This window comes from Tympanuchus pallidicinctus, unplaced genomic scaffold, assembly GCF_026119805.1.
Source record: "Tympanuchus pallidicinctus isolate F22 unplaced genomic scaffold, pur_lepc_1.0 scaffold46, whole genome shotgun sequence".
Lineage (NCBI taxonomy): Eukaryota > Metazoa > Chordata > Aves > Galliformes > Phasianidae > Tympanuchus > Tympanuchus pallidicinctus.
In genome coordinates, this window is record NW_026294765.1 from 1199961 (window position 1) to 1335004 (window position 135044).

Here is a 135044-nt window from a genome sequence, read left to right on the forward strand (position 1 = left end):
GCAGAACATAGGCAAGGACAACCCATCTCCAAGCGCCTGAATCGCGTCCTTTTGGTCTTGCTTTAAAAAGAGCCTGTTCCACATAGGCTGATGCTCAAGAAGGTAGGATAACGTGTTCAGAGGGCACGGGGCAAACGAGGAGAGAGGGTGGGATCCCACAAAGTCAGGGTTTTTAGGATTAACAATCCAGTCAGCCCTATTATTTGGGATTGCATGCAGACGTAAGACCAAACTCCAGGAGTCAGGATGCCCGTGCAAATCTTTGGATCGTATCCTGCCCAAGAGGTGCAGTTATCCCCTGTCACATGAAGTGCTGCTGTCACACACAGCACAAACTTATCAGACCCACGATATGTAGCACAGCTCCCTGCTGTAAACAGAATGGAGCGTCCTGGGTTGGATGCAGCGAGCTGAAAGCTGAGGTTTGCCCTCAGATTATCAGAGATGAGCCATGTTGGCCTTGAACTGCTGAGGGCAAAGCATTGCCCTTTTGTTTAACCCCACGACCGGCTGCTGCGTGTGAGAGCAGCACAGAGCAGCGTTTGCTAAATGCTGATCTGCAGTCATAACATCTTGAACTCCAGCACGACCTGCCAAATGGCATTGGAGATGATTGCCAGGGTTACGGGCTGGCTTTGTAATTGAGTATTGATGCTGCAGATACGGTGCCAGCAGCTGCTCGTGAGTTTTATTTACCAAGCAAGGCAAGCCGTTGTTTAATTCATTCAATTAATCTCTTAATGTTTAGTGCATTCTTCGTACCATGCAGAGTCACAAAGGGAAATGCTTAGAGATCGTGCAGAACTGGAATAGTAGGGCAGTGAGTGACCTCGTATGTGGTTTGTCTCTAGCGGCAGAGCTCAGGAACTGCTCGGCTGAGGAGCTGTATTTATTTGCATGGACAAAGTACAGCTCTTCTGATGAATAGGCCCCGAGTTTGGGCTTTCTGAAGGAAATTAGGAAGTTATTACTCAGGTTTGCTTGTAATTTGAGTACAGTTTTACGTCCCGGATCAGCCTGTGAAGCAGATTTGACTGGGATGCAGCGATCTGAAGGGCTGTAAAACTTGAAAGCTTGGTTTACAGTCGTTTATTTTTTGTGCTTTTATCTGACATGCAATTAATCCGTAGTTTTGCATCAAGTGCTGCTCCACAACTTCTGAGAAGTCGTTACCTGGAAGCTGCATCCTTCATTAATGTCACGCATGGCAGATGTCTGCTCATAGCTTCCCCCAGTGCCTTCTTTATGCGCTGCTGCAGCAGGAGAGAAAGTTTTGGTGGCGATGCTGGCAGGTAACAGAAGAGGTGTGCTCAGATCTTACACTGCACAGAATGCATCCCTGCGTGCTTGGGGTCACACAGTGTGTGTTCCCAGGGCCTTCTTCCACGCCGCGCTGACATTGAGCCTCCTCACCTCCATCCCCATCCATCTGTTGTTCCCTCCGTCAGCGACTTTGTGAGATGATTGATCTCAGTCTTAGGTCATTTTTCCAAGTTGCAGATCTTGTCAATCTGTCTGGCTCCACCTACATGCAGTGATTCAGCTCCTGATGTGCTGAAATATTCCCCTAAGCCTTCCCACACACCACCGAGGGCTTTTTTTATAGTTCTTCTCCAGGCTGCACCCCCTCTCCTGCGCTGTGCTCAAAGCATGGATTCTTTGCATGACGTTTGCATGATTTCTTTTGCTTGGAGGACGGTGCAGAAAGTCAAGTTGGAGCTCCTGAAGACTTAGAAGAGCCACTGCGAAACACACTCCCCACCTAAATGCTGCATCCTGTGTATCACATTTGCCTAATGTGCTGTGATTAAAGGAACTGGAGACAAGTGTGGGTTTGGTTTTTTTTCTCCCCTCCCTGTATGTTCAGGTATCCTCTCTTTAGGGCTTGGTCTTTGTAACAGAATAAATATTCTAGCTAGGGCGTTGCAAGTTCTACATTTGCACACTTGACCTGAAATAGAAGAGGCTGTCTCAGAATCATGGAGGGAGTTTACACTTGCATAGCTACGGTGGTAATAATAACTTTGCTGTAGTTATATTGATCTATTTCCACATCCAGAAAATGGCTTAATGTGCTGCTACACCTCTGCTTTGCTTCAGTTCAGCGTTCTGAACTCCCTGTGTGCATGCAGGGGATGGCTTTGGGTGACAGCTGTGTTCTGAGGATGCTCAGCTGAGGACGGTGCCAGCACGGTGCTGGGCCCTCTTTGCACAGTGACTGCAGCCGACAAAGGGCTGTGCTGGAGGCACAGCTGAGAGCTTTGTGACCCACAGCATCTCTGAGGGCAGCTCCTCAACTTGGGGCTGCTTGGCAAATGGCCACAGAGCAGCAGCAGCAGAGGGAATGGGGAATGAGCCCTGATAGGAAATGGGGGAACCAGAAGCAAGCATTGTGTGGGTGGGCTTGGAAGCAGCAGCGCCAGCCTCCTCCTTTTGCTTGTGTTCAGGGAAGTTGGATCTTAGGATCACAGCATCGTTAGGGCTGGAAAAGACCTCCAAGGTGACCAAACCCAGCCTGTCCCACAGTGCCCACTGACTGCCCCCAAGTGCTGCTCCTCCACTGTTGCTCTTCACTGTGGCGGTGGAGTTTTTGGTAGGCAAGTGGAGTTAAGCTAAAGAATTTGTCTAATTTATGTAATCCGTGTTCTCTGTTAATGAAGCCAAGTCTTTTAAGGACTTGCTAATTACACAGGTTAAAAAAGAAGGTAACTTAGGGTCACGAGTGAAATTAAGAAGCAAAGGAAAGAAGAAAGCATGAGCTACTTCTGCTGAAAATGGAACAGAGCACAGGCATCACATCTAGAAACCAGTTTAGCCAAAAAAAAAAAGAAACACCAAACCGCTTTAAATAAGAGCTGGCACTTTCCTAGGTGTTGTGGGACGTGACGCAGTGATTTCCAGAAAGGGCTGAGAGCACAGCGTGGGCAAAAGTGACAGAGTCTGGAGCTGCTGTTGCAGTTGCTGGGGTGACTTGGGGAGCCCGTGCACAGCATTTCGTATGGAGCTTCGCCATGGCGTCGGTTCAGGCTGCACAGAACCACAAAGGATGGAAAAGACCTCTGAGAACTCCAACCTGTGTCGCTGAGTGCTGCATCTCCACCGTTCTTGACCACCTCCAGGAGTTTTTTGGTGGGGGTTTTGTCAATCTGGAAATAGGAGAAGCTTGGAATGGAGAGGTTGCACCGCTCCGTCGCAAGTAATGGAAAAGCCACTATTTTTAGTGGTTTGCTGGGGGTGATTCAGCTTACTAAGTGAAATATTTTGGGAAGTGTGAGGAGGAGACGTCTCGCAGTCAGGTCTGCTTTTGCCACATCTGCCCTTAGCGGGGAACTGCAGCAGGTGTGAGCTGCTCCCATCCAACCCAGAGCCCTGCAGCACTCAGCAGCTCACGGCATGGGATGGGAAGGTGCAGTGAGCACAGGGCAGGTGGGGATGAGCACAAACTGATGGTGAAATGGTGATAAGAGGCAGTGCAGCATGCAGAACCAGCAGCTCAGAGCTCAGCACCGGGATGTAACCGAGAGGAGAAGAGCAAGCGAGGCATTGCATGAAGCATTGCAGCAGCTGCCAACTAAACAGAACGGAAAGGAGGAGGCAGCTCCTGCTGGCTGTTATGTGGTCGGGTAGATGATGGAGAAGTTTAAGGGGATCATCTCAAGGATGGGCTGAAAGTCCCTCCCCGTGGATCAGACCTTGGGAGCACAAGGGCAGAGCTGGTGCTGCTTGCTTGGCCGCTGACCCGCAGGAGTTAATGTTTACTGGGATGTGTGCAGGGCAAACAGGGAGGGGGGTTCTGAGGTGGGGGTTTCTGAGCCTGGCACTGAGGGTTCTTGGAGTTGAAAACAATCCCAATGGCTGAACTGGTTCCATAGGCAGGGATGGGGGTGAGAGAACGGTGTGAAAGTGGCAAAAATAAAGGTTGAGAATTGGGCCTGTGGACTTTGAGCAGGATGGGGGTGGGTATCTGAGGCAGTGGGTGAGCTAATAACAGATCTTGATAGCGTTTGGGTGAGTGAGTGTGCAGTCACTGCCAGGAAGAGCTGGGAATGCCCTGCAGGGCCTGGCCCAGGTGGGGCAGATGAATGAGAGGTGAATGGAGGGAGCTGATGCACAGCTGGGGAAGGCCTGCAGCACAGAGGGGAGAATGGGTGAATCCCCATCGTGGGTCTGGGGGCTGCAAACTGCTGGGGCTGCAGGGAGAGGAGACAGCGGTGGGGTTGGAAGGGTTCTTAATGGTCGTAGAAGCATGGAATCACAGCATGGCTGGGCTGTGTTGGAAATATCCAAATCGTTTTCCAGGACGGGATCTCTGATAAAGCAGATTTTATTTGCAATTGCAATGTTGGGCCTCCTGCAAGCAGGAGAGCCCCCAGAAAACGGAGTTACATCTTTTATTCCCTATTTCTCCACACTGATCTCTTTCTCCCTTGGTTCCTCATTGGCTGAGTACTTTAGGTTCACAATCTTGACGCTTCACTAAGCATGGAAACACTGGACAAACATAAGTTTTTGTTGCCTAAGCGTAAATCAGTAGTTAATTAATTAACTTATTCCACACTCGATCGTTATTTTGCGGATATCTGATTCTCCTTTCCACAAAGATAAGAGGGGAGCCATCTTGGTGCCTGCCTGTCACAGAATCACAGAACGGCCAGGGTTAGAAGGGACCTCAAGGATCACGAATCTCCAACCCCCTGCCACATGCAGGGCCACCAACCTCCACGTTTCATACCAGACCTATTGCCCTTTTTAATATCAAATGCAGAAACAACATTCCATTCCCACAGCTGGAATGGAGCTCCCAGCCCTGTATCAGCGCCATGGGCTGCCTCACAGTCTTGGGATGGGGCACCCACCACCTTTTGGGTGAAAGATGCCTCCCTCTCCCCCCCAGGACCTGATCTACTTCTTCCCCATTAGTAACAAGACGAGGAGGAATGGATTTAAACCACGTGGTGTTGATTTCTCTTTCTTTAGGTCAGAACTGGGTTGGGGAGGGGGGTGGAAGCCTCAGCACTGCGGGGGTCTGAGGAGCCCGGAGATGCTGTACAGCATCTCTGAGCTACTTGAACCCTCCCGGGGTTGATAGTATGGTTGTAAATAATGAGTGCTTGGGATAGGGGAGCACCTCCCCTATGAAGACAGGCTGAGGGAACTGGGCTTGTTCAGCACGGAGAAAAGAAGGCTGTGGGGTGACCTCATTGCCTTTCAGTACCGAAAGGGAGGGGAATCAACTCTTGAAAAGGGTTGATAACAGCAGGACAAGGGGAAATGGTTTGAAGTTGAGGGAGGGGAGATTGAGGTTGGATGTCAGGGGGAAGTTCTTTGCTATGAGAGTGGTGAGGTGCTGGAACAGCTGCCCAGAGAGGCTGTGATGCCCCGTCCATCCCTGGAGGTGTTCAAGGCCAGGTTGGATGGGGCCCTGGGCAGCCTGATGTGGTATGAAATGTGGAGGTTGGTGGCCCTGCGTGTGGCAGGGGCTGGAGCTTCATGACCCTTGAGGTCCCTTCCAACCCTGGCCGTTCTGTGGTTCTGACTATGATAAAAAACACACAAAGGAAACGGAGACGCCGACTCCATCCTACAGCTCCCCCCTCCCCCACCCGCTCTCTCGCTTCCCGCCAGGATGGGAGGGTGGAAAAGTGGGCGTGGTCACGGAAGTAGATAGGCGGGGCTTAACGCCGTAACCACGCCTCACTTCCTGTTAGCTACCGCGCATGCGCGCCGCCGGGCGCGGCCCATTGTCGGGGCGGGCTGACGTCGAAAGGGGAGGGGGGAGGGGGGGGCGGGGCTGAACGGCGCGGGGCCGGGCGGGGTGGGGGGGGGAGGCGGCGTGCGGCGGGCACCGGGCACCGCCACCGCCCCGCAAAGCACCGCACAGCACCGCCATGCCCGGCTCCATCTATCAACCCGACGGAGGCGAGGCTGGTCGAGCCCCCCCTCGTTGTTTAGCTTTATTAAATCCTCCTCCAACCCCACCGTCGATCGTAAGCACCGGGCAGGAACCGGAGACCGAAACGGAGAGGAGGGAGGGGCCGTCTCAAACGCAAGAAGAAGCTTTGAGATTCGCCTTGGATCAATTATCGTTATTGGGTTTGGAGGAAACGACCGAACCGGGGGGGGGAGGAGGAGGAGGAGGAGGAGGAGGAGGAGGAGGAGGAGGGGGTGGGGAAGCGGAACCGGAGCCCCCCGGGAACAACCCGACTCTTCCCGGTACCTCTTCTTCACCACCACCACCACCATCATCATCATCATCATCATCATCATCATCCGTTTTCGGCAACTTCGCACCGAACCACCACCACCACCACCACCACCACCACCACCTCCCCCCTCTTTTAACCGACCAGATGAACATCCTCGGGAATAGGAAAAAAAGCGTCAATATGACCGAATGCGTTCCCGTTCCCAGCTCCGAACACGTCGCTGAAATCGTGGGCCGTCAAGGTAAATGTGTTTTCTTTGTGTGTTTTTAGCCCTATCCCAACCATACTATCAGCCCCGGGGGGGGGTCCGAAGAGCCCGGAGACGCCGTACGGCGTCTCCGGGCTCTTCGGACCCCCCCCCGGGGCTGAGGCTTCCACCTCCCCCATCCCTTATCATCATTTGGGTCAATTTCATTCTTTGTCTCATTCCCCTCCCCCCCCCCTGCTTCTAAATCCAAACCTCCCCACCACCCAAAAGTTCAGCCCATCTCTAGACTTGCTCCAAGTCCTTTACCTCACCCCCATCCCCCCCCCCCCCCTTTATCCCATTTCACCCTTTATTCCTTCCACCCCCCCCCCCCCCTTTTTATCACCCGTTGCAAAAGTGCACAACTCCCCCTAAAACACGCCCCCCTCCCCACACGCTTCACCCCATAACACATTGCTTTGTCCCAACCAACCCCCCCCTCCCCACCCCATTAGCCCACACGCTCAGTTACACCTTAACAACACTAAATATCCCCAATGAATTAAAACCAGAAAGGGGCTGCCCCCCCCGAACCCCCCCCCCCCCCCCACACACACCCACCCCATGTCTCCCCATCTCAGCCATCCCATTCCTCCTCCATCCCCATCCATCTCTCTGCGCTTGGGGGGATTTTGGGGGGGGGGGACTTATTTTTTTTTCCAGCAGAGAAGAGGGGAGCTGGGCAGCCTCATTGTTCTCTTTGTTAGCCCGAGCCATGCTGCGATTAGCGTGGTGACATCATGCTCTACGCTTCCCATTGGCCTGCGTTGCTTCCCCACCAACCACGCTCCCGGTCGGCACCGGGACACCCAACTTTTTGGCACCCCTTAATTTCACATCACTGACCCTCTTTAGATATGGCACCGCCGAGCCCAGGATGGTGAGAGCTCGATAAGAACAGCTGCACATCATGTTGTGCCCCGTGCCGGGGGCAGCATCTTGCTGTGTTCAGCGTGGGGACGTGGTTCCGTGCTTCCATGGGGGTCCGTGGACCCCCTCGGTGCGTTGGGGCTCACGTGGAGGATGCTTGTGCTGTATCAAGAAGGGTCACAGTGCCTGCTTGCCCTTCTGCGTCGTCCCAAGCTCACCGATGGGGTTCCAGGGTCACTGATGGGATCCCAGGCTCACCAGTGTGGTGCTGGACTCACTGGGCTTGCCAATGGGGTCCCAGGGCCACCGATGGGGTTCCAGGGCCACTGGTGGGGTCTTGGGCTCACCAGTCGGTTCCCAGGGCCACTGATGGGGTCCCGGGCTCATCGATGGTATCCTGGGCTCATTAATGGGGTTCCAGGCTCACCAACGGGGTCCTGGGCTCAACCAATGGGGTCGTAGGGTCACCCATGGGGTCCTGGTCTGTCCGATGGCTGTAGCCCCCCCTGCTGCGCTCTCTCTGAGATGTGCTCCATGTGCACCATCTGTGCACCCACTCTTGGCCCCCCCCCCCAGCACTGTTGGCTCTGTGCTTTGCTCCCCCCCCCTCATGGTGGGGTGGTTTGGGTTCAGCGCTCGGCACCGCGGGTTCTGCCCAGCAACGGTGGTGCTGTGTGTGCTGGTTTGGGGATGGTTTGGTGCTGCGAGACGGGACCGAGGGGTTTGTTTGGCTCTTTGTAACTGGCAGAAAAGGGCGGTGGTGTGCAGGTGATGGGAGCTGTGTTGGGGATGGAGAGCTTTGGGCACGAGGTGGGCATGGAGAAAGGATCTCTGCGCCACGATGAGTGCGAGGGGGTGTCACCGTGCTCTCTTCCACTTTAAATGAGGGATGTGCGAGGCTCTGGGGCCTCAAAACCCAGCGCAGCCCTTCCTCCATCGACCTCCTCTTCCTCACTGTCCCCCGCTGCTGCAGGGATTGAGGTCCCTCGCATCCCCAGCTTGGTGTTGACCACGTGTGCTGTGGGGATGCTGGGCTGGGGCGGCGCTTTGGGGCGGTGGCTTTGGGGTGATAGCAGGCTGAGGGCTGCGTGTCCCCATCCCGTGCAGACCTGTGAGCCTTCCTGCGAGCTGTGCGTGCTGCTGGGCGGCACTTTGGGTGCCGTGGGACCCGTGTTGTCCCTGCAGCCTGCATTGCCCTGAGTTTGAGTGCAGAGCTGCAGGTCCTGCAGTGATCTGGCAGCACCGTCCTACCTGCGCTGCGCCGTCCCACATGGGCTGATGCACAGCAGAGGGTGTTGGCTGCAGTTTCTCCTGTTTCTCTCTTCTCTTTTATCTCTCTCCTCCAGAGCTAAGTTAAGCAGCTCAGGAAGTAAACCTTTGTTGCACGGAGTGCATCGGTGCCATCTCAGTGCTTGTGTTGACATGAGCCAAAGTCCCAGGCCCTTCTCCATGCCCACCCCACAACGCGGCCGGGCAGGATTACGTGGCTGTGCCTCCTCGTGCAAGCCTGGTCATGACTCCGTCCGTGGGAGGGATTGTCTGCTCCAAATGCTGTGGGCACCGATCGTTTGGCTCTTTGCAACCAGCAGAAATAGGGCAGCGGTGTCCAGGTGATGGGGGCTGTGCTGGGGATGGAGAGATTTGGGCACGGGGTGGGCATCGGGGTCCCTGTATGGGGGTGAGGGCAGAGGGAGCATCCTGAGCATTGAGCTGAGCCGCGTCCCCGAGGGTGACCCTGCTCTGAGTGGAGCTCCCAGGGCCACGTGCAGGCAGTGCATGGGTGGGCTGTGGCACAGCCAGCCTGGGGTCAGTGCCACGGCGTCCTGCTCCACATCATCAACACGTGGAGCTGCGTGCAGGGCAGCAGAGGGCAAAAAGGGCGCAGAGTTGGATTTGGGAGGATTTGGAGGGGAGCATCCAAGGGGTGATGCGGTGCCATCGCCAGGTCATCGTTTGGTGGCGATGCTGTCTGTGCTGGAGACCCCCAGGGTGAGGACAGAGGAGCCCCCTGGGTGGTGTGGATGTGTTGGGGGGGGTCTTTGTGGGCTGCAGCTCCCCCTGTTTTGTTGGAGTTTTTTTTTTGGATCTGCGGCAACACTTTTAAAGCCACCTTATTTATAGCCTCGCAGAGAAGTCTGGCACCTTGTTTTCCTCATCCCTCATCATTACTGCTGCACCTTGGGTCGCCCCAGCAAACAAAAAGCGCAGCGGGATGCGGGTGATGCTGGGGGACCCATTCCATCCCGGGTCCCCATCGCTGGGGTTGTGCCATGTGGACTCGAGAAGGATGTGGCCATCTGGGCTGGAGGCGTGTTGGGACTGATTGAAAATAGCTCCTGCTGGTACAGAGCATTCCCCCCGCTGCGGGCTGTCGGTGAAGCCATGTGTTGTGCAGTTCGGGTGCACCCCAGGTGGGATGTGGAAGCTTTGGGCACTTCCCAGAGCTGCCTGGGGATGGGACACGGTGGTGTCTGGCTCCGTGATGCTGATGGACCCCTTCCAGTGTGGGGTATTGATTGATTCTGTGGGGTTGTATGGGTTTACCATGGGGCCAGCAGTGGTGTATTTAATTGTGTCACCAAATTGCAGTCCAACGGGGTGGCCGGGATGTTTAGGGATCAGCCATCCCACAGCCAGCAGGCACCAGCCCCATTTCTCTGCTTTGGGTGGAGTTTGGGACTGGAGACGGATGCGTCTGCTGTGTCCCCAAAGGTGATGGCACCGAAGCTCTCAGCCCCAAACATGCTGTGAACCCATCAAGGTTCCCCATCCCTGCAGCGCATCCTCAGAGCCTCGATCCCCAAATCACACCTGGTGCTTTTAGCAGCTGAGCACTCGGGGCTTTTCCTCCCCTTTTGTTTCCTGGCCTCTCCCCCAGTCATTGAGATGCGTGTGGCCGTGTGAGTGCAAACCCCACATGCGGTGTTGCTGCTGCCTTCCCCCCAGTTTGGAGCAGGGCAGCCCTACAGCAGACGCTGGGAGGGCAGCGTGGGGCTGCAGCAGCGCTGACACTTAAAAATAATAAATGGGTCTTTGGTGGCTGCTGGTTCTGCCCAGCCCCAGCCACTGGGCCGCTGCTTTCCCCGCCCCTGCGCTGCCCCCAGCCATAAATACACCTTCCAGTTGCTGTCCTAAATTAGGAAAAGCGCCGACAAACCCTTCTCCACCCACATTCTTCCTTGGCGAGCTCTGCAGCCGCACACGGCTTCACCAGGAGCAGTGCTGGGAGCCGGGAGGCTCTGGGGTTGCAGGAAGGGCTGAACCCGGGTGGGAACGGATCCGTAGGGCTGCATCCCCAGCTGCTCTCTCTGTCCTGGAGCTGCACACGGGGTTTTGGAGCTGTGTGTGGCTCTGCTGCCTCTGTCCCCCCGTTAGGTTCCCTGGGGATGTCCCTGCGTGGGATGGGGCTGCTGGGGGTCCTGCTGTAGCCCCCCCAGGGCTCCTTTTTCTCTGCTGCTGGGAATGAAGAGGAGGAGGAGCTCTCCTTACGCTCGCGGCTGCTGTTCTGTGTGCACCGCAGAGCTCTCCTGGTGCCATGCAGCTGTTTGGTGCTATGAATGGGGATCTGCAGCAGCAGCACAGGGATGGGCTTCACACTCTTGCCTCTGCTCTCCCTGTCCTATGGGATCCCAACTATGCTCTGGGTGTGCTGTGCACCGGAGAGTGTGATCACTGGGGCTGGGCAAGGCAGCAAACCCCACCTCAGCTGGCACCCACCTGCCTTGGTGTCCCCCCCCCTAAGAGGAGTTTGGGATGGGTGAGGATGGGCTGCCGGTGCCACCCAGTTCACCCATCCCTCTGTGCCCATTCCTGCTGTGCTTGGGCCGTTTCCTGGCTTAGCAGCTGGTGTTGTGAGTTGTGAAGCAAGAGCCTTCTCCAGGGGTGTCTGGGCTGCAGCTGCAGAACCGGGCACCTGTTGGGTCCTATTGGGTCCTGTTGGGACCTGCTGGATACCTGTGGTACCTGCTGAGTCCTGCTAGTTGTGGGTCCTGCCGGCTCTGCATCTCTCCCTCCTGGGTGTTGTGTTCCCACGAGGTCTTGGCTTTGATACATCATCTTTTTTCCCCTTTTCTTTCACTCCCCAGGTTGCAAAATCAAAGCCCTGCGCGCCAAGACAAACACATACATCAAGACGCCGGTGAGGGGCGAGGAACCCATCTTCATCGTCACCGGGAGGAAGGAGGATGTGGAAATGGCCAAGAGGGAGATCCTCTCAGCTGCTGAGCACTTCTCCATGATCCGAGCGACACGCAACAAAGTGAATGGGCTGACGGGTGCCCTGCAGGGTCCCCCCAACCTGCCGGGCCAGACCACCATCCAGGTGAGAGTCCCATACCGCGTGGTGGGGCTGGTGGTGGGCCCCAAGGGAGCCACCATCAAGCGCATCCAGCAGCAGACACACACCTACATCGTGACACCCAGCCGTGACAAGGAGCCCGTCTTTGAGGTGACGGGAATGCCCGAGAACGTGGACCGGGCCCGCGAGGAGATCGAGGCCCACATCACCATGCGGACGGGTTCCTTCGTCGACGTCAACGCCGAAAACGACTTCCACACCAACGGCACCGACGTCTGCTTGGACCTGCAGGGTGGTTCTGCCGGTCTGTGGGCCAAAGCTCCGCACCCGGCCCGCCGGCCCGCGGCCGCGCTGCGCAACGACAGCCTCAGCTCCCTGGGCAGCGCCTCCACCGAGTCCTTCTACAGCGGGCGGGTGGCAGATAACAGCCCCACCAGCCCCTACAGCACCGGCGGTGGATTCACCTTCAGCGATGCGCCGGCCCCGCTGGGCTCGGAGGAATGTGACTTCGGCTTCGACTTCTTGGCCTTGGACCTGACGACGCCGAGTGCCGCCGCCGCCATCTGGTCGCCTTTCGAGCGTGCTGCCAACCCCCTGCAAGCCTTCGGCGGCTCGCAGAGACGCAACAGCGGCACGGCCACACCGCGCCATTCACCCACTTTGCCCGAGAGCACCGGAGGGGCCTTGGAGCACCCCTTGGCGCGCCGCATCCAGAGCAACCCCGTCAGCACCTTGTCCTGGCTGCCCACCCAGGGCTCGCTCTCCTCCTTCTCCACCAGCACGGGTTACTCCTCCTCCTCATCGCTGCCCGGCAGCGTCTCGGCCGCCTCGGGTTCACCCACCGACTCCAGCAGCTCCGACGGGCATCGCAAGAGCTCTCGTGAGTGCATGGTGTGCTTTGAGAGCGAGGTGATCGCCGCCCTGGTGCCCTGTGGCCACAACCTCTTCTGCATGGAGTGTGCCATGCGCATCTGTGGCAAGGCCGAGCCCGAGTGCCCCGCGTGTCACACACCGGCCACCCAAGCCATCCACATCTTCTCCTAGCCGGGGCCAGCTTGACGCGGCGAGCAGCCCCACTCCCCTCCCCTCCAACACAACTTTTTAAGGACTTGAAGCGGTTGGGGTCAACGCAGCCGTTGAGGTCAACGCAACCATTGGCATCAAGGCAACCGTTGGGGTCAACGCAGCCATCGGGGTCAACGCAATCGTTGGCATCAAGGCAACCGTTGGGGTCAACGCAGCCATCGGGGTCAATGCAACCATTGGCATCAAGGCGACCGTTGGGGTCAACGCAACCGTTGGCATCAACGCGACCGTCGGCGTCAACCCTTTTTATTTAAAGGATCGGACTGGGGGTGCAGGGGTGGGGATGGAGATGCTATTTTTCTCCCGCTGGATGGAAGCCGGAGGGCAGGATCGCGGGGAGGGAGGGGGCAGAGCAAAGGGGTCGGGAGGGCTGGGGAGGAAGGGGCAGACGAAGACGACGAGGAAGAGACGCAGAACCGCAGAGAGGAGCAGAACCCAATGTTTACAGAATAGCTTTAACTCTTAGCCCGGCTGTGGCGGCTGGGGAGAGGAAGCCCAGCTGTTCTTCAACAGTCCTTTCCAAATAACAGTATTCAGTTTGCAAAGTTAAATAAACAGAAAGAAAAGGTCCGGTTGCACTTTTTATTTTAGGACACGCAAGGGTTGTCTTTTATTTTTTTAAAAGCATTCTATTATTATTATAATTTTTTCGTTGTCGTTCTTTTTGTATGTAGTTATTTTTTTGGATGATTCTTGACGGTTCTATAAATATATATATATATATATTTTTTTTTTGTAACACAGGTCTTATCTTCTATTTTGCCAATGTGAAAACTGCCCAAAAAAAAGCATTACGAGGGGTTGGAGGGGTGAACGTCGCAAAGAGAAAAGCAGACAGATTTCTATATCTCCTTTTTGTTTCGTGGTTGGTTTTTTTTTTTGTTGGTTTTTTTTTTTTTTCCCCTTTCGTTGTTGTCGTTCTAGTTTTATTTTTTTATTTTTTACCTCTTTATGTATATGTAGGGAATTTATAGGAAAATATGTACTTTATTGAATAAATTTTAAAAACTAAAATATATTTTATTTTAAAAAAGAAAATAACGGACCTTTAACCTTACATGGCTAAAGTACTGATTATATATTTGCTGAGCTGACTTGACGGTTATGAAAATTGTATCAAGAGTTTTATTTTTTGACTTCAAAGCCTTCTTAATAAAGACTTTTTACTATATACGAACCCGTGTGCTGCCTCTGCTGCGTGGCCGCCTCCAGTCTCTTGGGTTTTGGGAGTGACTGGGGGAGAAATGGGTTGGTGTCCATGGGGTTGCTTGTGGCAGCCCTTGGGCAATGGGAGATCGGGTGCTTTTGAGGCAGGAGGCGTTGGTTTGTGCTCCCAAAGTGGAGAATGATCGCCGTTCTCTGCCTCTCCCCTCATGGGGATCTCATGGGTCATTGAGAGACGATGGTGCCCCTGGGCTGTGGGACCCAGTGAATGGGCCGTGGGGAAGAATGGGCCGTTGGGAGCCAGAAATGATGGCACCTGTGGGCAATGAGGACCCATAAGTGGTGCCCAGGGGGACTCTAGGTCCCAGAGGGTGGCACCCGAGGGTGGTGGCACCCATAGGCAGTGGTACCCACAGACTGTGGAGGCCCATGTCAATGAGCTGACAGCCACGGCTGGCAGAAAAGCGTGGGGTCCAGGAGCTGGGGATCAGTGGAGGACCAAGGACCATAGACATGGGAGGACTGACATGACCCAGGATGGGCATTTTGTGTCACTCTGAGCCTCAGGCAGGGAAAGGCAGATTGCTGTGCTTGATGGTGGCACTCCTGATCAGTTTTCGAGTAGAAAATAACAAGGCTTTTCGCTGTTTTTGTTCAATATTCTCCGTTGATTTTTTTTCAGTATCCCTTCATCTCTCAATTGCAGCTATGTGTTCCACCTTGGAGGAATTAATCTTTCCTCCCTTCCAACCAACTTTATTCATATTTATACACAATTCCTTTTACCTCTGTGTAGAAAACACACAACAGTGCACTCCCTAATCCACGACACCCCCATTTACACATGCAGATATATTCCCTCCTTCTGCCTTCACGAACAGCAGAGGCAGAACAACATTTCTACTCAGAGCGCTGTGTTTTCTTACCTAAAAAAAGAAGAAAAAAAAAAAAGTGTTTTGTTATTTTGTTAATGGCTTGAGTTATTAAGGACAGCCCTGCTGCCCTCAGGCCTCAGATATTCACTGCCTTCCACTCAGGATCACGGCGCCACTTCCGCGTTTACGCGCGCATGCGCGTTACCCTGCAGAGAACCGAAGACCATAGATATTGGATGACTGGTTGCGCAGAGCGGTTGAATGCTCTCGCTGCTCTGTGGAGGACCGAAGACCATAGATAGTGGATGACTGGTTGCGCAGAGCGGTTAGAGAAAAGCAAAAGCCCTTTCGCTGTTTGGTGCGCATGCGCAGTGCGAACAGGAGGACCCATTACCATAGACATGAGAGGACTGGCAGAGTAGAGGGGTTAGAGCAGAGAAACGCCATTTCTGCGTTTCCGTGCGCATGCGCAGTACGACCAGGAGGAGGAACATCTACGCGTTTCGGCTCCCGAGGCTGCGGTTCGCCTGAGCAGCACTGAAGGTCTCCTTCCTACTCTGAACCTTGGGTCTGAGGATGAGAGCCTGGGCGGGCAGGCTCTCCGGTCAGCCTCCATGCACAGCACGGGGGGGAAATTCACTTCCTGCTGCCCCAGGAGCATCCACAGCCATGCAGGGGCTGGCAGTGCGGGCAGCGCTCTGCCCTGAGCCGTGCTGGACCCCTGCGCTGCTCACACAGGTCCTGGTAGGTCACTGGAGCACAAAGGATGGGGGAAATGTGATCCAGGCTGGGCTCTGGCACCTCCGCTGCCACTCACAGGGCTACGACTCCTCGGTCTCTCCAAGAACTCCCAATGCACTTTTCCTGCTCGCTTTCAAATTAGGTTTTTAATTAAATAAATAACGGCGAGGGGCCTTCAAGGCAGTATCACTTCACAGTGTAGGGCATGAAGGTGGGAAGGGGGAAGAGTCCAGCACTGGGAGCATCTCCAAGTGAATGTGCTTTGTAAGAAAGAAAAAAAAAAAGAAAACCCCAACAAAACCAAACCTCCTCCCCCTGTGCCTCCCCTCCCCATCCCGGCCCTTTCCACCCCTCTCCCTTTTAAAGTGATGTGGAAAAATGCGCCGCGCTCTCCTGTTGACACGTTGAAAGACCCCATGCGAATCTGTAAACAACACTGAATAATATAAATAAGAGACACTTCTGCCTCCTCCAGCCTCCCCTCTGCTCTCATCGGGGCTTGAAACAAACCAAAGAAAAAAAAAAAAACAGTTTCAGGAAAAACTAAAAACCTTCTTGGCTGATGGAGAGGAGAAGTCAAGGCCCGGCCCTCCCTGGGAGGGCTGCAGCTGCTCTCTCCCTGCCCCCTCCTCTCCTTCCAGCCAAGGAGTTTTCTCTCTCCCCCAGAAAGGGGGAATCACAGCCTGGGAAGTTCCACTATGGAGCTGGCATTTGGATTTGCTTTCCATTTCCAGCAGCTGGGTGCAGCCAAAGACCTCTGTTTTACCATATGTGGTTTGCAGAGCGATGCCCGGTCACAAGAGCATTGTGTCAGGATCTTGGCACAGCTCAGCGTGGGCTGGGACTGAAACAACCCCCTGCTGGCATAGGGGAACAGGTCTGGGGCTCAGAAGGTGAGAGACGAGGTCTGATCCTAAGCCATCCCTTGAAGCTGTCTGGCGCTCTGTGCTCCCTCCGCAGGAGCGCAGCCTCACCGTGCCAGGTAAAACGAGGATCCAGGCTAATAGTTTTAGTCACCTTCCAAACCCACTGGCAGCAGAAGCAACTGCAGGATCACAGCCTTGAAGGCTTCTACCAAAATAAGCAAAAAAATCTTAACCCAAACCCTTTCTCAAACACAGAAAATGTCTGGAGGAAGGGAACATCTGCACCAGAGCCCTGCCTAGCAAGTCAGCAGAGAGAAGATTCCCTTCTCTCCTGCACGGGAGAAGGGAATGAGAACCATTAGTGGATTTAAGCCAGGGACAAACTCTAGAGCTGGCACACGTCTGTGACACCAATTGGCCACCACAGCTCCCTGCACAGCAGCCGGCCACCTCCTACCCACCCCATCACCTCCTGAGTGCTAATGGCAGTACAGACATCCCCTTCTCTCCTGTATGAGAGGTTGGTGTGATGTTTCAGGACAGAGGTGGGTGGAAAGGGAAGAAAGGAATGCCATGTGCTCTTCTGCTGGGTCCCGGTGCTGGCATTGGTGCCCTACACTCACTGGGTGCCCCAGGAGCTGAGGTGCACACTGTGTGCTCAAAGTGGCAGTGAGAGGATGGCTGGTGCTGCTGTGGGCAATTTTCTCTGATTCCAGCAGTACAGGGGCTGAAAGCTGTCTCCCCTCAGGCTGCATCCATCCCACATTTGGCATCACTGCCCCAGGGAGACGCAGGCCAGTGGTGGGGTCAGAGCAGCTGAGAGCTGCCCTGTGCTGGCACCTTCAGCTTCTCCATATTCACCTTCACACTTCTAGCTCCAGCCACTGTCCAAAGCGAGATTCAACTCAGAGATAACCGTTCCCTTCTTCTGCAAAGGAAGGTGGGAAAGGCTTCAGCATGCACCATGCTATCGCAGCGTCCATTTCCAAGCCCTGAAGCTTTGGCCAGAGGACTGGAAGAGTTTGCACCACCTCACCTGCAGCTGGGGGCAGCGTGGGCAGAGGGAAATGCACACTGCAGGAGCTTTGAGAGCAGCACTGTGTGCACCAACCACGACCCACAGCTCAGAGCGCAGGGAAGGGGAGGGGGGAGAGTGGCTTCTACTGCAATGCACTACATGTGGGTGAACAGCCAGGACTCCTCACCTTCCTTTGGCATCACCATGCTCACCTGTGCTGGTGAACAGCCCTCCAGCCCAAGCAGACCGTGCTCCATGCCGATTTCCTAAGCTCTCAGACCCTCTGTCCAAGCCCTGAAGTGCCCGTAACACATCCCTGTTTTCAAAACATCTCTTCACTCACTGTCCCATTGGGCCAAAGGGCACTTCCCCTGTACTGAGGGCAGGGATTTTCCCAACAGCCTGGCATTACCTGGGGTAACACATGGTCAACGAAATGGGGGGGGTCGTGAGCCTCCCCCCTCACTCAAGCCAGCCACCAGCTTTGCATGAGTGTGTCAGAACACGCTGGAGAAGAAATGTGTTTGGTTTCACTGTAGCCTTGGATCAAGGAGGATGGAAAGACGGATTCTGACCAAGAGCTCCAAACTGTCCCTACAGAACAGTGGAAGTTCCAGGATTTGACTCAGTCAGGTCCAAGTCCTTGCTGGGTCCGTGACAGGTTTGTGACTGAAGATTCTCACTGCGACAAAGGCTCTGACCGAGCCACAGGTGCTGAGCAGGCCTGATGAGCAGTCAGGAAACTATTTACATCTCCGATGCCAATGAGGCCAAAATCTGTGACCGATAAGGACACTTGAGCAGGGGCCACCGCTGCCTCTGGGTCTCTGCCCAAATCCACAGGGCCAGCAATTAAAGGCAAACCCTCATTAATGTCTGCAGGGAGAGTGAAGTCCATGGTTATCGTCTCACCAGAGCTTTGTAATGTCTCCTGCTTCTCTGCCAGTCCTGGTCCTGCTGGTGGCAAAGCAAAGAGCCCTGTGTCCGAGGGGGTGACAGCATGCCGTGTGCAGGAAGCAGAGATGGTGCCTGAGGAGGTTTCTTCTGCAGGGTCGAAGGAACAATTTGTCTCTGAAGGAGTACTGCACTCGTAGCCCTGTCCCGATTCACTCATGCTGCCCAGGCTGCAGGCTGTGCTCTCCACGCTCAGGGGCTCTGCGTGCAGCAAAGGAGGGAAATGTAAGGGAGACGGACAGAGAGGGAGGGAGGAAGGGGAGGAAAGCAGTGAAATAAAAGCATTTCACTTTGGAGTCCATAACGTATGAAAACCAGAATCCAGTTCAAATCCCACCTGTCCAGAACAGTTCTTTATCATAGCAAGCACAAATCCTGCCAGCATCTACTAAAGAAAGGCAGGCAGCTGGTAAGGGGGCATTGGTGTTTCTATAGAAATTAAAAGGAAATCTCAGGCTCTCCAATATAAACCCCATCCTAAACTCCAGCCCCTCCAGCACCCGGCAGGTGCCAACACGAAGCCCTTCTCGGTGGTAGGACAGAGAGAGGGAGTGAACCCAATTCAGTCTGAGTCTTCTCACAGCTCTGAGAGCAGTTCACAGGTACAGACTGACTTCTGGTGCTTCAAATCAGCCTCTGGAGAACACACCTGTGCACATTAACTAAATCAGGAGCATTGGAAACAACTCAATACTGCAGGTGCCCAAAGTCAGTGCATTCTCTTGCTTTGGGAATGCCACGGGCCATTCTTCTGCATGTGAAGCAGGACCAACTGTAAGTCAGCTCCAGAAAAGTCAGTGCTCAGCACTGCAGAGAAAGCCAAGTCTCCTTTTACAGGCACCATACTCTGTGAGCACACTGACACGACCCAGGGAAAAGAGCAACTGCTGGATAATGGCAAGAGGAGAAAGGCGAAAGGGGGGTCCAGCTGCTGAGTGATGGAGAGGAGGATAACTCCTCTCCCGTGGTAAACAGAAGGGAAGGCAGTTACCTGTGCTCTCAATTGCTAGCTGGTCTTGGCCAAAGTGAGAATCCAGGCAGCTGGTGGCAGAGGGGATGGGAGGGGAGCTCCGAGAGCGGCTGGCGTTTTCCACCTCACCCCCATCCAAATCATTGTCAGTGTAATCCCTGCAGGGAAAGGCAGACAGCACTGTGACCACCCACAAACCAGAGAGATGTAGGCAAGGAAGGATCCAAACCCACCAACAAACAAAGCAACAGGGCTGCAGGGGGCTCACAAAAAGGAACGTCCATCGCTTCTCGGTCTGCAGAACCCAGTTTAGGTTCTGGCACGGAGGCAATCGCAGTTAAGTCTTAAATATTTTGATCTGACCTTTCAAAGCATTTCAGCTTCAACCTTTTAGAAGAGCATTTGCTGTAATTAACGTAGATTGCAATTTGCCTCAAAGGGGAGCGTCTGGGAAATTAATTAATTCACCTCCAAAACATCAGAAACTGAGTGCATGGAAAAATCCTATCCCTGAAATTTCATCCATCTTGAGATTAGCCCTGAGCCCCCAATCCCAACCTCTGTCATGAATGCATTTATATGAAAAAGAAAGCAGTATTTTCTGGCCTAAGTCAGTTCAGATCCAAGCACATATTTGCTTAACCATCCCTTCCCACACCAACGGTGGCTTAACTTCTGACAACTACGTGCTCCCACCCCAAAAAACCTTCCAGAGCTGACAGCACAGCCTTTACAGTGGAGGTGCTTTGCAGCAGGGATCTTCACAATATTACTAATTTTAGTGTGAGAATATTCCACGCACGTGGCTCCAGGGTGGAGGACGTACTTCTTCCTTCCTAAACGAGTCTGCTGAGTGAAGTAGTCGTAGCGTTCTGACTTCTTCCACATGTAATAATATTCCACACATTCTCCCACTGACCGAGTACGGACCTGAGGAGGAACAGCACAGTCAGCACCCAGCTGTGTGTGTCACAGAGCAAGGGCTGCTCACCCGTTTTTATCAGCACAGAAAGTCAAGTGCGTGGCGGTGATGTTATTGCTACGGACACATCTACACTGCAGAACAGAAGCAGATACTGAGATTTCCAAGGTGGTAATCAGCCAGAGAAGGATTTCCCCGTGGTGCAGAATTGTTCTTGCAGACCCCAGTGTGGGCTCACACACAGTACGTTCATGCAGGACTTTCCTGCACCTCCATAGCACACTTAACATCAAGAGAGCAAACCTGCATCCATTTTCACTGGCCAGAGTCAACATGCCCACAATGAATCAGCTGCAGAACTGGACTCTCTGGTTCTGCCAACTCCCAGCACAGCAGCATATGTCCTGGGGCCCAGTTCTCCCTACAACAGCATCTTTCATTCTAGAGGACCCCAGGGGACTTTACAAAACATCCACATGCTCAACTCACTCATTCACAGAAGGTACTGCAAGGGCTGAGAGTTTGGAAAGAACTTTTTGAGACTTCCAGAAAGGGCTAATCAGTAATTAACTGACATCACTCATGCAGGCCAGTGTTGTTTGTGACTTCTCCCACCTGGAAAATAAGGCAGAGCAGGGCAGTGAACAGCCCATCACCTGCTAGCATGAGTCAACACAAAGCCCGGGGTTGGAACTCAGCAGTTCTGCACTTCCTGCATTAGCCAAGGCTCCAAATACACCTCTGTCTCATTCCCTCTGTCTTAGTGGGATGCAGGGCTGAACATTCTTACCTTGTTTGCCTGGATAAGATGGAAGTTTTTCCCATGGACCCTGAAGCCGTGTTCAAAATTTCTACATTCTTCTTCACTCCACGCACAAAGCTCATCTAGAGGGAAAAAAAGAGAGAAATGGGGAAAAATGCACAGAATCCAGGAAGAATTCTGTGCACCTTGATTTTGGGGTAGAACCCAGACAGGGAGTTCTCACCTCTGATAACCTTCACGTTGAACCGCAACCTCCGCAATGCCTCTTCTGCATTGAAGTTGCATTTCACCAGCTCGTACAAAGCCTAGGACACAAAAGAAAGTGGCTGACGGCGTGTAGGAGAGAAACAGACCAGAAGCAGAGCTCCTCCCGACTCACATCTGCCTTCTAACACTTATTTTTCCCTGGGAGTCATTTTGCCATTAGCCTCAACTTGGCCACCAGCCTGTGTTATGCTATTTCTCATTTGCACAGCGCTGGATTACAAACCCTAGGACTGAGAAGATGCAATTCTACCAGCAGCTCTAGAGATTTCTGGTGTGCTTCTGTATTTCTACAGATACTGGGGCTTGCTGTGAGAATCCAGCCTGGCTGGCTCATGGGAAACACAACTGCTCTGAAGTTTCTCCAGAAGTTTCACCTTCTGCTGGCTTAAAAGCAAAGGACACAGAATGCACAGAGGGCAGATCCAAAATGATGATCATGCCTGAGGGCAGGGAGGCCCTGCAGAGGGATCTAGATAAGCTGGATCGCTGGGCCAAGGTGAATGGGATGAGGTTTAACAAGGCCAAGTGTCGGGTCCTGCACTTTGGCCACAACAACCCCATGCAGCATTACAGGCTTGGGGATGAGTGGTTGGATGATTGTGAAGAGGAAAGGGAGCTGGGGGTGTTGGTTGATGCTCGGCTGAACATGAGCCCACAGTGTGCCCAGGTGGCCAAGAGGGCCAACGGCATCCTGGCCTGCATTAGAAATGGCCAGCAGGAGCAGGGAGGTGAGCATCCCCCTGTACTCAGCTCTGGTGAGGCCGCACCTCGAGTGCTGTGTTCAGTTTTGGGCCCCTCACTACAAGAAAGACATTGAGGCCCTGGAACGTGTCCAGAGAAGGGCAATGAAACTGGTGAGGGGTCTGGAGCACAAGGCTTATGAGGAGTGGCTGAGGGAGCTGGGATTGTTCAGTGTGGAGAAGAGGAGCTCAGGGGAGACCTCACTGCTCTCTACAACTTCCTGAAGGGAGGCTGTGGTGCAAAAGGGTCTGGCCTCTTCTCCCAGGCAAATAGTAGGACCCGAGGAAACGGCCAGAAGTTCTACCAGAGGAGGTTTAGGTTGGATATTAGGAGAAACTTTTTCTCTCAGAGGGTGGTCAGGCACTGGAATGGCTGCCCAGGGAGGTGGTGGAGTCGCCATCCCTGGCAACTCAAGGGCGCCTGGATGAGGAGCTACGAGATGTGGTTTAGTGCTTGTGGTACTGATAGCAATGGGAGGGGGGTTGGACCAGATGATCTTGCAGGTCGTTTCCAACCTTGTGATTCTGTGTGTGTGTGTGCTGCAAGCTCTGCCTCAGAGGTTTTGCAAGGGCAGGATGAAGAGCCTCCAAAGAGCATCTGAGGGCCAGTCTCACTCATCTGGGAAGCAGGAGGAGAGGATCGCAGGAGGGTGGCCCCATCCTCTTGTAAGTGAGCCTTTTCAGGATCTCTGAAGGAATGTTGCACCATTATGATAGAATTTTACCTTAACAGTATCTCTGGTTACCAGGGTTTACCTGTTCGTTGTCTTTCACCATCTCTCCTTCTGGCAGGCTGCTGCTAGACAGCTCGTCCCACCGCCGCTTCACGGCACGGTATAGGAACTCTTCAACCTCTCTTTCAGGTAGGATGTTTGGGTCCCAAAGCAGCTGATCTTCATTTTCATAGGCTAACAGGAAAAGCACTGAAATAAGCTCAGAGAATCCCACTGCTTTTGAGAAACAATCAGCATGGACATGCACTGCAGAGATAGGAGGAGAAAGAAAACCTTTGTTTGGACTCCAAGCTGGCACCAGAGATGGCAGCCATCTGTGTGAAGGCACTGCACCTTTCCCTCCTGATTTTGGAGGCAGATGAGCTTAATACTGCTTATACCTCTTTTAGAGCCCCAAGTATAGGCTTGACTCATTTCCACTTCTTCACAAGGGTTGGCTGGTGAGTTTTGTTGTTACCACGTTCTCTGTTGCTTTGATTCATTAATCTTAGCAACTCAAAAACTGTAGGTTGTAAGGTGTCTTTTCCCACATGCAGGAAACATAAGAATGAGGAAGAAAAGGCAGCTTTCAGCAACAAGTCTGGCCTGGGCTCAACACTCTCTTCATCCCAGAAACAAAACTAAGCAGCTGCAAAGCTGTGCTAGCTTGTAATGCTCCTCTATGAGCTGCTCCATCCACATAAAATAGCAGCAGCACAAAGCATCACTCTGTGCTTACGGCCCCTTTTAGGTTTCAAGGCTCTGAGTCCACGAGAGCAGGGCACAAAGCAATGTGTTTAAGTAAAATAAACAGCACGGAGGAAAGCAAAAAGGGATTCTGCAGTAAAAATAACCAGAAATACAGTGATTTCATTTCCTGCTCAGATAACAACCATCAGCTTCATGTTTCACCTGTTCACTTCTTTCTAGAGGCAAAGGAACCTTCCTGCCACATGAAGTCAGGTCAGAGGAAGCACTGGCAGGGCATAAAAAAGATCCCTGTGTGGATCTACTGTCAGTTTCCTCTCATTTCATGCTGATGCAAACATACACACTGCATGAAACGCACTAAACCTGTGATCTTTAGCACAAAAGGCTGAGAGCACCTTTTTTCTCCCCTTTAACGAAGTTGCTTCCAGTCTGCTGGGTGAAAAGAACCAGTGAGGAAGTGAGTCATTTCTAAAAGAGCTGCTTTTCTGTTAACCATCTTCTTCAGAACCTCCACATGCTGCTGCTAGCAATGCACTCGTTACTAATCTGCACATCAGCATGTCTGCACAACTAATTAGGAACTGTCAGCTCCAGGTGTATCGACTGGAAGTAACTCTTGCTACTTCAGGAAGATGCCAGGGAAGAAGACATCACAGCATCTTGCTTTGGCTACAGATGAGCTCCCCTCCTCCTAACCTGCCATGCCAAGCCAGTTTTCATGGAGCTTCTGCAGTTCTATGACCAGCCAAATCCAAGCAAACTAGTTTAAAGCTAGCTGTAAATTTTGATGTTGATACTGAGAGATGCCAAGATGAGAGATACCAAATAGATTTAGTGATCCAGAGCCCATCAAATCCCCAGGACAGCAACCCTACACCCAAATAAGACACAGCAAGGAAGCTGCCTTACCTTTTTCACTGTGCCTGTTTAAGTGCAGGATGGGAACAGTGGCTTGGAACTGAGGTCCAATGCTGATGTCCTGAAATACCATCACAGAGAGTTGGGTAAATGGAACAGGCTGCATGTTTACTTCAGTAAATAAGCAGGCACTGAGTTTACTTCCTTATTTAAGGACTGTGACACCACGAGGCCAGGCTACAGCTGCAGTCCCCAGTGTCACTGTTACTTCTAGGAACTCTGATACTTTATAAGGTAGCTAGAAAGATTTACAACTAGGCAGAGCAAACTTCAGGGACCTCAGGCATTTACACTGTTCTGATGTTGGATATACAGCAAACAGCTGAGGATGGACAGCAAAAATGTGCTAAAGGCTTCCTGCAACCTTCATAATCAGGATGAATTTGGAGTCTGCTCCTCCCTTTGATAAGATGGTTTCCCTCCAGTAAAGCCCACTGGGAATACTGCCCAGCAATTCCCTTTTATGGGGCTCCACAGTGCCCTTTTGACTTACCAAGGCACAACAGCACTTTGCATACGTGAAGCAGAAAACTGATAAGAGATTTTGAGATCACATTAAAGAAACACTTCCAATCCACGGATGCCACTTCCACAAAACACAAGGCACCGAGCAAAAGAAAGTTAAAGCAAGAACACTTGCTTGAGGGATATCACAGTGCTTTTGTGTCATGTTTTCCTCAGGCTCTGGGACACTGCCTCAGCTCCCCTTCTGGATGTGCTTCAACCATTTACCTTCTTACACTCGCTAGATGGCATGGAATCCTCCTCTGATTCCTCAGCCATGGAGGAAGCACATGGAGATGAGCAGGGCTCTTTGTCTTCATCAGCAAGGAAGTTGTTTGCTTTGTGGAGAAGGGAAAGATTTGTTGTTATGAAACGATTTATTCCTATTGCTCCCTCTTCTTCCCTTTATTTTCTGTCTTAAAGTCGCTTTCAGAGTGGCCCTCAGTGACAACTTCCCCATACTTCCACTCTTCCCTTTTAAATAAAATGGGTGATGCCAACCAAGCCTTCATTTTGTGAGGCAGCAGCAGGAATAAGATCACTTCACATCGAGTCTCTCACGCATTTCAGCTTCATACCTGATATTTAACTGCCACAATACATCAGGCCATTACTGCTACTGAATTTATTCCCTTGTAGAGATGTCAGACCCAGCACTGGTCTTACAGACTATAATTGCAACAGGTAGCAAAACATTTCTCACTTTCTCACTGTTATGAATTATAAACACAGCTCTCTCCTGATCCCAAGGCTCCACTCAAACTCACGTCCAACTGATGCTGGGTGACCCCACCAGCACACAAGTTTATTCACAGCCCCCAGAAGGAACATGGGGAAATTTATGTCCGGGAATTTAGGGACAAAGTAAAGAAATACATCCCTGCTTTACCCTGCAGATCACATCTAAGTACAAAACAATTACTTAGAAATTAGCAACACGTACAGCCAGGCTGGTTTGGGAATAGGTCTGATGCATCGTGGGAGGTGACCGACGGGGTCAGATCATCTGCTGAAGACTGTGTCTCCTCTTCCTCCCCTGAAAGCAAATCCTTCGCTATTTGTTCCTTTTAACAACAACAAGAAAGTGAAAAACAGTTTAGATTAAAAAAAGAATTACATGAAAGCAGGAAAGGGGGTAGGGAGCAAGGTGTAGAGGAAAGCACTTCTGCCCCAGAGTGGCTGCATCCACAGCTCTCCTCACCCTCCCACAGCTTCAAAGACAGATTCTCCCTCCTGCTCCCCATCACCCCTAGATTATTCACCCTTGAAGCACTCCTCTAAGGGTTCAGAGGAGAGTGGACTCCTATGGAAGCCAGAGATAGGTTAGCCAGCACTAAAGGTAGATCCAAACCTTCCCTGTCTATTCGCAGACTCACCTTACGAGCCAAGAACTGTTAACAAAGTTCCATACAGAGTTGTGACAGAGTCTTTTTTCAAAGCCCTCTTTCCTCCAGCCTCCTCCATACTCTGTATGTTCATTCACATTTCTGCACCTGGTGTTTTTCACTGGGGCACCAGAACCAGGCAGACCCCTTTCCTTAGCATCCCCCAAACTCCCTTTGAAAAGAGCCACCAGACACGTGGAGCCCCAAGGCAGCACAGCAAGCTGCAGTGCAGGCCACCAGCACACACCCAAGCTGACAGCTGCTCTTACCTTATCCAGAGTCATATCAGGGAGATTTGGAGGGATGTCATTGCTCTCGCTGTCCTGCTCTGAAATGGGATCGGATGCCTCATAGCCATAAAGTGCAAGCAGCTCCTCAAATGGCATTTCACTGCTCTGAGCGAGAGGAGGACAAAGCTTCATCAGGCATGGAACAATCACCGAGAACAACAGCAGCTGCAGTGAACACAGAGATATGCAGAGGCAGTCATGGCAGCTCTGCTCTTCTGGGGGCTCTGAGTGCCTTGGGTAATTGCAGCACAATGAATGGAGGCATGGTCTTCCACCACAACCTGTTTTTCTCCAAGGTAAGGACAAGCCAGGAAATTTCACCCCCAAAACAACACAGTCGAAGTATTTTAGAAATACATTTCTACCAGATTTCATGCTGGTGAAAAGATGCCAAACAGTAAAACTGTAGTGATACAGAAGAAGAGATGGAGCAAATCCCTGTACTGCTCTTGGGCCAGACCTGAAGAGCAAGAGCACGCTTTGTGTTCCACTGAGGCCCCCATGGGGATCATCCACCAGAGAACCACATTGTCTGTTCTCTGTGGCTCCTCTCCACCATGCAATGGATGCTGCACATGCAGCCAACAGCTGATGGCTCCTTGATAACGTGTGTGAAGGAACAGCAGTCAGTGGGTACCTGGCAGACCATCACGTACTGCTGCCAGCTGCTGAAAGACCAACTCCTTGCTATCCAAATTCAGATCTAAGACCTATTGGTGGGTGGACTTAAACACAGCACAGAGCAAGCAAAACAGTTTCCCACAAGGATCTTTGGTGCCAGTACTGTCAAAGAAAAACAAGAAAATCCATCAGGTAATTTCCCCTTCCCCTCCCTTGCTGCCTTTACCTGAGAGGCACTGAAACTCTTCTCCAGCTCTTCTAAAGACTTCTGTTTCTCCTGAGCATCATCTTCTTCTTCCCTTTCTTCCCGTACGCCGTAGTTCTGCGAAAGGATCTCTGCTAGGTTCAGTCGGTGATCAGCTGAGCCCATTGACACAACTGCAGGGATTAAAACAAGTTGGACACCAGCACCACCCTGAACCCAACCTTCTGATGCAACAAAACCTGACGCGACCCCTTCTTGCTTGCATGTGCAGCCACAATAAGCCAGAGGAAGAGATTAGGCAGAAAAGAGTGAGAAAGAATGGAAACAACTAAACAAAGTCCTTCTGTGAGCACTACAAGCCTGGCTCCCTAAACATTCACATCCCATGACTGTTTCCCAAGTATTTATGCTCCTCTCTAAGCTGGATTCTCTGATGCCATTCATCTGAATGCACGCTGCAGCTTTTCCTTCATTGGAGGCATTTTCAGGATAACACTGGGAGAACAGCAAAGGGACATTTGTAGGAGCTTTGGCATCATTCAGGCTTATCCATCAAATGTCATCCGAATCAACCAAGGGGTTCCAAAGATGTTGGAAGGAGAAAGGGAGGAAACAGACAGACTGACCCCAGGAGCACGGATTCCTCTGGAAATCAGACCAACAAAACAGAAGGACAAAGCATGGCTACCTGCTGCGCTCTGAAGGCTGGGCTCTCCAGGACAAAGGCTGTGGGCTGGGTATGGTACCACCCTGGGGCTCTGCCTGCCCACCGAGGCCTTGAAGGAAAGAGAAAAATCTGGCTGAGACATCTCTTAAGAACGTAAGGCACCTCTTAACCCCACCAGTAAATGCAATCAGTTTCATTTCAAAGCAGAAGTTAATAAAAACCACACAGGGTAGCACTGGAAATCGTGCTGTGCGAGAAGAACTCATTAGGTGCATGGAGCAGCTCTCCCAGGGCTCTGCTCTTTGGGTTCTGCACCTTCCCTTCAGTCTCTAAGTGCATATGGGGGAGCTTCCACCTTACCTTCAGCGCTCTGCTAATTAATTATCCTCTCATCAGCTCCAGACCTCAGGTCTTTATGGTTTACACGCTCACTTAAATGAAGGATTTTAACCCCAAATACACACATCACGCTGTGTTGGAACACAGCACTTCCAGGACCTGAGCCACTCTTTGGAGATGCGATCAGACACGGCCGTCCACCACCACGTCAGCTTCTCCCTGAGGCCTCACCACATTCAGGAGACTCAGAGGGGCCAGGCAAGAAATTCAGAGCTGGGTAAGCAGGAAAGGAGCCTGGGAGGTGTGAAAGTAGCAGAGGTGAGGTAGGAAGAGGTGAGGCAGGCGGATGGTGAGAACAGGATCCTGCCTTTTGGCATTCAGTGCGTGGTCAGAAGTTCAGGCTGAGGCCTGAAAAGCAAAGCAGAACAACTGCAGCTCCCTGGGCTGAGGGACGTGGAAATGCTGTTCATCAAGTTCAGCCCAGGTAGGGAGCAAGCAGGTAATTAAGTGATGCCTCTGAGCTGACTGAGAGCATCTGATGGCAGAAGGAAGTCAGAGCATCAGTCCAGCACAGTCATTGCTGACATCTCGTTGTGATCCTCTTTGTGAGCCAGGGCATTTAGGGTGCTTCAGTGCAAGGCTCTAAAAGCTTAAAAAACACAGGTTCCTATCAAAACTGATCCTCTGAAAGGAAGAATGCACCAAAACAGCACTCCAGGCTTTGGTTTAGAAGGCAGCAGATGTTCCCATCAAGACAAAGACCAAGAAGGAGGGAAGGCAAGGATGTGTGAAGCAGCCATGGAACTCCTGTTCCTTCCCCTGCCCAGAGCAGTGAAACAAGGATGCCTCAGTCCCAGCTGAGGTGCACAGCGTGCTGCAATCCATCATCCCTGGGGCCTGAGCTTTAGCAACAGGGTCACCCCACTGCAGACCATTCTGGCTGCAGGCAGAGCGCACAGAGAAGAAAAGAGAGGAGGAATTTGTGGGCTAACGGAAGGGAAGAGTTCAGCCAACCTCCATTTTGAGAGCAGTCGTGCTGGGAAACGGATTCATAACGCAAGAAAGTTCAATGTCTCTTTGTCGGTCCACGCCAGAATGGGACAGAGCACAAAACCCTCTTGGATAAATCCATCCAAACAAATAATCCCAGTCTGGTAAGGATGAGAAGGGTGTGGGCTTCACTCCCTTTTGCCTCGAGTGATGTGCAGAGCTCCCTGTCCTGAGACAATGATCCATATATTGACTGTGCCTCCTTCACACAGGGATCAATGCGGAGCTGCACACAAAGGATTCTGAACGAAGACTGAAAGCAGCAGCAGCCGCTTTGTCAAGCAGGGCTGGCTTGAAAAGGTGTCAGAACAGTTCAGGGATGATGAGCTCTAGAATTAAAGATCAGATGCTACAACAAAGAGTAATAGTCAATATGGCAGGATGACAACCCAGTAACTAAGCACTGGTTTATGTCCACAAAGCACTAAGGCAGCATTAGGGAGAGTGGGAACTGCTGTAAGCTGGAGGTCACCATGAAACGATTGGCACTGCTGTGTTTGGCTTGAGAAAAGAAGAAAAACTGAACAACCCTTCAAATTATTAGGAATTAGGGGAACAGACAAGCCAGAGGAATAAGTGGGAAAAGAGGGTCTGGCTTAAATAGGTAAATAATGACAGAAAGAATATTCCTGATGCCACGTGATGGGTGGTTATTCCATGTGAAGGCGAGGAGCTGCAGTCTGACACTTCAGATGCAACCATCAGGCAGGAGGAAGGAAACACAACAGCATTACGTGCGTTGGAAAGAGCAGGAACACCAAGGCATCATCAGATGCCCCCAGATCAAGAGTGGTGTCACCTACTGCTGGTGGCAGCTCCGTCCCCACAGGAGACAACAGCAGTGATCTCCATTCACCTCTACAGTGAACCACGAGGTTGGAAAATGGCTCCTCCATCCATCGGTCACTTGGGAAAGGAAAAGGTATTCCCAGCAGCAGTTCCCCTTCCATTACTCTCTGCTTCTCAGGCATAATCACAGAATCACTGAATGATTTGGGTTGGAAAGGACCTCAAAGATCATCCAGTTCCAACCCCCTGCCTCTCCCAAAAGTCACACAGACGTTGACCCGTTATCCAATCTCTTCTTCGTATTTTTAGATGTTTCCAGCACTCCATTCTGTGTTCTGGACTCAAGTTTTTGAGCACATCAGACCAATCAAGAGTTGTGTCTTACACAAAGGAAGGGCACAGACAAAGCTGTTCTCCATTGCAGCGCTGACTGCGATTGTCCAGAGAAGGAAAGTCTCTCAAGCTGAAGCAACTCTTGCAAGAAAGTGAGGAAAAAGAGAGAAAACTTCTTCTAACATCACTATTTTAATAACTGAAGTGATTTCCTGAGCTAGTTTAACACGTATTTTGAACTCTATGAGAGTCGACTTGGATTTGCTTTCTACAAACCCCAGTGGTAGCCAGAGGAAAGCGGTGTGGATGGGAACACATTTGTGCTGTATCCTACGCAGCTGAAGGAGCAAAACATTCACAAAGGCCACATCCTGCACTGCCCACATCTCTTGTTCTGGTGATGCCATAAGGGACACCCGTGCTCCAACCTCATCAGCGTGGCCCTGTGCTGTCCCAAAGGCAAAGGGATTCGTTGGTCAACCTCACATCAAAGCAACAGCATAAACAGGAATGCAGCACTGATGCTCCAAAGGCCAAAATGAAGATGGTGCTGTTCTGAGCGGGACAGGCAGAGGAGTGCTGTGATGTCCCAACAGTGAAATCTGCTGCTCTGATAGAAGCTGTTGTCCCACGATGAACAGCAGCCAACGCAGTGCTCCCAGTGCAGAGCTCCCAGTGCTCCCATCAATCCCACGTGCCTCCATCACCACGAGGCCCAGCAGTGTTTGGGAAGCGCCAGGAGATGTCAGAGCAATGCAAGGCGATGGGTCCAGCAGCAGCACCAGGAGAAGCCAAGGGGTCCCAGCCCAGCACCCCCACGGGACAAACCCCCCTCCCAATGCTCCTTCCCACGGTTCTGCCTCCAAATCCCCCCGGGGATCCCATCAGATCAAACTCCCGCACAGCCCCGCTCCGCTCCGTGCCCGCTCTCGGCTCCAGGCCCAGCCCCGCTGCTTCCAGAGCCCCTCCGTCGCTCAGGCCCTCGCCCCCCACACAACCGGGCCCAAGGCCCGGCAGCTCCCGGCTCGGAGCCGGCCCCGCTCCCCGGAACCCATCCACGGACACTGCATCCCGCAGGGATCCAACCCGGCCCAAAAGCGATGCGGAAGACGCGGCCCCATCCCGGCTCCGGCCCGGCGCGACCCCACCGGCTCCGCACTCACCTCCGCCATGGCCGGGCGCGAGCGGCGGCGGAGGTTGGTGGGGGAAGGGGGGAAGGGGGGAGAGCGGGACCCGGATGTGGCGGCGCCCGCTGATTGGCTGCGGCGCCACGAGGGCGGGGGGAGCGGCGGAGGCGCGGCGGGGTCAGAGGTCAGAGGTCAGGGGGCGGGGCTAAGCGGAGCGCGGGCTGAGTCCGGCCCCGGTGCATCGCGGATCCCATTCGGAGTGCGGGGCCCGAATCCGGAGAGCCGCGGAGAGCTCCGAGCCCCGGCAGGCCGGAGCGGGCGGAATCTGAGCCTCAATCACAGCGCTGTGATAAAGGCGGGGCCGGGTCTGAGGCCCGGCCGGTACCGGGGTGTCGGTTCTGCTTTGGGCTCCGTTTCGGAGCTCCAAACCCACAGAGAAGCGGCTCCAGGTTGCCGTGTGAGTCCAGGTTCACTCAGACGCCTCCTTCCCTTCAGCCTGGAGGAGGCAGAGCTGCAGTGCCCCAAAAGTTTGGAAATAAGGAGTGATTGCAGCAAATCCCTTTTAGCTCTCCGTAGCCGGTGGTGCCCAGGGCCACGATTTAGCACTGGGTGGTTGGGGTAGGATGGTTTGGTTGAGGTTGGGCTCGATGATCTTGAAGGTCTTTTCTAACCTGAGCAGTTCCACGGTTCTGTGATTGCCCATCTCTGCTCTGTTGTGCAGTGCTGTGCCAGAAGCACAGTTTTCCAGTGACCTGGATCTGCGCCCATGCCAGCTTCCAGCTCTCTGCTTAATGACTGCTGTGACAGCTGCCAGGCTGTGCCTCTCCCAGTGTCTGTGCCCAAACTGTTACACTGTGTCATCAGAATCAGCACAGAATTCGCCACCATCCTTCAGCCACCTGATGCAGTATCGTCCTTGGAAGCTGTTGGGGTGGGCAATGGCAGCTGCTTGGGCTCTACAAAGCCCAAGTATTGGGAAAATGAGGTATCTAAATACGTACATTGACATGTGTGTATCTGACAGCCCAGCAGAGGGTAGGAGGTGGGTGAAGGCAGTGGGGGAGAAGGGATCTGTCCCCCTCTCAACCCCTCCCCCTGCTCTGCCCATCCATCTTGCAGGACTGAAACCCAATGGCATCTCTTTGCTCAGAGGATAGCACAGCCCTGGGGTGCTCTGGGAGTGGAGGTGGAGCAATACAAGCCCTGGGCTGGGGGCTGCAGGATGCCCCACACTTCTCCTGGTACCCCGTCTGTCTGTCTGCCTTGGAACTGTGAAGACAGACACACAGCAGAGGGATGGGGGGCCGTAGAGATCCTCAGAGCTTAATCCTCCTGCACAGCCTCCTTCCTCTGCTCAGATCATCCCGTGCAGATGCTAATCTGCAGGAGGGAAGAAAAAAAAAAAAAAAGGATTTCACATTTAATTGTGGAACATAAAGACGTTGCGGGGTCATTAAAACACCATGAATATGGAAATGAAATCCACAGGTATCCATGCAGGTAACGGCAGGGAGCCGCAGGTAATGCTGGATGGTGGAAAGGTTGGCTCTGTCCCAAGGCATCATTAACCCCTGCTATAGGGCCTCGTGTCACAGCCACAATCTGCTCTGAGATGAGCCCCTGGGTAAGCAGGGCTGCACCTCATGGGGTGCAGGCAGCAGGATCGGCCACTGAGCACTGCCTGGGTGCAGGGGAGATGCAGGCACTGCAGGGACAGCACTGGGTGCCACTGCCCAGCTGCACTCAGCCCACCTGGATCGATCCCAGCCACAGCTGGGAAACTTTCCTCTTCCAGTTCCCATGGAAACGAGGGATTTTCTTCTCCCCAAACTTGAGCCCTCTGCAGGGACTGCAGGGCCAGGCAGCAGGCAGTGCTCAGCAGGCACAGCCCGTTTGCTGGAAGCTGCCAATTTGAACACACAGAATCATAGAGTTGGAAGGGACCTTTAAAGATCCAACTCCCTTGCAACAAACAGGGATACCCACAGCCCCATCAGGGTGCCCTTCCAAAGGCACAGAGCAGAGGTACGGATGCTCCTCCAGGGCTGCTCCTCCAGCCCTCTACATCCCCCATTTCTATCTCAGCTCCAGTGAGAGATCTCATGTGCACAGAGAGAATGCAGCCATTAGAAAGAAGAAAACATTTAATACTTTTATTCAGAGATACAAGTTGAGATTTGGGAGTCTTTTTTTTTTCTTTTTCTTTTCCCCTTTACAAACCATTACAAAAAAGGTCTTGCAAGTTGTCCCAGCTGACAGACTCATCTCCATCCACCTGAGCAGGAGCCAGCAGCCCTGGGCCACGGCTGCAGCCCTCAGTGGGGCAGGGACAGGGCACTGAGGCCATCGGTCCCTTCGGCCCCCTGCACTGCTGGGAGCTGGGGGAGAAATCCACGTGTGCTCCCACATCCTGCACCAGGAGGGAGGGTCAGGCACTGGTGCCAGACGAGGGTCAGCCCAAGGTGTAGCAGGGGACCAGACGTACATCAACATGCATGGTTAAAAACATTAAAAACGTTCTGTGTAAATGTAACAGGAGATGGAGTAGCTGCAGTGTGGGGCTGGCAGGGAGCTAAGGCTTGCATGCGTGGCCAGGAGGTTGCTGGTCAAGAAATGCAGTGCCAGAGCCCTGCCAAGTGCTGCAGCAGAGGTGCCAGGCCCCCAGAGCAGGGAAACCATTTTTCTATCAACACTGGAAAAGCAAGAAATGGAGCTCAGGAGCTGTGGATGCAGCGCTGTGCTCTCTTCCCCAGGAGCTGAGCACTGTAGCTCCCAGCCCCGTTCCAAAACGTGTATGGGGAAAGAGGCTGGGAGCAGCCAGAACAGCCAGGAGCAGGGCAGAAGGGGTGCAGAGATATAAGATGCCTTTTCCACCAAACGCATTTGCAGGGTGCAGAAGCTGAAGGTCACAGAGCCCAGGGTGCAGCTTCTCCCAATGGGTGGAGATGGCCATGGGGAGGGGGCAGAGGAGGGGCAGCAGGAAAGGCACATGAGGATTAACCTGGTCCAAAGCAAGCAGCCCCAAGGAGCAAGCAGAGGGACTGCAGCTCAGCCTCATGGGGTTCTGATGGGGAGAACAAGCACAGAGCTAGCAGGTGAGAGGATCTTGCATGGGACCATTCTGCAATCTGCTCTGCCTCACCATGGGCAGGAGCATTCACCTGCCTCCCTTGTCTGGAGCTAAGAGTTGGACTCGATGATCATTAAGGGTCCATTCCAACTTGGGATATTCCATAGGCAGACCCTGGGCTGCAGCCCAAACTGCCCCTTGAGTCCCCCTCAGTTTTGCAGGTAGAGGCTGCAGCAGGAAAAGCCCAAACTTCAGAAGCAGCCCAGCTTAAAACATTTCCAGGGCAGAAAGGAATTGAACCGTGCCGTGCCACGGAGAGGACAGAGAGCCAGCACCATGCATCAGACATCTCTGCCCCTCTCCAGGGAGGGGAGGGACAGCACAGAGGCTCAGCACTGCCTTGAGCTGGTGTAGTGTTCCATCTGTGTCATAGTGTTGCTCTGCTCCGTGCTTTCTCCACTGAGCCCTGGCTCTGGGGTGCTGAGGAAGCTGAGTCCCTTCCCACAGCAGCTGGGTGTCAGATTGAGCAGGGGCTGTAGGCTGAGGGGAGGTGGGTAGTGTTCAGGGGCAGATGCCCACACCATCCTGAAGGAGGGGCAAACCTCTCACCCCTCCACGAGGCTCAGGGCTGCTCAGCACCGGGTGACCTGGGGTAATGATCAGCATGAAGGTCATGCACCCCGGCTCTCCAGCACAGCCAACCTGGTTCATACGGAAAGTGGACCAAAGGAAAGACAAAAACTGGACAGGGAGAGGCCTATGACCCAGCTTGAACGTACAGACTGGAAGAACCTGGCAGGATTCATAAAGTACCTAAGTTCAAGCACCAGAAGGACACAAAAAAAAAAAACCAAAACAAAAGACAAAACATATTCTCCAGGATAGGGCTGTCTGACCCTTCTGGCTTGTTCCCTGGTGGCAAACTCACCCCGAGATGATACAGGAAATGGCCGTGTCTTCTCTCCCCACCTCACTAGAGGGCTCGTGTCAGGACAAACGTGGAATGCAGGCTCGGCCCTGCGCTGTGAGGGGGCACGAGTGGAGAGGAACGGGGAGAGCTGCCAATTCACTGAGGTAGCGGAACCAGCACTTCCACGTAGTTGAGTGGGAAGAAGCCTGACTGGCCATTGATCATGCCCTCGTACCAGTTTTCATCGATCTGGTTGGTCAGGGTGATGATGTCGCCTTCCTTGAAGCCAAGCTCACCATCGTTCTCGGGTTCAAAGTCGTAGAGCGCCTTGCAGCAGGGCTGGTCCAGGTGAGCTGTGGGGAGAGTGCATGCAAGGGGTGAGGAGGCCGCCTACAGTCCTGCCCCAGCCCCACAGCTGGCAGCCAGCCGCTCACTCCAGTCCCAGACACCAAACCAGGTCTGGCAGAGCCAGGATTCACACAGCCCCAGTGACACAAGCGAGTGCTGGGGGCTCTGCCCCGCCTGGGAGAAACTGTTTGTTAGCTTTGCCCCCAGGATGGTGAAGCATTAACTCAGTTCGAACTCTTCGATGGGTTTTAGCACAATGGCTCCTCTGCCTTCTTGTTCCAAATGTTTCCCTTCATAACTTGCTCCCAGAGCACAGCCCCAACCCCTGTACCTTCCCTGTGCCCCCCACCCCACTCTAATGGGAGAAGAGCAGCCAGTAAACTTCGCAGCTGTAGAGATTCTACTGAGAGCAAGCTGAGCTAATGCAGACCACCACAGGCTCCAGGGCCCTAATTCCCTTCCCTGTTGCTCAGCACCTGGCATGGCTCTGTGCTAGGGCAGGAGGAATGGCAGAACAGGAGGCCCAGCACACCTGGACTGCTGAACCTCCACAGCACAAGAGGGCTCAGCATGAGGAAAGAACTCAGAAAACACCAAAAGCAGCAGCCAAGCAGGTTCATTTCTGAGAGAGCTTCTCAAAACACCACGCTGGTCCCACAACCACAGCATATAACCCTTTCCAGGCTCCTTAAGCCCTCCTACCCCACTACTGTACCACCACGAGCCCCTCGTTTGCCCCACTCTGATGCCTCCAAGACACAGATTCAGCCTGCCCCCGTACCCCAATGAAAGCCCCATGAGCTCCTTCAAGCCAACCTGTGGGCCCAGCCTGGGGACTTGCCACCAGTCACAACCCATCTGAGGCTGCTTGCTGCCCAGACACCACAAAACCCACATCGTGTACCAAAGCACCGCCTGCTCTGTCCCCAGCTCCCAGCTGCAGGGTAGGGGACAGCAGGCAGGAGGTGCAGGAGTGGGACAGATCAGAGCTGGGAGGCTCGTAACAGGAGTGAGGTGGTTGATATCTCCTGGTAGAGCTTCTGATCTTTGTGCTCTCAAGCAGGACGTGCCTGCATGACGATTGCTGCTACAACTCATCCAGGTGAGCAAAAGCTTTAGGGTGGTAAATATCAATATAGCATGGTTGGGTTCATTTGGGCCTCAGTAGAGGTGATGTTTAGCTCAGCTGTTCTGCTGGCCAGGCACAGTGGCTCAGCACAGGGGTATTAGTGGCTTACAAGAAGCAGTGTCAAGGAAGGAGGAGCAAGGAGGGGTGGGGAAAGATGGTCACACATCATGCAGTGCAGTGGGAGGAAACTCACGGATACTCCTGACGGAGGCCCGGGACGGCTTGTCGGATCGGAAAGAGGAGGAAGCTGCTTCCAAACAAAAAGAGACATGCTTAAAACAACGTGAATTGGAGTGAGGGGAAGGCAGGGCCCAAAGGGAGGTTCTGTTAGGAGAAACATGGCATCCTGCATGCTGTTAGAAAACCATCTGCCTCGCTGGGACCAGGGAGGGACAAATGCAGCGTGATGGAAGATGGGGAGGGAGAGATGTTGAATTTTTCCTTTCTGCCCTTGCTGTCACTGACTGGGTGCTATCAGTCAGTGACCCAGACTGCAGGCTCTGCTGGGACTTCTCCAAAGTCAAGAAAACAGAGGCTGTTGGGCCTCAAGAGAAAATAGCCTGACTCTAGAGATGTTTAAGACACTTCCAGAGCCACCAGCTTGTGAAGGCACATCCAACACATCAGAAACACAACTCTTAGGCAGAGCAGTTCCCCTCCATCCCCAGGACACTGCTCCAGAGACACCTGTGTGCACGATGACATACATGGGACAACTTTACCTGAGACTTTAGGGGTGGGAGCACAAGAGAAGCCCCCGTTAGATTGGTCACTCTCTCCAAAGTCATACGTCTCCCTGGGTTTGGGCTTGTATTCCCGCCTGGGACGTGAGGAGGCCTCCCTCATTCTGGCAGAATCAAAAGAAATGTGGATAAATTAAAGTGAAAACGAGTCTGAGAAGATCAGTGCACATCTTGCTTGTTGGTGTGAATGCTCTGGAAAAGGCATGATGCATCCAGAGCTAGAACATGAAGCTCTGTCCTCAGCTAAGCAAGGCAAACATAACTGACCCCTTATAACCATAGAGGGACGAGTTTCAGTTGCCTCCACCTCAGACCTACAACTCAGCTTTTGGAAGACAACACCCCTAGGTTTTGTTGTAGAGCAGCTCAGGCCACCACTGCTTTCAGGCCAGCAGAGGACACTCGTGCTGCACTTTGAAAGCTCACAGCAGTAGGATACTCCCAGCTCTTCCCAATTCCAACCAGACACAGCATCCATTCAGTGGTTTCTTCTATGACAGAAGAGCAGCAGGGCAGCAGTGCTAAATCACCAGGAACTCCAGCTCCCTAACTACAACTGAAGCTAATGGCACAAAGACACTAAGCTAGGAGGGGACAGGCACATTCAGGTCGTGACATCTGATCTATCTGCTCCAGCAGCACGGTCACTTGATCCCAGGTCTGGCTAAAAGATATTTCCTGGTCAAGGCCCAAGATGCAAGGAGCTGTGGGCACTGGCATTAAGGGTGCACTGCATATCCACCCTTTCTCTGCCAAATTCAATACCAAGTTCCCTGAGAACTGCACCCTCCAATTCAGGCATCGCTCAAAGCAGCAGAAACTGGCTGCCTGTGAAGCAAGGACAGACACGTTTTGTATGTCAGAATGCGCCCATCACTGATCTGAATGAGGTTTGGACCGAAGCTGCAGTGACTGCAAGCACTGGCTTTAACACCAGGGGGCAGATTCAGACAGGGAGCCAGGTATATTTACAGGCAAGTGCCATGCAGAGCTCATGGCTGTGAGAACAGAGTGCCCAAAGCCCCCAGGACTCACCTGCGTTTGAGCTTTTCTGCCAGTTCATCCAGGATCTGCACTGCCTGCCTGTGGTAGTCCAGCTGAGCATCCACCAGGGCCGACAGCTGGCTCACCTGCTCAATCTGAGAGAATCAAACCAAGGCAGGATGATTGGCTTTCCCTTGCTGACAGAAGACTCCCACTAGGGCTGAGATTATACTGGGAAACGTGCACAAGGGACAGCTTCCCCAGGGAAACGAGGATGAGGTTTGGGATTTCAGATACTTGAGACCAGGCTCTGGCTCAGACTCAGCAGAATGGCTCCCATTCTCCCACTGTCTCCCACCCTGAAGCCTTCCATTCCCCAGCTGGTCAAATTCTTCCCAAGGGTGCTGCATTACCTGGCCAAACTCATTCCCAGTGGCACCCTCACACAGATGGAAACACAAAATCCACCCCCAGCTCTCAGCCCCAGGAGCATCAAGGAGTCCAGGCGCCCTCTATGCACTTACATCAGTTTCTAGGAGGTTGTGCATACTGGTCTCTGCTACTTCCTTGGACTCTTCAAACTTCTCCATGGCCTGTCGGAGTTCCTCATCAGGGATTTTTCCCTGTCGTTTCTTCTTGTAATCAAAGTCCAAGCGTCTGCCTTCCAGCTTCTTGAGATGGTGCTGGGAAGAAGACGGTTATGAGCAGCAAAGAAAAAAGAGGAAAGAACCAGAGACTGGGAGCAACTGAATTTTTGTGTTGAGAAGGCAGCACTGGTCACAGGCCAAGCTCATTCGTTTCAGAAGCTTGATCTCAGAGCATACACTTCTGTGGCTCCCATGTTTGTTCAGGTTGCAGCACAGGATAGAGAGCTGCACATCAGGGGTGCTGTGAGATGATGCGGAGGAGCAGACAGTTTGGCAAAGCATTGCTGCTGTAGGTGCTTCTTACTAAGGAATAACCTTCAAGTATGGTATGGAAATATAGTTTCACCCCTTTCTAGCTGGGAGCTGGAGGAAAACAATGTGGTGAACAGCCCAGGTCTGTTCCTCATGCAAGGGAAAGGAAGAGCTGGCTCTCTACTTCGAGCTCCTCGTGAGTGACAGGGATCTCTACAGATCAGGAATTGGGATACAGATTCTGAATATTATATCCTGTAACAGCTTAGGGTCAGAACTGTTTAAATCAGCACCAAAAGCAAGCAGCCCAGAACATATGTTGGGATACACTATGACAGCATCCTCCATAAAGAACAGTGAATGAACTACTCCAACCTACACCCAGCTGTAGAAGCTGCTCAGGAGCAGTGGCAGTGATGCTGAATACACCGAGCAGGGGAGCAAATACTAGGAAATATGGAGAGAGAATGCACATCACATGCAGGGGAACAGAAGTGGTACCTCTGCCTGTCCACACTGTTTTCCACTGTGATGGAGCAAGTGGCTACATGCACTGATAGCCAGAACAGGCCAGCATCTAAGGAGATGAACAGCAGAGACAACACCGTGGCGTTTACCTGGATCTCTTTCAGGTCTTTGTCACACAGGTTCTGGAGGGGATCAATAAAATTTTGTTTGACTTCAATATCCAGTGAGTCCTTCACTTCAGCCAATCGTTTCATAGATTCCCCAGCATCAAGCAGCGCATCGCCTTTGAGTGAGAAAAGGAAGAGAAAGGGAGGAGGAGAACAAGCCAGCCGGTTAAACAGAGCCAAAGTCTGTGGCAGCTGCATGCAGAGCCATTCTGCCATGATACCCAGCATGTGCAACTTCTGTCCTATGTCAAAAACCTCCACGTTTCTACGTGGAGCAGCTTCCTGAGCTGAGCACAGGGAGCGCTGACTGGCGTGACAGCGGGCAACGGCGTGTTGGTGCAAACTCCACAGAAGACACTTCACCAATGTGCTTCATTTTCTTCCTCTGAACACAAGAACTACACAGAGGAAGGGAAAAGTATTTCATAAACAGCTTTGTTAACTCAGGGAGTCCCTGAGCTACTAATTGGCTGAGCACAGCTTTAACCTTGCTTGGCCACTGCTGGCAGCAGAAGCTGGGGGCAGAGTACATTTGGCCTGATTGAGCCAAGCCATCCTTTTGTTCAGATGGCTTTTAAGCCCAGAGCACTCTTGACCAACCTCTCAAGTTTCCCCAGATGTCAACAACAAACCTGCAGCCTTCTATTCATTTTGGACCTCTATCGAGCCAATCTTATCTCTTTTTCCACCTCTCTCTGAATTCGAACTCAGAGTCGCTTACTGAAACCTATTTAGCTTTTCTAAAGCTCCCTCTAATGATGACAGTTAAACCAGACAGCCTCGCTGAAAAGCACTTTTAGTCTGGGCTTTTTATTCCAGTGGAAACCATTTATAGGTTAAATTATTCCTGTGCAGCTTTGGCAAACCAATCGTTTCAGCACTGCATCAGCACAGGAGTTGATGCAAATGAAATGGAGAGTCAAGTGAAACCACCAGTCTGCTGTCCAGGTGGAAAAAAAGCAAACGACAGAGTATCTGCAGAATTATTATTTCAATGGTGCTAACTCTAGATAACCTGTCAAAATAAAAATTCATCAAGTTAAGTGTTTCTGTAAAGAGAGGCTATTAGAGGAAGCCAGGTTTGCTATGTTCTTCTAAAAACTTCCTTCCCCCTTGCTCTGCAATAATACTGGTTTCCTGCAAGCCAAGAGAGATACAGAGTTCTGAGTCAGCCAGAGATACCCTCGAGAATTCACCACTCCCACACAGCAGCCAGGGCTTTGTCATTTTCCTGAAGCAAGGCTCCTCCCTGCACTGGAAGGGATCAGACAGCTGTGCACTGCATTGGCTCTGTCACATGGGCAGGCTGATGTTTCACTGGATTAAGACTAATGTCATCAAAAAGCTTCACACCCCCTTCCTCCCTGCAAGCCACACGTGGCTTGTTTCATGATTATGAGAAGTCACCCCATGAAGAGGTTTCTTGGCTACAGAATCCCCATAGCAGAGCTCTATGGCATATTAAAGCACCTCATATTGCTCAGTCCAGTTTCCACATCACCACATTCAGTTTAAAAGCACAGACACAGTTTTTCCCACATGCAAGCTTATCCCAGTACTCAACAAAAAAGTATTAGAAGGTTTTGGACCTAAACCTAATGTTGATTACGATCCAGTCCCCTTGGGTTCTGCTTCTCCTTCCCCGAGTGGAAGCCTTCAGACCTCTTCTAAAGGCCAGTGTACAGAAAGGCAGTTGACAGCACAGACATCAGTGGTGAGCTGTGGATTTTGCCCTTGCTTTTGGTTTAAGGAATGAGGCTCAGCCGCTGCCATGCGTTTGCTCTGAGACTGCTACAGATCCGGCACTCGTTGGACCAGAGGCACACGCTGCTAAGTGATACAAAGGGTCCCAGAGCCCTTTGGGAATCCAAAAGAACACAGTTTGGAGATTTGGCACCGGGCTTTGCTGTCTTATCTGCACGCTGCTGCAGGGTGCAGCCCCACGGGGCACTCACCAAAGTTGGAGTCCTCGCCCAGCTCCTTGCCGTAGCGGATCATGCTCTCCCCCAGCAGCCCTTCTGACTGCGGGTAGCCAGGATTCTTCACCTGCCCACGGATCTTCGACATCGTGTTCAGCATGGTTAGCTTGGCTCTGGAAGCTGGCACAGAAACAGCCACAGCCGTGTTTGTCATTACTTGGACTTGCCAGCAGCTGCTGGCCACTGCCAACTCTTTTTTTAAGTGACTCCCAAAGCCAAGAAGTGCTATTGTCATAATCTACCAGAAATATCACTTGCTATGAAAAGTAAAGTTTCTTTTCCAAGGCAGCAAATAAATATAGATCCCCACAGCTAACTGGTGAAGGCCAAAGGAGTTTCCCCAGCCCTCCCGTAGTCCCTGGAGCATTCTCTGAGCAAGCTGCCTGGAAACACACAGGACAGCAGGCTCCGGAGGTGATGGTTACAAAGCGAACCATCCCTTTCCAAGCCAGAGATGACATTTTTTTGGGACACCCTGGTAAAAACAGGTCCCCTCCAGATCTTTCCTAGATCCAAGGTTAAAGATGCGTCTGTTTTATTCAGTTTGATAGCAACAGCAGTATCTTACAGCCCAGAAACACATCACTGGTCAAAAGGGCCGTATGACCACAGAGCACCTGCGAGCCAGGGTAAGACCCCACTAAGCTCAGCCAGTTAGCAAAGCCACAGGGAATGTACAGGACAGCCCAGCATACATCTGGTAAAGGTAGACAGCATACCTGGTAACAAATGTGGGCTTGGTGGCACACCTCAAGGCCATAAAGGTTCTCTCTGAGGTCTCTCTGCCTCTTTCTCTCCTACCCTCTTTGGGGGGCAGAGGGAGAAGTGGACAGCAGAGGTGCTGTCACTCACCTGGGTTTGGCTGCAGATATTCTATTGTTCTGGTCAATACTTCTGTAACTGCCTTGCTGGTCAAATCCACTTTCTGTAGGAAAACAAGATGATCCAGCAGCAGTGAAGATCAGCTCAGGGCTTTGGCAAGGTCACAGAAGGCTTTTACGGGTAATTTTAGGGGATTTCTCCTATCTCTTACTCACTTTTTCCATTTCCTTGAAGTCATCGTCAAGTTTGGTCCCTTCTGCCCCTCCAACCTTTTCGCTGACCAGCTGCAGAAAAAGAACAAGGCAGGAAGAATCAGGCATGGCAGTGGCTGCCCACTACCTCACGCAGAGAGGTATCGAGTCCTGGGGACAGAAAGGGAAGAGGGATGGTCCAGACAGCATCTGCAAGAGAAAGGAGGCAGTAGGAACAGCCCAAAGCATGGTAACAACATGCTGCCCTATCCTCCCACAGCACAGCTCAGCCTTCAGACACAGGCAGGATATTCCTCACCTGGCAGAAGCTACAAAGCTCTTTAAAATCATAACTCTCAGCTCCAACTCCGACGCTTTCTGGAAAAAGGGAGCAACAGCATTGTCTCTCAACTCTGCTATAAGAGAGGCTTCAATTTCACACAAGGCAAAATGCAAGTACACAGGGAATTAACATACTCTGCTTGCAGCAGCCATACAGAGCTAAGCCCAGAAAGAACCACTCAAACCACTCAAACTCCTTGCAATCCAGATGGTGAGAGCTTAGGGCTCTGTATTTCAACATTTTTTAAAGAGAAGGATAAAGAGACTTACAGAAGCTACAGGAAAATGTTCAAATCCAATTATCAAGGTATCTCTGATGTCTGTTCTAAAACAAGGCGAACACAAGACGTTTGACACAGCTGGGAAGGCAGGGTTGCTTTTGGCTATCTGCACCAAGGGCTTATCAGCTTTCTTCAAAATGCCACTTAGTGTAAGAAAAGACTTTTTCCCAAAGCTTCACCATTCACCTTCCCGAGCTGAAAGACACGTGCCAACAGTGCTTTATTAAATCCAACTGAAGAAGTGTCCCTCCATGCAGCTCAAATGGAGAGGAACATCTCCTGCCCTGCCCCATTCCCATGTGGCAAGGCCAGTGGCAGCACCTGGGGCTCAACAGATGGGCCAAAGCTACCTGCAGTGTGCCCACAAGCAACTGCCAGGCCCCAAAATGGATCTGTGCACAGCAAATTACCTCCACAGACATCAAAAGTGGTTTAGGAAATGGTTGCTGCCTCCCCAAGCTCTCGATGCCTGCCACAGGCCATTGCCAGGATTCCTCATGCTTGTAGTCAAAACTCCAGCTCTGGACAAACAATACAGGTTTGTTTACTTCAACATCAAATACTTGATTTTATCAAGTCTTTCTTCCTGTGGCGCCCATGGGGACTCAGAGTGGTTCCTTAGTTAAAGGACAAGGAGAAAAAACTCGTTAAGCAAGCATCCAGTTCCAAATGCACTTAGAGATACCCCATAAGCTCCATGCGACTGCGCTCCCTGGGCAGTGCTTAGTCCCCAAATCAAATGATTGCTGTAAAACAGGGAAGTCTGCAGGGATTCAGCAAAATTCTACACCCCAAACTAGGAAAGAGAAACAACTAAGAAGCTGCAAACCAAGGTGCTAGGCTGATCTCTGCTATGGCTGATGTGCTCCTCGTGCCTCAGTGGTCGGATGGATATCTGCAGCTGCTCAGAGCTTCAAGGCATGCAGACATTACAGGGAAGAGGCTCAGAGAGAGCAGAGAGCTCTTCTGAATGACAGCTCTGCACTGAGCAACAGCAGCATAAATCATCCCAAGGCCAAAATATCCTTTTAGAGCAAGAGTCTGAAAGAGCTGAGAAAGAAGACAGCAGCCTTTCAGGGCCTCGTTTTGCCTGGGCAAGGCTTTTTTCTCTTTCTGGGGAAGCAGAGGACCTCAGATGTTTCACAAAGAGATTGCTGTGGTTCCCCTGGGCATGAAAACACTGGGGGAAAGCAATGGGTCAGCGCTCTCCAGGTTCACCCAGCGCAGCTCTCAGCTCCGGATTTCATTCTCAGATGCACACCCAGATGGATCTTCACACATCCCTGCACGTGCAGCCCCACAAAGGTCCATGCAGGCTTCTGGGGGCAGCGCAGCCCTCTTGACCTCACCAGCTTTTTTCTAGCACCTGAAAGGACATGGGAAGTGCAGGGAGAGCAGGACTGTGGATTCAGCAAGCGTGCCAAGAGGGGCTCAAAGGGGTGCTATCACCGCAGAGCTGCCTGCAGATGGGCAAACAACCAAAAACTCAAATTCTTGCTTTTTTTGGATCCTTGCTCTGTGCTCGGGGTGCCAGCACACACTTCTGCCTGCCAGCTCTGAGCTGGGGAAGCACACATTCCTCTTTGGAGCAGGGAAAATAAACCACAAAGCGGTTGCTCTGCCTTGCAGACCCTGCGTGGGCACTCACTGCCAGCTGCCACCACCCACTCCTGTGCTTCCGTGCCAAAAGACAGCTCGACACGCAGCCTCTGTGGCCAGAAAGGGGCTTCTACACAGCCCAGAGCAGCACCTCCAGAAAGGTCCTTTCCTCTGCAATACACCTGAGAAGAGTACAATTAACCGGCGTAATTCCATCCCTGCTTTTCTCCACCCGCCCACAGATTTGCAACCCAGAAAGCTGCAAATACAGCCTGTGATGGAGAGCTCTGCTGTAATCGGGGACTGCATGCCATGCTGTACACAGTGATCACCACAGTGATTTTGGAGGCTTAACACTCTCTCAGAGAGCATAGAGATGTGGAGGGGGAAAATTCGCTTGCAGACTAATTTAATCCTCCTTTTGACATCCAAGAAATGCTACTGGTGCCCTGCTGTGAAGGACGAATACGACTGAGGTTTTCTCCCTGCTGGCTCTAATTAAGCTAGGAGGCTTCATCTCAGGAGGAAAGAAGGAGGGACTGTGTGCCATCTCCATCCCAACAGTCCCAAATCTGTCAGGCACAGGACAAACTAATGCCAGTTCCCCTCTGTGCCAGCAGGGATGTGAGCCAGGGACACAGCCAACATGCTGTTAGCCCAGGCCCACCCATCCTGGAGAAGGGATCTGATCAGTACTAATCAATATCCAAAGGGAGGGAGGTCAGGAGGATGGGGCCAGGCTCTGTTTGGTGGTGCCCAGTGACAGTACAAGGGGCATCGGGCACAAAATGGAACCCAGGACAGGGCATATAGCATAATGTTAAGCCTACAGGAGACAGTCCTGTAGCTTAGTGCGAGAGGAGCAGGACACAGTGGAAAAGCAAAAGCCCTCAGCTGCACTGCACAGCAGCCAAAGCTGTGTGCTTCCTGGAGCAAATATTAGCACAAGGCAATACGGTTGGGCGTCACAGATCGGCGAGATAAAACAGCTTCAAAACAGGATGGCTGTTTACCTGGCACTTTAACCACCAATCTGTAGGGTCAGAAAAAGGGACGAAGCAGACGGTGCACAAACAGTCCAGCAGAGAAGCGACACCCGTGTATAATTAAAGCTTGCTGGCAGTAAAAATGTGGCCCAGATAGCTCAGACCTGAGCTCAGGGCGTAGGGAGGTACGGTGATTGCAGTCCTGTTGGATGGCTCTGGTTCTGTGCCAGGGTGCAGCGGTGGATCCCACCCAGCAAACACCTCCACAGCACAGCACTCGTCTTTGCTTCGTCTGCCTCTTTGCTCCTGACTGTATTTTGCAGATTCTGCAGCCTCATTTTAACAAGGATCGACTCGCAGGGGCTTCAATCACACTTACCTTTGGTGTTCCAATGCTACCAAAGGGCTGTGCGTGGCAGAAGATGTTCAGAAATGAAAGCCCTTTTGTTAGCTAACTACTGCAACAGGAGCTTGGCAACAGGGAGGGGAAGGAATGAGCTGCGTATGCTGAAGGATAAGAAAGACAGGATGGAAAGGGGCTTCTCTTATAGCAGAGAGTGGGAGAGAAACGTAATGCCAGGGATGAGGGAGGGCTGTGCCGTCTCTCCAGACACAACACAAAATCCACACACCCCTCTCACCCTCACCAGCCCCCTCCAAACCCACCACTCCTTCCTTCAACCTACAAAACTGCTCTTCAACCCCAGGATGAACTCGTGGTAAATAACAAACCATCGGACAACGCTCTCGTCATCTGGTTCACCCTTACGTAAACCCGATGAATCAGACAGACCTAGCAGGCATCTGCTGCTGCCCACGCCATCGCTGAAACCTAAACAGATGCCAGTGGCATTAAGTAGGACCTTGGCACACCCACCCCAAAGCTGCACTCCCCTCATTGCTGGCTGGCTGCAGCACCACCCCTTTAACATCCCTGCAAAGAGATGGTGACATGAGGCCGTGCCCAGGGCATCTCTTCGCACAGCAGGTGCCTGTGGATGGAGTACAGAGCATCAAGATATTTTGCAAGCAGCAGATGTGTCCCCAGAGTCAACGAGTGGCAGCTCAGAGCAATGGGATGCGCTGTGCTGCACTGCAGCCTTGCTGCATCACACCAGCGCTGGTGACGGAAGAAGGACAGATGTGTAGGGAAAAAAAAGGGAAATCAACGTACAGTTCAATCACCAACCATGAAAACAGAGCCAAAACCGAGTGGGAAGATGCCACCATCCAAACCTTCTGCAGTTGAGGAGTGCTGGTGAAGCCCCTCCATCTCAAGATCCAGCAGAGGGCAGATGTGCAGCACTGCCCCTAAAAGTGAGCAAGTCTTTGTTGCCCAGCCTGTGGATACAGGAGGCTGAAATCAGTGCTGTGCCAACGAGCAGCTGCTCCACAGGGACCTCACACATCCCGCTCCGACACACTGCTCTTCAACTTTCAAGTATTTTCAATTGGGAAATTAAGGTAGTCAACTGTAGGACGTAACTTCCTCGAACAAGCACAGCTCATCAAGAATGAAAAATACCTGTTTTTTCTTTTAAAACTTGCATTTTTTCCCCTTAGCAAACAGCCAGCGCTATTTATAACATATCAAACACATGCAATCTCTGCATTCAAAGCAGTTGCCCACACTGCAATGAAAACATTATCCTTCCCAAAACTGATGTGCCAAAGCCTTCTCACTCCTCCCTGCGTCCTGCCTCAGCAGAAAGTGCTCTTTTGAGAAATAAAAACCACAGACAAGCAAACAGACGAGCAGCTCTGCCCTGGTTGCCTGCATTAAAAAAGAGCAAGTTCAGTGGGAAAGAAAAAAAAGAAGAAGAAAACAGCCCACAAACTAACTAAAAAGGTGCTGTAGGTGTTTTGAATCCCAGATGAACAGGGCTTCAAAATCCTGGTCGAGAGATGCAGTTAAGGAAAACGCAGCTGTAAGTGCTGGGATCGCTGGTGAGCAGTTTTGGTAGTGCACAACATTGCTGTGAGCTGTGCCCGTGGGAGCTAAATAAAGGCACTGCAATAGTGAGGCACAGCGCCCTGGAATGAACTGTAATTTTTGGTTGTCTTCACTAGTAGCTTCATCATCACAAAGGAGGAGGCAGCGGGGTGCTCACAGCTCCATGCAGCCAACACAGCTCGCTGCTGCTGCACGTATATTTAGAACAGCTGGGCAGCACGTGGCTCTAATCCCTCAAGCACGGTGCTGCACTCTCCTGCTGTGGGGTCTGTCAGCAGCAGGGCTGGAGAACCCCAAACTCTATTCCTGAAACACACTCTGCTCCAGCACCTACGAAGCACCCGTGCTGTCTCTAAGGTCTCATGGCAATTGTCACCTTCCCACCACGATCCTTGGCAGCGTGGCAAGATTGGAAGGTGTTCATCCAACAGCAGGCATCACTTCTTCTCCATCCCTGTTTCTTGCTGCTCACTGCATCCTCAGCTGTGGGCCAGGAAAGCAGCAGCAGCCCTCTGGGAGCACTGGCACTGCAAACACACCTTTTGCCCTCATTGAGCCTGCAGTTCTCTCTGGCATCTGCCCATCTTTGCTTCTTATCCTCGATCACATTCTGCCTCCTCAGAGGCTTTCAAACTCTTAGAAAACAGAAGGCATCCTTTCTTAAGGAATGACGCTGCAGAGAGGTAGCAGGCATCCCTGTTTACCCAGTGATCAGCACACCCATAGCAAAGTGCATCCTAATCTGGGCAACTTCTGACCTACTTTAAAGAGAAGGAAACAGACAGAAGTGTTATTCTATGGAATAAGGGATGAACAATTATCGTCTCGTAACAAGGAGGAAGGCACATTCCCTAGCAAGCCTCCATGCTTTGAGCAGCCAAAGGATGCTGAGAGTCCCCACAGTGCTCTGTAGGTCCTGGCACAGCTCCACCACATCTGCCGGACTTCCTCACCCAAAAGTCATCACTCTAAGCAGAAAAGAGGAAAGAGAATGAGAGGAAGTGATTTGCCTACTGTCAAGAGCAGGTTAGCAGCAGAACCATAACCAGAAGTGGGATATGACTCGACAGACACTGCCCTACCTTTTCTCACACTCGGTTTGGCTGCAGAAGGGCAGATCAGAGGAGGGCAAACAGCAGAAGCTCTCACCTCCCTGTCCCTCCATGTGAGACTCTGCTGCTGGCTCTTAACATCAGTCCTGCCATTCATCTCATTTCTCTGGGCATTTGGACCTGACGGTACCACCTGCCACTTACCCCATCCCACCTCCCCACTCACATAAGTGTTTTCACTCTGGTATCCAGCCCTCAATCTTCTGCTGGGCTTTCTTGCCTTTACTGCTCCTTTCTTTTACAGGAAGAGCTACTCCCTCCTGAGACCAAGCACCATCAATGGACCTGTGCAAACACACACAGAGGTGCTCCTGCTGCCTTCTGCCCTGCCCCCTTTCCCTTCCTTTCCCTTCCCTTTCCTTCCTTCCCTAGCAAAATGCCTTCAGTGACCTCAGGTTGTAATCTTATCATATAGGAACTGCAAAGAAAGAGCTGTCATATGCAAAGACAGCTTTCTAGGGAGCCACCTGTCCAATCACCTACTCAAAGCATTATCGAATGACTCATCTCCATCCAGCAGATGGGCTCAGAGGAATGAGGACAGCATGAATTAGAAAACGTAACTTAAGCAGGAGCCAGCAGGTCTCACTCGCAGAGCTAAGGCCAGTGCAATGCAGACACTGCCCATTTGCTTGGGGAATTCATCCTTTCATTTTCTGCAGCTGGATGAACAGCATTTGAGTCCTAGCTTGTAGCAGGGGCACGCTGCTGCCCTGAGCACAGATTGGCACCAGAGAGGAGAAGTTTCAGTCCTTACCTCCTGCCACAGGCTTACCACATGAAAGCAGGCACCTCCCAGCAGTCAGCAACGAGGCCTTGCATCACATTTTCTCCTGTTATTAGCTACTTCTCACTTGCTTTATACCAAATGAGACATCATTTCTATTCAGCTAGAATTAAAAAAAACTGGGTCAAGCAAACAAGTGAAAACAAAACCACGGGGAAAAAGCAGCAGCAGTTTTCCCCTGTGCCACTGGCGCTGCCCATCTCCCCCACCTGCCACGGCTGCAGAACTACAGTAAACTGAGGGGAAATGGGGAATATTTGCCTTGCATTCAGATTTCCTGCCCAACCTCCCCACATCCTATCTCCAAAAGCCTTTGTTAATCACTGCCTGACTTGTCTGAAGTTGCTGAGCAATCACTTCCCAGCAGCTCTGACGCAGGGGAAAAGGAGCTGCTGCCATTTGACACTTGGAGCTGCTCAGTACATAGGGCAGAAAGGCACAAAGTGCTGAAGGGCCTCCTGGAATTTGCTTTTTGCCTCTTTTGTGTGACAGCAGCAAAGTCCTGATGACGCTGAAGCAGAGCAACCAGCAGCCTGTCTATGCTGCTGCCAGGGATTTCAGGATATCATGGAAAGCAATGGAAAAAAAATGAGGGTTTCTGACAACTGGAGGTCTCAAACACAGCAAGCATGAGGCAGCTTGCAAGAAGGGCTCTCGAGAAGTAGACAGGATTTCTGCTCCAGTGAAAAGTGAAACACAAGAACAGTACCACCCCAGGGCACAGGGCAGTGTGGTATCAGCATTGGATGGACATCATTGAATGGTATCATCAAAGCAAAAGCACAGCAGAGCTCAAAGAATGTCACAGGGCTGGGAATGGGGCTACAGGGCTGGTCAGCTCCAGGTCTGCAGTGTGATGGATGAGGCCAAGCCGTGCTGATGGGACACAGTGAGCAGTTAGGTAACGGGGTTCAGACACGTGTGTGCAGGTTCAGATGGAGACTGTGTTAAAGAGGACTGGGAGCTGAGTCAGCAGTCAGGCTCATGGACAGACCAGATCCAAAAAAGGCGGTGAAAGGACTTCAGCAGCAGCTCGGATCTGTAAAAGGGAAGGTAGTGATCCCCCTTCCTAAGTGCAAGGGGAGCAGAGGAGGACAGAGCACGGCTCACGTCCCTTCCTTAACACAGGCTGCGTCGGCCAAACGAGAACTACAGCAATCACAGTGTACACAAACATCAAAGTGGGAGAGAAATACTTCAGAAAATCATACAAACACACGTTTTCCTTTGTTAACGTGAATACTAGGAAAGGCTTAGTGGTTATCACACCCCAGCACAGCATCCTAAGGAAAAGGAGAGGGGGAGTGACATCTGTAAGGCTGCGGGGAGCCAGCAGAGCCAGGCCAGGCTCCTGCAGTTTGCTTTCACTCTGCAGATTACACTCTCAATGCATCACTTCAGCCTTTCTGCCTTGAAGCCAGAGAACCAGGTGTATCAGAAACCCCTTCTGTTTAAATACAGAAAGCAGATTCCTTTGCTCTTGGAAATGCATCCAATGCAATTAGGAGCTTTGCTACATATGAGAAGGGCTCCAGCAACATCTGGTGCTGAAGATTTGTGCCCAACAAAAGCATGTGTGCAGCCACACGTCAGCACCAAATGCAGTGCTTGCTAAATGCTTCACCACTTTGCTACACAGTGAAGATTAGGGAAAAAAATCCTTCTGCTAAGAGCAGCACCTCCTTACTCAGTAGCTTTGCTTTGTGGGTGGGTAATTATTCACCATTTTTCTGCTTTTTCGTTACGAAGGTGATAAGAATAACGTTAAATATAGCTGGTCCTATAAAATCAATACAAATTTGGTCAAGAAAGTGCCTGATATATTATAGTAGCCAGGTAAAGTCTGGCCCAACAAGCACATACAGCCTGGTTTTAAGTTCTGGGATGAATTATCAAGCATTTTCTCAATCAGAAAAAGCCCTGTAAAGCTTTAATCACAACACAAACTTTACCTTCTGTCTGAAAGACAGAATTACATTACGGAGACGTGCTTCACTTTTCTGAGCAGAAGCACAAGCTCATTAGTGACAATGCTCTGAACTTCATTAACAGGTGAGGGAGGAAGATTCTCAGATCCCAGTGGCTCAGGAAGGAAATCCCACCTGCACCAGCAGGTACTGGTGACGAAGCCAGTGGCACAGGCTGGGATGAGCGTGGCATAGGCTGTGCTCTGTGCACTCACCAGGAGGAGCAGCAGGGCAGGTCCTGACCCTCAGCCCCAGATGAAAACCATGCTGCTGCTGGAAGGGATCCAGGGAGCTGCTTGCTTACAGCTTCAGCCTGGATGGCTGCTGCCACGAAGCCCCAGCCTCCCAGCACGGCTGCTTCCTGTCAACAGGAACCTGAAAGTGATGGGGTTGCAGTTTAAAGGGATGGGTGGGGGCAGGTGGAAGAGGAAACCTTTCTTTCTCAAAAAAAAAGAATTATATATATATATTACTTTTATACAGGGAGAGGCCAAGGGGTGTGTGTGAAAATTGCACTAAGCCATGTCACACAGACCCTCACTAACAGAGAAGTAATGTGATGCTGCATGGCTCCTTCCTCTGCTGCTCCAGCTCTGCACAGATGTCACTCACCTGCCCCCAGCTCAGGGAAGCAGCATGACAGCGAGGGGCCAGAGCTCAGCAAGGAGCAGATCTGTAGAATGACATGAAAGCCACACTGCAGACAAGCAAGAGCAGAGCAACTCCCTGCGTGCTTCAGCTCTGGGCCCCAACTTCATCACTCACACTCAGGATTTGACCTACAAGCAAAGAGGCTGACAGCACAGCACTCTGCATGGGGCTCTTATGAAACAGCATGAATGTCCAGATGCATCACTGCTTTTCCATGTGAATGAGGCGAGCTGACATCACAAACCCAAGACCTTCTGAATTATGGATTTACTTTATTTCTGGGTTCATTCTTCTTTTCCCAGTAGTTTGGCATCTTGCTTGGCAGTGGCACACGCCAGCAGCCTTCCCTGGGAATACAGCAACATGGTGACACAGTGCAGCAGGTCCTGCAATAACCCCTCACGTTCCACTCCTGACAGAGCACAGAAGACCTTTTCACACTGCATTCTTCATCCATCTTGGCTCCCTGTAGGAACCCACTGCACGCCTCAGGTGGATGAAGCAGAAGTTGCCAGGAGACTCAGGGACTGTGGAAAGGTGCAGGTGAGGACGGTGCTCAGCACTTCCCAGCCCCCCTAACGAACCTACTTGTGAGCACGGACATCTGCTCAGAGGGGCACAGACAGAACCTCTTCCCTTCAGCCAACATCAGCTTCTGCAAAAGAGGCTACAGCTCTCCCCAGGCACACTGAGCCTGCAGCTTTGATTCATTTTTACATGAGTGCTCCTGCATCTCAAGCGAGGCAAACTGCTTCACTCCTTCAGCAGCACTTCCATGCTATGGGTCCATGTCCCCCCGGTTCTGCCAGGGGCTGAATAGAGCTGCAAGTCCTGGCAAAAGGTGCTGGAGTATGGAGGAATGGGGGAGAGAAGGAGCAACAAATGTACTAAAGGAATAAGTCAGCTTTTACAGAGCAGTCTGCCTGATCTCATCCCCATTTTGCTCTTTCCCAGGAGGAAAGTGTTGGCAGGGCGAAGCAGGAGGAAGGATTTCCTTCCACTTCTTCCAGCAACACCCCCCCCTCAGCTCTGTCTTACACTTTCAATACTTCGCCCTCAAATTAACCCGTTAGAACAGTTAGACAAATAGGGAATTTTAGACAGGGTGAGATGACAATGAGGAATCAGCATTCCTGGTGTGCCACGATTCCCCCACAGCTCTGAATCATGCATCCTGCCCGTGTCCCAGATTCCCCAGCTGTAAACATGGGATAACAGTGCTCTGTTTAACATGAGAAATGAGGAGGGAAGCACAGTGAGCTGAGTATGGGGGAGCCAGAGCTTCCCACCTCTGCTTTCTGTCTTTGCCTTTCAAGAACCAGAGCTTTAATTACAATGGGAACCTAAAAGCTGTAAAAGCAACCCTAAAAGGATGAGAAAAGCCAAGTCAACATAACTGACACAAAGATGTGAACCTGCACCTCCAGACAGGCTGGACAACAGTGAGAAAAGCTGAAAACTGCTGTATTCATGGGGCTGTTCTGACAATGATTAACCAGCAGAACAACGCTGCCATGCCAAGTATTTCATCAATGACAAATCATGCAAGAAAGGAAGGAAATTACTATTAAAATCTCCTGCACATGGGCATTTTAGCTAGATGGAGCAGCAGGCATCATAACAGCATTCAGTGAGGACAGGGAGAGGCACCCCTGGCCCCTGAAACCCATTGACTCTGAGGTTTGCTGAGAGCAGAGTACCTGCATTCTGCTTCACATTCGCACCTGCCATACTTGGACTTGCACACAGGCATCAATGAGACACTGGGCTCCAATGGCACAGAAAGCTGAGGCTCCAGCACGCTGGGCGAGGATGACAGCAGCAATCTGACTGGCTGCAGAACACAGTTTGCTCTCTGACAGTGCTGGCTGGCACTCTGAGCACCCAGGATCACATTGTGCTTGAGCAAATCCTCCTTTTCTCAGCCCTGTGACTCAGGAGCAGATGAATACTGAATGACAAACATGGGAGGCTGGAGGGGACTCTAACCTGGGTTAATACTAATAGAGGAAAGCCTGAGTGCCATGGGAGAGAAGATAAGGCTGGGAGGACATGGCAAATCCCTCTACTTGCTGGTTCAAGTTCATATTTTCAGATAAGGCACTTGGACATTGCATCTCAGCCTGCCTTTGTCACCAAGGTTCAACCCAGCAGCACTGCCTTGTGCCAGCCTCATGGGGAGACCTGGAAGAGAAAACTGGAGGATTTGTTCTTCCAACTTCAAAACAGGAGCAAAAGAGATGCTGCTGTACACACTGTCAGAACTGAAGGTAGCTTCTAGATGAATTTAATTCAGCCCCAAGCTGAATTGATCTGTAGGAGCTTCAAGGCAAAGCACCAGTGTCTCCATGCTGTTTGTGCCCCTTGTGTCCCAGCAGGGCAAATTCAGAGAGTGCCCTACTCACCAGGCCTCTTTGTGCTCCTCACATCTTGCCTCTGAGGTCCATTGCCATCCTTTTTCTGAAGGATTCCCTAAAAGCCAGTATGACATTTGCACGTCAGTGCACAGCCTGGCTTGTCTTGAGGTTCTGCACCCACTGTGGCACCGTGCTTCCTTTGTCCATAGAGCTGCAGCACATCGGCACCGGGGACACCACTGTCCTGACACCACTGTTCTTAGCCCTGCAATTCACATCCAGCATCTGCTATCAGTGGCTGAAGCTCTTGCAATGGTTGTCTTGAGATGCAGGTGTGGAAGCATCTAGCAGTGTGGGAACAGCTTCCATCTGGAAACAGGCACAACTCAAAACGTCTGCAGCAGGACGGGGCACCAACAGGCCAGGGAAATGGGCCTCTGTGGGTTTTGTTTTCAGTGTAAAAGGTTATCCTGCATGCTGAGCAGCCCATTTCCCTTCCAGCAGGAGATCCTGAACTGCACAGCACATCTGTGCCACTCAGAGCAGCCCAGTGCCCAGCTGCAAACAGAGCAAAGGAAATGAGCGGAGGGCCATCTCCTGCCTGGGGGAGAAAGCCTAAGAGTGCTAGGAGGACTGGCTTAACTTTAAAAAAAAAAGGAACTGTTAAAAGGTACAATGTGGGAAACAGGAGAGGGAAGAAGAACATCCAAAACAGAGCCTCAACAGAAAGAACTTCATAAAGGAAATCTCTCTGCGGACCAGACAAGAGGAAGAAAGACAAAAAAAGGGCATTGCCATCCCTCTCCTGGTCCTCACGCAGTGCCTGTGCAGTGTGTCTGGGCCAGGCTCATGTCTCAGGCCTTTAAGCTGATGCTGCTGCACCTCGGCACCAGGCACAGGTGATTCTTCAGCCATTGCTCAGGACAGTGAGCACACACTGCAGATGTACAGGGCGTAGGATCCGCTTGTTCCTGGAGTGAAATACTGTCACGGGCCAAAGAGCACAGCCCAGGTCCTCACATCAGGCACTCATGTTTTCAAAAATATCTTCAAGAGCCTCGAGAGCCATCATCAAACTCAGGAAAAAGTGTGTACGTTAAGGGCTTGGTAGTTTTAATTAGCACTCCCCTCTCAGAATACAGCTTTTGTCTTCTGCACACAGAGGGGGGAGGCTGCTGGTCTTTGTCTTGGGCCAGGGCTCTGTGTTCTCATTCTGCACACCCCAGGAAGGGAAGAGGATGTTATCCTACAGCTCTGAGGCTGCCGTGCTGCCCTACACACCGAGGGTTTTGGCATGGTCACCGAGTGCAGCCGTGACAGATTGCAAGCAGAAGGGTGGCTGGCAAGGAGCTCCTCAAGCACAGCAAGCACAAGAACTCGTATGGTGCTCTGGTTACTGAGCCTGAGCAGGACGAGCAAGGTTTGGGTTTGGTCCATGCAGAGAACGCTCATCCTGTTCCACGTGACAACGACATTTGAGGGCTGAGCAAAAAAAAAAGCAATGCCACTCTCCCACCTGGGTTGAATCCAACTCCACGCTGAGCCATCAGGGCAACGGCTGATCGATGGGAACACAAGACCGTGCTTCATGTCTCTGCAAAGGCCTTGTTACGCATGGAATGCCAGCAGTTGGCATGGCCCAGTGGGGACAGGGCTACCTGGCAGAGGGAGGGGACACGTTCACCAGTGTCACATCACAGTGCCTCCACCCTAGGGCTTGTCCCTTCAGTGGCAGATAACCCCCCTGACACAGGTAGCAGGCTGTTCTGTAGGACAGCAGCAAGGAACCTGCACACGCGCTCATCTCGGCACTGGGCTCCCCAGGGAACAGCACAGACACATTTCTTTGCCCTGCTTATGCACCAAGTGTATCAAATGACAAATTAACAGAAAGCCTTGCAGATATTAAACCTTCCACTTTAGGAATTGGTTTGTAGAAAGAGAAAACAGTGCATGTGAAGCCATCTCTGCACCAGAAGGTTTCTGCATCTCCCTGAGTACCCGAGAGGCCAGCAGTGGATCACAGTGATGACAGCCTCCCATGCAGCACCCAGCTCGTGCTGCTGGAGCTCCAAGCTGTGCATTTGGTTGCTTCTCCCCCACGGGAGAACACTTTCTAAAGGCTGGTTTTATTTTTGTACTGTCTTTTTTTTTTCCCCTCTCTCCAGAGGAACATTTTGCTGTGAACTAGCAAAACCTGTTCTGGATGCACAGGCTCACGTCCTGCAGCATTGCAAGCATGGCTTTTTGCAGGGTACTGTAGGCTCTCTGCTGCATACGGGTGCGAGGCAGAAGCTGATGCCCAGCTTTATCCCCATACCCAGGACTGAAGGGCCCAGCATGCCTCGGTCCTGGCTGTGCTCTTCTTCAATTAATAACAGACGTGGAACAAAACACAACGTTTTAGGAAAGATCTTCCACATGTTTGGCTTTGGCAGCATCTAATACCTTTAAGAGTGCCAAAAAATAGCTAATCCTCCTCCTGCTTCAGCCAAGGAGTGGCTGAAGATTGGGACCAGGGGAGGGAAAGGGAAGAAGGGTGAAAATGAAAAGGAGAGGAGAATAACACAGAACAGGGGCAGAGCTAGAACCAGTCACTCTCGTTTCCAGACAAAGGACCTCTGCAGTGTGGTTCCAGCCACTGGAACCATGAAGGCAGAAGCGGGGTCCACCCTGTGACTGCGCTTCTCCAGATCCTGCAAAGCAGCTCTGCAAATACCAGCAGAAAGGCTTCTTCAGATTTCATCACCTTCCGAAACCCTGCAGCAGCAGGAGCTGCACGAGAGCCCAAGATGCAGCCACACACACACACAGCTTTTCCCCCACTGCAATATTCCTTGAGCACAAGCTAAGTGCTCAAAACAAGTACATGCAAGCATGCATGCAGATAAACGGGCTTCCAAGTTCGGACACTGGGCTGCTGCTCATCAGAGAGCTCACAGGGTTTAACTTTTCCATGAGCAATCAGATTGGTTCCTTTAAAAAAATAAAACACGGCATCCGTAAGAAAAACGCCCACCAAAGACCACATATGAATTCACTTCAGTTTACAGTAATTCCCCACAGAAAAGTTTCATCAGATGTTTTAGAAAGATGTTTCCAGGCTTTGGAAACACGTTGCTTCTGACTCATCGATGCGCTTTCACCTCTAATTGCCCTGCTACAACAACACTGCACATCTGTGCTAGGAAAGCCTTCCTACAGTTTCTTTTTCAGCACAACCTTCCCCCATGGAAGCCATAAAAAAAGAAGCCATAATAATGATGCAGAGATTTGTTTTCCTGTTGTAAGGAAGGGGGTGGGGAATGACTTCAGGAATGTATTACTTTGCTGTTTAAGCAAAATGCTTTTTCATAAACATGGCCAAGGAAGGAACCCATCCACGCAGCAAGCGTACGCAGATTGAGATTAGAAGGGTTTAAACTATGAGCATGGGAAGCAGAGCCCGTTGGTGGACCTGTGAGAAATTAACTTGCCTTAAATTGAAAACAGGGGCACAAAAGCAGGGACTGGGGGACCCAGAGCAGTGCTCCTAAGGGTGCGCTCCTAAATCCAGATTTGTTCCAAAAATGCATTAAAAAAACAATAATCCCAAGAGTTAATTTCAGGAACAACACCGTACTATAACTGCAGGAGGCACAAAAAGGCTTCGTTTGCTAAAAACTGCTCTTCTGACAGTCTTCCCAAAGAGCAGAGCCCTGCCGCACACAGATGGGGAGTTGTGCTTCTGCCCTGCTGAGCACAAAACCCTTCTCCAGTCCCAGAGCTACCACAGCAGTGGGAATTTCCCAAGGCCACAGCAAACATCGCCCTGCAGACTGCATTTTATGCAACTCTTTCCCCTTTAACACATTGCTCCTAAAATCCCTTTATTATTATTATTATCCTTAAATTTCTTTACTATCAGAGCGGTGAGAGGCTGGAACAGCTGCACAGAGAGGCTGCGATGCCCCGTCCATCCCTGGAGGTGTTCAAGGCCAGGTTGGTTGGGGCCCTGGGCTGCCTGAAATGTGGAGGTTGGCGGCCCTGCATGCAGCAGGGGGTTGGAGCTTCATGATTCCTGAGGTCCCTTCCAACCCTGGCCATTTTGTGATTCTCACTCTGTCCAGGAATTCCATAAAGCACAGGGATGGAAGCTCTTTGCCACACAGCTCTCAGTGAAGCCGCACAGATCTCTGCATCATCGTGCTGGAGCCAAGTTCCTTTTGGTGACTGTGTCACTGTGCTGGCCTGGATGGAGAGCTGTGCTCATGTCACCACAACACCGATGGCACGCAGAGCTCCAGAAATGCCTCATCTCCATCCAACACAGCAGGGAGGGCACCTGACGGCAACGGTGGGCTTGAACCAGGGGTGCTGTGACCCATTGCCACAGCAGTGGGGGATCAGTCCAGGGATTGCCATAGCAGGGATGGCAATGGAGCCCGCAAGGGGTCTGCGTGAAGGGAAGAGGCTCCGGCCAAGGGATGGGCGCCGGTAACGGGATGGGAAAGCAGCACAGACCGGGGAAGGGGGGGACGGGACACCTGGGGGGTCCCAGGGCGGAACACCGAGGCGCAACGGGAGCTCGGCTCGTTGGCACGGGGCTACCGGATGGAAACAGCGGAACCGCCATCAGCCGGAGAGCGGCGAGGTCGGTATGGAGGGTAGGAACGAACCTCCGGGTGCACCGAGAGCGGACGGACAGCAGCGGCTAAGGGAAGGCGCGGATCGCGGTGCCTCACCTGGCTCGCTTTGTAGAACTGCTTCTTCAGCCCCGCCACCGACATGCTGCCTCCTGTGCCGACCGGGGACACGCAGCGGGCGGCGGGACGCCGAGGTGACACTCGGCAAACACGGAGCCCACCCGCAGACCCGCTCCGCCGCTGCCAACGCCGCCGTTTCCGCCGAGTCGCCGCGGCCAGGAAGCGGCTCGGCCCGCCCCGCCCCAAAGAGGGAACACAGCGCCCCCTAGCGGTCTGGCGGAGCGCCACGGCGGCACCGCTGTTACGAGGGGGGAGAGGCGGACGGAGTGGGGGGGTGTTCGGCCTAGAAGAGAGAGGGGCTCTGGGGAAAACGCGTGGCGGCCTTCCTGTAGCTGAAGGCGGCTCATAAATAGGAGGGAGAGCGACTTGGTACACGGGTGGGTAGTGACAGCACGAGCGGAAATAGTTTTTGAACGAAAAGGGGGGATTTTAGGGAAAAGAAGAGCCGGCACTGCAGCCGCTGGAATGACGCTCCCGCTCCCAGCACCCCATGCGCCAGAGGCGGACTACAACTCCCAGCAGCCTTCGCGCCAAAGCCGCCCACTGACCGGGCCTCTCGTTGGCCACACGGCCGCCATTTCGCGCACCGTCTCGGCCCACTCAATGACCTAATGTACTGGGCGGCCCCGCCCCTCTGCCCACCACTGCTGAAGGACTGCCTTGATCTCCACAGAGCCGCACCGCCCTCACTCCCGCCGGACAGCAACACGGCCTCAGGCCCGGGGGTGAGGGACCTTCCGCGCTCCTCCTTTCTCGTCATCTTCATCCAATCAGCGCTTCCAGCGAGCGAGAGTGACAATCCTGACCGCCAATCAGCTCTCCTTCTCGCTCTGACCAATGCGGATGTAGGGGCGGAGCCGGCGCCGAGCCTCCCGCACAGGCTCCTCGCGAGACGCGGGCGGAGGCAGGGCGGGCGGAAGAGCGAGTCACGTGGGCGCTCTCGGCCAATCAGCGCGGGCAGGCGCGGGGTCGTCCCGGCTCCCGCCAAATACGAGCGGGAGGCACAGGGCCGGAACCGGACGGAACGGGTTGGAGCGGGCCGGGTCCGCTCTGGTCTGCTGCCGCTGGAGCCGTGGCGCCTCGCCATGGCAGGTAGGGGAAGGCCTGGAGGCATCGCGGGGCTTCCGGGTCTCCGGGGGCGCGGGTTCTTCCTGAGGTAACAAAGGAGGCCCAAGAGCGGAGGTCCCGTTTCGGTGTAGGCCCCGAGCGGTGCCGTTTCCTCAGTCGTTGGGTTTCCCTCAGCTCTGGAGGTCAGTCTGAGCCCGGCTGTGCCTGTTGGGTGCTGCTCAGGGCCGGTGGTGGGGCTGCAGCGTGGCCCGGCCATTCACGGGGCTCTTTTTGTTTCCCTTTTGTAGCCATGGAGTGCAGAGACAAAGCGGTCGTTCCCCCGCGGAGACTCGTGCAAGGTAAGGCTGTGGGAGAGCCTCTGTCACCTCTTGTAAAGCCCCAGTGCCTTCAAAAACCACCAGGCCTGGGAGTATTTGCAGCAGTGAACTGCCTGCAGCTGTAATCTGGTTTCGTTCTGCTGTTTAACAGCAAAATGAATGCGTTAAGTTTTATTTCTCCTTATCCTGCTGCTTTGTTTGCTGTGACTGAAATAGCCAAATGTTGTTTGTTGCAGCTCGGTTGCCTTTCAAGCGCCTGAATCCTGTACCAAAGGAGAAATGTGATGCAGAAGCAGAAGGCAAGAAAGGAAAGAGTTCTAAGAGTGGTTTGGGCCAAAGTAAGGATTCTTCCACAGCCACATCGTGTGCTTCCACGGACAATATGGAGAATGACTGCCAGCTGAATTCAGATGTGACTTTTGTTCCGAAACTTGTTAACGGGAAGGGTCCTTTAGACCACTTTATACAAAAGGGCTCAAAAGATAACAGAGATGAAATCATCGTCATTATTGACTCTGTAGATGAGCCTAATCAAAGGCTCAGTGATGATGTAGACCACGTTAATTTTGATTCAAAAGCATCTTCTGCAGCTCTGACTAATGGTGTGCTAGGAAAAGATACGAACAAGCTGAGTTGCCTGAATTCCACCCAGAACAGCCAAACTGATGATTCAATGGAGACTGATGTGCAGTGTGAAGCTATTGCAAATAAGGGTGAAGATTTGGTAGATGGAATCCAGTCTTGTTCTGGGTTGACAAAGTGTAACAACTTGGAAAACACGAAGGTTAATCAGGGTGAACTGAAGGACGTCATATTTGAGGGGAAGATGCCTGTAGTGCTTCTTGAAGATATTATGGCTGCTAAATCTCCCCAAGTCACTTCTCTGGATGGAAGTGTCACATCAGAAAATGAGACCGTAGAATTGTCCCATGAAGGAGACTCTGTACTTACTAATTCCTCATTAAGCTCCCTCTCTGTGAGCTCCCCTGAGGCACAGCCTGTTGCAGAAAGCAAGAGAAATACTAGTCCTTTAGCTGTCTCAACGCCTATTAGGAAGGTTGGTCTTTTTTCTTGGTTGTTTAAGGGTTATTACACTGTAGATGGACTGTCATGAAAAGGATAAACAAGTTATTCACAAAGATTGTGGGACCTTATGGAAGGTGTTGTCAATCTATTAATAATGTAACTGAATGATTACCCTCTTGAATCCTCCTTTAAATTGTGTAGCTAGACTATTTAAGTCTTTTTGAGTTTGGAGTTGCTGTGTTTGAATAGCATGAGTGCAGCTTTAAGCTCCTGTTGCAGGTTCTTTTCATTATAGTGATTGTGAAGTGTGTGCCTTGGGATGTACACCTTAGTAACTGGGATAAGGACAGAGCTCAAAGCGTTGTGTCCAGCAGGTGTTGTTTTATAACATCCATTCTGTTCTCTCTGTTGCTGCTGTGGGGTTGTTTTTGTCAGCTTCCACCACCAGCTTTGAAATCTTGAATCTGGGCTGTTAAAAACCCTTTCAGTGAAACTATAGGGCATTAGCAGAAGTGCAGTTTTCCCTCTGAAGACAGAGGACAAGCCAAATGGGTCTCCATAGGAATGAAGTGTGTAAGGCTTGTGCTGTCAGCCATCTTGTGTGCCCTGTCCAGCAGGAGGCTGCTTAAGGGATAATTCACTGTGTGTTCCTGTGACTATGAGATGCTGCTTAGGGCTGGAGGGGATGGGATACCTCTGATCTAACAGCCCTGTGTGTGCTGGGGCTGGGATCTGGTTTAGCTTCTGGTCACTGCCTGTCGTGTAACAAGAGACACCTGTGATTGGACTTCTGGTGCTGTGCTGAAGGGGAAGCTTTTAAAACCAACAGTGTCCGTGCAGGTGGCTGAAATGGTTGTGAGTTGAGTGGTTGGAAAATGCTTGGTCTTCCTGGGGAACAGAGCAGTGGAGGTATAAAGAGAGGATGCTCTGGTTGGGAGCACAGCAGTCAGCAGTGAAACCCCTACAGCAGAGCTGCCCTGGGGAGTGAGTTGGATACTGTAGCCAAGCCTTGCCCAAAGTTCAGCTGAGCTCTCTGACTGCTGTGTTGCTTGCATTTAACTGCATGATTGGAGGGGAAAACAAGGAGGGCTTTTTCAGGTGTTCAGATGCTGTGCTGCGTGAGCTGGGCTTGCAGTTCTCATTGTGGTCTGCCTTTTTTCTACTGTTTGAATTTTCCTGGGGGGAGTTACCTGGTCCTGACTTCTGGCTGTTAAAACTTGTGGTGTCACTCTACAATACACGCACAAACTCAAGTAGGCATGAAGTATTCCTAGTACAACACAACAGAAGAGAGCACTTGACTTTGGATGTAATATATTCACGTCAACAAGTTATTGGTTTTGCCTGGTGTGAGGCAAGGTTGGCACATCATTCATTCTGTTTGCCAGAGTGGGATGTCTGTGCTGATCTGCACCATTGTCTGTGCTAGAATGTCTGCTTTCTAAAGCAGAAACACTTCAAGAAAGTAAAGCTCTGAGTTTAAAGTGTTCTTGTTTTGCATCACGTGAGTACAGAGCCACCTGATGCATCTTTACACTCTGAACTTCCGTGCCTGAATGTAGAAAATAAAGCAGACCAAATGCTTTAATCGCAGAGATAAATGCTCTGCCTTTGCCTGAGGATGGCAGGAGGAAGAAGAGGATACAAGAAAGCAAGCCAGAGTGAGCTGAAATATAGACTGCTCAGAAGCTAAGGTCAATGAGTGCTACTCTTTAGATACTGAGTACCTTTGTGCCTTCTTTCTTCCTTGGGAATGATGGCTTTAACTGAAAGGAAGCTGTGACCCATAGGGTTGATAATAGTGGAAGAACAGGAGGGCTGTGATCACCAGCAGGAGCAGCAAGGGAATATTGAAAGTAGTCCTTGTGCTTAGGAAGCTGTAGCTAAATAATCTGGCATAACAACAGTAGCATAAAAAAACAGAAGTTTATGTGGCAGAGTTGCTTCCTTTGAGTCAATGTTGTGCTCTTGTGATTTGGAGCAGCTGTACCTCCTGTTTGTTTTTGTACTCGTGGTGTTACATTGCAAATGATGTTTTAGGGCTGAGTAACAAGAAGGGTTTGTTTATGCAAAGCCTGGTAATAGGAGGACCTAATGTAAACTGAAACAATTAGTGTGTTCAGGCTTATTATAAATCAGTGAGATTGGATCTAAGAATAGAGTTCAAGCATATCTAGTGCTTGAAGGAATGCTTATGTTGCTGGATACATTAACCTGAAGAAAAAGTTAATGTAATTTAAATGGAGCTTGTTGCTCTGTTTAGTAGTTTCAGCATCTCATGAGAAAGGAATGACACGGATCTCTAAAACTTCCTTTTTTGTGATTTCAGGTATCTCAGAAACTCCACAAAAGTTCTGCAGAGAAGGAGAAGCTGAGATTGCAAAGAGTAAGGCTTTTTCACTGACATAGAAAGTTAACCTGCTGTGCTTTTTGCATTGAATAGTAAGCAAAGCCCCGTGCGTTTCATCTCAGTCTACTTATAGCACCTCTTTCCCTGGCTTTCCTCACTGATGAATATGGAAGAGTCTTAATGCATGTGGTTAAAGCACTCAGTTTGTTCCAAAAATCTCCTTAATGCATACCTGATGGTTTGTGGGTGGCCTGCACTGCATTTCTGTGCACTTCAGTAAGGTATTAAGAGACTGTCAATGTTGCTGACTGCTCATCAAAGGGCTTTTGGGAGCGTTTTCAAACCCTTCCTTGGAGAGTGGAAGCCTCCAGAGTGGACACTCGCAACCAAAATCCTTGAGAGGCTTTTATTTAGGGTTCCTGCCTTACTGTTCACACTCTTCTCCCTTTAAAACACAAAAAGTAGCATCTGTTCTTCAGCAGGTGAGGCAAGAGGACCAATGGGTTCATGGAAACTATTGGACATCACTGCTGGGAGTGCTTAAGGCTGCATTATGTGTCCACTCCAATGCTGGTAGCCAGAACATCCAGACGAAACAGCAGTGTGATTTTTGCTGTCCATTCACTCTGTTTTCAGTCATGCAGTGCTAAAAATGCAGAGGAGGCTGATGGATCACACGGAGTTCTCAAGCAGCCAGCATTGCATGAGTGGGCTCTGCGTGCTGAAAAGCTGGCTGTTATTTTACCAGCAGTTGGGAGGGGCTGTGCTTCTGAATCCTTGCTGTGTTTTGTAGTGACTAATTTAGAAATTGGTTGGTTGCATTTTTTTATATCAGCTATAAGTGGCTCAGTGAACTCCCTGAGATGCTGGCTTTTCACAGTGCCCCATGTAAAGCTCCAGACTGTTGTTTTTTTTTCCTGTAATTCACTTCTAATGTTTATTTATGTAAATAGTTACATTTGAAAGAGATGAGAATGTGGAAGCTTGGTGTTGAAAGCTAAATCAGCCCACTTCCCCTGCTGTCTGCTTCGTATCTCTTCCTAAAGCTACCCAGCAGATCTTTACTGAGTTCCATGACTCAGTTCTGGCAGTGTTGCTTTTTACCTCTGGCACAGTTCTGGCATTATTTGTACACTGTGATGCTGTTCAGTAATTTTTCATCCTGCCAGGAAGACTTAGATGTGAAATAAACAAAAAGAAATTGGAAATGTACCAGAAGGCTGTTTATATCTCTGAGTTCAGACATATCCTAGTTTCCTTGTGGAGTTACCAATGTCTACAGTGTAGGGAAATTACTTCCCTTAAGTTTCTTTTTTAATTAGTCAGAGTACCACGTTCTCATTTACGTCAGTAGACCCATAATGAGACTTTTAGTTGCTTTGAAATGAAATAATGTGGAAAAGCAACACTTTGACTCTTGTCACCTTCCCTCACTGTTCTCATGCTACCCTTTAAGTAAGCACAGAGTGCCTTGCCTTGTCTGATTATCTGAAAAGAAATTAACTAATAAAATGCCACGCAAGACAGGTCAGCTAGCTGAGGCTGCACCCAGGATGCAGTTCCTAAGTGCAGCTATAGGAGCTGGAACCTTGCAGGTCTTTGTGGATGGGTGAAGAATCTCAGGTGGAGAAGTTGTGTCCTTGTTTCAGTCAGCTGTGTGTGCCAGCAGCTGCTTCTGTGCACAAAGACACTTTCTTAATGGGTTTTCTTGAACTAGGATCAGGAGCGTGCTGACAAGCTGCAGAAGTTACAAGCAGAAAGGGAGGAAAAAGGAAGGCTGAAAGAAGAGGCAAAAGCTGCAAAGGAGCGAGCCAAGGAAGAGGCAAAGAAGAAGAAAGAGGAAGAGAAAGAACTGAAAGAGAAAGAGAGAAGAGAAAAGAAAGAAAAAGAAGAAAAGGAAAAAGCTGAGAAGTTGAGAGTGAAGGAGGAGAAACGCAAGGAGAGGCAGGAAGCCTTGGAGTAAGTGGCTTGGCTTCTAAAGGCCATGGGGAATAATGGATGATGATGTGGTAACCTCTGCAGACCCACCATATTCCCCCTGTTTTAGAGCACAGGACAGCACGTGCCTGTTTGTCACTGAATATATTCAAAGTGGTGGAAGGATGTCAGATCTTCATGCCAGCCCTGCTTTTTCTTGCTGGCTGAGCTGGCTTTCTGATCAGAAATAGCTGAAAAGAGCTGTTGTGAACCACTGAGTTTTCCCTTCCTGACCACTCTTACTATTAGCTTTGCATTTGCTGGTACTGCTGTCTTCTGTTGAGGAAGTCATTTGTATTGTGGTAACTCATTAAATACCTTTTTTTGTATTGAGGAAAATTTGAAGCATCCTCCATACTCTGTGCCCAAATCAGTTCAATATTTGATTTAGAAGGAGTGAGGAGAGTCTTCTATACGTTTCAGTCGAGTGCCATGCTTGTTTAACAAATTATCTTAGTGCATAATGTGATGTGCTCTTAATTAAGGCCTTTCACCTGCCAAAGTCCAAGCAAATACTTTGAGTTGTGACCGGTGAAATGAACTTTTTATATTTAAGGGCAAAACTTGAGGAGAAGAGAAAGAAAGAAGAGGAGAAACGGTTAAAAGAGGAGGAAAAGGTAAAATGCTCTCTCTAAGCTCTTCTGTTCTTGTGAAATGCAGTGAATGGACTCCCTGGCACCCTGCTGAGTGCAGCTGAGCTGTTAGCTGTGGAACTGCTGCTTTACCCTCCCTGAAGTTCTCTCAGTACAGCAGTACACTGCCTTGCTGCCCCTGCAGCATCTGCTGCTGGGAAGTGAGCATGTCCCTTTGAAACAGAGTCAGTCCCATGGGATCAGGCAGTGCCATTCCACCAGTTAGACCTTGCAGTTCTCTTGTCTTGTTTAGATGCTGCTGTCTCTGTTCTATCTGTTAAATTCTTTCTGCATTTGTTGTCTTAGCAATTACACTGGAATCTGTGTATGTGTGTTAGAGAAGGCAATTATTTTTTTTATTGCATCACAGGAGCTGATAAACAACTGAACTTTGTTTTATGCCTCATTAGTTTTGAAGTTGGGTCATGCTTGAGTTCACTTTAAATGATGAAGCCTTGTCATACCTTTAATTACAATTTGCATTTCCATTCTGACCTTAGCGTATTAATGCTCAGAAAGCAGAAATTACAAGATTCTTCCAGAAACCAAAGACTCCGCAAGCCCCAAAGGTGAGCTGTTGCTATGCCTGCATGTTGTTGGGTTTTCCTTAGTCATCTTCTTACAAACACACTGGTTTCCTTCTCGCCTATCCCTTAGAGCTCCTTAGGTGTAAGAGGCATTAGTGCCTACTTCCTCATTTTTAAAGCATTGAATGGTTTAAAACAACAACTCTGTGACCAGGGGAAAGATGACAGAAGTCTGCAGTTGCTTGAGTAAAATCTCATCTTTGTCTCCTGCTGTGTTGGGTGTACAGACCTCAAGAGGATCTGTTGGGGTCTCTGAGAGGATGTAAATCCTCATTCAAATATCAGTAACTTTCTTTTTTCCTTAGGTTTGTGCGTTATGAAGATGCTGGTACTGCAGTTTCTCAGGTGTTCAGGCCCTAACGATCCTCACTTACCATTTCAGATTCTTGCTGGCTCTTGTGGGAAGTTTGCTCCTTTTGAAATTAAAGAGAACATGGTCTTAGCTCCCCTCTGTCGTATTGCCCTTTATCCAGACTTCTTAGAACAGCTGGATCGGCTCCTGCGCGCACAGAATAGTGAAGTTTCTTTCTTGAGAGACCTCAAGTGTCGTAAGCCACGTAAAACTGGACCCACTTTTGTCAATAGCAGTACCACAGTGAACAGGTCAGTCTGTGTCTCGGGGCTTTTCTCCTCTTGTTTTTGTGATGAACAGAGGACTGGTTTCAAGGAAGCTGTAATCAAATGCTGTGGGTAATAGAAAGGTGCAGCTTTGCTTTTGATACTTGTCTGACAGTCCCCTCAGAGGGAGAGTGTGTTAGGATACAGATTTCCTTCATTCTGTAATGTTTCTTAAATGCTTATTTGCAGGAGGTCTTTTGTTTTAGGCAGCTGCATTTCAGCACTGGAAACTACTTGCCTTTGAATAGTGTTTATATCATAGAATCATAGAATCACCAAGGTTGGAAAAGACCTCAAAGCTCATCCAGTCCAACCGCTCACCTCTTACCAACAGCTCCCACTGAACCACGTCCCTCAACACCACATCCAGCCTTTCCTTGAACACCCCCAGGCTCGGTGACTCCACCACCTCCCTGGGCATCCATTGCAGTGCCTGACCACCCTTTCTGAACAGTAACACTTCCTCATGTCCAGCCTGAATCTCCCCTGCCGTAGCTTGAAACCATTCCCTCTGCTCCTATCCCTGATGACACGAGAGCAGAGGCCGACCCCCTCTCCCTTCAGGAAGTTTTAGAGAGCAATGAGGTCTCCCCTGAGCTCCTCTTCTCCAGGCTGAACGTTCCCAGCTCCTTCAGCCTCTCCTCATCAGCCCTGTGCTCCAGACCCCTCACCAGCTTTGTTGCCCTCCTTTGAACAAGTTCCAGGGCCTCAAAATCTTTCTTGCGGTGAGGGAATCTGTCTATCTTTGATAGATGTCAGTTGTACTCCTTGAAACTGAGGCAGGCTGCAGTTCTTCATAGTATTGTTAAGAGGGCAGTAGCCTCTATGAAACTCCTGTTCTTGCAACCCAATTGTGAGTGTTTGTTCTAATCAAGTTCTGTGTTGATATCATGGCTGAACTGAAACTTTGTAGAAGATGATATCCTGAGCAGCAGGGGAGCATTCTGTGGGTTCTGAAAGGAGTCTCTTGTTTTAACAGTGATGTGGTAGTGGTGGATAACTGCAAAACAGATGCTGTTCCTGAAAGGGGGAAATTTGGTAGAATGAAACTTCTGCAGTTCTGTGAAAATCACCGTCCTGCATACTGGGGCACATGGAACAAGAAAACCACTGTCATCCGTCCCAGGAATCCTTGGTCAAAGGACAGTGTGAGTAACTTAGAGGCAGTGTAGTTGGATTCTCTTTTTCTTAATGATCTCAAAGTGAATATGTGGTGGTCAGGTTTACCTGTCCTTTGGGACTGCTGATCCACTGGTGTGCTCGTTCTTGCTGTTGAGTTATGAAGCACTAGGTGGACTCTGGCATCGTGCTTTCAGGCTAACAGAAGTGGCATATTGGCATTTCTTCTTCTAGAAATTACTGGACTATGAAGTAGACAGTGATGAAGAGTGGGAAGAGGAGGAACCTGGTGAAAGCCTTTCCCATAGTGAAGGGGTAAGGATTCTGTGTGCTGAAAGACAGCTTCTATAAATGACTGCATCTGGCAGTGCCAGATTTCTAAAAAGCTGAGTTTATGTTTAGGATGATGAAGAGGAAGGAGAGGATGAAGACGATGACGATGGGTTTTTTGTACCCCATGGGTACCTATCTGAAGATGAAGGAGTGACAGAAGTAAGTGAACCAGGATTTCCATCTTTTGCTTCTATCAAGTGCTAAATATTGACACATGAAATCATGTGATCCTGGCAGTGACGTAACTCGTATTTGCTTAGAGCAGGAGAGAACCTGTGCAACTCAGGGGGCACAGCAAGAAGGTGGCTTTTTTTTTTTTTTTGAAAGAAAATGATTCATCTGGAATGGTTGTAACAAGTTTTTTCACCTGTGGCTTTTTAGGAGTGTGATCCAGAGAATCAGAAGGTTCGTCAAAAGCTGAAAGCGAAGGAGTGGGATGAACTGATGGCCAAGGGGAAGAGGCTCCATGTTCTACAGCCTGTGAAAATTGGCTGCATCTGGGAAAGTGCACAGAATGACAGTGGCACAAATGCAGACCTGAAGGTCCTCCAGCAGTTCACAGCGTGTATCCTGGATTCATCTCTTGCTGAGGAAGAACAGCAGATACAGAAATGTAGCAAAAAAAGAGCAAAAGATCAGCAGAGTAAGACGTGAAGGGCTAAATAATTGTATATATGCACTGTTGTACTCCAGTTTTGAGATTTTTTTTTTTTTTTAAATCAAGTTAAAGCATCAGAATGGCCTGCTTATTACTGTCTGAAATTCAAGTAATCTTTATGAAGTCTCCTGGGATTCAGTTTTCTGCCATTGCACAACTCTGTGGCCTTGGTTGCTGTCTCTAAAAGCTCTTGCTTCAGGTAATCCAGGAAACAATGCCAACAAGACTTCATTCAGAAGGCTCAGATTTAGGACTACTTACTGGAGGTGCTTGAGCTGACTTAGCTGTGTGTTGCTCAGAGAGGGAGGATGTATTTTGTTTGTAATTTCAGTATTGAGTACATCCTGTGTGTGATTAACACGAGGGTATGAGTAATGCCCAAAAAGACCAGAATAGAGATTGAAATTCTCACTTCACATTCCTGTTGTGCTTGACTATAAAGTTTAGGTCCGGGGCTGCAACAGAAGCTAAAATTAATCTTATTTGTCTTCTTTCCTGGGGATGTGTACACTGATATTATGGCAGCCAAGCTTTTCTTGACCTTTAAATAGTTCTCTACAACCTTTATGCAACTTCTCTTCTCCGCAGTCCTTGGCCAGCTTCTACCACTGCTCCATGGGAACGTGAACGGGAGCAAAGTGATCATCCAGGAGTTCCAGGAGTGCTGCAGGCAAGGACTGTTCAGTGATGTGACTGCAGCTGAGAGTGGAGACACGAGCCCTGTGAGCCCCAACGCCTCCCGACCGCAGACACCAGTCGGTGAGGACAGCGGTGTCCCTTCCAAAGCCAGGCTAAAGAGAATCATTTCTGAGAACTCTGTGTATGAGAAGAGACCTGAATATCGGATGTGTTGGTACGTCCACTCGGAGGTGCTGAAGAGTTTCGATCAAGAGCACCTCCCTGTCCCTTGCCAATGGAACTACGTCACCCAGGTCCCTTCTTCAGGAAAGGAGGACGGTGGTGGGGTGCCAGGTGTGGCACCTGTGCAGAGCACCCCTGTGTCAGTAAAGAGGAAGTCCACTGGAAGTATGTGCATCACTAAATTCATGAAGAGGCCTAGGGGTGCTGAACAGGTGAGCTTTCACAGCCCTCTTCCCCTATTATGAACAGCAGGAATGTAGCTGTGCCTCTTCAGTAGGCAAGTATCATGGCACTCCTCCCAAACTGACCTAAACCTGCCATCAGCAGAGTCAAAATATTCAGCTACCAAAACCATTTGTCATACAAAAAGGTCTTTATTCGTGGGGAAGGAGTACAATTTCCCAACTCTGAAGAGACGGATTTCTTTGCCTCTGACTTGGATTGTTTCACTTGAAACATTAATCTTCTTCCATTTTCTGCTATTTGGCAGTGATTGCTTCCAAGCTGTGAATAGTTTTGAGTGTCTGTTTGTCCTTGGTTTTCCAGCTGTATGCAATTTGCCTGCAGATTTGTATGGCTGCCAGATGTATAGCCTGCACTGGTGACTTGCATCAGATGCACATGTACTGGTTAAATCTGGTCTCTGAGTGCTGCAACTCAACTCTTAATAGTCTGCAAAGTCTCAGGCTCATAATATTATATATATATAAAAGCTGGATTTCAAGAGCTGTTCAAAAAAAAAAATCACAGGAGCAGAGTTGATGCTTGGAGTAGTCACTATTCCAACTAATCTGTGCTCTTCCTGTTATGTTTACCTGAAAAGCAGAGGCAAACAAGTAGTATTAAGAGCTTAATTATCCAAAAGTATGGTTGAAAAGCATGTGATCAGTGCTTTAGCTACGTGAATCTCTGCCCATGTTCTTCAGACAGTAAGGCTTTAGGTCCTGAAGCCTGCTGTGATCAGCTGTGTGCTTTCAAACCTGCAGACAGGAGTGGTTTGCACTCTTCAGTGGATTTATTACTCTCCTGTGTGTAAGGGGGAGGAAGGAAGCCTTGCTCAAGGCTTTTTGTGCTTTTCTTTCTAAGTTTACTCCCTACTTCTTCAACTTTTCTACTGAAGATCTGTAATGAAGTACAAATATTGATAGGGATCAGAAAGCTGAGAAACTGTTCAGTCCCCAAACTGCATCTGCTTGGTTTTTTTTTCTTGTATGCTAAATAAAAGCAGAGATTAAAAAAGAGAGAAACAACTACAAAGCTCTGCTTATATTCAAGCACTTGGGCAGACATAGTGAAACTAACTCTTTGAGTAGAATTACAACGTTGGCCTGAGTTCTTCTAAGCTTTTGAAAGCATCTTAGTTGCCCTCAGATGTGATGGCTGAGAACAAAGGTGTCAGGTTCCTGAAAGCCTTTCATGCCTGTCATCTAAACCAGCAGCAACTGGGGATTGAGATCCCATCCTTCCAGCTGTGCAAGGCTGGTGGAGAAACTGGAGAACCTGACAGCCTTGACCTGCTGATGGTTCTCCTGTGTGGCTCTGCCACAAAGCTCACGCCAGGACCCTTCTAGAAGTGAAGGTGCTCTCACATAAGCTGCAGAGAAAGAACCTGGTACTGAAATACCTCAGTGTGTGTAGGAGGGGAAGACTTCTATGTGAAGATGTGAACATGAAACTTCTTGTCTTGAAGCAGTTAGGATAGGCAGGGACCAACTTCTGAGACTTCAATTTCACTGTTCCAGCTGAAGAAAGTAAAGGGGGGGAAAAAGAACTTGGAGATATTTGATGCAGAACAGCTTCAGTTTGCATCACTCCTTACGTTTTGTTTCCTTTCCTGATTCAACGTGAGTGGATTTGCAGCTCTCAGGGCAGCAAAGTGTCACCAAGGAAAGACCTGTCATCCCTCCCTGAAATGAGTTTATTGACTGATGAGTCAGGGGAGAACAAGGTTAAACTTGACAAGCTGAAGTTGCTTTTTGTCTTCAGAAGCGAGAAATCAAAAGAAGGGGAAGATTTCCCTGAAGTATGTATAAATATAATAACAAAAAAGACAAAACTGAGTCAGACTCTAATTGAGGCCTGAACTGACTTCTAGGTGTGTAATTGTGCTGTGTAACATGGAGCACAAGCACTTGGCATGCTTCCTGCTGCATGGGCCATTGCAGAGCAGGCCTTTTACCAGAAGTCAGTGTCTGCTGTTCCTTGCAAACATCTCTGCCTGCCTATCTGGACTGTGCTTTGAGCACTAGTTGTGAGAAGCCTCCGTTGCAGTCCTTAGCATTGGCTGTGCAAGATCTTGCACCTTAATGCTGTCACCTTGCTGATACCTTGTAACTTTTCCTCCTCTTCCCCTTAAGGCTGAAGCCATGGAGATGGATGGCTTTCAGGCAGACACTGAGGAAGATGAGGACGACGACGACTGCATGATTGTGGATGTACAGCCATGCAAAGGTGGGGAAAAATACTTGTTAGCCAGCTCTTGGCAGACAACCACTAGCAGATGGGGGAGTAGAAACTGTAGCTAAACCTGTCACTGTTTGGTTTTGCTTTGTTTTTGCTGCAGTTTTACCAAGCTTTGTGCTCTTCTCTATAGATGTTTTATGCAATATATTTTTCTGCTTTTACGACTTATTCTAGATGCTTCTTTATGATCTTTGCTAATCTGCTCTTGCCCTTCTTTTTCCCTCCAAGTGACTAAGCAGAGCAAAGTGTTTGTGAACAACAATTATCTGCCAGCATTACAGTTTGTTTCTGATAAGGAAAGTGAACATCTTGCTATCAGTAGACTTACTAACATTAAGTGGATGTTGCTGAGAAGGGCTCATCTCAGGGGGTTGCATACTTCTGTTCAGAGCTTTCCCAGAACTTAACAAGGTCTGGAGCTTAGCTTTGCTGCCTTGAAGTCTGAAGTGCATGCTGAAGTGTCCATTCTGAAGGAAATAGCAGCAGATAACCAAGCTCTCAGCTGTGTGACAGATGGATGCTTTGATCAGCATTGCACAGCTCTGTGCTACAATCCAAGCAGTTGTTTATATTTGTGTCCCAGTTATCGCTTGGAAAAAGGGTTTTCAAAAGCTCTGTCAGTGTAGCCTTTCAGGTTACAGATTCTGGAACAGGGAGATGAGGAAAGGAAAAGCTCCTTTCATCTCAGTGAGGTCTTAACTACACATTGATCATACAGATCAATGACTTAACACAAACCACGTGCAGCTACGTCCTCTAAACTGCTTTTAAAACCTGCAAGCTTTACAGCTCTCACAGTGGCTCTATCACAATGCTGCATAACCTGAATTAAGTGGCTTTATTATTATTGTTACTAGGCAGCTCCTTTAATTGCTAGATGAGGGCTTCTGCCTCTCTGTTCTGTTCCCAAAATACTCAATTCTACAGAGGTTTGAGACATTCTAGACATGTCTTGGTTCTCTTTCTATCTGAGCTGGTGTTGCATTCCCCCCTCTCACCTTCCATAAGTGACAACACAGCTGTTTGGCAAGAAGCTTTGCATTTCATCTTAAGCTGCTTTTGCTTATTACATGACTGCAGCAGGATGAAAGCCCTACTTCAGGTTCATAAGCTCTTGTTCTGAGGATGAGAGTGCTGTTTGGTAGCAGCTCTGCCTAGTTCTAAAGCACTAACAAGACTTGATTCTTAATTAGAATTAGTTTTACTCTGTATTAGTGTAACCCAGTGCCGAAATCCAGTGTTAATACCAAATGGTATTGAAAAGGAGACTCGTAACTGGATTCGTGGCTGCATGCATAGCTGGCAGGGGTCAGATTTGACTGGTTTAATGAAGATGCTTTAAAAAGAGCAAAACCACAAGGTGACAGTTTCTACTTTGCAGATTCAACACTGACAGTCACTGAAACAGCTCCAGAATCCAGTGGTACAGCTGCTGCTCACCAGGATGCCAATGTGGTCAGCCCATCTAATACAGTTTGAGACTTCAATGCCTACTAACTTCTCTTGTATGTATGTAGAATTATTTAGAAAATTTAAAACCCTGTGTATCTTTGAACAAGATACCTGAAAGTATTCCATATTTCTTGTAAAGAGAAGACAGCACTTTGTTCTGCTTCAGACCAGATGGAAGCTTAAATCTTCTAGTTTTTAGCTTAAAAGATATTGCATATTAATCTGTCCTTAATAAAGCATTATTGAAATTTTGGTACTTCTTTGTAATGGAAGGTATCTGTGTTAGTGGAGGGTTTTTTAAATAAGCTTATTGTGCTGCTTCTTGAGGCTTCCTCTGTTCATAATGTTGTATAGCATGCCCTTGGGCATGAACGATGTACAATTACATTTGATTTTATGCTATCTGTATTATCCTGTTTGTGACTTTACTTGCTATGAGGAGCAGCTCCACAGCTCTGCCTTTGGAAAAGGAAGCACCTGTCAAGCTGTTCCTCCTATTTTGTGATAGTCTGATATTACAGGCTAGTGACAGTGAGAGACTTGTGATCTCCTGTGTACACTGCAATAGAAAGGAGGGGGGGGTAAAAAAGCTGATCACTGTCCCTAGGAGAGCTTTAGGATTTAAGCATGTGGAATGGAACCAGCATCACATTTGTTCCATACATTAACAAGCTTGCTGTGGTTTTTAACTTTTTATAAGGCTTCTCAGCTGCTGAGGGATGAATTCCCTAAAATACTGGCTGTAATCTGGAGTTTTATCTCTCATCAGAGGGCAAATGGAGCCTCGGTAGCTCTTGCTTGTTGTTTGTGTCCCAGGCTGGCTCTTCTGGCTGCAGGTGCCTTAGGAAGATGAGGACTAATGCCCCAGCAGTGACTGGAACTCAGCTGTACTTCAAAACTGTAAATAATACAATTCAAATAACTTGAAGCAGAACTGAATCTTTAAATAATCAATTTAATTAGATTAAACATAATGTTATCTAAATATACTCTCTCCAATAGGAGTTACAGTGCACATAGAAACAAAAGGAAAAGCTGAATTCTAAGCCCAGCCCAATATCCAGGCTCTCTCAGTTTATCATCCAGCCTTCTCTTAGCATCTCCTCCCTCCTCCAAAAGAGGAAAGTGGTACTTCATCATGGCCTTAAAAATACCTTCAGCAGTCATTGCTAGAACTTAGTTCTTAAAGCCATTAAGTGCAGCCTTGAAAGTTTTACTGGGTAAGACTACCTTGAATGGCTACCGAGTTGTGGAAATGGCTGCAAGGCTGGTTTTAAATGGCTGAAACTCCAACCTCCCATGCTGCAGTGCTAGAAGTCACTTGAGATCCCATATTGGAAGCTCCAGCCTAAGGGAACAATCTAAAGCCACCAGTGCTGAATCCATTCCCCTTTATTTCAAGATAGTGTCTGGACGTTGGAGAGAAGTTCTGGTTTCAGGGGGCTTGCTGGCTGCTCCTGTCCTGATGCCTCAATGTCTGACATGACTGCTGCATCCCAGGCAAGAGTCAAAAGAGCTGAGGGGACCTGGAACAGAGAAAGAGTGTTACTAAGCTACACTACTATACAGATATGCTCCCTGGGGCACACTGCTTTGAGCTTGCTCATGGAACCTTTATGCTAGAGCTGTGCTTGGCTCGCAGTTGCTGCCTTCCATCTTTTCCCAGAGTGTGTGCTAGCCCTCTGCTGGCAAATGCTGTAGCCAGAGTTTCCTATAAGTCCTTTAGGTCTCTTTGATGAAGGCCTCCTGGCCTTGAGTTAGCCTTCGTGCAATTGCCTGAGCTTAAAGAAGGGACAGAGCACTACTGTGCTGAAGATGCAATCTAAGTTATGAGCAGCATCTGACCCTGACAAGTCGAGCTCTGTTGCCACCTGAAGACCCCTGTGCAAGGTGCCATCTCTTACCAGCCCACACTCGTTGAAAGCCAAGTTCTCCTCTGTCAGTTTGAGACCTCCAGGTCCCAAAAGCTCGAAGGGCAGCCAGTTATCTCTGAGTGCTTCTCTTACGAAGCTGTAGAGCACAGACACGGGTTCGCGTGCATAAAAAGTCCCTGCCATGAAGAAAAAGTGACATAGAGGAAGTCTCTAGTGTTTAGCAAATGCAATCTTTAGTGGTAGGTTTCACAGGGCTCCAGTACTGATGCTAACTTTATAAACTACTTCAGTGGCATCGGAAGAGCCTGATTCAACTGAAGTATGAAAGCAGCATTCCTAAAGAAAAGCGCTGCTTCGCACGTTGCAAACCCCTGCCAGCCTGTAACAAAGAACTGGAAAAGCCTAAACCTATTTCTGGAGTTCTACTGCAAAAATTGAAGAGGATTTGTACCGTTGTACAGCCTGCCACCACGCAGGCAATTTCATGCTGGTTACTATAGCAAACTCATCTAATGATTCCAGCTTGCTAGCAGTAGCCTGGGAAGAGCACATTTAATTAGTAATGCCTTGAGATTCTTTCCTCTACAGTGAACCCTGGCTTACAGTTCCAGCCCTGTGCAGCTGAGGCACACAGAAGGCTCAAAGATTGTAAAGATTCACACTGAAACATTACTCTGCTTCTTTCTGTATTCATTCTAATGCTTGTCTTCTGCACGTCTTATCAATCTCTTCTGCTACAAGTATTCTCAAAAGCTATTAGGGGTGCACAAAGAGAGGCTAAGAAGTCTTACCTTGGAGAAGGTAGCCATCAGGAAATCTAACTCGTAACAGGGTATAGTTGTACTTCCTCATTTCCCTTTGTTCTTCTTTCTCTCTCATGGCTCTTGTCCTCAGCATTGAAGCCTTTTCCACTGCTTCTGTCCTTTAGATAAAAAGTGAATTTTAGCATGAAGAAGAGGCATTGAGGGAGTTACAGCAGGCCCCCCAGGTATTGGAGGCCCTCACTTTAAACCTCCTCACCGGAGCCGCTGCTCTCGTTTGATCTCTTCTGCAGTGAGGTTGTAGAAGTCATTTGGCAGCTCAAATCGAGCAGCTTCAGCTGATGGTTTAAATACACAGAGCTGCCGATCCAGCTGGAGTCTCAGTGGCTCACAGCTTAAAAGCTGCTCTTTGTAGTCCTTGAGGTCTTCCAACTTGGTCAGCATTTCTTCCTTTAGTACATAGTACTCTTCAGTGGTGTCTACAACCAGAAGCACATTAATGCATAAAATATAAGGGTGATAATATGCAGAAAAACTGTTTTAACAAGGAAAATGCAGGGCAAAAGGCTGTTTGTATAACAGCCCTGAAGCGTGGAGCTCTCAGAACAACCAAGGCCTCCCCTGGGATGCCCCACCACTCAGACTGCTGCCTTCACTTTACAAGACACTTAAATATCTTGCCTTGTCCTGGAACAGGAAGTGTTTTAGTCTCAAACCCAACAGACTGGAAAAATCTATGTATGCCTTCCAGGCAGTTTATCCTTTCCTGGAAGGGAAAAAAAAAGATAAATTAATTAAACATAGTCTGCTCCAGGCAAGGAGTTCCCTAGGCAGAGCACCTGCAGCAATCCTGATCTCACCTGAAATACTTTGTTCTGCAGTTTGATTTTCTGGTACTTCTCTTCCTCTGGATGCAGATAGATGTTGTCCAGGTATCTGCAGAAAGAGGAATGCAGTTCATGGATCAAAGCAGGCACTCGAGGACACGCTGCCCCCACACAGAATGATCACGTATGAGAAATACTGCAAGGTCTCAGATAGAAGCTGAAAAAGTGAGGAAAGCAAGCGAGGCAGAACGTGGCGGTGGTTGATCTCAACCACCAAACCTCTTGGACCAGCGGATCAACTCAAAACACCTCAGAGAATCTGGCCTTATTTCAACTGACACTTAATGTGTTTCAAGCATTTGGTTTTGTTTTTCTTCAGGCATTGCCTGGAGTGCAGCAATGCCTGTTAACCTTCCAGGGAAGGGACAAGCTCCCCAAGTGCTCCATCCTACTTACTTGGCCATGGTTTCCACACCTACTCGGACTTTCTCTCGATCCTTATTGAAGGTGTGAATCTCCATGATGGAGGCAGCCACTGGGTCTACAGAGAAATACTGGAAAAGAAGGAGAGAAGCTGGTCAAGGGGGAACTGACTGTTCTGTACAATCCAAGGGGACATGTAGGTCGGAGCTCCCTGCCTCAGCATTAATAGCAAAAGGACAGGAATTTGTAACATCTGAACAGAGCCTGCAGTCTGGTAGATGAGGGAGAAGGCAGAGAGTAAGAGGTCACTGCTGCATTGCTTGAGGGAGATTCATGCACAAAATGAGTTTAAAGGGAAGGAATAAAAGAAGCACAGCCAGCAGATGTGGAGCTCACCGACTGGATGGCTTCTCTGATATGCTTCTCTTTCTCATCTTTCCTTACAACTGCGCTGGTCAACGGGCAAATGAAATAGACCCCTGAAACAGAGGGTTCAGCTGCAGCTTCCCTGTCTGAGAAGGCTGGGTCCTAAAAGAGACAAAAGCAGGCGCAACTGAACGATGGTTGCTTCGTTTTGGATTGTTGTGGGTTGTTAGCATATCTCTCTATAGGACAGGGACAACAGCACTCTCAAAGCATGCATTTTAACATGATTAGGAAACAGCAGCAGGTCTCGTACCTCTTGGTGTGCAGAAACCCCCTTCTCACTTGCAGCTGCCTCAGCCATCAGCTCCTTTCTCACTAGGAGAGAAAAAACCCAGTTATGGCAGCAGGGGCACAGACCCCAGGTGGTTCCTCAGAGGGCTTTGCACAGTGCAGTTCTGCTCCAAGGAAGCAAATACTTCTGTGGGTGCTCTGCTTCTGGTTCAGGGTGTGCCTTAGCCCCATTTCTAAGAGGCTTGTCATCAGCAAGGATCCGGCTCCAGCTGCACAGCTGCCAAGCTGGGAACTCTCTTTCCAGGCTCAGACCTACAGCAGCTGCAGGAGCTATCTCTGAGCTTGGAGCCATCACCAGCAAAGCCTTGCAGCCCAGCCAGGCTCTCACCCCAGCTGCATCTTCGAGGAATCTCCTACCCTGGTTCTTGATGGCCCCCTGGGAGGAGGGTGGCTTTGCCTTAGGCTTCAGCTCCATCCGGGCCAACGCTGCCGCCGCTGCCATCTGTGCCTCATCAGTGGGTCCCTGCCGAGGTTTCGGTGCCGCCTCCGCTTTCGGCTTCTCCTTGGGGACCCTGCGGCAGGACACAACGCAGCTCAAGAGGCAGCTCCCGGGGCACCGCGGACCGGCAGCAACCCGCTTGCTTTTGGCGCCCGAAGCACCCCGTGGAGGAACTCCACGTATGTTCCCTAATCACTGCAAGCTGCATTCGGGCCATCCCGGGAGCTCAGCGTCCCTCAGGCCGTGACGCCCCGACCCGAGCTCCACCGCCGGGCCCAACAGCGGGACCTGCGGTTACCGGCGGCGGCGAACCCCGTACCGAGCCGGCTCCGAGAGCTTCTGGCCAGGCCCCGCGCTCCGAAACTTCAGGTCGGACTTGATCTCCTGGAAGAACTTGCGCATAGCGACGGAACCGGGACGCAAACTCCCACCGGAACGCAACCAGTCGCACCCACCCTCTCACTTCCGGTCTTCTCACGTGACCGTGCCCGGAAGGGGGCGGGGCCATTACCGCCCTCTTGCCGCTCTATCCCGCCGCCTCTGTGCGCGGTCCTCCAGGCTCTTGAGGAGCCCGCGGGCCGACAGAGGTATCCTCACCGACACGACTTCAATAGTAAACAGACCGCGAAGCCCTCAGATCACCCGAAACCCACCCTTGGTTTGTTCTGCACAGAGGAGGGGAGGCTGAGGGGAGCCCACACGGTGGCCTACACCTCCCTGATGGACCCCGAGGCCTGCAGCCCCTCATGGTGGCCTGCAGCTCCTCACAGCGTTCCGTGATTCTGTCATCCTATGATAACCCGTGATAACTGCAGGCAAACTGGGTCGAGGTGTAGAATCACAGAGTGGTTTGAGTTGGAAGGGACCTCTAAAGGCTATTTGGTCACACTCCTCTGCAGTGAACACAGGGACGCCCACAGCTCCGTCAGGTGCTCAGAGCCCCATCCAGAGTCCGAGTGTCTCCAGGGATGGGGCACCACCGCCTCTTTGGGCAACGTGTGCCAGCGCTCCCTTATATTAAAAAACTTTTTCCTTATATCCGCTCTAAATCTTCCCTCTCTTAGTCTGAAACCATTCCCCCTTGTCCTATCACACAGACCCTGCTAAAGACCATCCCCTTGTTTCTTACAGCCCCTTTAGGTACTGACAGGCCGTTCTCAGCTCTCCCCAGAGCCTTCTCTTCTGCAGGCTGCACAGCCCCACCTCTCAGCCCGTCCTCACAGGAAGCTGGTCCATCCTTCACATCCCTCTCTGGTCGCACACCAACAGGTCCGTGTCTCTCTTGCACTGAAGATTCCACATCTGGACACAGGTAAAGTCTCCCCAGCACAGGGCAGAGGAGCAAATCCCCTCCATGACTGCTGGCCACGTTGTTTTGGATGCAGCCCAGGATACAACACAGCTTCCCCTAGGGGCACAGAAGCAGATGCTGTTTGGGGCAGCTCCTTTGTCCCAGGTAACTCTGTCTCCATCACACTGATCCTTGGCTGCTGCATGCATCTGCCACACCTCAGTGGATTCCTTCCACACAGCCTGCAGTCATTTCCCCTCGCCACCAAAGCAGCCACGCACGCCCCAGCAGCGCCGCAGGGAACACAGCACACTCAGCCCATGGTTTGTTCTCACTCGCCTCTCCCAGAGGTGTAATTGCACCGTAGGTAATCTCTGAGACACGTGTGGGCTGTGTTTGGTAACAGCCTCACCCTTGCCAGGCGCAGCTCAGGCTGTCACAGCATCGCATGCAACTTCCATTTGACTGAAGTTTCTCACTTTGGAGACAGCAGCAAATTGTTACTTTTCCATGATTTAACCGGGAAAAAAAAATCAGATTGGTATAAAACCATGTTTAAAAGCTGAGCTAAACCAGGACGAAGCTGCAGACAGTCTGACTTGGTTTGACTTGCATTTAGTTCAAGTGAAAAGGAGTTTTTACAAAAGCACAGAAATCAGGTCATGATTCTAAATCAGGTCTAATTCCTCCACGTGCTTCCCGTTCCTTTCCTGTAGGACCTTCCCCCAGGTTAAGGGGAAGCTCTCTCCACAGCCGCACTGTTTGAGGGATGCCTTCCAGCTACCCCCAGCCCTGCTCTCATGGTTCTATCAGGACAGCTCCAGGGAGCTGTTGGGATTTAACCTCTCCGGAAGGCTCAGGCTTTCTGGGCTGCACTTCTGCCCCAAGCGAGATGGCTGCCCATGGCTTTTTCCCCTCTAAATCGTTCACCTTCGTGCCGCGGGGACCCTCTCCATGGGGCTCTTCCTTTCATTTCTTTCACAGTTCCCGACAGCCCACGCCCCCACCCCACAGATCTGCCCCAAACCGCAGCTCCCGACCCCTTTAAATCCAACCCCGAGCCCCGCAATTCAGCCCGCAGAGGCCCCGCGCCCCTCCACATCTCGGCCCCCGCCCCCCCGGCCGTGCCCCTCTTTGCCCCCACCCCGCCGCCGTTGGAGGCACGGCCCAATCCCGTTATCCCGCCGTGCCCTCGCATCTTCCCATTGGACGAGATGGCAGAGCGGCACAGCTAGCAACCAATAGAATCGGGGCCTGCGGGAGAGGCGGGACATCCTGCGGGCCGGGCCGGGCCGTCCCCGCCCCGTTGCTCGCTGCTGCCCGCGGCCTGGGCCTCCGCCGCCGCCCCGCCCCGCGGCCGCCATGCCGCACAGCTTCAAGCCCGGAGATCTCGTCTTCGCCAAGATGAAGGGCTACCCGCATTGGCCCGCCCGGGTGAGCCCGCGGGGCCGCTCCGCGAGGGGAAGGGCTCGGGAAGGGCTGCCCCGTGGCGGCGGGGCTCGGGGCGGAGCGCGCTCCGCAGCGCGGGTTTCTCACGGCCGCTAGCAGCGGGACCGGAGCCCGGCGGGACGCGGGGACAGCGGGGCTGGGATCGGGGCGGGCCGGCATTGCGAGCCCGCGCTGCGCTTGGGCGGAGTGGGAGCTGAGGTCCCTCATTGGCAGCGGGGCTCTGCTCGCACCGGGGCCGGCTGGGAGCTGCGGACCCGCGCTGGCACCGCACCGCGCTCTGTTCCCGGCCGGGGATGGGGCTGTGATCGGGAACGGGCCTTGTTCTGCCCCCCGTTCTGCCCCCCGTTCTGCCCTCCTGCCCCGCTCCCGTCCCTTGGTCACCCCTGGGGCTCTGTGCCCCCGCCGCTCTGGAGTCCCGCGCTGGTGCTTGGGCTGAATGGGAACTGAGGCCCCGTGCTGATACGTGGGTCTCACGCTGTCACTTGAGCCAAAGCGGGGAGCTGAGGTCCTGTACTGACACATGGGCCAAACCCCAACCCTGGCTGAGATGGAGAACCGCTCAAGAAAGGCTCCCGCTTTGCCCTACTCTCCCAGACCTTTGCCTGGGCTCCTGCTGGGTCTGTACTCCCGGCGCCCATCCCCTGCCCCATCCTTCCATCTCCAGCCTCGTCCTTCCACCGCATTGCACAGCCTTGCAAACTCAGAGGACTACAGGAGGAGGGATGGGGGCAGAGCTGCCGTGGGGCAGTGCCGTTTGCTGGGACGTGTTGAGGTGACACCGATGCGTGCAGGGGGCTGTGAGCTCTCAAGGTGCAGGAGCGGAGCGGTGCTGTTGTGCTGCGGGCAGAGTGAGGGGCGATAAAGTTCATGTGGTGGGGATGGCCGTCCTGGTGGGCAGTGCTGTGCGTCTCCATCCCGAATGGCGGTGCCAACACGGGGCGTGCGGGGCTCAGTTGGAGTTCTGCAGTGCTGAGGGTGCGAGGGCTCAGTGGGTCGGTCCGATGGTGAGTGATGCTGTGCAGGACCGGGGTGCTGGAGACAACGCTGCTTGGCTGCACCACGCCAGGAGATCTGGGATTCCAAGCCCTGCACCAACGCGGGGCTGGGGCCCGGCGCCGACAGGACTCAGCCCTTCCAGCGGGGCGCTCGCATTGCTCTCAGCATCTCCTGCTTTAGCTGGCTGCTCCTTTGGGAATGCTCCTCCCGAAGACTCCCCAGCGTGTTGGGGGGGCCCCCGAGGCTCCTGCTTGTGCCCCAGCCCAGACCATGTGGAGCAGACCGAAGGGCACCGGAGCCGATGCGGCGTGTTGGGAAGAAGACTGGGGTGCCCGTGCGTCCTGCTGGCGGCTGGGCTTTGCCTGTGGCCCGTCTGCAGCCAGGAGGGACCTTCAGGCCACCTGCCGGAGCTGCCACCCCTGGGCTCGGAGGGGGTTTCCCACGCATCCTGACGAGGGGCACATGGTGCCCAGCTATAGCCATAAAGCGTCTGCGCCGGATCCCTTCTGTTCCTCTTCTAGAGCTCCTGCTTGGCCGTAATGCTGCATTAGGACTCTGTGCGTAGCAAGTTCCCTGTCCGGGTGCTTTGTTGCCGTGCTTGCCTCCAAGTGTGTGTGTGTGCTGGAGTCCGACGCTGCTAGCCGGGGCTAATGTGCCTTGCAGAGGATGTGCCCAAGCCGCTCTCTCTGACCACCTCCTGCTTTGGGTTTCCTTTCAGATCGATGACATCGCGGATGGTGCTGTGAAACCCCCGCCGAACAAGTACCCCATCTTCTTCTTCGGCACTCACGAGACGTAAGCGCTGCCTCGCCCCTCCTCTGGGCTTTGCCCTGCTGCTTCTGCTCTGGGCTCACCTCTGCTTTGTTTCTCTCCAGCGCCTTTTTGGGCCCCAAAGATCTGTTCCCCTATGAAAAGTATAAGGACAAATATGGGAAACCAAACAAGAGAAAAGGCTTCAACGAGGGATTATGGGAAATCCAGAACAACCCTCATGCCAGTTACAGTGCCCCTCCGGTGAGTGTGGGCCTCGTGCGGCGGGGGGTCAGCAAGGATCCGGGCTGCCTCCAGCTTTCCTTTCCTCCGAGTCGCTCTCCTCCTTTTTCTGCTTGTCACTGCTGTGGTGTCTCTGCGCTTCCATCTCGCAGATTGGCTTTCTCGGGTTGAAATAGCTTCCCCCTTCCTGCCTCTCCTTTCGGTGAGTCGGCCCTCCTTGTCCTCTGCGAGGTAGGCACCTCTGCCCCATCTTTGAGGTGAGACAGGGATGTGCTGCGTGTGCCTTGCCCAAAGCCACAGAGGATTGCTTTGTCGGAGTGAGAATGGAGGCTTGCTGGTCCCTGGCTCATGGACCTGTGTGCAGTCCCTCTCTTCATCCGTTTCCAAGGTCCTGAGCCAAAAGCCACTGATTGCTCCTTCAGAGCAGGCTGGGGAAAGGCTCTTTGCTGTCAATTGTTCATGTGTACGAAGGGCATTTTGTAACCATTATTGTATGATACAATTTATTGTATAGCGATCTTCAAAGAAGGCGTCCAAAGCAGCTTCATAGGCAGTTGGTCTGAAGAGGCAGAGGAAGGTTTTTAAAGGTGAGCTATGAAGACGAGATGGTCTGGAGGTAGGCAGGCTCAGATGTGCTGCTGGCATTGCAGGAGAGGAGCTGTGGTTTGAGTAGCTGTGGGAGAAGGCTGGACCCAAGGATGCAGTTGTAGATAAGGTGAGACCCTGGAGATCTTTGAGAACCTGGAGAACAACTTTGCTTGTATGTAGTGGCGGGAGGGAGGATGGCAATGGTGAGGAAGGCGGCACCTTCTGCTCAAGAGATGGCTCAGCATCACTGTGAACTTCCAGCAGACTTCAGAAACTCATTCCTGAAGGGTCTGCTGTGACCGAGGCCATGGCAAAGATCCCAACGAGGCCACAGGTCTCACAGAAGAGACTGAAGTAGAGGCTGTTTTGCTTTCGAGACCTAAGTGAAGCAAGGTGTCAAGAAAATGAGGAGAGTCTTTCCAGCAGCAAGGCTTCAGTGCTGGAAGAACCCTGGCTGTAGGGTCAGCTGGTCCTGCTGTCTGTGAAAAGAATGGAAGAGCCCAGAAGAAGCAGCTCAGGTGCTTTCTTCCCCTTGGATGCGATGTGCCTGTTTGAGGAACCTCTCGATGGGCTGATAAGAAGCTGGGAGATGTTCCCTGCGCGGGGTGGTGGAACAGCATGGAAGAGATCCCAACTGGGTGACGGCAGGGCTGCAGTGCTGGACTCCTTTTGCAGGCCATTCTGATGTGTGAGAAGAAAGAGGCCTGGCACGAAATGAGCTGCTGGAGGAAGGACTGAACCACACCACCCAGCCCTGCTTCTCTGGCACCTGCAAGGCAGAGGAAGGCTGGGGTGCGCTCGCCCTTGGGGGATGTCAGGCTCAGGCTTCTCCAGGGGTCTTTGGCAGAGCATGAGGATGCTGGGGGGGGGAGCAAGGAAGTGGTAGGTGGAGCTGAGCCAAGGGAGCTGGAGGGAAGGTGTTTCTGGTGGTCTCGGGGTGGTGTGGAAGGGGCTCTGGGGAAGGGGGTGCAGGGAGACAAGGAAGGGGTCAAGAGCACGCTCATCCAAGGGCTGTGTGACATTGTCCTTCTGCCCCAGAACCATGCTGAAGGGCCCTGGCTCCTGTTGGGGACCTTACCTGTGCTCTTCTGTGTGTGCTCCTCTCTGCTCAATGCTGCTGTTCGTTGCTTGTCACCCTTTTGTCCCCCTTTTCTCCAGCCTGGCACACCACAGGCCTGCTGGTGCAATAACATCATTGTTATTTCCACTATCTTTAGCCTGCCAGCTCCTCTGACAGTGACATCCCCGAGAATGACCCGATGGGGGGAAGTGATGCTGGTGATGATGAGGAAGATGCTGCCATGGCTGCAGTCACCACAGAGAAAATGGAAAGTGATGAGGACTCAGATCGAGGCAGCGACCACAGCGGGCTCAAACGAAAATCACTGGCAATGAAAGTGAGTGTGGGCTGAGGCAGTGGGGATGGGGGGCTGTCCCAGAATGCGGGGGGGTTGCTGTAGTGTGGTTGTGGGGCCCAGTGTGTGTTCAAGGGTCTTGCAGGTGTTGTGCTTTGTTTGTGAAGTGGTGGCACGGCCAAATCCTGGTGCACGTGGCCATTCCAGTGGGGCTGATCTGGTAGAGCTGGGCAACCTCTTCCTCCCCTTCTTCTGTGGGAGGAAAGAGGGCGGACTTCTCACTTTGTTGCTTCTCGAGTATCAGATGCCAGTGGCAAAAAGGCCTTGGAAATCTTCAAGTGAAGATCAGGGCAGCCCTTCCCTGACAGAAGAAGAGAACTCAGAAACGTCGTCTGAGTCAGAAAAAAACAGTGACCAGGTAAGAGGGTTTGGGGTATGGCAGGATGCTACTGGAAGAGCAGCACCATCTGTGGAGCCAGGGGCACTGAATCAAGGCCTGGAGAAACTGACTGGCTTCACCTTCGTGAGATCTTTCCCCATTTTTGAATATCTGGGTTTTCCTTCAGGATTTCACTCCTGAGAAGAAGCCGGTGGCCAGGGCTCCCCGGAGGATGCCTGCAGGGGGAAGGAAGAAGAAGGTAAAAAGACTCCTGAAGTGGTTTGTCGTTGCTCCTTTGCTTTCCTCCAGACTCCCTGGGTGATGAGGCAGCTGGCTTTTGCCAGCACTGCCTAGGAAGGTGCAGGGGGTGGCTCCTCTGTTGAGCAGGGAGGCTGAGCTCTGTGCTGCTGTGTTGGGGCAGGAGGCTGTGAGACTTGGCTTCTGTCTCAGTGACCTGGCTGGGCCCTGCAGTGCTGCTTTTGGGGACGTCAGCTGCTCCTGCTTCCCACCTCCAACTCTGCTTTTTATCTACAGAAAGTGGAGTCTTGCTCCGACTCTGACTCCAAAGTGGACTCAGACTCAGAAATGGGAAATGCAACTGTGGACATGACCAAGTCAGACTCCAACTCCGATTCAGACTCTGATGTGTCTGTTAAAAAGCCTCAACGGGGCAGAAAGCCAGGTAACACCAAGGAGACTTCACCTACTGCAACTGAGCCACTGCTGGCTTCTTCAGGATACTGGAGAGCACGAGAAATTGGGTGCTCCTGAGGTTCTGAAGCCCACTGTATTGTGGGCAGCACCTAATGCATGTCTGAGCACCCCCTGATTTGGGGCAGTTCTCACAAGAAGCTACCAGGGCTCTTGCTGAACATCTTCTTGTCTTGCAGCTGAGAAACCCCCTCCCAAGCCCCGTGGCAGGAAACCAAAACTCGAGCGTGTCCCTATCAGCTCCAGCAGCGACAGGTGAGATCAGCTGCAGTGGGATTGGGCTGCTGTCACCCGCTGGGTTGGGGGGAGTCCCTGGCTTCACTTCTCACAACGAGGCTTCCAAACACACTCCTTGTTGGTTTTTTTTGTAGTGATAGTGACAGTGATGTGGATCGTATCAGTGAATGGAAGAGGAGAGATGAGGAAAGGCGACGGGAGCTGGAAGAGAAGAGGAAGAGGGAACAAGAGGAAGAAATCCGTCGGCTCCGGGAGCAGGAGAAGGAAGAGAAAGAAAAAAGGAAGGAGAAGGCAGAGAAGGGCGAGGAGGTGCACTCAGACAGTGACAGTAGTGCAGATGATGAAGTGGCCAAAAAGGGCAGAAAGGGCCGGGGTAAGGCCCCGTCCTCCTCGGACTCTGAGCTGGAGATGGAGAAAGAGGTGAGTACAGGAGGAGAGCTGGTGTCAAATGACAGCCCACCCTCTCTTGTCAGGTCAGCAGGTGCCTCCAGGAGCAGCAGTGACCTGCTGCCTTGGTCTTCTGTTACATTGGAGTTGCAGGAAAGGGATGTATCCGTGGGGCAGCTGTTCCCTGGGCTCTGGAGCCCTCACCCAGCTTACATCCCTGTGATGCTCTCCCTCCCACCACAATCATCATTTTGCTCTGCAGATAATGGAAAGGGTTAGCGAGGCTTGGGCGAAGCACTGAGAAAGGTTGCAGAGGGCCTTTGGCAGCTGTGGTTCCTCACTGACAGAGGAAGGGTTTCATTCTGATGCCTGTTTCTCCATGCAGAGCTGGGCTATGAAAGCATCGTGCAGATCTGAGTTGTGAAAGGAAGTGTGGGTCTGCCCACACAGGCAGCCAGGTATTGCAGGCTGGGTGGGCTGTTTTAAGTGCCAGCATATTTACTTCTGAAGCAGCAGATGGCTGTGCTGTAACTCAAGTCTTTTTTCATCTTGTGCAGGGGACAGCACTGCACCCAGACCAATGGTGCTGCTTGCCTGTGGCTTGCAGCAGTGATATCATGGGTGCTGGCTGTTGGATTTTCTGGATCACCCCCATATGGGACTGGGAGGATCAGAGTGGGCCATGGCACTGTCTCCCTCCTGCAGTGGTTGTGGTGGGGGGGGATTTCTCTGCTGCAATCTGCTTTTGCCCGCATTGTTCTCTCCTTTCAGGTAAAGAAACCAGTGAAGAAGCAGCCCTCAGAGTTGTCAAGGAAACCAAATCAGAAGGAGAAGAGAGGCCGAGCAGAGGAGAAACCACGAAACAAGTCAGCATCTCCCCTCCCTGCACTCAGTGCTCTTTTATATGTGGGGACAGATCTCCTCTGCTGGTGCCCAGTCCCTTTTGAGGACACCTTGGAGTGGGGATGAACATCCTTGTGGAGCTGTCTGTGACAGCAGCACCCACGGAGGGGGTTTCTCCTCTCCTTTCTCCTAGAGCTGAAGGGGCTGATGGAGGTGTCTGGAGGGCACCAGGCTGAGCTTCCTTGTTTTATTCCAGCCCACAGAGGGGAAGATCCTTGGGGTATCCCCAGGCACCTTGCTTTGAGTTCTGCCTTTCTGCAGTTCTGGAAAGCTGGGGCATGGGGGAGCTGCTGTCTCAGAGCTCCTGCCTGTGTGATCTTGGAGATGTGTCTGCAAGCATGGGTGGAGTGTGGCAGGGCTCATGCTGTTGAACAGTCTGGAGGATGCACTGGCATGAGCTGTCACCTTGCTTGCTTGCCCAGCAACAGGCAGGTGGTTTCACCTGCAGGCTTCCCTTGAATGACTTCTTTTTTTACCTACAGACCTTTGAAAGTGGAAAGAGGCCGGAAGAAGTCTGACCTGATCCCTGAAAGGAGAATGGAGAAGAAAAAGGGTGAGAGAGCTTTTGAGAGGAGTTACAGAAGGGAGAGAAGGGAGCCAGGGCTGGTTCCTTTCCTAACTGAGCTGGGGGAGGGTTCTCTGCAGTTGGGATCGGTGTGGCTGTGTTTGCACCTTTCCAGCATGGCTGTGGTCCCTGCATCAAAGTATTTACAGAATGTGTAGAGACCACCTTCCTGCATAGATTCCTGCTAATTTTGGCACACCTCAGCCCATTCTCCTCATAGAAGCCCCTGAGGCTGCTTTCAGCCTTGGAAACATGAGAAGAAGCCAGTCCCCTTTTGGGGGAGAGATCCTGGGTAATGGCGTGCTCCATACTGGTGACCTGTTACATTTTTCTGTCTCTTGCTGCTCCAGAGCCCACAGTTGAAGAGAAACTTCAGAAACTTCACAGTGAGATCAAGTTTGCCTTGAAGGTGGACAACCCAGTGAGTGCTCAAACACATTGACCTGGCCTGGGAGATCCCTGGTTGTGTCCTTGGCCACCATGCAGGCCTTGCCAGCTGCTCAAGGCAGATGCCTTGATAGCAGGTGCTGTGAGGGAACTGTGCTCACAGCAGTGCTGGTCCTGGGTGCCCACTGGAAGCTCAAGGCTGCCCTGGTTGCCCCCTTGGGAGCTGGCAGGGACGATTCTGTCATTCCCATTCCTGTCCCCACAAGTTGGGGGTGGTTGTCCTCTCACCTGAGCTGAGCTGGTGGAGTGGGGTCTGCAGTGCTGTAGGGTTGGTTTCTCCCTTGAGACAGATCCAGAGTTTTGCTGAAAAGCCCCATAGGGGTTTAGCAAATGAAGTCCCTCTGCCTCCCAATTTATTCCCCCTGCTGCCTGTGCAGAGAGAGAGATTACAATCCACAGAGAGACTTCCAGGAGGTTTCTGATCTTGGTGCCATCTTTGCAGGACATCAAGCGGTGCCTGAATGCGTTAGAGGAGCTGGGTGCACTCCAGGTCACCTCTCACATCCTCCAGAAACACACTGATGTGGTGGCTACTCTAAAGAAGGTATGGCAGGTGGAGGATTGAACGCCCACTGAGGGCACAAACCTGCTTAGGGCACTGCAGCTCCAAGGTTGTCCCTGTTTCTGTTGCAGATCCGTCGCTATAAAGCAAACAAGGACGTGATGGAGAAAGCTGCTGAAGTCTACACCCGCTTGAAGTCGCGTGTCTTAGGACCAAAGATGGAAGCAATCCAGAAAGCCAACAAAGCTGGGCCTGAGAAGGACAAGGGGGATGTGGAGAAAGGCCAGGAGAAGCTGTCGGGAGGGGAGGCACAGAATGAGAAGGGAGAAGAGGAAATGAATGCTGGTAATGTTCCCTGCACGTCTCGGGGTGGTTCCATGCTCTGTCTGGATGTGTGGCAATCCCAGGGCTGTGCTCAGGGCACAGCTGGTCCCCCTGTGGACCTTTGTGTAGCTCATGTCAGGGCTGTGGAGCTGTCTGGAAGAAGGGGCAGTTTCAAACCAGCTTCCCCCACAGAGTCTAGGGACTGCATTTTTAAGTGAGACTTTGTGAGATGAATATCGAACGCTCGTGGCAGTAAGAGCAAAGGGCAACCTCAGTGTCCACACCCTGATCTTGAGTGCCTCTGAGGCAGCTTGTGGGCCTGGCTCACTCTTTGAGCTGTGGTCCAGGGCACCAGGGAGATGAAGGAATGTGGAGACACCCATAGGGGGGATCTTGTACAGGCAGCTGGTGGCTGGGATCTTCCTTTGTCTCATGGCTGCGAGCCCAGCAGTCAGTCCTGGCTGAGCACATGCTATTAATGGTGTAAGAGTTTTCCTGGAGGGGACAGTGGGGAAAATCCATGCTGAGGTCAGCCTCTGGGCTTGGGCAATTGAGTCTTGGGGCCATTCTAATAGCTGTCTTGGTCAGGCCAGAGCTGGGATAAACATGCTGAGGGCTTGGCTGTGTACCGGGACAACCTGCTGTGCTGGTCCTGATGGTGCCCAGCCTCTGGAGTGGGATGGGGTGGGTGAGAACTGCCCCAAGAGCCCCAACCTGTCTTTTCTCTGCAGACTTGTCAGGTCCTGTGAATGGCGAATCCTTGTCCCAAAAAATGGAGGGCACAGAGGAGCAGGAGAGAGACAAAAGCCGAGGGCCAGGAGCTGGAGAGCCGGAGGCACCTAGCGAGGAGGCCCATAACAAGTGAGTGGACGAGAGGATGGCATCTGCCATACACCCAGCCTCAACTCTGCAGGAAGCCGAGCTCCCGTTTGGCCACATCTGGGGGATTTTATGGGTTGTAGGACTTTTCCTGGCTTGGGAAGGGGATGCTGGGGGGTCAGGGCAGGGGGGGGACGTTTGCTGAGGTGGTGCCTGTGCTCTCCTTGCAGCGTGCAGGATTATCCTAGCACCGAACGGGAGAGGGCTCGTGGGGAGTCAGAGTCTGTGGATGATGCAGAGGAGAGCTGAGGATGCGGAGAGCTGAGCACGTGGGACTGCCTGCAGGAGGATGTTGGAGGGGCCACACAACCTGCTCCGAAGGGAGACCGGCCTCTGCCTTGCCCATCTTTGCGTTACTTCACTAAGTCACACAGTAGCTGATGTCCTAGGTCTTGTCCTGTGCCCCTGACCCCGTGAAAGCACTGAACGTGGGGGGAAACTGTGCTGTTTTGTCTGTATTTGTCCCCAGTTATTTTTTTTTTTTCTTCCTTCCTCTCCCTCCTCCCTCCCCCCCCACCTAATTTCTTGTGATTTCAACCGACATGAAATGAATATAAAGGGTTTTTTAATGAAAAACACAAAGAGCCATAGTGTCTATTTCTTAAGGCATCGTTGACTGTGACTACGGGTGGGCAGGAGCTTCCCTCATCCCTTTGTCCCTGCCCAGGGCTGGGACCAGAGCAAATCCCCAGGGGTCTCTATTCCCTTGGGCCCTGAACTGGGCTGAGCACCCAGAGTTGGCCCTGCCACAGCTGTCCCCAAAGGGTGATGGTGGGGCCTGGCTGCTCTCCCAGCCTTCCTTCTTCATTTTCCAGTGCTGGTGCTGGGTGCAGCCCCACTAGGGAAGGGACACAAGGACTTTTCCCCTCAGTGGCAGATCTGTGTTGCTCTGAGCCCTTTTCTCCCTCCTGTGGTTGCAGCTGCTGGAGCCTCGTCCCTCCACTCCAGCAGATGCAGCACCTGCCTTTGGATAAGCACAGTGAAATTGTGTATTTCTCCCCTACGTTGGCTGGGGGACTCACCAGTGGCAGCATCCTGCCTTGTGCTGGGCAGCATCTTGTTTGTCTTGTCTGTCTTTCTGCTCTTTTGCAAGAAATCTGAAGCTTTTGTACATGCAAAATAAAGATGTTCCCAGCTCAACCAGATGCTGCGTCCTCGTGTCCTGTTTGTGCCATGGGTCAGGCAGTGCCAACGCAGGGTGGTGTGCCCTGATCCCAGGCTGGTGTTGCTGTAACCGTACTCTGGGGAGTCTGTGCTCTTTCCCAGGCTTTATTTCATGTTCCACCCCTCCATAAACAAAGCCCAAATAAACCTTGCTTCCTTCTTGCCCAATTTTTGGCAACAAGTCAAGCCTTGGGTTGGCCAAACTGTGCGTCATCCCAGCAAGGAGCTTCTGTGAGCACCACTTAGGGCATCACTCTGTATGGATGAGCTGAAAGTCAGATACAGGCTCTGAACCAGATCTCGGCAGGTACTGGGAGATCAGACCCAGAGGTCAGCGCTCCCCAGGAGCCCCTGACCTTCAGAACCCTAAAATGGCCTGGGTTGAAATGGACCATAATGATCATCTAGTTTCAATCCCTCAGCTCTGTGCAGCACTGGTGGTGGAGGAGCATGGAGCTCAGTACCAGCACAGCCTCTTGTGGTGCTACTATTGGAAGCCCCCCACCCTTGGAAGACCTCATAGGACCGCGTGCCCTCATTCCTCCTTCCAGTAAAGACCCCAGGAAGGACTTCAAGTGGCAGCAAGGAGATCAGCAGGGCAGATCCTGAGGTGAAACTGAGGTTCCCAACCCCACCAGCCCCAAGAAGGCTTAGACCATTGCAAAACCTAAACAGAGTTTATTGCTTTACCCACCCCAAGCCCCAGCCCCCTCCCCACCAGGCAGCACCACTGGGGGCAAACAAAGCTGCAAGGATGGGAAGAGCAAGGGCCTGAAGGCACCAGAGGTGACAATTGGAGGCTGGAGAAGATGGAGAGCTGGCCAACAAGGGCTGGAGCAGCCATAGGCACTGGGGGAAGCTAAGGCACGTTGCTGGCACTGCTCTGGCCAAGGGGAAACCCAGGATGGGCAGGGAGGGAAGTTAATGGGTACTTGGGCAGGTTAGTAGGAGCTTTGATTTCAGCTTGGAAACGCTTCCATCCTCCCCCCAGGGGCTGCTATTCCCCCTGCACACTCTGCCCCTGCTGCACGGAAGGAGCAAAGGGCCCCACCAGCCAGGACAGGGGGGTGTTGTGTGCCACGTGCTCCACCAGCTCATCCATCAGCTCACGGGCTTTGGTAGCGTGGGCACGTGCCCGTGTCACTGCACTGCCTGTCAGCTCCTGCAGGGAGGTGGCTGAAGTCAGGTTGGCACGGAGCTCCTCCACGTTGTGTCTGACCTGTGCTGCCGTGTCCTGGATGCCAGCAGGGAGGCCCTGCAGGCTGCACACCAAGGGCTGGCAGGTGCTGTGCAGCTGCTGAGCCAAGCCCTGCAGCAGGGCCAGCACACCTGATTCCACTGTCTGTGTGGGGACAAAAAGTGGGGTGAGCACAGAAGGGAAACCGGGGCAGCATTGGGACCCTCCTGCCCTCTGCTTACTGCTGGTGGCACCAACTCCTTGCTACCACTGGGCTGCTTGGTGCTCCACTCCAACCACAGCTGCTGCAGCTTCTCCTGCCCTCCCTGCAGCTTCTGGTCCACGCCTTGCTTGAGTTGCTCCACCTGCAGCGGGGACAAAGCAGTGGGTGGGTGGCTGATCCCAGCCCAGCGGTGGGGGTGGGGATGGGGATGGTGCTACCAGGTCGAGGGCACGCTGGAGCTGGCCCAGCACATCGTGGCTGCTGGAGCGGGCGCTCTGCAGCTTGCCCAGGGAGTGCTGGAGGGCACGGTGCTGCAGTTTGGCTGACAGAGAGCCCAGGCGTACAAAGTAGCTCTGCTGCTTCTTCTGCTGCTCCGGTTCAAAGCCCTCCACAGCTGTGGCAAGCTTGGCTAGAGGAAAGGAATCCATCAACTGAGCCCCTGCCCCACCACTGACCTCCACACAGAGCCAGTGCGGGCTCCATCTGCCACATATTGGATCAGATCCTCACCCAGCTCCTCATCTGTCATAGGCAGGTAGTGGTCCACCAGCTCCTCAGACTTCTCCAGCATGGAGCCCACCCCACTGGCCACCATCTGGCCCACGGTGGAGCCCATCACGGTGGTGACACCGCTGCTCACCGCCGACTTGGTCAGTTCCACACTGCCCTGCACGGCTCCTTTGGTCATATCCATCACTCCTGTCACACGGCTGCTCACTGCATCCTTGGCTCCGGCCACAGTGGAGGTCAGGACATCCCTGGCCCCCGTCACTGTGGACGTCACCAGCTGCTTGGTGTCTGAGATGAGCTGGTGAGAACGACAAAGCCCTGGTAGGCAGCACTGGGGCAGATCCCGATGCACCACGCACCCCACGTTACCTTCTCAGTGGGCTGCTGCAAGATGGGCAGCTTCTCCTCCAGCTTATCCAGCCCTCTGCACGCGTATTCGTTAGCAGTGGATACTAAAAGCCCCCCCCCAAAAAAAAAAAATCAGATGTGGAACCCCACAACACTCCCCATCCCCAGACTTGCAGGGTGCCCCACTCACGCTGCGGCTCCAACTTGGTGAGGATGGGCTGCGCTCCACTGACCGCCACTGCTGTCAGAGTCCTCACCCCCTTCTCAGCAGCATCACACACAGAACGGACGTAGGGGTGGCTCTCCTTGGTGGAGCTGTAGGCACTGGACACGATGCCGCAGGCGGAGCTCACCAGGGGCAGGCTGGCCACCCGCGTCCCGATGCTCTGTGCGTGACAATGGGGAACAGTGAGAGCAAAACGCAGCCCTCGTGGATGGAAATGGGGTCACTGATGGAGTGGGTCACTGTCCCTCCCCGGTGCCCACAGCCCCCATCGCCATGCAGGCGGACTCCTCCGGCCCCACTGACCTGCTGCTGCTCCTCAGCTTTGGGCTGCGCTGTGCCATCCTCACTAGCGGCCATGGCGGGGCAGAGCAGGAGGGCAGCACCCCCAAAAGTCTGCACAGTGAGGGTGGAAGGGGGGAATGAAAACCCCGGAAGAGGGAACCCCACGTTGCCCCCTGACCCCGGCGGTCCCCTCCTTTCCCCCTCCTTTCCCCCGCAGCGGAATCCCGGACTCGCACACCCCAGGACAGGGGGGGTCCAGCTCCCCCCGAAGCTCCCACCACGACGGGGCGGTGCGATCCCGGCCCACCCCCAGCACGGAGCGGTGGCGGCTGTTTCCCGGAGGGGATGCGGGGACGGGGGGGACACACAGCAGCTCCGGACTCGGACCGGGACACCCCCACAACCCCCCCCGCCCCACTCACCAGCTCAGCGCTACTCGCGACGCTCCTTTCGAAGCCGCTCCCCCCTTCGCTTTTATGGCCCCAGGTCCCGCCCCGTGCGCATGTGACCGCGTCCCACCCTACCGGGGGCGGCCCGAGAGCAGCGACCGACGGCGTAGATCTTCCCCAGCGGAGCAGGCAGTTCCACGCCTCCCGACCCCCCTCCTCCCCACGGCTGTCAGACGCTCCCCACCCCCCCCTCGCTGCCCCTCGACGTGAGGATGCCCGCACAGCTCCGCGCGCTCCATGGGACGCGGAGACGGTGATAACGAGGCCGAAGTCCGCTGCCACCCGACGGCGGGGCACGGCCCGGGGACACTCGGCCACCTCCGCACCCGGATGGAGCCAAGCCCGGCTCTACGCGTCCCCCTTCCCTCCCCCAACTCAATGAGAAGCACAGAGCGAAGGGTTGGGATCGTTTGGTTTGTTTTTCTCTTTTTCATGTGCTCCGAAAGATGCTAAGATAAGGAATCCTGATGCCATCTTGGCTCAGGGCAAGACGGGTGTTTCTCACGTGCCACCACCCCCTTTCCTTGCATCACAGGTCCCACACCGGGCGATTGAATCCATCCTGCTGCTGACCCCACTGGGGTTGGCTTCCTTCTGCGCAGTCACCGTGCACAGTGGTCACCCCGTGTCCCACACAGTCACAGCCATTCCACTTGGCCATCTCGATGGGACAATCCTCCGGGTATTCCACGAGGACGGGAGCAAAGGGTCCCACAATCCATGGCAGGGCTGCGTGCTGCCCCACGTACTCCAGGAGCTCATCGATGCTCAGCTGCGCTTGCAGCACGCGCTGCCGGCTCTGCTCCAGCACCATGCCAGACAGGTCGTGGAAGGAACAAGCACGGGACAGGGAGCTGTGCAACCCTTCCACGCCGTGCCTCACGTGCCCCACCGTGTCCTGCACGCCGCTCGGCAGCCCTCGGATGGGGAGATGGGCGCAGGCAGCCTGCAGCTGCTTCAGGAGCCCTCGCAGCATGGCCATGGTCCTCATCTCCACCTGGAAAGCAGCAAGAAGGCAGCGCTGCTGGGGCACAGCCCCGACCCCATTGCCTTACACCCTGCTGAGGAGCGGCCCTCCCCTACTTGCTTGTCCTCCATGGGTGCATCATCCTGCAGGCTCCACTCCAGCCACATGTGGTGCAGATGCTGCCGGGCGCTGTGCAATGATCCGTCCACGCCGTGCCGGCCCTGCTGGATCTAACGGATGGAAAACACCAAGAGTGCACCGCTGCGATCCAGTTGGGGATTTGGGGATGGCTGCAGCCTTACCAGCTCGATGATGCGGTGCAGGCTGCTGAGGGCTTGCTGTGCACTGTGCTGGGCCCACTGCAGCTCGCCCAGGGACCGTCGCAGCGCGCGGTGCTTCAGCTTGGCTGAAAGTGAGCCCACGCGCACCATGCAGCTCTGCCGCCTCCGCCGCTGCTCCCTTGAGGTCACCTCGGTGCCATCTGCTGCAGAGCGATGGTGAGAGCTGCACAGGGTGCAGAGCATCCCCAAGGATGTGCCCTGAGCTCCGTGTCACAGCGCAGGGTGTTTGGCTCCCAGTCATTGGAGGTGTCCCCTCCGCCCCTGCGGTCACCTCTGCGGTGACACAGTGCCAGCTCTGCCCACCACTGCCCTGTGCTGAGCTATAAATACTCAGCTCGTGCAGGCTGGTGGCACACAGAGCTATATTTGCTCTCTGCTTTCCAGGTGAGAGTTCACCCACTGCTGCTCTACATGTTTCCCCATGCAGGGAACATCCTCTGGGTTACGGTGGCTCAGCGCTGCCCTGGCAGAGGGCTGGAAAGCAGCAAGAAGGCAGCGCTGCTGGGGCACAGCCCCGACCCCATTGCCTTACACCCTGCTGAGGAGCAGCCCTCCCCTACTTGCTTGTCCTCCATGGGTGCATCATTCTGCAGGCTCCACCTGCTCTGCAGGTGGGGACTTTCAGTGCCCACCCCCCATCGTGGCACCCAGAGCCCACGGTACCAGAGCAACGCTGAGCCCTGGGGATGGGGTTCAGTCCCAACAGGGGGTTACACCCCGTAAAAAGAAGGAGATGGCTCAGCACAGGGCGGTGGGCACTCACCCGGCCCCTCGTCCATCCCAGGCAGGTAATGCTCCACCAGCTCCTCCGACTTCTCCAGCATTGTCTCGGTCCCGTTTGCCAGCAGCTGACCCAGACGGGTGCCCACAACGGTGTCGACGCTGCAGCTCAGCATCCTCTGTGTCCTCTCCACTCTGCCCTGCACGGCCCCATAGGCCATTCCCACAGCACTGCTCACTGCTTCCCGCACACCCATCACTGTGCACAACACCAACTCTCTGGTCCCTGCCACCACCTGGAGGGCACAGAACGGAGCAGTTTGTCCCAGCAGTGCACCCAAGGCTGCCCTGCCCTATAGGGACATTACCTTCTCAGTGGGCTGCTGCAAGATGGGCAGCTTCTCCTCCAGCTTATCCAGCCCTCTGCACGCGTATTCGTTAGCAGTGGATACTAAAAGCCCCCCCCCAAAAAAAAATCAGATGTGGAACCCCATAACACTCCCCATCCCCAGACTTGCGGGGTGCCCCACTCACGCTGAGGCTCCAACTTGGTGAGGATGGGCTGCGCCCCACTGACCGCCACTGCTGTCAGAGTCCTCACCCCCTTCTCAGCAGCATCACACACAGAGCAGATGTAGGGGTGGTTCTTCTTGGTGGAGCTGTAGGCACTGGACACGATGCCGCAGGCAGAGCTCACCAGGGGCAGGCTGGCCACCCGCCCCACTGCGCTCTGCTGTAGGGTGGCAATGGGGAACAGTGAGGTGGGACCCCGCAGTGCCCCCAGCCCATGGACCCTCCCCATGGCTCTACCTGCAGCTCTTTTCGTGCTGGCGCCGCGTTGTTGGCTGACATCGCTGCGGTGGAGAGAGAAAGGACACGTGGTGCTGAGCACTGCAAACTCATGGCACGAGTGGAAAGCACCGGGAGGCCACTGAACCTCTGGGGATGGGGATTTTAGGGGGGTGGATGGGGGATTGGATGGGGTTCCGTGCTGAGGCTCACCTCCCACCCCACCAGGACGCAGTGGGGTTGGGTCTCGAGGGATGGAAGAGGGGCTGGATCCCTGCGGAAGGGGGTCCTTGGGGAGGGGGTTGGGGGGTGCAGGACTCCCTCCGTCCTCTAGGGGGCGTTGGAGGGGGGGTGGGGGGGGAGATGTCCCCGCCGGGGACTCTTATGGGTCCTATGGGACATTGCAGTGCCCCCGCCGCCCCCATCCTCGGACCCCCGGAACCCCCGTCCCGCTCTCCTGCTGTTGCAAAACCCCAGCTTCGTACTCACTGCGGGGAGGGGGGGGGGTGGGATATCTCCACCTCCGGTCACGATCGAGATTCCCGGTCGCGATCGTAACCCCCCCTCCTCGTCCCCGCCCAGCGTCGCGTTCATAGAGAGGCGGGAGCCAATCAGCGAAGGGGTGGGGCGCTCCGCGGCCAATCGGGAGGGAGGGGCGGGACTTTGGGAGGGTTGAGGGGATACGGCCACGAGGGGACTTATGGCCGTTGTCCCCCTACCCAGTAACCCCGTGCCAGGTGTCCCCTTCCAGGTGTCCCCGAGCAGGATGTCCCACAACAGGTGGCCCTGTGCCTCCCTGGTGTCCCCCCCCTCCGGCACTCCTCCCCGTTTGTCCCCATATTGAGTGTCCCTTTGCTGTGTGCGTCCAAGTGTCAATTGTCCCCATAGCGAGTGACCCTGCACCGAGTGTCCCCATGTCACGCCTCCCCGTGACAGCACCCCGTGACCCCTCTGTCTGTCCCCAGGGCTCAGTGTCACCTGGGGGAGATGATGGGGAACTCGGGGACGTTGTGTTGTCCAGGAGGGTCACCCCAGGGGATCGGGCTGGCCTGGATGGGAGCAGGCAGGGGGCATGGAACATGGAGGGGATGGGATGGACTTGGCCAGAGGACATGGCAGCCATCACCGCCTTTCATTCACGAACTTCACAGGACAGCGCAGGTGGCAGCACAGCAGAACGAGGAGAATCCATTTAATGCGGTTTTTTGTAAGGATGGGGACAGAGAGATGGGACAGGGGATGGTGTGAACCAGGCGGGGTGAGGCTTTGGGATGGAGGGGTAGGATGGGGATGGGAATCGCTGGGATGGGGACAGCCCTGTTCTCATTGCCTCAATTTCCCTGGGAGGGTTGGAGGGGTGGGGACACGGTGCTGAACCCCTTCCTTAGTGATCCAGGGGACTCTGTTTGTTCCCTCCGTGATCACAGCCAGCCTGGCTCACAGCAGCCACCTCCTGCCCCCGGTGCTGTGCAGGGCTGGCACAGCGTGTGTCATGGGCAGCAGAGAGCTGCGGGGCTGCATCCTGCAGCAGTGCCAGCAGTGAGCACTCACAGACCCAGGGGTTCCCTGAGATGTCGAGGGACAGTGGGGGGCCAGGGGAGCGTGGGGGCAGCTGCAGAGCCTGCAGATGGTTGTGTGCCAGATCGAGGACACGGAGATGGAGCAGAGGGGAGAAAATGCCATCGGGCAGCACCTGCAGGGTGTTGCTCTGCAGGAAGAGCAGGCGCAGAGCAGGGGTGGGCATGAAGAGGGCTGGCGGCAGTGCACGGAGCTGGTTGCCTTCCAGGTCGAGCCTCTCAAGCGTCTGCAACCCCATGAATGTATCAGCATGGAGGTGATGCAGGCGATTGTGTGCCAGGTCCAGGCTGCGCAGGGAGCGCAGCGGGCGGAGGGCAGCAGGGGGCACCTCGAGCAGAGCATTGCCTGCCAGGTTGAGCCAATGCAGCTGGGTCAGGTGCACGAACCAGGCTGGCTGCAGTGCCTGCAGGAGGTTCCCTTGCAGCACCAGGTGCCGCAGGTGGATGGAGTGATGGAAAATGCCAGCAGGGAGGTCGGGCAGGAGGTTGTCGGTCAGGTCGAGGATGCACAGGGTGGGTACGGGTTGCAGCAGGGCCTCTGGAAGCACAGCCAGGCGGTTGGAGGAGAGGTGCAGCTCCTGCAGATGGGGCAGCCCGGCCAGCGCATTGGGGGATATGGTGGTCACAGCAGTGAACTCCACTGAGATGGCCACGGTGGTAGGGGGAAGTCCGGAGGGGAAAGTGCTGAGAGTGGGATCCGTGCAGATGAAGTGCGTGGTGTTGGGCTGTGGGTGGCATGGTGCAGCACGGCTGTATGGCAGCAGCAGCAGCAGCAGCAGAGGAGGTGGTGGTGGCAGGATGTGACCCAGCAGTGCCATAGTGCTGGTGCTGTGGGCAGGCAGCTTAATGTCACCCCAGGCGTTGTGCCCTGTGCTGTTCCCACCACCACCCCTGTGTGCCCCCCCTGGGCGGCGGATGGGCTGCAGCCCCTGTATCTCCCTCCTCATTCTGGCCCAGGGACTCCCAGCCCCCTCCTCACCTCCTCTTGCAGCCAACTCAGCTCCCTGGGGACGCTCCTTCCTCCTTCGTCACCACGCTGCTGGTTTGGCCTCACGTCCGCTCGATTGGGAAACCATCGCCTTCGCAATCACTGCAGCTCAAGGAAGTGCCAGCACCCAAGGCAGGGGCTGGATGCTCCTCATCCCCATGGCCCCACACTGAGGCTCTGGGTGCAAGGGTGGCACAGCACTGAGCTCTCCCCTTCCACGAGGCTGCAGGGGAGCGGTGGGTGCCCAAATGAAGGTGTGAATGCACAGATTTGTGCACGCAGTGGGGCTCTGCATGGTGGCACAGCACAAAGCCCCACATGCTCCCCTGCCCCACAGCCTCCTCCAGCCTGCTGTCCCCCCACCTCTGTGCCCCACAGGCTCTGCTGAAGCAGGGACCGCTTTGCCTTTCCTCATGGCACAGCATCAGAGGCAGCGGTGGGGAGGAATTCACCTCTTGTAAACAGAAGTTTATTGCGGGGCTCCGGGGTTATACAGAGACGTTACCGCTGTCGCATGCATGAACGGCCCCGGGGCGATGGGGTGCCCGCGGTGCCCCGGCACCCTATTTACAGCATGGGACCAATTGCCCTCCACCCTGCAGTCAGGGGGCAGAGCACCTGCAGCGCCCACATCCCTGCACCCAGCCCTGCGGTCCTGCAGAGCCCTACTGTCCCTCGTGCCACCTGCAACTGGGTGGCACCGAAAGGGCACCCTTTGCCAGCAGAGAGTGGGTCTGATGGGATCCCCCAGCCTCCTGCATCCCAGCGCCCAGCTGTGCTTTCAAGGAGAGGGGAATGGAATGCTGGGATCTCGGTGGGAGCGGAGGTGTAAGGGGACAGATGACAGCTCACCGCTGGTACCAGGTGAGGGTAGTGGAGGTTTTGCCCAGTCCTTGGCAGACGATGCAACCTGATGGCATCCTCTGCTGGGTGCTGTCTGGCTGGGTGTTTCCAGGGTGCTGGCACGCACCTAAAGATGCCGAGGCACGGCTGATGGGACTGAGGGGCTCTGGGCAAAGGGCACTGCTTTGCTCTGCGCCAGCTGTGCCCATGTCTGTGTGTCCATCCTGCTGCCTCCCAGGGAGTCCCGCCCAAGGCGCAGCAGTCCCTGGGACCAGCCTGGGGAAGGGACAGGGCAGACAGACACTCAGAGCCTGTGCAAAGCAGCCGGAGCATGGGGCACTGCCCCGTGCCAGCCGGGGACAGCAGGGACTCTGTGCAGCTCCGGGGGCAGGAAGGAAAAACCTCAAACCCTTCCCATGGGAACCCAGGGGCTGCCAATCCCCCATGCAGCATCTCAGCCCCATCCCCCCAGAGCTGGGGCACCGTGCCACGGCACGGCGGAGGAAAACGTCCACGGTGGCAGCGCCTGAGTGCAGGAGCCTGGCAGCGAGCTTCTATTTGCCCGAGGGAGTCCGCTCCATGCCATAGCGCAGGAGGTGGTGCAGGTCCGTGAGTGCCCGGGGGGGTCCCGCACCGGGTGCCCGTGGTGCCGTGCCGTGCTGCCCATAGCCGCCTGCCGGCGCTTCGCCGCTGTTAAATGTGTGGTTCCTCTTGAGGTGGGCACCGGGGCGTTGGGTGCCGTTGTTGGCATTGAAGTTCAGCTGCTCGGGGCGCCACGGCGGCCCCTCCACAAAGTCCCCCCCTTCCCCACCAGGCGCCGAAACCACGCGCCGACGGTCAGGGCTGGGGCGCGGGGTGCCCCCAAAGTCGCCATAGGAGCTGCGGGGAGGACGGCGGGCACCGGCGGGGGGGTGCTGTCGGGTGCGGGGACCCTCGTGGTGATCCCGACCCCAGTGCCCGTCACCCGAGGAGTCGCTGAGTTCGGCCTCCAGCTCCTGATCCACCAGGATGGCGTGGCAGGAGAGGGGAATGCCGCGGGCGGAGCGGCCGGCGCCGGCGTGCAGCCGCGTGCCGCTGGCACCAGGGTCCCGCAGCGCGGCGTTGATGATGTTGTGACTCTGCTCCCAGGTGCAGTTCTGGAGGGCACCGGGGCAACGCTTCTGCTGCAGCGGGGTTTGCTCCGGTGTAGGCAGGACGCCCGAGTCCAGGTCGTGTTGGCTCGCCTTGCCCAGCTCCTTGGGCCAGCCGTTGGGCATCAGCGGGGCCAGCAGCGCTCCGGGCTGCCCGCCACGCGCTCGCCGCTCTCCCAACCGGCTGACGCTCACCACCGACTCGCTGTGTGCCAGGATGGTCTCCTTGTCCTTGCGCCTCGCCAGCTCCTTGCGATCCCGGTGGCCGATGAACCAACACACGCTGAAGCCGGAGATAACGGCGCCGATGACGAAGGCGGCCACCGAGGAGATGACCAGCAGGTTGACCGATACCAGCCCGTCCGGCTCGTCCACGAAGCTCTCTGTCACCAGCCCTGGGTGAGGGTAAGGGGGCTCAGGGGCCAGCTGTGATGTGCCACACGTCCCCGTGTGCCGTCCCTGTCCCACACTCACCCTCGCACTCGCCCAGATGCGATGTGCTGCCACCAGAGATGTCCTGTTCGAAAGATGTCCTGTGGGGGAATGCAAAAAAGAAAGGGTCAGCTGGCCTCCGACAGCCTCCCAACCTGCTGTAGCTGGTGATGAGTTTGTTGGGGCTTAGTGGTGAGGAACTGATGTGGCTCAAAGTTCAAAGGTCCAGGGGAGACCCCAGGACCCTGATGTCGCCCCAGAGAGTCCATCCAGCCCAGTCAACATTACCTGGGGCTGGGCTCCAGGAAGACACAGGAGCCCTCAGATGTCCAGCCACAGTACGGGTCCCGGCTCCCAAGGCAGCTCCTGGTAGGGAGCAGAGAGATCAGAAAACCCCCAGCCCTCAAAAGGGACCCTGGCCCAGCACCGTGCCTCAGTTTTCCCCATCGGTGCTCCTGGCCATGCCAAAACATTCACAACTCAACTCCAGCGTAGAGCAAATTCATGGCAAACCCTCTCTCCTTCTACAATCCCTCCCGCAAGCCCTGCCCTCTCGGCACTCACTTCATGCAGCCTGAGTGCTGCTGGCAGCGAGCCACGGGCACCCTGGCCACACAGGGGGGGAAGGCCAGCAGCAGGGACCCAGCTGCCTTGTCCAGCTCCAGACCCAGGAGTCTCCGCTCATCCTCTGTGTCCCGGCCACATCTGGGGATGAGAGCAGAGCTCAGTGCAGCCCCAGCTCCTGTCCCCACCTGCCCTGCTGCAGGCTGATCCAGAGAAGGGGGCTCATCCGTTGCCCCTGTCTCATTCACACATCCAACCCATTGATCCCACCACGCATCTAACCTTGCATCTTTCTGATCTACTCGTTCCTTCCATCCATCCAACCACACATCCATCCATCCATCCATCCATCTGTCCGTCTGTCCATCCGTCCATCCATCCATCCATCCATCCATCTGTCCGTCTGTCCATCCATCCATCCATCCATCCGTCCATCCATCCATCCGTCCATCCATCCATTTGTCCGTCTGTCCATCCGTCCATCCATCTATCCATCCATCCGTCCATCCATCCATCCATTCATCCATCCATCCATCCGTCCATCTATCCATCCATCCATCCATCCATCCATCCATCCATCCATCCATCCATTCATCCATCCATCCATCCGTCCATCCACCCACCCACCCATCCCCTGCTCACCCACCCACCCACCCGCTCACCCCTCTCTCCCCACCCCAGCCCACCTCCCAGGCTGGTAGGTCTCAAACTCCTCCAGGAAGACACTTTGGCTGCCGGGGGGTGCAGGTGCCGGGCTGCTGGTGGCATTAGGATGGATGAGGAACTTGAGGATGGTGCCTGTGCTGGAGCCCAGGAAGACCACGGTGTGGTTGCCCCATGGTCCTGCTGCATTGTCCACCACAATCTTGCGGAGCTGGTACCTGCATAGCATGAGCAGAGCAGGGTGTTGGGGCCAGCAGTGTTCTCAGGAGGAGAAACAGAGGCAGGCTGGGAGCTGAACCCCAGGACGTGGACGAGCACAGAATGCAGGGGAAAGCAAAGATCCTACATGGAAACTAGTTCAGATCCCAGGCAGACTGGGCACGGATCCCCATCATGATGCAGTAAAACCCATTCCAGAGCCCACTTAAGATCCTGCCTGGATTCCCTTCTAGTTGCAGCTAGTAGTTCCCAGCCCTGGGATCCAGCCCTGGTCCCCCTGCAGATCCCCAGCTGATCCCCAGCCCTTGCTCCATATGCCAGTCCCCATCCCTGTGTCCCTGTCCCCATCCCCACAGCCCCATCTCCAGCCCTGCATGCTGTCCTGCTGGCTGAAGGCTGTGGTCCGAGAGCGCAGCTTGATTAATTCCCCATTAAACAGCAATTAAGACAGATTTAATTAGGATGAGACAATCTCAGCTGCAAAGTTTATGACATTTATCAGGTCTCATGGCGCTCTCCCATGCAGGGGCAGTGCTGGAGGCAGCGACGTGCTGAGGCACAGCAGTACAAGCCATGCACACGGATGGGCACAGCTGCAAGCAGGCTGTGCATGCACCTACACACGTGCATCCCAAAAGCAGCCAATCTCCTGCACTGCTTCGTGCTGGGGGCCCCTCTGCAGCCTCTCCAGGCTCCATCCTACCCCCACACTCACCGACTCATGGTGCGGACAATCCAGGGCGCGTTGCCCAGGGACGGCACCGCTTCATCCATCAGAGGATGCGTCTTCACAAAGGTGAGGATCTCATCGGGGAAGGTGCTGGAGGAGTTGTAGCGCATCCCCGGGGCCGCACAGCACCCGGGTCTGACACCACAGCATGGCAAAGCTCAGCACTGCCACGGCTGAGCCCCGTCCCATTTCTGTCCCAGTCTTGTCTCCAGCTCTGCTGATACTGGCTCTGGTGTCACCATTCCAATCTCTTTCCCCGTGCCACTTCCTGACATCCCCATTCCCACTGGAGGACATCCGAAGGTCCCTCCCAACTCCTCCAATACTCGCATTCTGATCCCTACCACCAACCTTGGTCACTTCCATCCCTACCCGCCTCCCCACCTCCATCCCCAACCCCCTTCCTGCCACCACCCACCCGGCTTTCCCCTGCCACCATCCCTGCTGTCCCTATGGGTCATTCTCTCACCGGGGCTTTGGCACCATGTCCTCAGGTACAGCTGTCCAGATGGACTCTGGCGATTTCTGCTCTCTGAAACGCCCCTCGAAGACAGCAGCCACTTGGGTCATGTCAAAGGCACACACAGCCGAGCCGGGGATGCTGGGGAGATGCAGTGTGGGATGAACACCACAACCCACACCCACATTCCCAACCCTACTGGGCACACCTCAGCTCGGTTCTGTGGGGCCAACCTGTTGGTGGGCGTAGAGAAGACGGCGAGCACCACGGGGCGCCCGTTGAGCTCCAGGATATCCGTCACAGCATGGATGACGTTGAAGTAGAAGTGTGAATCACCCGGCACGGAGCAGTTGAGCCGAGCCTTGAGGAAGGATGTCCACTGCTTCTCCAGCACTCTCTGTGACCCCCCCATGTCGTTCTTGCACACCCGAGCCACTCGGGATACCACCACCTGCAAGGGATGCCCGTCACCACCCAGCAGGGGACAAAGGCACAGCCCCCACCCCAAGTGCCCCCCTAGGCTCGGGTCACCGCAGGGACCTCTCCAACCTTCTCCAGGTAGTTGAACTCCATAGCGATCTCCCGGAAGAAGAAGTAGACGTGGCTCCTCCACTCCACCGCGTGCACAAAGTAGGGCTCTGCAGGGACAACAACGGGGTCAGGGCTACCCCAGGACAGAGCAGAAGGGGACAGGGAGCGGTGCCACGCACGCCACGCTGGAAGCACCTTTGAACCACTTGGAGTCGTGTTTAACCGTGCGCAGGGTCGGGCTGTCACCCAGGCTGCGATAGATGACGGCGTCGATGGCCAGGAAATCTGTCACTGTGGCTGTGAAGAGCATCCCCCCTGCACGGGAGACACAAGCATGGGGATGTGGATGGAGACAGCACACAGAGAGCACCGGGAGGAGCAGTGCCCAACCGGTGGTCCCCACTGTGACAGCACTGACCTGTGAACAGTGCCACGTTGGCGTGCTTGGGGTCGTAGGGACACCGTGCCATGCCGCTGATATTGTCCCCAACGGGCTCCAGAGTGTCCATCTGCAGAGGGCAACACAGGGCTGTCAGTATGGCCAGGGGGTGCCATGCCAGAACGCAGGGTCTGGATGGTGGCATCACCCTCCTGACGAGCAGGAAACCCCCAAAGGGGAATGCTCTCCTCCTCAGAGCTCCTGTCCCTGTTGACACCCGCCAGCCCCATCCCAGCAGCAGGGGACTCACGCTGTAGTTGGCACAGATGGGGTTGAAGGCATTGGTGCCACACACGAAGAGCAGGTTCTGGTTCCGTACCAGCATCACCTTGATGAAGTTTCGGCACTCTGCCTGTGCCAGTGAGAAGGGGCCGTGAGCCTCTGCATCCACTCCCCAGCACCAGCCCCAAAAACAGCCCCAGGGAAAGGCGGGGTGAGTGGTCTCCTCTGCCCCCCTCACCACAAGAGGCTGGGCTGGGGGGGTGAGGGGGGCAGCCCCAGGGGACACGAACGGGACCTGGAAATTGGATTTCTCGCAGATTATGAGATGTGTCTGTTCTGATCAACGGGCCAGAAATAATTAATTACAAACCCAATTATACCAGCGTCCAATAAATCACAGTTGACACAAGCGTTGGCAGGGAGCCGAGAGGCACAGGGTGACACTGGGGGACGGTGACACGTGACGTGGGATGCAGGAGGGTGAGGGGGGCTCACAGAGCTTGCATGGACCCCCCCCATACCTCGTGTTTCCCCTTCATCCGGCAGATGCTGATGTCGTGTTGGTTCGACCTCCAAGTCAGCTTCTGTGGGGGCAGAAAATCCAACATTGGGCCAGGAAAGACCCCCCCCCAGTGCCCCACAAGAGCCTGGGGGTCTGCCCTTACCCGGTGATAGCGCATCTCACTGCCAGCAGTGGGCTCCAGGCTCACACGGTAGACGTTGTCCCTGCGGGGAGGACATGGATGTCACCACCTCATGGGTGCCTGAGGACACCTCAGAGATGTGCCCTGCAGCGTGGGGTTGTGTGTCCAGCCTGTCTGCCCCATGGGGATGGAGTGGGGTGGGCAATGAACACCTCTGGGGCACAGCCAGCCCAGAGACCCCCAGCATATAGAATTGGGGTGTCCAACAGCACCCCGCTATGGGATTGGGGTGTCCAAACTCAAAGGCTGGGGAAGACTTTTAGGTGCCAGGAGGGCCCCCAGGGCAGGAAGCAGGGTCCTTCCCAAACGATGTGGCCCATAGATATGTTTGGGGCGCAGAGGTTGAGGACCACATGTTTCACACCTGTCTCCAACGAAGAGGGTCCTGTTGACCTTGAGGATACGTTGGATGTTGAGGCGTTCGGTGCCACCACCCTCAGGGCCGCCCGGCCGGCTGCTGCCATGGCCCACAAACACAGCGTAGTGCTTCACATCTGGGGACACCAGGAGGGGGACACGGACACAGCATCACACACAGCTCCATGTCCAGTCAAGCCCCAACTCACATTGCACCCCAAGCCTCCCAGCCCCGTCCCCTCTCTGCGCCAATCTGTGCTCCCCTGGCCCCTTCCCCAGGCACTCACAGTCCTCGTTTGCCACGGCGATGGGGCTGGGCTCCTCGGGGAAGGTGCTGTGAGCCGTCCTCTCCGCCGTGAGCAGGAGCAGCAGGATGAGGGGGGGCCACATTATCTCCCCTGGTGCAGGCAGGCACCCACAGCACCTGCGGATAGGGAACAGGTGGGACGGGGCAGCACCTTCCTCCCTTCTATGCCCCTACCTGCATCCCAAAGCCATTGCCAGTGCTCATGGGGTGCCTCGTTGAGGCTGGGGGCGCTGGGGGGAGCCCTGATGTGAAGGGTGATGGTCTGAGATGCTGGGGCTGGGCCAGAGCCAGCAGCCAGCGGTGTGAGACCAGGGGTGTGTCTGGGAGATGGGGGAAGTGAGTCCTTCCCCAGCTGAAGAATTCCAAATATGCTGGGAAAAGCAGCTCCTACGCCCTCCTCCAGCCCGTTCCCAGCGCCTGCACTGCTCTGCATTGGAGCTACTGGGTACAAACTGGGTGCAACCTGGGCTCCTGGCTGCAGGACGGAGATGGGGACGTGGGGACATGCAGACAGAGGAGCACAGCCATCCCGCAGAAGGGAAGATCCCCCACTGCAGCCCTGCAGCTGCCACTTGCCTTCTGCCTGTCCAAAATGCAATCATACCATTTTGGATAATCAACAGGAAAGTGGTGGTGTGGGAATCAGCCCCACATACCCCCCCCAACCCCAGCAGCACAGCCCTGCTGTCACCATTGTCACCAACCCCCACTGTTCCAGGCACCGGTGCCATCCCCGCTGTGTGCCTGTGGGTGACACGGCGTGGAGCAGGGCTGGGTAATTAACAGGAGGCGATTTAATTGATTCTCAATCTGGCGAGGGCAGCGAGTGGGGATGCGGGTGCCATCGAACCGTCGCCCTCCTCTGCAGGGAGTGAGGGAGGGTGACACTGTGGGGGGACAAGGGACACAGGCACCGCAGCCGTTCCAATGCTGAGACCCGACCCAGTCCCCATCCCAATCCCCTCCGTGGTGACAGAGCCACTGGATAAGAACCAGCAACCCATGACTCTGTGCAGTGTCCCGGCTCAGAGCTGGCACTGTCTCCATCCTGCCTAGCTCTGGGGACACCCGACCCAAAACGCTGCTGTGCCACAGCCCCTGGGCAGGAACCGACCACAGAGGACCCGACCACGATGTCACAGCTCTCAGGGACGGCAGATGGTGACACTGTGGGCTCTCTGAGCCACAGCTCTCCCATGTCCCCAACGGCAGCTGCATTGCACCTTCACCCCATCACCAACAGGACAGGACCCCCTCCCATGGGAGCCAGCCTGGAAATTATCTATATTTAATTTTTGAGTGTTTGGGTTCCTGGGCGATTTTTTAATTTTTTTTTTTTTTTTTAAGCCATTAAGAATTAAATTGCAATCATTAAAGCCATCTCCCCCCCCAGGGCAGCTGGTGGAAGCTTTCACCCCCTGTGCTGAATGGTGACCCCCCCCAGGAGAGTCCTCCATTTACCTGCAGCTTTAGGAGCCACTGGGGACCTCTCATGCAGCCTCAGCCTGCAACCTCCCCAATGCCTTTGTGCCCCCCAGAGACTTTTGGTCACTGCAGGAGGCTGTTCCCAAAGCAATTCCCAACTCCCCTCTTCCCCCCCCTACTCAAAAAAATCTCACAACGGGGCACAAATCTCCAAATCATGGCATCCCCATGGAGTTTGGTGACCAGAGGATTTAGCAGGGGACATCACCCACAGATAGGGCTCAACCCCTATCAGCCACCTGAGAATCTCCCCCCACCCCTCCAGCACTGCCCATAGCCTCCAGTTGCCACGCAGCCACTTTCCCAGTGGGATCTGGGGTGCAGGGACCCTCAGAAGCTCCATGCCATTGATCCCAGTGACTGTAACCCAGCTGGGGGGCTCCGGTGTCACCGTCCCCCGGCGCTCAGCGGTGACAGTGAGCGGGTGCCCAGCACAGTCGGGGTAACTCGAGCCTCCGGCTGCATAAATGCCTCCGATTGTGAGGGTGAAGAAAAGGCAATGGCTGAGAGGGGCCGGGGAGGAGGGGGCTGGCGGCGAGCGGGGGGCACAGCGGAGAACAGGGCCCCATTGATGGAGGAGGAGGAGGAGGAGAAGGGGGAGAGGAGCGAGGACGGCTGTAGGGAGCTGCGGGGAAACTGAGGCAGTGAGAGGGGGTGCCCCCGACATTGGAGTGGGGTTGGGGTCCCCGGTAGAAGCTTTGGGATGGAGCTGGGAGATGGGGAATGGGGATGGCTGTGACCTGGAGGTGCCGAATTACTGTGGGTGAGCTGTTCCTGTGCTGTGCCTCAGTTTCCCCATTTGATAGCAAGCTCAGTGCCAGGCACCACCCATCCGCACCCACAGCCTCGGGGGGGGGCTGATGCTCACCCCATCCTTCTCCACCCCCTCCAGCATCACCCCAGGCATGGAGGGAGGGGGGGAAAGGGGAGGGTTAGCTCTGTAGCTTTGCCCCCACCCTGGAGGCACCTACATGCCCCCACAGCCATCCCTTCAGGGACAACACTGACTGCATCCCTTCAACCCCTTGGTTTGGGATGCGTGTGTGAGGGGGTGGTGAGTGCTTCCCTCCCAGGAATGTGAACCCCTCACCACGGCACCAGGTCACCCCGCGACCCCCGCTCTGCCCACCTCAGCTCCGCTGCCACCGCTGTCCCCACCGCTGCGAAAGGGTCCCCCTGGAAGCTCCTGCAGCATTGGGTGCATGTCTGGAGCCCGAGAGCCGCTCAGCTGTCACTCTGTCCTTCCCCCCTATCCCTCCCCCCCTCCCCATCCCCATGGGACCCCCATGGGACAGGGCCCGAGCCCCCCACGCCAGGTGGGAAGGTAGAGCTGATGTCACCGTAACCGGAGCCGGCACCGCTGCAGCTGTCACCAACTGGAACCGCTTTGACTCTGGGTTGTTGTGTGTCCCCCCCCCAACCCCCCACCCCCCCAACACAATCCAGAGCGTCCCCTCTCCAAGGGTGCCACCATCACAATGAGTTACACTGGGGGTGGGGGAGATCCCAGAATTGGGATATGGGGTTCCCCATGGCGGTGGCACTGCGGTGGGTTCATTACCCCAAAGCATATTGGGGGAGGGGGGGCCGGGGGGTGTCATCTCAATGTCTCCAAGGCGTCCCTTTCCATATGGCTAACGCTGGGTTTTATTTGATGTTTAGGGTAATTTTCTTTACAAAGTAACTAATGCCAATAAGCAATCAGCACAAATCACTATAGAGAGAAGGCAATTAGATATGTTAATGAGACCCCTTCCAAGCGGCGGCATAAGGAAATGCTGACAACGTGCAAACCTGGCACGGGGAGGGTGGGGGGCACAGGGTCTCCCCCCATCACCTCTCAGTGATGCACTGAGCGATGCAGTGCCCATCAGATTGCATTGTAGGGTCAAAACGGGGATGGGGTGCAGTGCCTGGAGTGCCTACAGTGCAGCCCAGCTGCTGCTGCCATGCAGCCATGAGGGCCACCGGCCCCACATGGGGGGGGGGGGGGGGGGGAGGGAAGGAAAGGGGGGGGGTCACCCCCACAGGTTTCCGTCCTGCCAATGCTTTGCTTGCTGGCCGGTGGGTTCGGGTGGCAGAGGCAGGAAGCAGCTGTCCCTGCGGCGCGGATGGAGCAAATGTCACCACCGCCACCTGGCACCACACACCACCCCCCCAGCCTCCCCCCCCCAGCAAACAACACCCCCCGGGGCGTTCAGAGCCTCCGAGTGGGTGCCAAGAGGATATCTCCCCCCACACCATCAGCAGGACATCAAGGAGAGGGGGTGGGGGGTGACACCACCACGGCCATTTACCTTTCGATGCTTCCGCGGCCACGTCCCTGTCGGCTCAGCTGTCCCCCCCCCCTCCTCTTCACCCCCCCTGCGATTGCTCTCCAGTTACCGGCTCTGCTTACAGCTGCTGTCTATAGCCCCCTCCTCCCCCCCCCCAGCACCCTCCGCCCGCTGCCTGCCCTGCTCTGAGACCTTGTGGTCATTGAGACCCCATCACCCCCAGAAGGATGGACGTCATCCCCCCCCCCCCCTCCCCCCCCCCCAGTTCTGTCACCCACCTTTGGGTGCACGTGAGGTGCCACCGACACCCAGCGCTGGCGGCCGGCCAGAGCTGTCTCAATTTGCATATTAAATATGTCCCATCTGCATATTAAGGACGTTGTCCTATTTAGGAGGCGTCTCGTTTCGAGCCGAAAATAAACCCCACGGAGGGGACGGGGTGGGTTCCACTGTGGGGTGGAACTGTGTGGTTCCGCTGAGGCTGAACCCCCCCACAGTGCCTCCACCCCACAGCAGCGCAGTGTCCCTCATCCCTTGTCCCATACATGTGCCCCCTGCGCAGGCATTAAGCTCCCCCCAAGGCACGTCCCCCCCCCTTGTACCTAAAGGCACACACATCCCATGTATCCCCTTCTGTCTCCTTTACTCCCAAAGGGGCGCAACCCCTCTGCTTCTTCCTGTCCCTTCAACTGTCCCACTTGTCCCCAAAGGTCCTCACCCCTCCTTAATCCCCTTGACCCTAAAGTCACACAGCTCCCACTTGTGCCCCCCTATAGCTCCCTGCCTGTATCCCCTTCTGCTCCCCATTGCCCCCAGCGCAGTGGCCCCATGACCATGGAAGAAGTGCAGTGGCCATGGTGACAACCTGGGGATGGGATCTGCCTTTGGCCATGGGACCCCATGGCAACCAGCACACAGAGCCTCAGAGCTGAAGGGGCACCCTACAAAACCAACCCCACTCTTAACCCCAGCTCCAAGCAGCATCCCTACAATAACACCTCTGTTCCCACAAACTGCTCCAGGTGCCAACCCTACCCACAACAACAAAGCACAGCCCAGCCATTACGAGGCCACCCCACGACACTCCTTTGGGGGATGTAAACGCAATGTTTAGGAGCAACCCTACAAAAACAAAGCCGCCCCAGCCCTGAGCAAGCAGCCCTACGACACAAACCTGCAGGTCCCAGCAGGACAGGAGGAGGCGGTGGGGAGGAGAGCAGCTCAGTCCATCCGCCGTCTCAGGTTTGGGGTTTTTTTAAGCCTTAATAAAAGTTTATTTGTTGTTGTTGTTGTTTTTATTTCCTCTTTAGTCTCCCCCGCATCTCCGCCGTGCCGGGATGCGCTTGGCTGCTTTGCTCTGCTTGGGAAAACGTTACCTTTAATTGCTCCAAGCTCAGGCACCAGAGCCTTGATTTCAAATGCCTAGGCTTCAACAAACTGATTTATAGTCAAATAAGATGAAATATCCGCTGTGTGCCGGGGTGAGCATGGGGAGAGAGGGCAAAGGGACCACAGTGCCCATACACACAGTGCCCTTGTGTTGCTGGTGGCCCCCAGGGCCTCACGTGGGTCTTCATTTCACAACCCCCCTCCTCACCTCCCTGCCCTGAGGCATGGCATGGAATGGCACTGCATGGCTCAGAATGGCACGGCACAGCTTACCATGGCTCAGAATGGCATGGCATGGCCTGACACAGCTTTGCACAGCTCCAAAAGGCACAGCACAGCTCTGAGTGGCTCAGAATGGCGTGGTTGAGCTCAGAATGATGTGGCTCAGCTCAGAATGGCATGGTTCAGGCCAGCGTGGCACAGCACAGCTCAGCATGGCTCAGAATGGCACGGTTCAGCACAGAATGGCATAGCACAGCTCGGCATGACACAGCTCAGCTTGGCACAGTATGGCACAGCATGGCATAGAATGGCACAGCACAGCTCAGAACAGCACAGCACAGCCCAGAATGGCACAACATGGCACAGAATGGCACAGCACACCTCAGCACAGCTCAGAACGGCACGGCTCAGTGCAGAATGGCACAACATGGCATAGAATGGCACGGCACAGCTCAGCACAGGTGGGAATGGCACAGTGCAGGATGGCACAGCACAGCTCAGAATTGGCACAGCACAGCTCAGAATGGCACAACATGGCACAGAATGGCACAGCACAGCTCAGCACAGCTCAGAATTGGCACAGCACAGCTCAGAATGGCACAGCACAGCTCAGCACAGCTCAGAATGGCACAGCACAGCTCAGGATGGCACAACATGGCACAGAATGGCACAGCACACCTCAGCACAGCTCAGAATTGCACAGCACATCTCAGCACAGCACAGTTCCGCTCAGCTCCTCAGGAGGGATGCATGCACCTGCTGCAACCAAGGTGTGGGCAGTGCTGTGCAAGCTCAGCCTTCACATGGCCACCACCTCCTCTTCTTCTTCCTCCTCCTGGCAGGCTGCAGGCTTGCTGCTATGACCCTGCTCCATCCCTCTGCATTTCCCATCACCATCTCCACCAGCTGAATGAACCACCGGACGGCAGCCAAGGAGGGGAGAGAGCTGGGAGCCACCACGGGTAGCCCTGACCCACTCCACGTGACCGAGTCCCCCCTGCATGCACCAGGACAACCCCATCCCCATGATGTGGGATGCGCCGCGGTCGGGCTGGGGGCTGCAGGATGCTGCTGGTGGGGAACAAAGGACCATTGTTTGCACACTGTGCCCCTGCCTGTGCACACGCCGGAAGGTCAGGTGCTTCCTCACCACCCCGAAATAGCTCCTTGTTCTGCTGCCACGGTGGGTGGGGATGGGGGAAAGGAGAAGAGCTCCCCACCCTAAAGCCAGATGTGAGGACAGCTCTATCGGTGCCATCACCCAACGGGTGGGCAGGGGGGGCTGCATGAGCCATGCTGCAATGCTCCTAGCTGGGAGGGGACAGAGCCCCCAGCCCCCACCTTGGGCTATGGGGTCCCTGTCCCCTCCCCAACGCAGAGCAGATGTGCACTTGGAGGCAGATGTGTTGCTAAGGGCCCAGGAGTGAGCAGAGAAGAGGAGAGGGGGGGGGGGGTGAAGAGTATTGATTCGTGCTTCCGGGGGAGGAACAGTTCAAAAGCAGAGGGAGCTTTGAGGGGCTTTCAAAGGGCTGGGGAGGTGGTGTGGGGTCTGTGCAGGTGTTGGCGTGTGCACTGCTGTCACACGAGTGTGTGTGTGTGTGTGTGTGTGTGCAGGTGTTGGGGTGTGAGCACTGGTGTGTGTGCACACCAGGCTGCTGCTTGCATGCAGGAGTCAGTGTGTGTGAGATGGGCAGGAGGAGCCGTGCGCACAGCAGTGGGGGGGGGAGGGTGTTTGCACACAGGGCTGCTGTGTGTGCACGGTTGTGGGTGGTGTGCTGGGTGCTGGGCAAGCAGGGGGATGCAAAAATGGTGTATGTGGGTGCGTGGGTGTGTGTGCACACAGGTATGGGAATGCATGTGCAAGAGTGCATGTTGTGTGCAAACATGCACGTGTGTGCAGCTGCATGCAGGCTACGGCATCTTACATGCATGAGCAGGGTGCTTGCAGGCATGGGTGCATGCATGTGCACAGGCGTGTGCATGTATGTGGCTGCATGTACGTGCATGTGCAGGTACATGCATGCATGTATGCTTATGTGTGTGCATGTGTGTGCAAGTTACAGGGGGCCATGCAGTGCTCCTGTGTGTGTGTCTGCATGCTCTGACCAATGGCTCTGAAACGAGCATCGTTCCTGGGAGGGGGGACTGCAGTGAATCGGATGCATCCCCTCCCACCCCTCCACCCCAACCCCAAGCACCCCGGGATCCTGGCTCAGTTCTGTGGGACGGCCCTCAACCACCAGCAGCCATGGGGCTATTCACAGCACTGACCTCACACCACTGAGATAACTCCAAAAGGTGAAATGAAGGGTATGGCACAGCAGGTGCCGGGCAGCTGCTGGGTTATTTGCAGCGCAGCACTCTCTACCTGCTGCAGGGACAGGACTGGCCCACACTGCATGGGGACGATTCCCATCCTGGCCTTCCCCATCACCTTCGGACCCCTGGTGGGAGGTGACAAATGGGGCAGAGCTCTGTCCCACCACCTGAACCTGAGCTGGATCCGACCTCACCGGGGAGGTGGGTGCTCACTGTGGGAACAGCACCCAGTACCCCCCCCTCCCAAAGCACTCCCCTTCCCTCAGTGCTGCGTTTGGCACCGGAGTTGGGTGGCACCAACCCCGTATCACCCAGTGCTGCTGCTCTGTGCCTCAGTTTCCCCATCCAAGCTCAATGGTCGCTCCCTGCTCTGCTCTGCCCCGACGCTGCCATAACCAACCGGTCTCAGCTGCTCCCTCAGGGACCACCATCACCCCAGGATCCATTCGGCACCCAAACGAGGTGCTACAGGCGATAGGGGCGCATCCAGCCCTGAGCTCCTCTGCTGGGTTTGATGGGATTATCCCCGTGGGCAGGATTACACAGGGAAGAGCCAAGGATTAGCCACGGCGCATCAGCGCGCTGCATCCACGGCCGCTGTCAGCCACAGTGTCAGCCCAGGGCCTCTGTGCCATACTGGGAGCAACTGGGACAGAGTGGAGACAGACCCTGAGTCCCACTATGGGGCTGGGACCCCCTTTGGGGACCGGTGGTGGCTGCCACCTGCTGCGTAATTAAGGGCTGCCGCTCCTGGGAGCTGCACGCAGAGACGAGAAGGATCTTTTTTTTTTCCTTCAATTTGACAAAATTGTAATTAAATAGGGAGTAAAATCCCATTAGCACAATCCAGCCCCACTGGGAGTCTCCTCCACTCCAGACGATCCTTTTCCCTCTCCATCCCATTGCAATAAAGGGAATCGAACCCCTGCTGGGTGCTTTTGGGGGCCGTTGCCGAGGCCTGGATCTACAGGGGTGCCTGGGATGGTACCCAAAGCCACCCAACACCTCGGGATGACAGAAACAACAAATAAACCACCCACACACCCCAGCACAGATGAAGCAGGAGGAGAGGCAGAGCACCACACAGCATCACAGCCCGCATCCCCAAAACAACCCCCAAAACACACCAACAGAGCCCCACTGCACGGCTGCGCCCACAGCCCAGCCACGACGCTGGAAAACCGCGTCCAAGCTGGCAGCTTTAATTAAAAACCTGAGGCTGCAAGCGTGGCCAGCACTGCAGCACGGCTCTGCACTGAGCTCCAGCACCTTCACAGCGCTCACCATGGGGACGGGGCACAGTGGGGAGGGGGAACAGCAGAACCCCCCAGGCAGCAGTGCAGCACAGAGCGATGCTCGCAGGACACACCGCCAGCAAAACCATGGCGTGCAGCTCATGCAGAGCACAGTCCAGGGATGGGGACAGCCAGGCTCGGCATGTCACCTCCCACCCCTATGAGGTCGTATGGTGCTGAGCTGCTGAGCCCCACGGGATGAGGGGCAGTGCACATCCCTGCAGCCCCACATAGCTCTGCATTGGGGATGCGTGCACCCCCGTCACCCATGCACCCACCCAGCCCCGTGCCCACGCTCCCACACAGCTCTCTCCATCCCACCAAGGCCGTGGGGCACAGCAGCACGGCCCGTTGGCATCCATCAGGCATGAGCTGAGCTGCTCCCGGAGCTGTCAGGGGGTAATTTGGTAATTTCCCTTTGTTTATGGGAACGGTGAGCAAAAACATCTCCTGCCAACCCCTGCACCCGGCAGGCTCAGCACCCATAGCACACAGGGGGGAAGCAGAACCCCAGGAGACCCCCCCCAGCCCTATGCCCTCAAGAATGCCCCCCCCATGAAGACGGTGTACAGCCCCCCCCCCTCCATACACACCACCTCTGAACGCAGCAGCCACGTGCCCCAGTGACAGCAGTGACCCAGTTCCCACGTCACCCCACAGCCGCCTGCACCCCTCTGCATGGGGCTCAGCACCTTGCTCTGCCCCCCCTTCTCCACCCCTCCTGCACTGGGTGCAATAGGGATGGCAGCACCGGGGGTCACATCTTGCACCAGAGCCAAGCAGAGGACCACAGGGTATTGGGGAGAGGGGGGGGGGCAGGGGTGCCTGCTTTGTCCTCATCTCCTTGAGCTACAGCTGTAAGAAGGTGGGGGGATGGGGGTTGTCTACCTGCCCCCCCCCACCCCCTCTCCAGGTTCTGCTCTGGGTGGAGGGGAAATTGAGGCAGAGAGGATGGCACCGTTCATCCAAGGTCACCCCGAGCCAACAGCACAGCCTGGTCCTGCTCCCCTGAGGGCACTGTCCCCCCCACCACGGCCCAAACAGGGCCAGCTGCCCCCACCCCTCCTCCATTCCCTACTTGATTTGGGGCAGGATGATGCTCAGGACCCCCCACAGCAATTGACATGGATGATGCAGGAGGAAAGGAGGCCAGGCCTGAGAAGGGGGGGTGGGCATGCTGCGGGCAGGATGCCCATGGTGACAGCAGTGAGGGTGACAGGGCAGGATTTGGGCCAAGCTCAGCACAACCCACATTATTTTGGGGTTACATCACCAAAATCCATTGCTATAGTGCAGAGTCCCTAAGGAGATGACAGCAACCCCCCCCCCCCCCAGCCCCCGCATGAAGATGCTCAGCTGCGCTCCAACCTGGGGAGTGCCAGCACCCTCAGGACATATGGGGCGACCCTATGGGGTGTCATTCCCCCCACAACTGTACCCACAGTGGCAACAAGGAAGAAAAGTTACAGTTCCAGGGAGACAGTGCTGGGCACCCCCAGCTCTCTGGGGGGGCTCTGGGCCCGTGGGCTGTTTGGGGGGGGGCAAAGCACTTTCTACTCTCCCCCAGTCTGAGCCCTCATCGCTTCCTTCTGCTGTCCTGCCCCACTGCAGCCCCCCACCACAATCCCTCCAGCTGAGGGCAAATGGGGTGGGGGCCTACACCAACCCTCCCCCCCCTATTCCTGCCCCAATACCCCACATCCCAGCTGCTTCTTATAGGGTAGCGGAGCCCTGTGAAACAAGGAGCTCTCTCCATCCCACTCTGCTTCTTCTCCAACCCCCCCACCCCCCAGTTTGGGAGTACCCCCCTTCCCTCTTCACCCCGGCCCTCCCAGGGCTCAGCACATTGCATTCCAGGGCTGCAGGGGGTGTGGGGGGGGGGGGGGGTCATGGGGATGAGATGGGATGGGGGGTGCTGGATGGGTGATGCTGTGTTCAAGATTCAGTGCTCAGGGGAAGGGGGGGGGGGGTCCAGGGTGTGGGAGGGACATTGGGGTGCTGGGCAGGGAGAGGTGGTTATGGGATCATGGGATCACGGGGTGGGGGAGTGCAGGACGGGGATGCTGGAGGGAGGGGTTCATAATGCTGTGGGGTACAGCAAGGTGCTGGGGGGGGGGGGGGGCAGTGGGGTGAAGGATGACGGTGATAAGAGAGTCTCCATGGTGGTGGTGGGGAATAGAGGTGTGGGGTGGAGGTGCGGAGGATACCCGAAGAACGAGGGGGAGGGGAGGGGGGAGATCGTAGGGTGGGGATGGGGGGGGGGGGGGTCGTGGGGACACAGCGGTGGGGAAGGGGATGGAGGAGGGTGGGGTGGGAGGGGGTGGGGAGCGGGGCTGGGGGAGGGCCGGGGTGCCGGGGGGGGGCCTCCAGCCGTGACCCTTCAAGGTTCCTCCCGCTCCGCCCGGAGAGCCGCTAACAAAAGCGCCGCTTCCCAATGCAGCAGCAGCAGCAGCAGCAGCCGGGAGGGGGGAGGGCCGTGCCGGGGGTGCGGGGGGGGGGGGGGGGGGTTGGGGTTGAAAAAGACACGTTTTCCCTTTTTTCGCCCCCCTTCTTCCCAATGTCCCGATAGCGGGGTGCAGCCCCCCCTCCCCACACCGGCAGCCTCCGGCGGGAGGGGGAAACTTCGCACCGATTCGGATTGAGAGGGGGGGGGGGAGGGGGACGACACAACCGCATCAATGGGGTAGGAGATGGGGGGGGGGGGGGGCACCGGCCGCTTTCTTACCTTCAGCTCCGAGGGGGCCGGGGTGGGGGGGGGGGGGGGGGCACCGCACACCTGCGCCCGGCGGCAGCGCGGCTCCGCTCGGCCCGGCCCCGCTCCGCTCCGCACCGTGCGCGCCGCCGCGGCGGGAGGCGCCGGGGCCACCGGAGCCCGTGGTGGGGCGGGGCTGCGAGAGAATAAGAGGAGGGGGGGGGGACGACCGCGGTCAGAGCCGGGTCCGGGCCCGCAGCCCGCCCGCCCGGCGGCTGCGGTTGCAGCGGGGCCGCTCCGGCAGCGCACGGCGCTGGAGATACAGCGGAGCTGCCGCTCCTGCCCCCCGCTCCCCCCTCTCCCTCCCCCGCGCCCTGCCCCCCGCCCCCGGCTCGGCCCCTGCCCGCCTCGGCCCCCTTCTGACAGAACGGCATCGCCCCGCTGTGCCCCGCTTCGGGGGATGTTGGGGCCGTGCCCCCCCCCCCCCCTTTGCCTCAGTTTCCTCCCGCATCAATCCACCCCCCCCCATCCCCCACTCCTCCAAAAGGCTCAGCCTTGCTTTGTCCCTGTCTCCCCGCCTCATCCTGCTCCCCCCCCCCCCAGTTCCCCTCCCCACCATCCCCAGGACCCTACCCGCAGCCCCCGCCTCGGTTTCCCCGTGCACAAAGTGCCTCTCCCCCTCCCTGGCACTTTGGCTGCATCCCACACACAGGGGGCTCCTACTCACCCTATGGCCCAGGTGGGCTGCTTGCCCACCTGCTTGGGGGGACACTCCAGTAGGGTGGGAGCCCCCCAGAGTGTGCACCCAAAGCCTCCCGGTGGGGACATGGCTGGAGGAGGGGGTTCAGTTTCACATATTCAGTGATTTAACACCAGGCGAGCATCATATTCCCCTCCACCATCTGCTTCCCGCGCCTGTTTTAGCTGAACTTACACAGAAAAAAAAAAAAATATAAAATAAATCACAGCAGTCATAAATAAACCACTGCCCCCCCCCTCCCCCCCTCCACATCCCATCCTCCCCCATCCCATCCCCCAGCCCTGGGGCAGATGCTTGGCATGGAGCATCCCTGCATGTCCTGTGAGAAGGATGTGCACCAGGAGATGCCGCCGCCCGCACCCAGCTGTGATTTGGATCCACTTGAACAGTTGCTTTCCCAGTCCAAAGAGGCCGAGGAGGTGGATGGAGGATTCACTGTGCCCTGACACCACGGGGTGATGAGGAGGGGGAGATGCCCCCGGGTGATGGAGAAGGGCTTTGGGCACCTCTGGTCTGTCTGTGCCGTGGATGCACTGAGCTGTGCCGGTGCTCAGCACACACCATAGGTTTCTCACGCTTCTGATTCACCCATTCCTACTGATTGCTGGCACTGAGGACACGGGGACAGCCAGCCCCGGGGTGGTGCAGGAAGAGGGGATCCCCAGAGGCCCTGTGGTGGGAAGGAAACCGTGGCTGTGACTCAGTGACTGAGTCAGTGTCCCTGGGGTGACATTGAGGGGACAGGGCTGAACCCTCGGACCTGACCCTCAGCTCATCACGCTGGCCAAACTCAGGCTAATTAAGGTCATTTACCATCTTCCTGCTTCATTCCTTCCCCCTTCCCATGGACCCCCTCCCCTGGAAGCAGGCAAGATGCTTTTTGCTGAAACCTCTGCTGGAATCACAGCCACGCAGCACCCAGTGGTGGCACATGGAGGTGACCACCATCCCCCCCATGGGTCACTGCAGTTCTGTACACGCTGGGGGAGCAACACCCATGGGGTGGGCGCTTCCCACCCCGACACCCTATGGCACCCCATGAGCGTGTCCCCAACCCTTACAGACGTTGCACTCCCTGGGCTTGGCCAGCAGTCTGGAAAATCACAGCTTTGGGAGAACCGTCACTGCTCACAGCCTCTGTGTGGAGATTTATTCACGGGCTGTGGGGTTTGTTTGACCTTTTGGAAGCGTATATAGTTGGAGAAGAGCTAATTGGCTCTGTAAATCCTGCTGCGGCGGCAGGATGGAGCGCTGACTGCTCTGGTCCCACCGTGTTGGGTGACAGAGAGTGCAGTGAGGAGTGTGGAGGGGGATGCCAGCAGCCCCATCCCCATCGCTCTTTTTATCCTTTACGTGGCAGGCTTTATTTATAGGGAAAAAACTTCAGAAGTGCAAACAGAGGGGTATGTCAAGGCTGTACGAAGCCGCCTCCATCGCAGCAGAATGTGCCCAAATCTCTGCTTGGGGCACCTCAGCTCCCAGCTGCCCGGGCTTGAGTTTCCCCTGGGAAGGCTGTAAGTGAGCTGAGGGATGCTGTGCACGGCAGGCACGCACTGAGGGCAGCTCCAGCCCTCCCTCCCCCCCCCCCCCCCGTGCCCCTTCCCTGTGCCCCCAGTGCGCATTGGGAATCGCAGTCACCGTGTGATGAGCGGAGCCGTTCTCTGCACTCCTGTGACTGGAGGGGATCCCAATGGGATGGAGGGTCAGGGAAGGAGTTCAGACCCCCCCCCCCCCATGTGCCCCACCAGCCTCACACATGCCAAGCATGCAGGGGGAGGTCTGGGTGTAGCTGCAGTCCCCAGGCCTGTTCCAGCATGCCTGCTGCACGGCACGGCTCGGCACGGCATCCTGCTCCTCCTGCCCTCTCTCCCCCCCCAGAGCCCCAAGCCCTTCGCAGAGCAGAGGTTCAGAAGGGGATTCAGGCAGCAACGCCCTCATGGCCCATCCTGCTGGCAGCCCCCACATCAGGACCCAATGAGGTCCCCTCCCCAGGGACCCCTCATCCACCCCTGCGCTCAGCAGCACTGTCCTCCTGGTGGCTCTGACACCACTTCTTTGGGGACATCCCCTTCAAACAGCCCTAGATCTGTCCCCCTGAGCCCCAGTGCAGGTTAGGTGCCCAGATCAGCCAGAGCACAGCAGCTTTATGCTGTGAGCGGGGAGCTTAGACCTTACTGACTGTCTCTTCCCTAATTAGCTGTACAGTGGGAAGGTCTGTCCTGCTCAGCATCCTTCCTCATGGGATGCACTGGGCAAAGTGGGAACCATGCAGCAAAGTATGAGCCTGTGCCTCTGCAAGTTGGGTTCTGCATGAATGTGGCATGAACTCTTGGTATGCCTCAACGAGAGCAGAGAACACACAGCCTTAGCATTGCTGTGCACAGCTCATGGAGCACGTATGACAAACCTCCCATCTGCAGAGATCAACCTTCTAATTCGCTGTGAACTCACCAATAAGGTGGGGTGGGGAAACTGAGGCATAGGACAACCCAGGGACAGGAGCAGAGCCGCCTGTATGCACGCATGTATGTGTGCATGCCTGTGAGAGCGTGGATGTGCACACACATGTGCATGCATGTAACACATGTGTGCACCCAGCAGCAGAGGGCAGTGCATCTCCTGAGCTCTCAGCTGCATCCCGGCAGGCAGGCAGCCCAAGCACAGCAGCCTTTCAGGCACCCTCTGCAATGCCAGAGCCTCCACCTGGTGCCAGCCACAGCGAGCCACAAAGCAGCCTTTATGCCAGCAGGATGCATGCGTGTGCAAGCATCTCGTGCACACATGTCCTTTTGCACACGTGTGCATTCACATGTGTGTGCATGCACGTCTCTGTGTGTTTGCTCAGCTAGGAGCATTGCAACAGCCCCCAGTTGACATCATCCCCTCCCCAGGCTGCACCCAGAGCCCACAGCAGCATCTCCATCCCCAGCACCTGCAGCAGACCAGTGCTGTGCCCTTCCCCGGCACGCTGCGGCGGCGTTCGAGGAGGAAGAGTGGTAATTAAGTTAATTTGCACATGCAAATCATCCTCGGTTTGAATCTGTTAATTTTATAATTTGATGTTTAATGTACATATCTGCTGTGTTTTCCCAGCCAGAAACCCAACATTTTCTGGGTGCTAATGATGGGGGTTGTGTTCTGGGGGTAGGGGAGAAGGACCCCACATTTGCATGGCTGCACTGGGCTGATGGTGTGGAGGGATTAATTGCTGCTGTGGGTTGGGTTAGAGGTTCTTCCATCCCTTCAGGGCTCTGCCTTCGCCCCGCAGCCCTCACCTGCCCAGCAGAGTGTTAAGGACCACGTTGCAAACCTGCAATTGGAGTGGTTTTAAATATTTCCAAATAAGTGCCTGTCAGCAGGGCTGAGTGTGGAGGGGAGAAAGCAACGAGTTGTTTGTAGCAGAAGAGGTGCACAGGGTGGCCTCAAAAGAGGCTGAACCTGCCCCATTCTCAAAGCACTGCTCCTTTTCTTCCTTCTTCTGGGGATGCTTTGGGGTGTGATGGTGCAAGCTGAGACCTGGCAGCTCGTGGCAGCCAAGCTCCAATTGATGGAGCTTTCCCATCCTGCTTGCTCATGGCTGCATCCACCTCCCCATGAGCCTCAGGCCAAGCACTGCAGAGAATGTAGAGCCCTCACCCTGAGAGCTCCCTCCTATGGGTACTGCAAAAATTGGGTCTGCATTGAGTGTCGGGCATCACCCTGTGGCTGAGAGCATCACTGTGTGGCTGAGCATCAGCCCGGTGCTGAGCATCAGCCCGAGGCCATGCATTGCCCCGAGGCCGAGCACTTCCCGATGCTGTGGCAGAGGACGCCCAGCCACATCCCTGTTTATCTGCTGCTCCGGCTGGAGTTTTGCATACGCCGGATTTACAGATTCCCTTTGAAGCTCTGGCTGCTGCCGGTCCTTCCTCTCTCTGCCTCGGCGGAGATAAAGCAGCTCCCGCAGCCTCCGCACCCGGGGGGATGCTGACACTGCCTGTCGCACACCTCCCTGCCCCCCTGGCCCTGCAGGTTTGGTCCACATTCCCTTCATCCTTTCCCCACACATGGCTGGGGCTGTATCCATCCACGTTATTTCCACATCCCCCGGTGCCAGACAGGAGCGGCGCATCCCCCGGGGGGGTGCAGGAAAGGGCGATGCCACCTTTCTAATGAAAACTAATTGGCACTAATCCCTTCTCATTGTTTACTCGGGACTGATTTAAGCGCATTTCAGGCTAGACTGAGCAGTTGAGCATTTCTAATGTATTTTTCTTTCTGCTTTAATGACCTTGTTCCTGCCACCCTGCTGCTGACTCCCTGCTCCGGAGAGCGATGCGGAGATGAGTGTTAACTTAATCAACTTCATCCAGAAAGAGGAAAACCTTCGTAGGGAAGGAGCTCTCCTGGGTGCCTGCAAGACCCAGGAGACCCATCTCTGTGATCTGCGGCTCTCCCCGTTGCAGGACCCTCCCATCCAGCTGTTCCCCAGCCTCAAATCCAGATGTCCCCATCGCCAACCCATCCAGATGTGCCCCTGTGATCTCGCTCCAGCTGTCACCACTGCCATCGCAAGGTCACCCCATCCAGCTGTCATCCCCATCACCCCATCCAGCTGTTATCCCACCACCCCCATCCAGCCATCCTCACCCTCCGGAGGTCCTCCCAGCCCACAGGATGCTCCCAGCTCTCCCCCAGCCCAGCTTCACGCAGGCTGTCCCTGTGTCCCTGTGTCCCCTGTCCCCCCCACCCCCATCCTCAGCCTCCCACTGGGAGCTGGGGATATTTATAACCTCCCCTCCAGCTCTCGCCCGCTCTGTTTCCGTGCAGAGCTGGTGACTTTCACAACCTCCAAGACTTTCTGTTCTCCTCCTCTCCTCCGGTGATGAAAGGATGCATGTGCTCATGCTATGAAGGAGGTAGGCATCTCTCCGGGCCCCCCCGCTGCTGAGCTCTGCCACACTCACCACCCGTTCCTTGGAAGAACCTCACTGTTCCCTTTTTCCTTTCTCCCTCTGAGGACGTGTTTTGTTGGGTTTATATCCCCTACTCAGGCTTGGGTAGGGGCTGCTCCTTGTCCCCCATTGCCCAGCCCCACACCAACCTAACCTTAACCCTTATGCCACCCCAACAACAGCGCCTCACCCCCACTGTTCCCAGCCCTGCTCAAGCCAACCCCACATCATGCCTCAGTTTCACAGGACCCCGTGCTCAACCACCCCACCACGCAGCAGCCTGTTGGCAGAGCAGATCCCGATGGGATCCCACAGACACACCATTATGCTTTTCCCCTCGAGCGTGGCTAACCCGGCGCAGAGCCCAGCCTGGAGCATTTTTCCCCCCTGGGTAGTGCAGGGCAACATCCTATGGAAACAAAAGAGAAAAGAGAAAAGGAGATTTTCACCCCAAAAGGCACGAGGTTCAGCTTTCCCCTTCTGGGGGGCTGCCTCCCCCTCCTTCCCAGTGCCTGCATTGAAGCTTTCAGCCCTGAGTCCCTTTGCAGGAGGAGGAGGACAGCACGGTGGGAGCTGTGCCATGGGGACCCCCATGCTCTGCCCCCCAGGGAAGGACCGAATCCCTCTGTGCAATTCAAGGACAATCCGAGGAGCTGCTCTATTTCATTTCATACGATCATATGAAATGATTCACTCCGAGCTTTGAAGCGGAGTAAACAAATAGTCCTAAATGGTTAAAATCCCAATTAGATCGTAAGAAATCCTTCAATTTCTTGCTGGCTGATGATTGGAGTTAAGGTCAGCTCTTTTCTTTCCTTAATATGCAATTTTCACCACAATCCCGTTTGTGCCCAGGCTGTCAGCCTACTGCTAAAAGGCTCCTTTTGTCTTCAGCCCTTCCTATCTTTTAAGGAAAATTCACTCCTTTTCGGCAATGTGCTGTTCCTACTTCGCACCTGGGAGAATCGAGCACAGTCCCTTTCATCCCATTCTGTCCCCAAAGGGATATTTGGGGTGAGGGACCCCCGGTTGCAAGTTGGGTTTGTCCCTAGGCGCTGCCTCCCCCCCTCCAGTTACACTGCACTGCAAATTCTTTTCCTCTGGCCACTGAACCCAGTGGATGCTCAGGGCCCAGGGAAACCTTCAGCCTCACTGCTTTGGGCTCACTGCCACCCAGGGCTTTGCACCGATCGATGCTGCAGCCTCTCTTAACACCTCACAGGGATCGATGGACAAGGCAGGGAATTGCCTGCACTGGAGGGGACTGTGCAAACGTGGCTAATCCCCCTGGCAAAGCTCAGCTTGCAGCTGCTTGCCTTAACCCTATCTGGGACATGGTGGGCACTGCATCGTGATGGGACACCACGCAGTGATGGGCACTGCAACGTGATGTTTTGTACAGCACAGTTCCCTTGACCTATTTTAGGTGTCTGCTCCAGTGTCTGCTTCTTCCCTCCTGCGTCTGCAAAAAGCTCTGCAAGGAGACAGCCATCAAGGAAACACCGAATCCAATGAGATATCGCCAAAGCTGAAGCCTGTTGTTGGTACCAGAGCCATCCCCTGGCTGCAGGCACCAGGGCTGCTAGCTCCTGGCACTCCTGATGCACTGCTGCACGTTAAGATCTGGCAGTTCAGACACTAAAAAGTGATCTGGCATTGCAAAACCAAGCTTTGCACGTGGGCACTGTAGGGCTCAGGGGTTGGGATGGGGCTCCGGTGCTGCGCAGCATCCTGCACTGCCTATCAGGAGTGCTGCAGCATCCTTAACCTGCTCAGCCAGAGCTGGTGCCAGGGACCCGCTGAGCCCCACCGCAGCTCAGCTCACGCCTGATTTAATCTCTGGGCAATAGGATCCAGGTCCTGAGGGCAGCAAAGCCACGGTTTCATCCCGTCTGTAGAACTGGAGCCCATCCTGGGAAGTCGGCTTTCGAGGAAAGCGAATGCGGGGAGAGGGAGGATGACGTTGGAAATGCTCCAAGATCAGCCGCGCTGATACGAAACCATAAATTATCTTCCAGCTGAGCGCTCGGCAGCACGCAGCCCCTCCGAAGTGCTGGGGAGAGGTGCGTCTGACACCGACCCCAACCCCACTGCCGCCCTCGGCCACAGATCCGCTGCCACGAGAGCTGCGGTCCCTCGTAAATCCAAAGCGGGTAATTAACGGGCGCCTGGGGCTGCTCCCCGCATCCATCACTGCACGCAGCCCCGGGGCCAGCAGGGCTGTGCCTGGCGTAAATCACGAGCACGGAGGCTCTGTTTCTCTCCATCCCGAGCAGGAAAACCCCACATTTTGCAAAGGGCTGAAGGATATCCGTGAGAGAGCAGAGCGCGCGGACGCAGCGCTGGGCTGGGCGCTCCCGCTGCCTTAATCCCCCTCTAGCAAGTGTTAACAAGCGCTGCTTTCTGCTATCCCTGCGAGATAATTACACCCAAGATGAAGTGGGGAACGCTACCTTGCATTTAATTAATGACTCAGCACCGCCACACGTGCTGCTCGAGGGATGCAGGAGCCCGGTGCTCTGCTTTGCAGCAGGTTTGGGGCACGGAGCTGCACCCCACGGGCATCACCGAACCCAAAAGGGAAACAGGAGGCAAACGCTGACATTTAAATAATAAATCCCTGCGATTAGAGGGAGAGGTACCTGCGAGAGGAGACCAACGCTGGCGGCCAGCCGGGTAATTAGACCGCAGCTGAAATGATGAAAAGATATTTGCAGGCTTTGAGGCAGAGCCTTTGAAGCTGTAAATCCTGTGAAGGAAGCAGCACTGCGAGAACCCGCGGGGAGATATTTACCCGGACCTGCTTTCCGTCGTGCCCTCAGCCTATAAATAAACAGATGGAGGTGGCAGAACACCCCCCACCAAACACGGCCCCCCTCCCCCCCCCACTCTTCGGGAGGGGCTGAGCCCTGAACAGAGCAATGATGCTGGTTTGGGGTGAATGGGATGAGCTCGTGGGATGCTTGGGGCTGGCGGAGCTCCTGGTGCAGGGAATGCACCAACAGCCCTGCTGTTCTGTGGGGGTGAATCTTCCACTGCTCCTGAGCCCCATACTCTGGAGACACGAAGGGAATCAATCACTATATCAGCGTTCTGGGGATTAGCTCAAAGGCCCCGTTTAAAAGTGGGTGATGATGAGTTTGGTAAGATGGAAAAGGGGCGTTGGGAGGGGGAGGTGTTGCGTGAGCTTGGCTGGGTCTGCACCTCTCTATACCCAAATACGAGCGTGGGGGGGGGGGGGGGTTGTTTCATAACACCCCTGTGTGCACCTCCCCCATTCCTGCACGTGCCTCCTCCCAGCACCCTGCCCTGGGCAGCACCGATGGGAGTGGGGCTGTCCTGGCTGTGCATCCTGCAGGCAGACAGATGGACAAGCTTCTTGGGTGCAAATGAGCCACACTACATCTCCCAGAGGCCCCCCAAGGCCGAGGGCATGTGGGGATGGAACTCATCCCTGGATCCCTGTGGTGGCTGCTGAACACACAGGTTTTGGTCCATAAACATTAGCCTAGGATGCATGCAGATCTGCGTGGAATCAGAAGCATTGGAGTCGTGGCATTGGGAAGTTCCTGCACCCTGAGAGGGAGGGGACGCTCAGATTTGGGCCCCCTAGAAAGCTGTGGAAGTGAGATCTCAGGCTGCACACAATATGTGGGGATGCTGTAGGGTAGGACGGCCCGACGGACAGACAGACAGACCCCAGTAGGAACGATGCAGCAGTTCAGCACAGGGGTAATTAGCAGCTTGTGATTCCAGCTACTCATTAGGGGCTGGCACCCCCCACTGTTGCGCTCTGTGCAATTAGTCGCTAAGTAACACAAGGATATTTATACCCCAGCCAGGAACTGGGGGCCGGCAAGCTGCTGGCACCACCAGGATGCAGGGGATGGGGACACTGCAGGACCACAGGGCCGGGTCCTGGAGCTGGGATCTGTACCCACATCTGGGCACACAGAGCACCCCGGGGTGCTCCACTGCCGGGGGGGGAACGTCCTGGGACTCCCTATGGGGACCTACGTGGCATCTCTGCCCCCAAAATGGGACACAGCAGCCACCACTGAGGGGATTGGGCTGCCCTGAGCATCCTTCGTGCAGGGGAGTGTTTTATCTTCCCTCTCACCCCACCCTAACGAATTGTTTTAATTAAGGAAAGGCCACTTCCATTCCCAACTGCCAATTGCCGGTGGAAGCGTTGCTAATTACAGTGAGGGCGATGCGTTGCGCCTTGTTGGACTCATTCCCCAGCAGCTGGGAGGGGGTTTGTGTGCGTGGGGTGGTGGTGGGGGACTAAAAATACGTTGGGAAAGGGAAAACAACGGAGTGCTTGGATGCAAACCGATGTGAAGGGAGTGAGGAGGTGTCTGTTCAGGGTCTGCTGGCACTCGAGGCCTTCCAATGTCCCCCTGCTGCCCATGCAGAGCCTTCTACCCCCAGGCAGAGGCAGAGGAGCTGGGGGGGGCTGTCTGGTTGTCACTGACCCAAAGCTGCCATCTCTTGGCCCCCGACACCTTTGTGGGCCTAACAAAACTCACGGATCTGAATGCTCCGGAGATGCCACTTCAGAGACATCCGTCTTTATTAGCAGCTGTTTAACATCTCCCCGAGGGACTATAAAGAAGGGAAGCAACTTAATCAAAGTCATGCAGCAAAGTGCGGGCGAGCACGTCTCTCCTGGCTGCTGTGCCATGGCCTTTCCCCTCACCCTCACTGCCACTTTCCCTTTGGCTGCAGTGTCCTCAGGTACACCCGAGGTGCCAATGCCCCTCCTGGTTGCTCATAGTCCTCTGATGTCTCTCCTAGTCCCATGTGATAGCATGCTCATGGTCCCATAACCCTGTCCCTCCTGGTCCAAAAACCACATCCCTCCTGGTTCCATAACCCTGTCCCTCCTGGTCCCACAACCATGTCCCTCCTGGTCCCACAACCACATCCCTCCTGGTCCCATAACCCTGTCCCTACTGGTTTCCCAGCAGCATCTCTACTGGTACCCCAATAATGCCCCTCCTGGTCCCTCCTGACCCCATGATATCCATTTCAGGAGTGTCCCTTCTTGTCCTTTCTGGTCCCTTCTGGCATGGCCACATTCTTCCTCCTTATCCTCTGACAATGTCCCTTCCAAGTCTCTCCAGGCTCCTTGATGACATTCCTCCCACTGGAGGAACTCCACTCCCTGGCCCATGCTTCAGTCAAGCAGAGGTTTCCCCACACAATACCCCCTTTGTCTCCAGACCCCCTGGTTGGCCACCCCTGAGTTTCCTCCATCAGGGCAGTTAGATGAAGGCATTTCCCCCATCCTCTCCCATTTACTGCCACTTCCTAAGTCACATCCCATACCCAGAGAAGCAACGTCCTGGGGGATCCCACTGCAGCCCATCAGCATTCAGGCTGCCAGAGTGAGATAAAACCCTGTAGCCACCACATCACACCAGCTGTGGGGCGTTGTGATGGTATTTAATCCTTTTGAAAGCTGCTCTCCACGCTGGTGATAACGGAGCATCGTCGGCTGCAGTCGGATCCCATTGTTTCCTACAGAGGATGAGGAACCAGTGCTGCACTGCTCCTATTCCCAGACAGGGACACGGAGCTGGGGAAGGCTTCAGAACACCGTTGCTGGTGGCATCACAAGCACTGGGAGGAGGGGGGTGGGGGAGGAGAAGGATTTTTCCTCCCAGCTCATCCTCATGCTGTGATTTCCTCCGTGCTGTGAGCTGCCTCGGAGCCAATGGATGCAGTGATTTGCTGCTTTTCCATCAAGAAATGAGGGGGAAAATGGTGTGTGTGTGTATGGTGGGGGGTTTCAAAATGAAGATTGTTACAGGGGGAGCAGGACGACACTTCCCTGGCCTGGGGGAGGACAGTGCTGTAACAATGTCCCCTGTCCCTCTGGATGCTATCGCTGTGAGGTGGGGGCAGGAGGGGGCTCAGTGCTTCAGGGCTTTCCCCACCAAGGCTGCTGCTGTGCCATTACTCCTATAATTGAGCTTAATGAGCAGTGCCTGAGATTTCTGTTCCGTGGAGCAGCATTTGCAGCAGCTCAGGACGTCCCAGGGGGACGTCACCTCAATGGAGACAGCTCTGATGTCACCCTGGGACAGGCACCCCTCTCTGCCTACGGGATCTGGGCAGATATCGGCCCCTTCTATCTTTCCTGGCACTATTTGACATTGCTAAGCAGCTCTGCTCCCCTTCCCATACCCCAGTGTGACAGTGATGGGCAGATGCTGGGTGCTGGGGGCCCAATCACCCCAAGACTCCCCATGCTGTCCCTAGACACAGAGTACAGGGGACAACAGTCCCAGTGCTGCACTGGGCTCTCCAGAACCCACCTCTTCCATCACAGCTTGCTGGGCAGCCCAGCTCTGCCGGAGTTCAATTTTTCTGCGGTGATTACAATTTAAAAAGCAGCTCCCCTGACCATTAAATCAAAATGAAATTGATTGGAGGCAACAAAAGGAAAAAGAAAGAAAGAAAGAAAGAAAGAGCTGAGGGAAAAGGGAGGAATTTTCTCCATCGCTGTGGCTGTTGTGTGCGTGGATGGCTGCAAGCTGTGCCGCAGGAACACCGATGTTGGCCATCACCAGCACCAAGGCTGGGAGCATCCCTATGGCACCCCCAGCAGGGTGGAGATGTCTGCATCAGTCCTGTGGGTTTTCCACCCCGTGGGGAGGATAGCATCGGGGCCTGGGGCCATCTCCGGCAGTAATTAATGAGCCCACAGCTTAATGAGAGCATAGCCTGACCCCTGGGCTCGTGTTATTGCTCATTGTGCTGAATGAAGTGATCCTGCAGAATGACACTTTGGGAGCACGGCGCTCCAGGAGGACTCAGGGCGCTGTCAGCCTGCACTGATGGTAACTGAGGTCCCTCCGTTGAAATCCAAGTTGCAAAGATTCATCTGATCCAAAACAAAAGGTGTTTTCCTATGGATCATTCCAGCTCTCATCTGCTCCTTTTTTTTTCCTGCTTCGCACTCCTCCCTTATTTTTTTGGTCAACTCCAGAACAAAAAGGAATGACATTTTTCTGGCAAAGCGTCCCACTTTGTTTTTAAAACAACACTGAGAAACTGCTCAGCTCCTCGCTCCCTCCTCAGCACTGCATTGCTGGCTATCAGCAAAACCCTGTTTAAGAGTCTGGGGCTCCTGCTCCTCTCCACCCCTATGTCAAAGAGAAGATTCTCCAATAGCAATGGCTCAGTGCAGGGAGATCGAATGGCCTGGCACCATCTCTGCCCTGATGCATGGTCCCTTGTTGGGACCCTTGCTGGGTCAGCTGAATTTTGAGAAAGAAGAGACCAGTTCCAGCTTGGTGGCTTCATTTGGTTCCTTTGTGGCATCATTTGTCAACAGCTCCGTGTCCAGGTAGGGTCTGGTGATAAATGGTGTCTCCCAAGGGTCTGTCTTGAGATTGGTGATGGCCGTGGAGTGAGGATGGTGGTGGTGATGAGGAGATGGTGGTGGTGGCCATGGAGAGATGCTGTGGTTGTGGCCAGTGGGAGATGATGGTGGCCACGGGGAGATGCCATGGTTGTGATGATAGGGAAATGGTGGTGGTGGTGATGAGAAGACGGTGGTGGTGACTGTGGGAAGATGCTGGTAGAACATGGGTAGATGCCATGGTTGTGGCCACGGGGAGATGGTGGTGGTGGTGATGAGATGATGGCTGTGGCCATAG

General features: G+C 54.0%; 10 protein-coding genes across 23 annotated transcripts; 3 read left to right on the top strand and 7 right to left on the bottom strand.

Moving 5' to 3' along the window:
* The first annotated feature begins 5825 nt into the window (after nt 1–5825).
* Nucleotides 5826–13877, top strand: MEX3D (mex-3 RNA binding family member D). The gene is made up of 2 exons (XM_052702783.1): nt 5826–6447; nt 11409–13877. The coding sequence occupies exons 1-2, from the start codon at nt 5889–5891 to the stop codon at nt 12662–12664; spliced, it is 1815 nt and encodes a 604-aa protein (XP_052558743.1). The 5' UTR covers nt 5826–5888; the 3' UTR covers nt 12665–13877.
* Nucleotides 13878–17889: 4012 nt separating this feature from the next.
* On the bottom strand, nt 17890–31755 carry MIER2 (MIER family member 2). 4 transcript variants are annotated; one of them, XM_052702785.1, is made up of 13 exons: nt 31675–31755; nt 28022–28109; nt 27355–27506; nt 26487–26672; nt 25776–25896; nt 25061–25170; nt 24320–24389; nt 22743–22894; nt 21203–21284; nt 21007–21101; nt 20121–20224; nt 19316–19452; nt 17890–18525 (listed from the first exon to the last, which is right to left on the bottom strand). In XM_052702785.1, exons 1-13 carry the CDS (start codon nt 31681–31683, stop codon nt 18050–18052), a joined length of 1782 nt encoding a protein of 593 aa, XP_052558745.1. In that variant the 5' UTR covers nt 31684–31755; the 3' UTR covers nt 17890–18049. The 4 variants fall into 4 exon arrangements, with proteins under 4 accessions (XP_052558745.1, XP_052558744.1, XP_052558747.1 ...); XM_052702784.1 differs by having other exon boundaries at nt 20097–20224; XM_052702787.1 differs by having other exon boundaries at nt 20097–20224; nt 26487–26612; nt 31675–31754.
* A 2009-nt stretch (nt 31756–33764) lies between these two features.
* On the bottom strand, nt 33765–60290 carry SH3GL1 (SH3 domain containing GRB2 like 1, endophilin A2). Of its 2 annotated transcripts, XM_052702811.1 has the most exons (10): nt 60109–60289; nt 43373–43441; nt 43188–43260; nt 42312–42455; nt 40339–40472; nt 39347–39505; nt 38874–38977; nt 37818–37942; nt 37289–37342; nt 33765–35971 (listed from the first exon to the last, which is right to left on the bottom strand). In XM_052702811.1, the coding sequence occupies exons 1-10, from the start codon at nt 60151–60153 to the stop codon at nt 35775–35777; spliced, it is 1104 nt and encodes a 367-aa protein (XP_052558771.1). In that variant the 5' UTR covers nt 60154–60289; the 3' UTR covers nt 33765–35774. The 2 variants fall into 2 exon arrangements, with proteins under 2 accessions (XP_052558771.1, XP_052558772.1); XM_052702812.1 differs by lacking the exon at nt 37289–37342 and having other exon boundaries at nt 60109–60290.
* A 435-nt stretch (nt 60291–60725) lies between these two features.
* Nucleotides 60726–75846, top strand: CHAF1A (chromatin assembly factor 1 subunit A). Of its 2 annotated transcripts, none has more exons than XM_052702750.1 (15): nt 60726–61221; nt 61485–61535; nt 61751–62571; nt 64870–64926; nt 66608–66849; nt 67424–67484; nt 68000–68068; nt 68469–68689; nt 69684–69852; nt 70058–70138; nt 70226–70315; nt 70538–70799; nt 71403–71887; nt 74033–74126; nt 75520–75846. In XM_052702750.1, the coding sequence occupies exons 1-15, from the start codon at nt 60741–60743 to the stop codon at nt 75615–75617; spliced, it is 3282 nt and encodes a 1093-aa protein (XP_052558710.1). In that variant the 5' UTR covers nt 60726–60740; the 3' UTR covers nt 75618–75846. The 2 variants fall into 2 exon arrangements, with proteins under 2 accessions (XP_052558710.1, XP_052558711.1); XM_052702751.1 differs by lacking the exon at nt 60726–61221 and adding an exon at nt 61232–61379.
* Nucleotides 75847–76525: 679 nt separating this feature from the next.
* UBXN6 (UBX domain protein 6) lies at nt 76526–81110 on the bottom strand. The gene is made up of 11 exons (XM_052702806.1): nt 80951–81110; nt 80550–80704; nt 80155–80216; nt 79872–80003; nt 79509–79606; nt 79086–79161; nt 78907–78991; nt 78485–78704; nt 78256–78386; nt 77495–77640; nt 76526–77116 (listed from the first exon to the last, which is right to left on the bottom strand). Exons 1-11 carry the CDS (start codon nt 81031–81033, stop codon nt 76988–76990), a joined length of 1317 nt encoding a protein of 438 aa, XP_052558766.1. The 5' UTR covers nt 81034–81110; the 3' UTR covers nt 76526–76987.
* Nucleotides 81111–83214: 2104 nt separating this feature from the next.
* On the top strand, nt 83215–93780 carry HDGFL2 (HDGF like 2). Of its 4 annotated transcripts, none has more exons than XM_052702779.1 (16): nt 83215–83356; nt 85086–85162; nt 85243–85381; nt 87166–87345; nt 87602–87721; nt 87870–87941; nt 88217–88364; nt 88573–88648; nt 88765–89050; nt 89789–89883; nt 90403–90473; nt 90836–90906; nt 91375–91476; nt 91566–91779; nt 92490–92619; nt 92808–93780. In XM_052702779.1, exons 1-16 carry the CDS (start codon nt 83285–83287, stop codon nt 92884–92886), a joined length of 1932 nt encoding a protein of 643 aa, XP_052558739.1. In that variant the 5' UTR covers nt 83215–83284; the 3' UTR covers nt 92887–93780. The 4 variants fall into 4 exon arrangements, with proteins under 4 accessions (XP_052558739.1, XP_052558740.1, XP_052558741.1 ...); XM_052702780.1 differs by having other exon boundaries at nt 87608–87721; XM_052702781.1 differs by lacking the exons at nt 85086–85162; nt 85243–85381 and having other exon boundaries at nt 83219–83356.
* A 679-nt stretch (nt 93781–94459) lies between these two features.
* On the bottom strand, nt 94460–97098 carry LOC128090446 (perilipin-3-like). The gene is made up of 8 exons (XM_052702807.1): nt 96990–97098; nt 96589–96678; nt 96250–96445; nt 96081–96163; nt 95712–96009; nt 95420–95610; nt 95221–95343; nt 94460–95143 (listed from the first exon to the last, which is right to left on the bottom strand). Exons 2-8 carry the CDS (start codon nt 96640–96642, stop codon nt 94799–94801), a joined length of 1290 nt encoding a protein of 429 aa, XP_052558767.1. The 5' UTR covers nt 96643–96678; nt 96990–97098; the 3' UTR covers nt 94460–94798.
* A 318-nt stretch (nt 97099–97416) lies between these two features.
* Nucleotides 97417–100411, bottom strand: LOC128090442 (perilipin-3-like). Of its 6 annotated transcripts, none has more exons than XM_052702802.1 (8): nt 100323–100411; nt 99855–99898; nt 99579–99777; nt 99413–99495; nt 99088–99340; nt 98286–98467; nt 98100–98213; nt 97417–98013 (listed from the first exon to the last, which is right to left on the bottom strand). In XM_052702802.1, exons 2-8 carry the CDS (start codon nt 99894–99896, stop codon nt 97546–97548), a joined length of 1341 nt encoding a protein of 446 aa, XP_052558762.1. In that variant the 5' UTR covers nt 99897–99898; nt 100323–100411; the 3' UTR covers nt 97417–97545. The 6 variants fall into 6 exon arrangements, with proteins under 6 accessions (XP_052558762.1, XP_052558759.1, XP_052558760.1 ...); XM_052702799.1 differs by having other exon boundaries at nt 99855–99981; XM_052702800.1 differs by having other exon boundaries at nt 99855–99975; nt 100323–100409.
* Nucleotides 100412–100995: 584 nt separating this feature from the next.
* On the bottom strand, nt 100996–102627 carry LRG1 (leucine rich alpha-2-glycoprotein 1). The gene is made up of 2 exons (XM_052702814.1): nt 102390–102627; nt 100996–102238 (listed from the first exon to the last, which is right to left on the bottom strand). The coding sequence occupies exon 2, from the start codon at nt 102226–102228 to the stop codon at nt 101218–101220; it is 1011 nt and encodes a 336-aa protein (XP_052558774.1). The 5' UTR covers nt 102229–102238; nt 102390–102627; the 3' UTR covers nt 100996–101217.
* Nucleotides 102628–102845: 218 nt separating this feature from the next.
* SEMA6B (semaphorin 6B) lies at nt 102846–112689 on the bottom strand. Its single transcript, XM_052702755.1, has 17 exons — nt 112614–112689; nt 109980–110116; nt 109700–109829; nt 109297–109357; nt 109153–109215; nt 108660–108761; nt 108389–108479; nt 108166–108285; nt 107989–108077; nt 107673–107890; nt 107449–107580; nt 106965–107114; nt 106054–106248; nt 105368–105508; nt 105092–105169; nt 104846–104904; nt 102846–104766 (listed from the first exon to the last, which is right to left on the bottom strand). Exons 2-17 carry the CDS (start codon nt 110080–110082, stop codon nt 103796–103798), a joined length of 2703 nt encoding a protein of 900 aa, XP_052558715.1. The 5' UTR covers nt 110083–110116; nt 112614–112689; the 3' UTR covers nt 102846–103795.
* Between the last annotated feature and the right edge of the window lie 22355 nt (nt 112690–135044).

Bases quoted from the DNA above. Each gene is read 5' to 3' on its own strand.
- MEX3D (XM_052702783.1), top strand. From the start codon at position 5,889: ATGCCCGGCTCCATCTATCAACCCGACGGAGGCGAGGCTGGTCGAGCC. The intron at 6,448-11,408 runs GTAAATGTGTTT...TTCACTCCCCAG, and splicing joins TGAAATCGTGGGCCGTCAAG to GTTGCAAAATCAAAGCCCTG.
- MIER2 (XM_052702784.1), bottom strand. The intron at 27,507-28,021 runs GTAGCCATGCTT...TAATCCCTGCAG, and splicing joins CAGCCTTCAGAGCGCAGCAG to TTGTGTCAATGGGCTCAGCT. The intron at 26,673-27,354 runs GTAAAGGCAGCA...TGTTCACTGCAG, and splicing joins AGAGTTTCAGTGCCTCTCAG to CTGCTGTTGTTCTCGGTGAT.
- SH3GL1 (XM_052702811.1), bottom strand. From the start codon at position 60,153: ATGTCGGTGGCGGGGCTGAAGAAGCAGTTCTACAAAGCGAGCCAG. The intron at 40,473-42,311 runs GTGAGTGCCCCG...TCTCACTCAAAG, and splicing joins GGGCGAGGACTCCAACTTTG to GCGATGCGCTGCTTGATGCT. The intron at 35,972-37,288 runs GTGAGTTTCCTC...CTCTCCCCACAG, and splicing joins GGCCTCCGTCAGGAGTATCC to CTCACCTGGACCAGCCCTGC.
- CHAF1A (XM_052702750.1), top strand. From the start codon at position 60,741: ATGTACTGGGCGGCCCCGCCCCTCTGCCCACCACTGCTGAAGGACTGC. The intron at 68,069-68,468 runs GTGAGCTGTTGC...TTACCATTTCAG, and splicing joins AGACTCCGCAAGCCCCAAAG to ATTCTTGCTGGCTCTTGTGG. The intron at 68,690-69,683 runs GTCAGTCTGTGT...TTGTTTTAACAG, and splicing joins AGCAGTACCACAGTGAACAG to TGATGTGGTAGTGGTGGATA.
- UBXN6 (XM_052702806.1), bottom strand. From the start codon at position 81,033: ATGCGCAAGTTCTTCCAGGAGATCAAGTCCGACCTGAAGTTTCGGAGC. The intron at 80,705-80,950 runs GTACGGGGTTCG...GTCCTGCCGCAG, and splicing joins AAGCTCTCGGAGCCGGCTCG to GGTCCCCAAGGAGAAGCCGA. The intron at 79,162-79,508 runs GTAAGTAGGATG...CTCTTTCTGCAG, and splicing joins GGTGTGGAAACCATGGCCAA to ATACCTGGACAACATCTATC.
- HDGFL2 (XM_052702779.1), top strand. From the start codon at position 83,285: ATGCCGCACAGCTTCAAGCCCGGAGATCTCGTCTTCGCCAAGATGAAG. The intron at 83,357-85,085 runs GTGAGCCCGCGG...GTTTCCTTTCAG, and splicing joins ACCCGCATTGGCCCGCCCGG to ATCGATGACATCGCGGATGG. The intron at 91,780-92,489 runs GTAATGTTCCCT...TTTTCTCTGCAG, and splicing joins AGAAGAGGAAATGAATGCTG to ACTTGTCAGGTCCTGTGAAT.
- LOC128090446 (XM_052702807.1), bottom strand. From the start codon at position 96,642: ATGGCCGCTAGTGAGGATGGCACAGCGCAGCCCAAAGCTGAGGAGCAG. The intron at 95,611-95,711 runs GTGAGGATCTGA...CCTTTCCTCTAG, and splicing joins TATGACAGATGAGGAGCTGG to CCAAGCTTGCCACAGCTGTG. The intron at 95,344-95,419 runs GTAGCACCATCC...TCCCCGCTGCAG, and splicing joins TCCAGCGTGCCCTCGACCTG to GTGGAGCAACTCAAGCAAGG.
- LOC128090442 (XM_052702799.1), bottom strand. From the start codon at position 99,947: ATGAGTTTGCAGTGCTCAGCACCACGTGTCCTTTCTCTCTCCACCGCA. The intron at 98,468-99,087 runs GTGAGTGCCCAC...ATCGCTCTGCAG, and splicing joins TGGGATGGACGAGGGGCCGG to CAGATGGCACCGAGGTGACC. The intron at 98,014-98,099 runs GTAGGGGAGGGC...GCTGCTTTCCAG, and splicing joins CACCCATGGAGGACAAGCAA to GTGGAGATGAGGACCATGGC.
- LRG1 (XM_052702814.1), bottom strand. From the start codon at position 102,228: ATGGCACTGCTGGGTCACATCCTGCCACCACCACCTCCTCTGCTGCTG.
- SEMA6B (XM_052702755.1), bottom strand. From the start codon at position 110,082: ATGTGGCCCCCCCTCATCCTGCTGCTCCTGCTCACGGCGGAGAGGACG. The intron at 108,286-108,388 runs GTCAGTGCTGTC...TCTCCCGTGCAG, and splicing joins CAACGTGGCACTGTTCACAG to GGGGGATGCTCTTCACAGCC. The intron at 104,767-104,845 runs GTGAGTGTGGGA...ACCCTCACCCAG, and splicing joins GCATCTGGGCGAGTGCGAGG to GGCTGGTGACAGAGAGCTTC.